Source organism: Tauraco erythrolophus, chromosome 2, assembly GCF_009769465.1.
Source record: "Tauraco erythrolophus isolate bTauEry1 chromosome 2, bTauEry1.pri, whole genome shotgun sequence".
Classification (NCBI taxonomy): domain Eukaryota; kingdom Metazoa; phylum Chordata; class Aves; order Musophagiformes; family Musophagidae; genus Tauraco; species Tauraco erythrolophus.
This window is the reverse complement of record NC_141466.1, coordinates 113,020,584-113,163,098: the sequence shown is the minus strand read 5'-3', so window position 1 is coordinate 113,163,098 and position 142,515 is coordinate 113,020,584. Positions and strand designations below refer to the sequence as shown.

Here is a 142,515-nt window from a genome sequence, read left to right as displayed (position 1 = left end):
GAAAATAGATCCAGACGAGCCCGTCTCCATATATATGACAGTAAATGAATGACTGTCTAGCAGACAGAAAACCCACTCTTGGAAGACATGTTTTCAAAGTCTTGAAGCGACTTTGGTGGACAAAATTTACCTTTGTTAAAATCTCTGCACACTTAGCATATTCTAAAAGGAACACACACATCTCATATTTTAAGTGATATCTTTCGTCCTTTCTCTTGCTCATGTCTAAGAACATTTTTAGAAGCGAGGAACATCAGAACTCTTATCAGAGCAACTTTTGACCCATCTTTTGTTAACCTGGGTATCTTGTGGACAACCGTTTTTGTGTTCTTCACTCCCACAGGCATCTTTCACGTGCAGATTAGCAGTCAAGGGCCAATGAGTACCTTACACCTTCACTCAGTACGGAGTCTTGCATAATGTGATCTTGGTCTTGACAGACAGTTATTAAGCACTGTAAAGCACCGCTATTACTATTATAATTGAATATACTGGAGGAAACATTAAGGATGAATGAATGAAGAACTATGGATGTCATCTATCTGGACTTCTGTAAGGCCTCCCCACGGTCTCCCACAACATCATTCTCTCTAAGTTGGAGAGATATGGATTTGATGGGTGGACTGCTTGGCAGATGAGGAATTGATTGGATGGCCACATCCAGAGGGTAGTGGTTAATGGCCCAACGTCCACATGGAGAGCGGTGACAAGTTGTGTCCCTCAGGGGGTCTGTCTTGGGACCAGTACAGTTTAACATCTTCATCGATGACATAGACAGTGGGATCAAGTGCACCCTCAGCAAGTTTGCAGATGACATCAAGCTGAGTGGTGTGGTTGACACACCTGAGGTATGAGATGCCACCCAAAGGGTCCTGGACAAGCTTGAGAAGTGGAGCCCTGTGAACCTTATGAGGTTCACCAAGGCCAAATGCAAGGTCCTGCACATGGGTTGGGGCAACCTCCAGTATCAGTACAGGCTAGGGGATGAATGGATTGAGAGCAGACCTGCCGAGAAGGACTTGGGGGTACTGGTGAATGAAAAGCTGGACATGAGCTGGCAATGTGTGCTGGCAGCCTAGAAAGCCAACCGTATCCTGGGTTGCATCAAAAGAAGAGTGGCCAGCAGGTCGAGGGAGGTGATTCTGCCCCTCTGCTCTGTCCTCATGAGACCTCACCTGCAGTACTGTGTTCAGCTCTGGGGCCCACAACACAAGAAGGACATGGAGATGCTGGAGCGGGTCCAGAGAAGGGCCACAAAGTCAATCTGAGGGCTGGAGCACCTCTGCTATGAAGACAGGCTGAGAGAGCTGGGGCTGTTCAGCCTGGAGAAGAAAAGGCTCCAGAGCAACTTTATTGCAGCCTTCCAGTACTTAAAGGGGGCCTGTCAGAAAGACAAGGACAGACTTTTTAGCAGGGCCAGTTGCGATAGGACAAGGGGTAACCGTTTTTAGCTAAAAGAGGGTAGGTTTAGTCTAGATATAAGGAAGAAATTTTCTACAATGAGTGTGGTGAGGCGCTGGAACAGGTTGCCCAGAGAAGTTGTGGATGCCCCACCCTCGAAGTGTTCAAGGCCAGGCTGGACGAGGCTCTGAGCAACCTGGTCTAGTGAAAGATGTCCCTGTCCATTGCAGGGGGGTTGGACTAGATGACCTTTAAAGGTCCCTTCCAACCCAAACTATTCTATGATTCTATGAATAGCAGCAATATGACAATTACACATTTGATGGTTCTAGACAGAGATATTGTAAAAACTCTGTCTCACATTAAATCAAGTAACAGATTTTAAGCAGATAATAGCCTATTCCAACACATTGCATACTGCAGGCCACAGAACCACACTCAATAACTCAGGCTTCACACGCATGGATATCAGAATGAATTAAGAAAAGGATGCATAGTGTCACCTCTTCAATTATGTCAAGATAGCAGGAAGTTTTAAATTCTGCTCTTGGTCCCTCCACTGCCTTGAGAAAGTAGTATAATCAGTTTGCCTGAGTGTCACTATTTAAGAAGTCGGAGTACTTACTTATCCCACAAGGATACTGTCAGGTTTAATTAATTACATCTGTAAAATCCTTTCTAAATGAAAAGTGGCAAGCATGATTTATTAATTAAGTCTAAAATACCACTGCAGAATCAGAGACTGATCATTGTTTTATCAAGAGAATAGCATTTCTGATAAAATGCATTTCAAATGGGAAATTATAACACCAGCCTTTTTGACTTATTTAGACTTTTTTTTTTTCTTGCAAGGAGCAAGGCAACAGACTTTTGATGAGTTCTAGGAACAGAAGTGTAACCAAGAACAAGAGACACAGGAACACTCGCCCACTGACAGTAATGTGGCACTAGCTGAACAGCATTGCATAAATCATGAGAATGGAGGCTATGTACCTAGCACTGCTGTAGGACCAAGCCGAGAGAAAACTGCTCCTCTGCCTATCGGATGTCACTTGCTTGCAGTCTGACTGCGCGCAAGGATCTGTGCAAGTCTCCTAGATACAGCCACCCAGAACCAAGTATGGCACTTGTAGCCCAAAACTATCTGTGAAGTGGCAACGTATGGTCAATGAAGGGCTGGATTTACGTCGATATGACTCCGTTGCTGTCAGCTCTCATGCTCACAGGTGTATCACAGCTATAGCATGTATGTGCAGGCAGAATCCAGGTGTCAGTTACAAATGACAGCTGTTATTGACGCAGACCTCCTCTTGGGATGCAGTGAGCCCTCTTTTTTGGTCCTCTTTTCCCTGTAACGGCAGCTGTGTTAGCTAAGGTGTTCCTCTTCGGGGAATTATAATTCAGTTGGTGCTCTGGGAATTAGGCAGGAATTAGGCAGGAACTAGGCCCAGGAATTCATCAGCATGGATATATAAGGAGTTCAAAACATTCAGAAAAGTCGTGGATCAAACAACCTGTGAATTACAGTGATTCAACACATCCACTGCACAGTCCTGTGGCCCGGCTCTTTCCTGGACAGCTCCGCCTCTTTGGCCTGTATTGGCAAGCTCCACACCCTCAGCGCCAATAGCCAGAGTTTCAGAGGAGGAAATGAATCATACCCTTGGAATGCAACTGAAATCCCACAGATCTAAGAAAATACTTATTCATCTGCATGTGTATACGTGCATACCTCATATATTGCCAATTACGATTCAATCAGATACTACCTATGAATAAAAATATCCCAAATCTAGTAGAATTTAACATTAGGTGACATTCCAAAGATATGGCATGTGATTATAAACGAAACAAGCAGTACTGAATTTGGGCCCGATCCAGCACAAAATAACCACAGCTTTTCTAGGCTACACAGACATAAGGTTTGAATGGCTGCACTGTGGCAACATGACACATAATACAGAAATATCAACTTGTTATAGAAAGTAAAGACAGTAAGGGATTGTCTAGACTGGGTCAAAATGCTTTGTGAAAATATTTTAGCTAAAATTAATATAGCATAAGAAAAGATGGGCAAAGTTTGATTTGTGAGTTGGCCAAGAGAGATCCCCTTAATTAAATTATTACTAATACGTTTACATTTGCACATGCAGTCCCCGATTCTGGGTCACGTCACCTCTCTGCCTCTTTGTTTCCCAGCTTCCTCCTTTTTACCACATCGACTTAAGACAGCCAGGCACCAGAGCTACCTATCCATGCTCACACAGGTCCAGCCAAACAGCACAGCTCTTCCACAGGCAAAACAGGTGGGACAGCCACAACACGGAACTCTCTGGAACAGCCAAGCAGCTCAGACACAAGCCCCATCTTTTTAAAGCCGTGTTGATGCTTAAGGCCTGAATTTAGCTGCAGGCTCTGACATAAGTGCCTATCTCGCTTGCTAACAGGGAATTTTCAGTGTGCCAGGTGCACCCCTGGCAGGGGTGCCCCCCTCAGGTGGGGGCAGAGCTGAAGTGGGCAAATCATGCCGTGGGCAACAGTCCTTGCCCATGCTGCTGCTAAACAAAAAGGCACTGCAGGTAACGTCGTTATTTGGAAATAAGGTGACAAGTGTGCTGCGCTGCTAATTTCGAGACAGCCCAACCACGTCTTCACTAGTGTTTGCGACAGTTCCCACTATAGACGCAGCTGGTAGTGACCTGCCTTCAAATATCCTCTAGCTGGATGGTTATGTTGAAGACGTGGAGAAGGAGATCTGAAGCCACCAAAGAATGCAATAGTTACACTGCCTGGATCGCCACACCTCTGTGTGCATCCTTTTCTGGAGAGGCAGAGGTATGCATTTTCTTCTAACCAATTCTTCAGTCTCTTGCTTACGGGTAGTTACTGCACGTCATGAAGAGCTGAGTGTGGCTTCCTGCTCCAGCTCAACATTCACTCTGATTTAAAAACATTTTATGTGACTATGTAACCAAATCTGCCCCAAATATCAGAGTTCGGGGCCTCTCTCCATCCATGTGCTAAAATGTACATAGGAGTAAGAAGGACAAAGAAGTCACGGAGACAGAGTCCATCATCCAGCAAGCCCTTACATGTTATTTGCACCATATTTGATTGGACAATTAAAGGCTGCACGTTTCCATTACATTTCTTAAACTTGCAGCGCTTCGCAATGGCAGCACTGCCGCTTCCTCGCTGCCTGAGGTGCTCTTTCCATTTTCACGCCGCTGCTGCTGCCACCACCGCTAAAAGAGCGGAGCAGACGAGCGTGTTGAGAGCCATGGTCCGTTTCGCCTGCTGTTACATCCTCGCAGAGGCCATGTGACAGGTTGTAAAACGCTTTTACAACCTGGTAGGCTGCACGCAGCGCTCTGAATTAGAATGATGGGGCTCGCTCGTGTAGAAAAGGTAAAAAGACAGAAACTGCTTCCCGGGATGGCTTCTTTTATCACTCGCACTGGGAGACAGGGAGGTTTCCCTGAGCAGCGCACTCCAGACAAATAGTGCCCAGAGCCATTCCCTAAAACAGGATACCAGGACACCGCGTGCAAGGCTCTGTATGGTATGATCAGATCTACTCCCCACTAGGCAAGGGTGCCACGCTCCAGGGTTTTCATTCCCAAAGACCGGCCACTAAAAACACCTGGATTCTCATTTAACTTTCCACATCTAAAAACGATAAACTGAGTCCCTAAAGTGACCGAAACATCGGTCCGACCCATAAAATTTAAAATATAAAAAAAAAAAAAAAAACCCACAGGTTGCAGACATTAAAAAATGATAAATTGGGTCCCTAAAAGGACCGAAACATCAGATCGACTCCGAAACATCGGCCCGGGAGCCGCGGGGCGGGCGAGGGGGTGGGCTGAGGCGAGGGCGGGGGCTGAGGCGAGGGGGAGGCGCTACGCGCCTCCCCCTCGCCTCAGCCCCCCCCCCTCGCCCGCCCCCGCCTCGCGCCTCGCCCCGCCCCTCTCGCGTCACCCGACGGCGCGCCGCCGTCGTCACAGCGCACGCGCGGCGGCCGCGGACGAGCGGCCAAGGGGGGATAATGGCGGTGCTGGTGAGGGATCCGCTGGCTTCGCGGGCGCGGCTGTTGCCGCTGCCTCCCGGCGGCGGCTCGGTGCGCGGCCTCCTCCGCGATCGCGCTCGGGCGCTGGTGAGTGGAAGGGAATTGGGAGGGGGGAAGCGGTGGTGGTTGTGGGGACGCGGTGTCCCCTCAGGCCTCGGGGCGGGTGGTGAGGGGAGGGGAGGGGAGGGGAGGGGAGGTGAGGTGAGGGGAGGGGAGAGGAGAGTCCTGTCACGACACGCCCTTGTAAAAAGTCCCTCTCCAGCTTTCTGATACTAATCTGAAATTCTTTGCGGTCCAAAAAAAAAAAAAGTGAGGTTTTGTTTGTTTTCTTGTGAACACTTGGTGTAAATTTTCCCCGTAGCGCGGCTTTTCCTCATTCATGCTTACAAGCTGATTTATGCTGTGTTTAATCCTTGAGTAAACAGGAGTTAAAACAAGCTTATGCTTTTAAGATTGTCTGTTTTTTACTGTTCCTCCGTTTCTATGAGGAGGAACGAATTATTATTTCATAACGATATACATTCTCAAAATATTTTGTTATGACTCGATTTTGCCATTTTTTTTAGAATATTCCTGAAGAAAGCTTGTATGTTAAATGTAACGGGCGACTGGTTAACGATGAAGATGTACTGCAGAACGGAGCTGTTTATAGTCTGGAACCAAGACTGTGTGGTGGAAAAGGAGGTTTGTTGCTTAACTCATTGTTATTGATTATTCTTAGGTTAATAAACTTTTATTTTACCATAGTCGATACTGATAGCAGCAGTTCCAGTTAGTTAGCAGATCTCTTGTAATAAGGATGACTGTGATGTAACATGTATGAGCTGAAACCAAAGTCTGTGTGGTAAGCTGAGAATTAACCAGGGAAGCTGCAGTTCAGCTAACAACTTTGCTGGCACAGCTCTTCTTTGCATCCCTGGTCAGCTTAGCTCTACTAGGAAAAATCTGTAACATGCATCAGAGTGACTTCAGTGTTGAAATTGTGTTTAAAAGGACCTGGCGTCTTAGGCTCCTAAGTTTCGTTCGTGGTCACTTAGGACAGATATTCCAGGTACAAATAGGCTGTGATTTGACTATGTTATGTGACCTAATGGACTTTGTCTTCTCTTGTTTGAAAAAACATATAAATGCCAAGATCTCAGTAGCCTAAGAACTAAAGAATTCAATCTAAACTAGACTTCTTATGTTGACAAAGTATTTTAACTGTGTTACAGAAGGTGTATATTAATCATATAAAATGAAGTAGCCGCTGATAACGTGGGCATTCCCTAAAATGGAACATGATGAACCAGGTTTAGCAGAGTATTTTGAGTGTAATTGGAGTTTGCTTTTTGAATCCAGTTCTCAGAATTATCCAGCTATTGAGTTTAAAATGCTGAATAATTGTGCAGGCTGCAGCTCAGCTTACTTTGCCTTCTTCATAGTTTTAGACAGAACTGGAAATAAATATTGTTGCTGTAGCTTATGAGCTGTTCTGGGTTTTTTACGTGCCCCAAAAGTGGCGCGTAAGGTATAAACTCACAGTATAAGATGCTTTTTCCTCACTTACCGTCCATCAACCTCAGTTATCCTGGTATGACACAGGATATGCATTCTGTGATGTGCTGTGTGTTATTGATGTGGCATTGGGGTCAGTTTAAAATTGTTCTTTAACAATTTTGGCTGGTTTCTAAAGTGTTCCTTTTGTTTTGACTTTATAACTTAAAAGCATGATATGAACAGGCAAACAAACAGGTCAAAACTATTGAGGCTTACTGTATGATCTCAAGGGATTACAGATCATGCTGGCTTAGAAGAGAACTGAGGGTTTTGTTATTGGACCTAATTCAGCACCTGTGTCCTTAGTGAATGTATTGCTCTTGACTTTTGGGAGCGTGCCTGGCTAGGTGAAGCACCTAGGTCCACGTTCTTCAAAATGTAAAATTCAGCAGCCTGTTTCATGTGTTACAGCAGTTCTTGCTGCCAATGGCAGCAGTTGGTTTTGCAGGCTGAACACAACACTTTTTCTGCCTCATGATGTAGTAGGTTGTCTGGATTGGTTTGTAACAGTCCTTAAAGATACTTTTGGGGCACTAAAAAGTATAAATTTTTTCATCTTCTAGTTAAAAACAGCCCTTGGCACTTTCAAATTGCTCAAAGGATTCTGTTGATATTAATTCACATTGTGTTTCTTCGAGGTAGTTAAACAAGTGTCTGTCTTGAATTGGAGACAACATAAGGTGGACTGATGGAGAGAAATCAGCAGCCTTGCCTATGAGTAATTAGTGGCCAAAGGACCATATAGAAATCTGTTTTGGGGGACTTTCCAGCATAACATTGTATGTCGTGATCATCTTAATGAAGCTGCCAAGACTATCTCCTACATAAGTTATTATATTTTTTGTTAGATTTTTAAAAGAGGATTTAAGATTGATGGGGCTAAAGGGGCTTAAGGGAGAGGTATATCCTGGTTAAAGTAGAAAGGGCTCACAGTGTAATCTTGGGATGAAAAAGATTTCCTGCCATTTTGCTGGTGGAGTCCTGAAATAGGATTTCATGTTAGAAGTGCTGCATGGGTTCTAGTAAATCTGGAGTCCATCTGGTGTGATATCAGGAGCGCAAAACCAAGATGAATCTTAAACACTGGATACCTTTTTTCACTTGGTATTTCAGCATTTCACCCAATGAGAATTCTCCAACATGTTGCAACTTTCAACTTACCCTTTATTTCAGTTGCATTGAGGGAGAGAAAAGTACAGAATTCACTTTTTTCAGGAAGTATTCTTGAGATGGTATTCTTTTTTCAGGATTAATTATTTTGTTGTGTACTAACTCATCTCCGTTTGTCTCTGGGCTAATTCTTGATCACTTTTTTTCTCAGGGTTTGGATCTATGCTGCGAGCACTCGGTGCTCAGATTGAAAAGACAACAAATAGAGAGGCTTGCCGAGACCTCAGTGGAAGGAGACTTCGAGACGTCAATCACGAAAAAGCGTAAGGCGTTTTCTTAGAAGCTAGAATTATAAAATAAACTGACCATGTAGTTCGCTGTTAACAAAAGAGTTCAAATGGCGGGCTTTTGTAGCAGTGAAATTTTATTTTGAATACTAAAAAGGGCAAAAGTGAAACCTTAAGCACAGATAGACTGGAAGCCAACAGGATCCTTCTGGCATTAACTATATTACTGCAAAATAGAGATGACTCTAGTGCAGCCTGCTTCTGAGAGGCTGTTCTGCACCTCTTAGATTTCTCATCTGAAGTTCTCACAGTTCTTCTCTCTGGAGCTGCAAGACCATGGTATTCAGGATATGTGACCTTACTGCAGTTTCTGGCTTCCAAAATAAACTTCATTCTCTTCTCTGTAGCAGAATCTCTATATTTTTCTTCAGAAGTTCCCCTGGGCACTGTTAGTTGTCTTTTCCCATTGTCTCCCATCTTAGCAACTGGTAGAAGCATTCAGTAATTGCAAAGCAGCAAACTGATATTACATTAAATGCTGGAAACACTCTCATTTTCATGGTTCTGTCACCTGCAGGATGGCTGAATGGGTGAAGCAGCAAGCAGAACGGGAAGCAGAAAAAGAGCAAAGGCGCTTGGAAAGGCTGCAGCGGAAACTTGCAGAGCCAAAGCACTTTTTCACTAGTCCAGACTACCAGCAGCAGTGTCATGAAATGGCTGAGCGACTAGAAGATTCAGTCCTTAAAGGTATTGCAGTTTAACCTCACTTTCGCTCCTCAAAAAATAAAGCAAACTAGAAGTCCCTATAGCCTCACTCCAGAATGAAAATTTAAAAAAAAATTGTCGACAATAAGTCTTCCAATTGAATGAAATTTTAAATTCCAGTAAAATCTGTTGGACTTCATTTTTCCTCTTTGGCCGCTGCTTCTCTTAAATTGCATTGAACAGCGTGACACAGATAGAAGTGATGCTTCATTTTGCTGTGCCGCAGTGTCATCTCATAATAAAAGCAAAATTCTGTGAGGGTGGTGTTGCTGGTTCAGCTGTAAGAATTACATAATCATTTTCAGTGAAATGATAAAATACAAATAGCTCTTAGGTAAAAAACAGAAGTTGAAGCCATCTACAAAATATCTTGTTTCACTTACTACTATTCTTCCTAGTTATTTTATTTATCTACAGATTGTTCCCTTGTTGGCAGCTCAATAGTGAAACTTGAGGCTGAATGGGATGTAGAACTTGAGAGTTCAGTTCAAGAATCCAATTTTAATTGACTCTGTGCCTTAGTAAAGCAGTGTGGGAAAGCTTTTGCTACTACTGAGTTTATTTTGAAGTTTTGAGTCTATGTAAATGTGCACTACTAGTAATTATTTTCAGTTGGTGCTTTAAATTGCGTCTAAAATTGTAAGTGGAATTTACAAGGTTTGTGAATTGTGTACCCCTGATGTAGACTTTTAACTTTGTTTTGAAGGACTGCAGGCTGCTTCAAGCAAAACAGTGTCACCTGAAAATGGCAATAGTCGGAAACGTCCAGGTGAATCTGGAAATAATGGAACAAAACCTCGAAAAAAAAAATGTTTTTGGTAAGTGTTATGACTCTCTTTGTACTTAACACTCAAGTATTAAGCCTTAAACAGGATGACAGGTTAGGTACATACAAGCAAGCAACATCTTATCTGAGATGTAGGCTTAAATAGTAAAGTTAAATTGAACTGATTAAATTGGAGAACCGAAAGTAAATGTTGACTGCGTTCCTATAATTCTGTCCTAGCTGGAGCAGACAAACTTTGTTTGCAAAAATAGGCACCCTTTCCCTGCCCCCCTCTCCCTTCTAATATGGTTATATTCTGCTACCTCCCATTGTCCTTTTTTCCCATGAATTAAGTAGATTTTTAACTTTTTTAAAAAAAGAATAAAATTATTCCTGACAGCTTTGACCTACTGGAACATGAAAGAGAAGCCTTAATGGTTCCAGTGGTGTTTGGAGTAGTGATAGGTAGCAGGCATTTCTGTATTGGGAATGCTGTAAAGAGATACCTATTTTCGGAGGATGTTGGGTCCTGTTCAATATTAGCAGCTCTTCCATTTACTAAACTATTCTGAATAGCTGCTAGAGTAGTTCACTGCAGCTATCTGAAGTGAGTTTTGGAAAGAGAAGTGTGATAATAAAAGTAATTTTTTTAAAAAAAGTGAAAATACATGAATATTAATTTGTAATGTACTGCTTATGCCAGGCTGGGATTGGAAGGATTGGATGATTCTGACAGTTCGGATTGTGAGGACAGTGAAGATGACTCCCCTCATGAGTCTGATGGAAGTTGTCCATCAAGCAGCAGATACAATGAAAATGCTGGAAACTTGACTGAATGCTCAAGCAGTTCTCTGGATTTGGTAGAGAATAGTCCATCTACCAGTGCAATGGAGAAACCACTGGAGAAGCCAGAAGGTACTGGAAGAGATCTGCAAGGAGAGACACACGCAGGTGGGCAAACTGGAATTCCAGCTGAGAAAAACAGCAAAACGACGAAGCCCTTGAAGGAAGAGGCCCAAGAAAAGAATGAAGTAACCCAAGCTGTGAAAGAAGAGGAACAAGAAAGTGTTTCTTCTAAGGCACAGGAAACAAACCAGTTACAGAGCACAGTAAGTATGAAGCAATACAAAATGCAATATGTCTTTCTCTTCAGCTGCTTTTACTGAATTGCTTTTCCCTTTGTGGATGGCAGAAAAAGGGAGGGGATTTGTATCCTATGACTTCAATGCATTAGGTGTACGTGCTTGAATTAGAGTCATAGTCTCCTGAAGAAGCTAATGTAATCTCCAAAGTTTGATTCAGAGCACAGAAAATCCCAAGGTGAAAAGGAAAAACAGCTTAACAGAAGATGCGTTGTACAACTTACGAAAATGGAATGTAGCAAATGAATGGAAACTGCAGCCAAAGAAGGCTCTTGGTTGACAGTGTCTCCATGGAGATAGCTGAATTGTAGTATGGTAGCGTTGTCTTGAGAGAGACTAAGTAGAATGGGTCAAGGAAGAACTTTGTAAGGTTAAGATTTTAATAGTTTAGAGTTGCCCTTGGCCGTCTAGTATTGTCTTTCCTGAGATCCATGTTTCTCTTGTTTTTGTTTTTTTTTTTCTCCTTCTACATAATGGATACACTCTGGATCCAAAATTCTTCATTGAGGGGGGCAAAAAAGGAAAATAAAACTCTTCTATAGGATGAAAGACACTTACCAATACTCTTTGACACATTGCTAAAGACTGTCCAATTTGACTAATCTTGTTTGTAATGTAATTTGACCTTGATGTTTATCATTGATCTCAATGTTTAAATTAGATGCCCCTAAACCAATCAGCTGATCCTGATCTGTCTTTCTTAGTTTTTATTATAAAAAGACTTGAGTGTAGTTCATAGAGAACCTCAACTAGTCTGGTGCAAACTTCAGTTCTTCATTGACTGCCAAAAGTCTGAAAGCAGCAGCTCCTTCACTATAGAGACAGGATTAGTGTAAACCATGGGCTTCATCTGAACTGCAAAGGAGGCTGGAAGCATCATTTTCAAACAGATCATCTGGTGTATCCATGGTGGAAGCAGGTCTGTCTGCTGTTGCCGTACTGTTACCTCTGCGGGCAGTCTGGGTTGGTGTCGGAGCCCTCAGCTGGATCAGAAGCAGTGCTGACTGAGGTTCCTTCTCTGGTGATTGACAGGAGGATGGCTGAGAGTCTTTTGCTGAAGAGGCTTCGGATCAGTCTTCCAGCCAAGATAGAATGTAGCTTTTCCCACTGTATTGATGAAAGCCTGACTAATATTTGGCAGTAAAGGGTGCCAATACTTGTGCTTCATTGCTCCTTGCATAATATTACTATTAAAAAATGTTTAGTGGTAATGAATCTAGGCTTATTCTAGCAATAAAACGTGACGTCTTTTTGGGGCTAGGAATTTGCTTGGATTTTCTGTCTTTTTTCAGCTTGAGCAGGAAGTCTACCGTCAGCTGCCACTGCCAATGACTGAATTCTGATAAGTGGAAAGTTTAATACAGTTAAATGGAGAAAAAAAAGACCAAGGATGTAGTCTGATAAGTTAGAACTTTGTCATCTACTGTACTATTAGAGCTGGCAAATTTTAAACAGGATGTTTACCATTCTTCACTGTTTACCTTTTGCTTAGTATTTGTGAGACTGTCTATTCCTAGCACAGGAAACTCCACCAGTGCTGTGGCAGATTGTTATTGCAGGTGGAAATACTTTTATAATAGTCCTTGATGGATTTTTTTTTCTCTTTTTTTTTTATTTGAAGTAGGATGAGAATAATGAGGCAACCAGTCTTTTTTTGTATGCTTGGCAGGACAAAGGTTCTAATTCTGCTAGTGTTAACTGTTTTTGCCCAGTTCATAGCAGAGTGGTCTCATTCCCACTGCTGGTATTACTTGCTCTGAAGTCTCCTTGATAACTGCATCATGATACGTTATCACAGGACTAATATGTGCTTTTAAGTATTGAACAAAGTGGGCTTAGATTTTCGTGTCCTTTTTAGCGTGTTAATGTTTAGTGTTTAGCATGTTAGTAAATTCCAGCATTTGAACTATCCAGTCTTTGTCCACATTCTTTGTGGACAAGGCCCTGAGCTTGAATTAGACAATCTGTAGAGGTCTCTTTCACCCCTGAGTATTCTGCGGATGTACTAATATCCTTTTAAAATGGAATTTGAGTTCATTTTCTTGAGATAGAATGAGATGTAAACTTCAGAACTTGCCTTTTGGTTAATCTTACTAAAAAGCGGGTGCCCTTAGGTCTGTTTCTGTAATTGCAGTGTAACTGCACTAGAAATAGCTATTGATCCTCCTTCCTGGTACTGCTGGGGGTATTTTGGGTATGTTCTACATAGGGCTAAAAAGGGGCTGTTAGCTTTGCCATGCCTCTGGAAGCCAAGGGAAAGCTACTGAACTGCTAGGAAAGATGGTGGCCTGTTGTTTTTAATTCATTTTTCTTGGGAGTATTTAAATTCCCTAGGGATAAAACCATTGTTGAGACTATTTTGTTTAGAGAGGAATAAGATTGAATACTGCCACTTACTTTTTTTTCTATTATTTTTCTTTTTCAGCATTCCTCTATTGCAAGTAGAATATGTTAATTCTCTTGAAATAATTTTAACACTTCAGCAGTTTATATCATTTTAAATGACCAGTGCTTCTGTCTTGGAGGCTGTGTACGTTGCAAGCCTAAGCACACCTGCAGCTTGTCTGGATGTGTTAGTTGGAACGAGCCGGTGACTGGCTTGCAGAGGCATTGCGAGGAGCAGAATTGTAGCAGTGCAGTTGGACACTGGGTACAAAGCTCACCTGAGCATTCGTCCCGCTCTCGGGTGTGTTATCTCGGCTAAGATTCGGCAGGTGGCTAGGATGGCTTCAGTTTGCTTCCATATGATGCAGTAGTGCTTTGGCTGAGTAGCGTAAGTACCGCTAATAACGAGAATATCCAACATAATACATACGGAGACATTGCTCAACTTTATTAAGTAGTTAGGAGTTGGAGATAATCCAAATTGAAGGTCTTCTGTGAAATGGAGCATTCTGTCTACACTCGCTCCTCCCCGCCCCAGTCAGGAAGAAAATAATAATGGTCTGATGGGATGTTTTTCTCTTTGCAGGAGGTGGAACCAATAGACCTACTGGCATTCAACTCTGCTGCTGAAATGGAAGCTCTGGGTTTAGATAAACTGAAGATGGAGTTGATGTCTTTAGGACTGAAATGTGGAGGCACTTTAAAGGAAAGAGCAACAAGGCTTTTTTCAGTGAGAGGCCTGTCTAGAGACCAGATCGATCCTTCCTTATTTGCCAAGCCCTCTAAAGGGAAAAAAAAGTGATTTTTTTTTTAAATTAAAATGTTGTATCCATATGCTTTTAAATTTTTCTTATTCTGTTGTCATTCTGTACTGCCACATAAAATACTTGGGCATCCCTGGCTAGTTTTTGCTTCTATTCTTAATGAAGTTTGATTAAAGTAACACAGAATAAGTTGCTAGATAGCGAGTGAGTTATGTGTTCAATACCTTCAATATTAACGGAGTGAAATGACTGTCTTCTGATAAGCTTTATGATAGGTTATAACAAATCTTACTGCAACAGGTAGAACGAGCTCTCAGTATATGGAAAGAAATACTCTAATACTCTGAATATTTTCTGGAAAATGATTGCGTAACACTGTTATCACCGATTTTAAGAAAAATATCCTTTCTTTGCTTTATACTGAATCTCGTTTAATGTGTATTCCAGTTAGCACAGTTACAACTGTCAAATGAGAAACATTGAACTTATGATCCAGGCTTAAAAGCTGAAGTTTCTTTAAATAAAAAGAACATTTTTATATGGATGAGGTCAGTATAAATAAATACGCTGTTCTGTGAGTTTCTGTGGCATGTCAGGTATCAGTATGATATGAATTATTAATGCCTGTAAGTATTTCTTTTGGAAGATGTTAAATAAAATAAAGTTACTTACTTTTTTTTTTGCGCTCTTGAAAAGTATCTGAGTGAGGGGAAAAGAGAAAAAGAAAATTAAAAAGAATAAGGTACTGCTCGCTGGCTGCTGAAGGCTGATCAGATACAGAGCGATCATCTGAAGTTGAATGGGAAATGTAGGATGCGTTTTCTAATTCTTTTTCTACGGTAAAAACAACGGATTGCTCTCCTGAGGACTTAACTATCTGCAGTGGTGGTGCTTTATCCTGGAGCAGTATGTGCTGTCTCAGTGCCGGGAGTTTTCCTGTGCGGCAGTAAGGGCCCCTTGCTGGAAGGGCAGCATTGCTTCACTGGTTGGAGAGGTGTTTAGAAAGCGGTTGGTTCAGTGCCTGGGACTTCAGGTTTTACCACCGTATGCTGGAGAATATTGTGTTTATGGTCTGCGTGTTCGATTTATATAGTCATATTTTATTATATGGTCTGCATATCTAGTAAGTCGAGAGAGGTTCTCCTCCCCCTCTACTCTGCCCTGGTGAGGCCGCATCTGGAATATTGTGTCCAGTTTTGGGCCCCTCAGTTCAAGAAGGACAAGGAACTGCTTGAGAGAGTCCAGCGCAGGGCCACAAAGATGATTAAGGGAGTGGAGCATCTCCCTTATCAGGAAAGGGTGAGGGAGCTGGGTCTCTTTAGCTTGGAGAAGAGGAGACTGAGGGGGGACCTCATTAATGTTTATAAATATGTAAAGAGTGACTATAATGAGGATGGAGCCAGGCTCTTCTCAGTGGCATCCAATGATAGGACAAGGGGAAATGGATATAAGCTGGAACATTGGAGGTTCTGCTTAAACGTGAGGAAGAACTTCTTCCCAGTAAGGGTAACAGAACACTGGAACAGGCTGCCCAGAGAGGTTGTGGAGTCTCTGTCTCTGGAGATGTTCAAAACCCGCCTGGATGCTATTCTTGTGTGATCTGATCTAGGTGGTCCTGCTCTGTCAGGGGGATTGGAGTAGATGATCCTTTGAGGTCCCTCCCAATCCCTAACACTCTGTGGTTCTGTGATTTTTCTTGTGGAGATGCTTGAAAAATTAAAAATGATTGCTCCTGCTCCGTCATCGTACTATCTGCTTCTCCATTTTAAAATTGGGCTCACAAAGTAAAGTTTCGAATTGCAACACTGGTAAGAAACGGGCTTCGAAGGCCGGGAAATCGGTTCACTCGTGCAATATTTGGCCTTTCTGACATGAGCGGTCTGCGTCCGGTACTTCCATCGGTTCGTGTGCCTGGGCGCGCGCCCCCGCGCCGCCAGGGGTCGCTGCGGGACGGGGCTGCGGGACACACCACCCCCCGTCCCCCCTTCCAACCCCCCCTCGCTCCAGACTCCCCCCGCCCCCACCCGGCCGAGGGTCTGGGTCGTACGAGCCGGGGCTCGGCCCTGTGAGGACGGGGCTGGGAAGTGGGAAGCGCCGAACTGATTCCTGATGCAGCAGCTGGTGTCTTGGCCAGTCACAAACTCTGCACGCGCTGTAGTTTTTGCACCCGCAAGATGGATTTGAGGCTATTTGCCTAATCCGCAAACACATTTGATGTGGTTAAAAAGTCCTTGGTGCCCTTTCAGCTGAGTATCCCCAACTCCTAAATTCACCTCCACAAGATCAGCTTCACTACGATCCCAAGGAGTTGCGAAAAGGATAGGCAGGTGTTTGCAGTGACATCATAACGGTGTTATGGACAAACCCAGCATTTCTAGATCTGTTTGACACCATTCTGAAAACATAAATCATGGCACTTGAGGGCTACGTTGTTAAAGTGTGTTCAGACTGCTCTCTCTTTACCTATATATGGGATCCAAAAGTAATGAACTTCAGCGTTTTGCAGCTTGTCATTAGTAAAGTCTGGATTATAGGATGAGCAGTGACTTCAATGCAGCAAATGATATAGTAGGTAAGATGATGTTTGGTGGCAGTACAGCACTTGACATGTCTGACGTTTTAATCTATAAGGGAGTCTTGGAAACTTTGGAAAAAGGGAAAAAAAGAAAAGGGAGAGGAGAGACACACTGAGGCTCAGCAAATCACGTTTCATGGGGATTGCGACAGAACAAGTGGACCCTGGATAGAAAGGAAATGATTTTGTGTACTCAGTATGTTTCGTTAGGAAACTGGAATGGAGGGTACCTGGGAGGACACCTCAACATAATGAAGTTTTGCTGCCATAAATGCATCTGATGGGGATGTTATGTACTGGCAGCAGTCCCACTTGGGTGGCAAGCCTTCCGAGTGCTTACGGGCAACCCGCATAAACACATGTACATCATCTGTGTGAGGAGAGCCTTCAGCTGTATGAACACACTCAAGCTCCTCTGTAGTACGGCAGCGATAGCACGGGCCATTTAATGGCATGTTTTGGCAACAACTCTTACCTAAGTTTTTTTCCCCTCACTACAATTGCACTCTTACTTCAATTGCACTGATGCAGCCATTTCCAAGTCTACTCCATGCGTCACCTATTTGCCTTTTTTTGTTGCTGTGTGTTCCTTGTTAAATCAGATCAGTTCCCTGATGGGAACTAGCATGGCCAGCAGTTCGAGGGAGGTGATTCTGCCCCTCCTCTCTGTTCTTGTGAGACTCCATCTGGAGTACTGTGTTCAGCTCTGGGGTCCCCAACACAAGAAGGACATGGAGCTGCTGGAGCGGGTCCAGAGGAGGGCCATGAAGATGATCTGAGAGCTGGAGTACCTCTCCTGTGAAGACAGGCTGAGAGAGTTGGGGCTCTTCAGCCTGGAGAAGAGAAGGCTCCGGGGTGACCTTATAGCAGCCTTCCAGTACTTAAAGCGGGGCCTACAGGAAAGCTGGAGGGGGACTTTTTACAAGGGTGTGTAGTGATAGGACAAGGGGCAATGGATTTAAACTGAAAGAGGGGAGATTTAGATTAGATATAAGGAAGAAATTTTTTACATTGAGGGTGATGAAACACTTCCAGAGAAGTTGTGGATGCCGCATTCCTGGAGGTGTTCAAGGCCAGGTTGGATGAGGCTTTCAGCAACCTGATGTCGTGCAAAGTGTCCCTGCCTGTTGCAGCGGGTTTGGAACTAGATGATATTTAAGGTCCCTTCGAACCCAAACCATCCTCTGGGATACATGATGTGGCTTTAACAAATTTGTGCCTGCACAACTGAAGTAGCATTACGTAGGGTCGGGAATAAACACTCGTTGGTGAAGAGGAACTGGGATATTTTAAATCAGCAGCAGCACCAAAGTCTTTATTGATCAACTGTGTCTTCAGTAGTGCCAGAATTAAAAGAAATACCCTGCTCCGTGTTAGAGGACAACAGCTTACATGTACCTTGAACCAGCTCTGTGTTTCAGCACAAGTATTTGGGAATTGTTTAGCTCCTGCTGAGCTAAACAGGAACAAGCACTTGCTCTGAGATATGCCCACATAAAGAGTGAGCCTAGAGCAATACTGTGTCTGGAGAGCCGTGTGGGCACTCACTGGCAACGCTAGACTTTCATGTGTCCAAAGGTCATTCTTTAGAAAATATCTGGAAAACAAACAGGATTCAGACTGATCCTTCAACAGAACAGAAAAAAAAAAAAGCAGGTGAAGTGTTTGAAGCTTTCTTAAGAATTTGGGCAAGAAAAGAAAAAAATCAACATATACCAGTAAAAAAAAAAAGAATATAAACTGAAACCATTCCAATGTAGTAATATGGGCCATTTCCGTAGGACAGAGTGGCCTCAGAATAGAGGTGATCTTTCTAGTCCAGGCCCAGAGGATTATCCAGAGTTTGCAGTACCCTGCCTATATCTTTCTTTTTCCAAGGATTAATGCAGTTTCGGATTCAAAAAACGTTTCTGGTTGTAAATGCACCAAAACTGTGAACATCTTTCCAGGGAAAAGTTTCACACTCCCATGCAAACACTTCCTCAACAAGCAAGTGGTGTGACTTACAGAATTCTTCTGAAGTGTCATTTTAAATGCGTTCACTTCCACCATCTAGAAGATCTAGAGCGCTGCCTTGTGTTCCTCTCTCATTTCAGAGTTACTGACTGAAAAATTAATTGGCAAAAACACTGGCACAAACCTGGGGAAGAGCTTTTCCTCACCTCATACGGATCCTTCTATACCCTGGAAAGAAATACAAGCACATATAATACACAAAAATAGCAGGGAACAGGGCAGGTCATTACTCAGGCAAAATATTCAGATATGATAAGAAGTTGCTCTTGGCTGGGAAGTTCAGAATTAGAGCACGCTGCTGCTTTCTAACAAGCCTTTGGTCCACTGATTGCTCAGTTGTCAGTGCCAAAAAGCAACTCTCTGGACCATCCAACATGGCCAAACAGAAGCACTCATAGCTAAACCTGAATAGTTTTTTTTTTATTTTCCTGGCTGCTTTCTATGACACAAAGGACCAGAAACTTGCTGCTGTTAAGTGAAAATTGGTATTTTCATCCCAGCCCAGAAGAAAAAACTTCAGAGAAAACAAATACTACAAAAACCCACCTGGCTTGGCTTAACAGTGTTTTTGATTCCCGCTAATGCTTTCTATCTTGGGATCTCCCAGCTGTGTAAGAAGTACTGAAGAGCTCATATTCATGAGCACAGTGTAAAATTAGGATGGGTTACCTGTTTTCTAAACTGAGCTACAGAAGAAGGACTTGTGGAAGATCATCACCCACAGACGCAGCAACAGCTGCCTTCCCTCAAAAGGCTCCTTTCCTATTTTCCTTGGCTACACAGTCCTCTGCAACATGGACAAATCAATGAGCTACTAAAAAGCCACTTTAGTGTTTTGACCTAAATAGCAGAGATTCCTCGAGTGTGCGGGAATTTCTTCCTTTGGTTTTCTGAGTCTGACAGCTCCTGCACTCGCTGGAGCAGGTGCAGGTGGCACAGAACTAACGGTGGAGGACGTGCCTGGTTTCAGCAGCACTGATGAAATCCTCAGCCCTTTTTGGACAAAATACCTGACTGGAGGCCCTGGTTCTGCCCCGTGGTGCACACGTGTATGGTGCTGCTGCAGAGCGGGGATGTTGGGTCACATTTACATCTTCTGCTTGTTCCAGACACAGCCAAAATTAATCATCATGCACCACCTGAAATTCATTCTTATCCAAGATTTGGCTTTCTGGAGAATGTTGACGTTTTAAAGGTTTGTTTGCAGCAATGTCTATTCTCAGGAAGGAGCTATTTTTAAATCTTGAAGGCTCCTGCAAAACATTTAACTGGAGATGTTAAAGACTACACCCTCCTCGTTAGTTAACACAGCCACCTCAGCTGGCTTTGCCTTTGGTTTTAGCTGAGCAATTAGGTTGGCTTTGGAGATTACCATACCTAATAGTACCTGAAGGTGGGGAGGTGACAACTGCTCTGACCTCTCCCAGCTGTCCAGGAGGGGCTGGGTAGGCACTGCTGCCCTCTAGCACTGCTGGAGCCTGGGCAGGGGCTGGCTAATCCAGGATGGGTAATCTGGATTTAGACCCAGAAGCTGTGCCAGCCTGGGAAGCATCTCAGTGGCCTGAATGCATGTGCTGCGTGTCCCGTTTGCCACGTGTCTCTAAGCAGGCACAAGGAAATGGGAATTGCATAAAACTTGGAGCACAAAAGGGAAGGAGAAGCTGTTGAAAGATCTACCTGAGATGTATGGAAAGAAGAGCAGTGTTTATAAGGAGCCAGCCAGGCTTGTGAAATATCTGCTGGAAGTATGACACAGCTTAATAAAAACATTCCTGGATGTCTGGTGGTTATAGACAGTACCTTATGGCCTGCGGGATGTTGTATCCAGCATGAGGTAACTAGCTGAGACCTCCCAAGGGTGACAGAGAGTCACTGACCGCTGGGCTGGAAGTTGGCAGTCACCTTAGAAGCAACAGTTGTGACCTGATGGCATTCAATTTCAGCAAACAGAAAACAAACTTTTAAAGGGGATACAGGCACTTGGACTTTCAAAGGGGCAGATTGATCATCACCGAGAGAAGAAGAAAAAATACATAAACAGGAAAAACACATTAGGAGTACCTTTAAAACATTAGCTTTTATCAAAAAAGATGCTGAGAGCTGTGGACTGATGACATGACTTTTCAGTGCCCAGGATCTCCAGAAAACTCATTATGTCCTGCCATGGTTGTTCTGTACTGGCTGGTTTTAGCTGTAGGAGACTCTGGCATCCACACAGCTCTGGAGTGCCCTTGTACCCCTGGGGTGCAGGCCAGAAGACAGCAGTTGGGAAGAGCTTTTTCTTCTGTTTTATTCTGAGATGTGCTGACGTTGCGCAGGCTGCTCTCCTGCACCTGCTCCAGGAACGGATGGAGGAGATCGGGTCCTGGCTGCAAATCCAGCACTTTGCACGGGAGCTAATTTCACATTAAATTAGTGGCAAAATCTAGGAGATGTTGAGGCTGTTAAGAGGCTCCTCTAAAAATATCAAAGTCCTGCAGGATCTCCGCCTCCCCCCTTCTGTTTGCACCGAGTTCCCCTTTCCCAAACTCCAGCTGTTCCCAGCCAAAGCTGGAGGAGCTCCCCTGATTATCACCTTTGCCGGGATGTGGATTGAGGAGCTGACTTTCCACTTACACCCACAATTAGAAGGCTGCCCTGAAAGGCAAAGTGTCAGACACTCTTGGTAGGAGTTTGTGAAATGCAAAGGAGAAAAAAAAAAAAGAGGGAGAGGAAATAAGGTCTCACCAGCAGAGTAAAGCTGCAACTTCTCATAGACTTTGAAAGAAAACGGGAGAGATGAACGGGTTTTCAAATGAAACTGTGGAAGGATCAGCAGGGCAATGTAACTCGGCTAGCAGTGGCAGTTAATATGGCTTCAAACTTTTCTCTCTCCTAAAATGTAATGATAATGGAGAGAGAAAGTGCTGCTGTCCTGCCCAAGCCTCTCTCGTAAGCAAAGCTTTCACGAGACTGACAGATCTCCCCATGTCCAGCTCCAGTAAATACTGCAGGACCGCACGGATCGTCTCGCGAGCGGTGCTGTGAAGGCAGGTTGGTCAGAGCTCACGCTTACGATAAGCTTTAACTCAGAGACGCTGCCGCCGCGAACGCTTACACGAGAGCTTAACTTTAGGCGTGGGACTAACAGGGCTGTTGAAGTTTTTAATGTGAAGAGCACACACCTCCTTGAGTGCTCTGCCCGTTCACTGATGCAGGAGGATGCCCAATGTTTTAATGCTGGTTTTGCCTAAAATACCATTACATTTTTTGACATCATTTCTGCTTATAGGTGGTTCATGACATCGCTGCACTGCTCTTCTTTTTTTTTTTCAACACAGCATAAGTGTTAACGCTGAACCACGCTGCTGCCGGCTACGTAAGATGTTGTGCCGTTCCTCAGAGGCGGTGGTGCCGCTCAGACGGAAAGGATAACATGACAGCTCGACAGCTTTTGTACGCGTTACAGGTTGTACTGATATAAAAGCAGCGAGGTAGTGCACAGAAGGTATCACAGCAAAGGCAGCCTGGGTTGAAGATGACAGGCTGGGAGATAATTGCCAACAGCACGGGTTGATGTCTGAAAAAGCCCCAGGTGCTGCAGTAGTTCATCTCCAGCCTTCTGCCTTGGAGTTTGTGCTGTAGAAATCTCTGTGATGGACCCTTCCCCGCATCAGCCCGAACTCCGAACCCTAATGGCTGTGTTTTCACTACAAAGCCAGCTGAAGTCTGAGGAGCCATGTCCTGTCTCCCCAAAAGTGGGGAGTTTCAATCCAAATGTGTGTTAAGAACTGCCCACAGCATCCATCATACTGAGACAATAGCACAACTGGTCACTATTTAGTTAAGCAGCTTAATTTTTCAGCCATTGTAATAGATGATGGTGGTGCTGTGCACAGAGCGAGGGCACGGAGAGTCTGGGTAATGCCAGAGGTGTCCAGGGAAGGGACAGTGGGCACGCAGAGATGGGGACATGAAATGCCAGACATGAGTGTTGGCCATGCTCAGCCTGGTACGTAGCCACCAGGCTCTCCGTGCTTGCAGCCATCTATACATCTCCTCTTCCCCAGGACTCCGCTCTGCGCTTGCCACCAGCCTCATGGCCCTGGGCAGCACCACGGGCTGCGCTCGAGGGCTGTGAACGCAGAGGGGTGGTGGGACTGAGGAGGGAGAGCCCGTGACGCATGTGCAGCTCCCCAAGCAGTCGGTAAGTATCCATGCTGGCAGCAGGGCTGGCTGGACTCAATTGCCGGCAGATCTGTGCCCCGTGCCCGCACTGCAGTACCCACGGTTCTCCCCACAGTCCCACTGGGTCTCCTTGGCCACCACCTCCCCCCTCCCCATCTCCCCCAGCTGTCATGCATATCCACACAGACCCACCGCTCACTGTTGTGAGGAAAGTTTCCTTGTGTCCACTGGAAACTGAAGGAAAGGAAGCTGGATGCAAAGCAAGAGGAGCCGGACACGGTGCAGCATCCTGGTGGAGGGGAGCAGGAGAGGACTCAGTCCCTTGTCCACCCTGCTGGATCCAGCCCCGCATCCCTGCTGTGATGCTCTGCTCCCGTTTTCCGCAGCAGCATGGCCCCAGTTGAACAGGATGGGGTTTGTCCCAGGCCTGGGGGATAATGTCTGTGGGGACAAGTGCTAGAGGCTGGGGGGAAGCCAGGGTTAGTGCTCTTCGTTCGCAGGCAGGAACCAGTTCAAACACTTTATTCCCCAGGAACCAGTGTGTGTGGATAAATCCCTGGCTTTGTTCTTCATGGCTGAGCTCTCGGCCTCCAGGCTATGCCCTGCCCCAAGCTGGGGTGGAGAGGAACTGGGGCTGAATGCCAATGCCATTAAGATAGATGCTACATAGTCATGAGAAGGAGATGGCCAGAGATCCATCCAGCTCATCCAATTCTAATTCCAGTAACCCATGGTGCTGTAGCACAGTGCCGGTGACTGGCGAGTCTGTGCTTCTGCCTGTTTTTTCTTCCCTTAAAGCCCTCCTTTTGCCACAGGTGTTCACACAAGTGAAAGGTGCCAGCCTACCCATGGCCAAGGTGATGGCAGGGTGACCTCAGACCTGTGGTCCTGCAGGGTAGCAGGGACACTTGGCATCTCAGCCTTCCTGATGAATGACCCAAAGCCACCACAGAGTCCAACAGGTCCCTTTTTTCACCTGGTCCACAGCCCATGGCCACCTTGTCTCGCCAGACAAACTAATATCAGAGTCCTCCCACCAGGAGCAGGTTCAGACAGCGAGTCCGGGACCACGTCCCACTGAGATGGGCAGCAGCAACCACATCATCCCCAGAGGCGCTGGTATCTCAGTAGGTTATGAACTGAGGAGAGGAGTCTTACATGAAGTGTGGAAATCATTATCACTGGTGACACCATGGCCAACAGTTCAGTACAGCTCAAAAAGGAACTAAACTATGTTATCATTGCGTTTCTCCAGGGGATGTGTTGGTCAGATATCCATAAAGAAGGGTCAGGGTTAAAACGCTTCCCTTGGGAAGCAGGGAGGGGGTGGGAGGCAGCTCATCTCTTTCCGCACTACAGCTCCAGTCGATTGCCTGCGGGTTCTGGCACTGCACTGCATCACCTCTTGCCTGTCAGATATGTTTCCAGGTTTTCTCTTTAAGAAAGTGTTGGCTTAAACTCCACAGCAGCTCAGGGAGAAGCGCTGGAGGTGTGGTCTCTGCTTCACCTGCCCATTCAGCCCAGTCCAGGTCCCTGCCTGGGTAGAAAAGCTTCATCAGAAGCAGGCAGGATCACACAGGTAACTGGGAAGAGCTGTTACTGCGTGTGTCTTTATAGGAGCTGGGCACTGGGGTACATTCAGAAATATGACAGGTTTTTTTCCCCTTCACTTTTAGACCTAAGAATAAATATAATCAAACACAGGGCTACTTTAATAATTATATTTTATTGTTTCCTTGAGTTTGAAAGCACACAAATCTTGGAAAACATCCCTAAATTGAAATAACCGTAATACCCAACCAGAGAAATAAGGGCCTGATTCTACAAACTGTTACTCATGTCCTAATATTCCCATCGACTTCAGGACTCTAAATTCTGCCTAAAACCGTGCTAAGCCCATGGTGCAGGGGCCAAAAATAAAAACTTTTGAGTTCCAGGCAATGTTTTATGTGCGTGTATATATATGTATATATGCACAAGGTACATACACAGATATATATGTTCCTTTGAGCTCTAGACAATATTTCATGTACATATATGTATGTATGTAGACAATATGTATATATCCAAGGTGTATGTAGAGAATACATACATATATTCATATACTGTATATATGTACATGTTTGTATGTGTGTGTATACAATATATACATGTAAGTGCTTCTGCTCTATAATTCACCATAAACATGACATGGACAGACAAGGACCGAAGCTTATGAAACACCGTGAGCCTACGAATGAAAAGCTGAACCTACGTGTTACTTCTTCAGCTGGCGATCATCACTCCCCCTTTGCCTGTAGCTGTTTGCAATACTCCGGAGGTGGAGGCTAAAATAAATTGGACACAGCTCCATCAAATTCAATGAACTTTGGCTAGCATCGAGAGGGTCCTGAGAAGTGTTAGGCTCCATAGGTACCCCTCACACATGCGTGAAGACAGATGCTTCTCTGAACCCATCTGTACAGACAGTGCCTTTAAGTGCACCCTCTCTGCAGGGTAGCGAGGCGCGTGGGAGAGCCGCAGCCCCAGGCACTGACGACCCTTGCAGGCGGGAATCTGGGGGTCCCCCCAGACCTTTATCGCTGGACCCAGGGCTGGGGACCGGGGTGGCGCTGGGCAGGGCTGCAGGGAAGCGAGGGTGTGGGTAACATCCCGCTCTCCCCATGAGAGCCGCAGGTCCTTGGCTGGCCGCCCGCGTCTCACGCCAGCGCCATGCCATCCGTCACGCAGCTGCACTTCTCAACGACCATGTTGGGAAACTCGGCCGCTTCGATCTCTGTGCGGTTGCCCCTCTTGACAAGGTACATCATGGGGAGCGGGGAGCTCTCCGTCACGGCACAGGTGCGCTCCCCGTAGCCGAAGCGCCGCAGAGGGCTGGGGGGCTGCAGGCAGCCCCCCAAGCACCGGTAAGCCTGGTACCCAGCCGGCTCAATGATCCAGTACTGTGTCCAGGCGAGCTCACGGAAGTTGATGTAGTGTTTCTGCCGGCAGCAGGTGGACTTTCGTGTCCCCACCTCCTCCCTGCAATCCCCAGGGCCCCTGTGTGTCAAGGGAGAAACAAGAACTGATGCTGCGGCTGGAAATCGGGAAGGTGGGAGATATAATCCCCTCTGTTGATAGCACAGGCGGGTCCTGAGACGTGAAACCTGGACCACCCTCAAGTTTTGTTTGAATATTCAGGCAACAAAACAAGGCCAGCAAATATGGGAAGAGGAGTGATTCAGCAGCTACATCCTAACTCCTCTATTCACAGCAGTTTACTTCCAAGGGCACGAGCTGCGTGCCCTGGGTTTGCACGCACAGTGCAATAATTCAGGGGCAAAGTCAGACCGGAGATAGCGCAGATTTAGGATTCATACATACCCATAGTCTTCCAACTCCAGAGTGTAAAGCACCAGTTCAGGTTTGCCTAAAGCTTTATCCTTGGGGTCCTGAGAGGTGAAACGCACGGCTTTGGCCATTTCTGAGGCATGGCTGCCTACTCTTTCTCCTTCAATCCAGACCTCCAGGAACATTGGCTCCCGCCTCTTGTTTCGCAGCCAGTAATGCACGGCCTGCGTCACGTCGAAGTTCTTCCAGCCCGACTCGCGTATAGGAACCAGCCTGCGCGACAAGGGCTTGGCATTAGAGAAAAGCCCATCAGATAAAGCCCGGGCTTGCAGTGCTGTTATTGCAGCAGAATAATTTGCTTCCTGCGGGTTGTCACGTGCCTTGATTACACGATAATTTTGGCTGAGCGCTTTGGGCGACCGCCCACAGCAATGAATTCACACCTCAAAAAGAAGCGTGCAGATCTAGCAGGCACTGAAGGACTAAATAAAACCGTTCGTGCATGCTCATGTCAAAGCATTCATTCATGCTTATACAGAAATATGGCTGGGCAGGATTATATGCAGCCTCAGTATTTGTGACAACAGCCTGGTAAACACCACTACTCCCACCTGCTTCTGTCCTAGCTGCATTGGGGGCAGAAGTTTCTACCCACCCAGAAAACTGGTTTGATGTCTAATTTTGCCTTCGAGGGTTGTAAAACTTCCACAGAGCTCAGGGCTATAGAATCAGATTCTTTTTGCATAATTTACTTATTTAAACCAGCTAATGAAATGGCCAATGGAAAGAACGCCAGCAGCCAGTAACCCACATGAGTTAGAGAGTGAGAGAGAAGTGAACCAGGTAGAGGGTTTCAGAAAGGAAGAGCTAGCAGTACATGGCATCATTTAACACAGAAATAGATTCTTGCAATGAATCATCATATATTGCAATCTTAACCTAATATCTGCTCTTAACAAACTCATTCTGCGAGGCCAATTCTACAGACATAACCCCATCAGACTGACTGGTGGCACAAACACATGACACCCAAACTCATCCCAGAGGACCCATATCCTGTAACTAGAGCCCTGCCTTCAGGAGAGGTCCCTTTCTTACCGGGAGTCTATCAGGGAGGTCCTGTTGGTACCATTGTGCTGCCGTTGCACCCAGTAGACGCTGACTCTGGCATTGGAGATGAGCCTGTGAGACGGTTTGGCAGGTAGGTTTGCTCTGTCCAGAGGCTTTTTGAAAAGTTTCAGTTCAGCCATTGTCACTTCGCTGTTTTTAGGTATTCTGCCCTCCATGTCAAAGATCAGGTTCTGGCGTGTGGCAGTGTCAGAGTAGAGGACTTCTCCTGCCATGCCTGTGCACAGTGGGAACAAAAAAAAAGACAGCCTGTCATTGCCATTGTCATTGCCATCCTGGTGAGCAAAGCCCCCACACTTTGTCCACAATTATCATCACAACACACTCCTTCCAGCTCCCAAGGTGAGTCCCTGGGCAGAGACAGCCACTAAACACACCTTTTCTAATGCAAAGAATCAATGCCTTGCAAATGCCCTAGTTCTTCTTCGATGTCTGAGTCTCTGCAACCTGGAGGCAAGGGAAAGAAATCTCCTATATAAATTGCCCCCAAATTGAGCAGACGCAGAAAGGTGCCCATCTCTCTGTGCCCGTGCAGGGCACCAAAGCAGGAAACAGCACTGCTTGCAGCGAAAAAGTGTTTACATTTGCTGCCCAGAGTGTTATGTACATCTTTTGAAAGTGAAATGAGCTCTAAGCATCCTTGTACAGCTGATTTCCTCCTTGATATCTTTCCTAGACAAAAAAACAAAACAAACAAAAAAAACACAACAAAAAAGACAGGGGAGAGTGAAACATCCTCAAAGAGGTGTGATTGCTATTACAGGACTTTCTGGAGTTCTGATCAAAACACTGCAACATCCACACTTTCTAATGACAATTATTTTTTACATTGTTTTTCCACCTGCCCAAAATGTTGCCTGGATACCAAGGCTTCTCTCTTCCACTAAGCTCTGGCAGCAGCCCACCCTTCGCAAGGGCTGTAGGATCCCCTCTCTAAGTGCAAGGAGTTACTAGTGGTGTTAATCTCTAAGATGCTGTTACATGCACCTCTTCTACCCGGCACAGGTTTGGAGGCAGACCCAAACCTCATTCCCCCTGTGAGTTTGCCTCTGCCCATCCCGTGGCCGGCCAGGTAAGAGCAGGCAGCTTCCTCGGGCAGCGGCACAGAGCTTTGTGAGCTCCCGACAGCGACGGCAGAAACGTTACCTGAGTTGCCAGGGATTCCCCTGAGGATGCCGGCCAGGCTTGGCAAAGCTCGGCGCTTCACCCTGTGGCGCTTCAGCATGGAGATGTATTTGTTCTTGACGTGGTCCGGGATAACCAGATCCACCAAATCTCTCTTATGAAGTTTAGGGACCTCGGAGAGCCCCAGCTGCTTCAGCAACACCTCCTTGAATGCTTCCTGGGTAAATGCTTTGACCATGACGACCAGGCAGAGCACGCAGAGCATCCGGGTGAGCCTCGCATCCATCCTCCTCTGTTGGTGAAGTGGCTGCCTGCCCGGCAGAGATGAAGGGGGGATCTCCCTGGGGCTGCTCTCAGCAGAGATGCGGTGGCAGGCTGCCTGAGCGGGATGGAGGTCCCCTGCGCTGGGGTTTTATAGCCAGCCTCGTCCCACTGGCACAACAAATTCCACAAGTGGGGACGAAGCAGAGGACTTAAAAGGATCACTCCCCCGTCAGTAGACACATGCCAGTTTAACACCTTCGTCTACTGCAAAGTTAATACAAGAAAGTTTAGGGGAGCTTCCAGATTCCTTCACGGGGAAGAAATGTCCATCCTTTTTTAATTCCCTGTAAACTTTTGCCCAGAAAATCCCTGAGTGATCAGTGTCTCATGTTCAGCCCAGGTCAGGGAGGAAACACATCTGCAGAATACATCGCTTTACCTACCACACCACATGATTCTTAAGGGAAGCGTCAATCTGTACTGCACGGGACTTGCTACCTAAAATAGCCAACGTCAATCAGGAGAATAATGCTTCAGCTGCAAGTTCATCTTTATGGCAGGCATTAGAAAAATCATTTAAAATCTTTTTTTGGGGGGTAGGTACCGCTTTGGTCTCTGAATATTTGTATCAAGTGTACGAATCAGGGCAGTGAATCACAGCAGTTGAATGGTTTATGGCCTTTTACACTGCCTCTGAATCACAGAAGGTGGAAGATGTACAGGCCTGGCATTTTAGAAAAATGTTCCATCACTCTTTATGGATTCCTATGAGTTTAATAATACTTGTGCTTAAAAGAAGGCGGCTTTATATAAAGGCAGATCACCTTTCAGTGAACATGAGAAACCACTCTGTTTTTCCACAACATGGATGAGGAATATTGGTATTTTGAATGCTATTAACAGCCACAATAGAGAGCTGCCTCTGGAGGGTGAAGCTGACCTGGAGGCTGGTGGGGGGGGCTGTTGGATATTTGCCTTGAAGTCAACCTTTAAACTTGAAGCTTACATCCTTTGCTTCCCTGGCCTTTGCTGGCATAAGATGCAGAAGTCTATTTTTAAAACCAATCCCAGGAGAAGTGAATTGAAAAAAACAAAATCTGATCAATAAAAGTGTGAAGGAGCACAGCACTTGAAGCAGATTCTCATCCTCTCCAGCAGTAACATGCCTGAGCATACATGCAAGTGTCTTCAGTATCAAAAGTCCTTCAGATTTTATATGTCTCTGTAAATGACTTAAAATTGGTCCAGTTTCATCCAATGTCCAGGCTGAATGGTGTGCCCTGAGAAAAAGCTGTCTGGAGGACGTAATGAACTTGTACAAAAGCACCTCTTTGTGGTTCATCCCTCATTAAAACAAGTGTCAGCCCAGGCAGCCTGTTTTGTACGCAGAGGATGGCAACAAATCTGCCTGAAAGAGCCCAACTAAACACTTCCATTACTGCCCATTTTGTCTTTATAACCTTTTAAGAAACTTGTCTCCTTAAACATGATAAAGCCTCCATTAGATGTTAAACCTTATTCAGCTGAATTGAGTTTTAAGGCTAAAATGGAAACACAGACTACAAACTAACAGTTTGTGCACGGCCCAAGGCAGTAAATTCTTTAATCTTTCCCTTTGTGTAGCATCTTTCCCTGAATGAATCAATATTTTCTGTTACACTCATTCCCAAGACACAAATAGCAGTGAAAAACATCCACTTAATTTGACAGCCTCAACTTCAACTCATGTCAAAAACTCCTGCTCTTGCAAATAAGAGGAGGGAAAGTATTTTTTTTTTTCTGAAATCTTTGTGCCTCTCTCAGTCCCTTAGGAAGGCTCCGTACACTGGGCTGTTCCCTCCGGACTGCCTCCCCATGTAAATGGCACGGTACTGACTCTCACGGGATGGGACAAACACAGGCACACGACGAACCACTTTGGAGGCTTGGGTCACAAACTGCATCTAAGCTGGCTGACAAAGTTTCCTTCCGATGTGCTCTGTAAGTGTAAGCTAACTCAGTTCCAGCAGTGAATTAGTTATGTTTATATAGTGACAGTCACCTGGATAAAACTGCAGTTCACGGATTTGTAACGGTTTCTCTCTCATGTCAGAAGACCTGATCCTGTAAACCTTTATCCATCCAGTTAGTCTTCACTCCAGAAAGTGGTCCTGCTGTGTAGTGAGGGCTCTTCAAAAAACCATGATAACCTGAAATGAAAATGCCTGATTGCCCCAGCAGCAACCGGCTCTCCTGGATCTGGACGTGATTTCTCCTGTAGCTGATGTCTAATCTACCAAGACTCTTCACTGTCCAATGTGTATTGGAAGGTGATTTATGGGCTTCACACATAAAATAAAATTATTGACCAAACGCAGTTGAAGCTCAGCTAAGAAGAAAACAGAGGATGTGGATTGTAGGCTTTTCACAGGAGAGTGATTATCTGGTCCAATTGGAGGATTTGCCATTCCCCCTTTGTCATGCAAACAAGAAAAAGTCAGGAATTTTATAATAGCTCTTTTTGTGTAATGTGTATTAGAACCTGCATGGCACATTCAAAATGTCAAACAAAGGATTTAAAGAGGCTGCAAGGGATGAAGTATGAGCAACTCGCAGTTTTAATAAAAGCCAGCACTTAGTGAAGAGAGAATCTCTGTATTTAAGCTTTTAATTTAGTTACAAACGGTTCTCTAAGACATTTGCTGGGCATATCTATGCAATAATTTCTAGTAAATAAATCCAATGGGTTCAAAGAGAAAGTGTGAAAGGCTTAGCCTAATTATGTAGCTATTACCCTGGGAAACAAGAATGTTTCAAACGTATTTGCAGTATGTCAGTGAGGACCTGAAGATTTAATTTTTCAAGATTTGAATTTTCATAGACATAACTATTTTGTATTACAGTTGGGTTCATATTAGAACAGCCCTTGCTTGACTGATGTGAAAGGCGATGATTTTTGTGTGCTCCAAGAAATGCCCTGATTTGTGCAACAGGCTTACCATACAGAGACCGGAGCACATCTCTACGTAGATTTTGGTCTATTTTTCCCCAAAGTCATGGTCTTTTGAATCTAGGAGTGTGGAAGTAAAAATAGGGGTTAAGATGCAGGTATAACTTGCCAAGTTCAAAAAGAATCCAAGTAGAAGTTCTTTTTCATTTTCTTTATCATTCTTAAGCACGTTGAGTTTTACGTAGCTAAACACTGCAGAATAGGCTGGTCAGGTGAAGTGCTGGGTTAGAGGTTTCAAAAGTGGAAGTAAACTGCAGGTGATCCACGAAGCCCATCTCGTGCTGCCTTGCCAACACACCCCAACAGCCACAAGCCAGTGCTTCAAATTTAATATTCCCACCAGTGTTTTTAAACCCAGGCTACACATCTTTAAGCAGGATTTCACAGGCATCTTTGGCTTCCTTCTAGACTGGCACAGCCTGTGCTGGTGGTGGGACCACTGTTCCTCCGCAGGGACCAGCCCTGTGTCAAACAAGTCTGGACAGTGAGTGTGGAGCTCATCATGGAAAGCTGCCCCGCTGCCAGCAGACAGCAACTGGATTTCTAAACAGTGATGGAGGCAAAAAGCATTTCCATCCCGCATCTCTCAGGCTGCACAGGACAAGAGTGAGGTGTCACTGAGAGCGGGAGACGGCGTTTGCCAGGCTTGTGGCTTAGCCTACTCTCGGCACAAGCAGGGCTGGGAGTGCAACACAGTACAACACTTGTCCTCCCCCAACCAGACAGGCAGCCCTGTCGTGTTGATGAGAGAGAAGAGCAATGTCTGCCTCACTCCGTCCACCCTGCATGGCTCCAGGGACAATGCAAAATGACTAGTGGCAATTCCTCAACGCGACTCCGTTATTCCACAGAGGCAAGACCTTTGAGAAATTCCTCTGGTGCAAAGAGCAAGTGAGGACACCACAGGGTTATTGTCACATTTGTTGGCTACTTTTGCTCCAAACACCACCAGCCACCAGCCTGGTCTAGAAATGCTCTGATTTGTACTATACTCATTCCCTGAAAATGGCATGCATCTGCTGAAAGATACTGGGAAACTATTTTGCCAGGGTGGTGGCTTTCCGTCCTCCTCTACCTCTAGAGACAGCTACTCTTTCATCAGGGTGCGAAGAGCTTGCTCAGCATAGAGAGCCAGAATGACAACACCCAGGACTTCTCTGGGGCCGGTATAGCTCACTGGAGTTTGCATGTGGGCTCCCCACGGCCTGAGCCTGCTCTGCAAGAATCTGGCATGGAAAATTTTCGTAAGATATGGCCCAATAAAACAAGGCATCCAGCTTTTATCTAGCTCCCAGGACCAGATTGAAAAGAGCAGAGCCACTTAATGCAGAGTGTTGATCTGCACTAAATCCCTTCTGCTGGTTCTGATTTGTTCCAAAAATTTTGCCACGTGAATTTCTTGTACCAAAAGGCTTTGTGTTCAATCAGGTATCGCCTGACTTACCTGTCCTCACATATGCCTTTCTACGCATTCCCTCCCAGTGAGCACAAAATCGTAAAATGGACTTTACATCTGTATTGTGAACTCTGGCTAATACGACTCTGGGAAATAGAACTTTGCATCCCATGTTAGAGCCGAACCTTGTTTATGCTGACCCGATAGCAGGCAGGTCTCACACCAAAGACACCGCAACCACAGCATCAGTCCCTGATGTTTACTCTGCCTGCCAGCAAATTTTGTGGTGCAAACAATCATCTGTTTGAGCTATACAGAAATTATCCAAAGCACAAGTATAGGCTGGGCAGAGAATGGATAGAGAGCAGCCCTGAGGAGAAGGACTTGCAGGTCCTGGTTGATGAGAAGCTCAACATGAGCTGGCAATGTGTGCTTACAACCCAGAAAGCCAACTGTATCCTGGGATGCATCAAAAGAAGCGTGGCCAGCAGGTCGAGGGAGGTGATTCTGCCCCTCTGCTCTGCTCTCGTAAGACTGCACTGGAGTACTGGTGGCGACGGTTTTCAACTCTGGGGCTCCCAAATTAAGAAGGACACGGAGCTATTGGAGTGGGTCCAGAGGAGGGTCATGAATATGGGCTGGAGCACCTCTGCTATGAAGACAGGCTGAGAGAGTTGGGATTGTTCAGCTTGGAGAAGAGAAGGCTCCAGGGACACCTTCTAGCAGCCTTCCAGTACCTAAAGGGGGCCTACAAGAAAGCTGGAGAGGGACTTTTTACAAGGGTGTGTAGCGATAGGACAAGGGGCAATGGCTTTAAACTGAAAGAGGGGAGATTTAGATTAGATATAAGGAAGAAATGTTTTACTCTGAGGGTGGTGAGGCACTGGAACAGGTTCCCCAAAGAAGTTGTGGCTGCCCCATCCCTGGAAGTGTTCAAGGCCAGGTTGGATGAGGCTATGGGCAAGCTGGTGTAGTGGAGGGTTTCCCTGCCCATGGCAGGGGGATTGGAACTAGATGATCTTTGAGGTCCCTTCCAACCCAAACCATTCTATGATTCTATGATTTAATCTAGGCAAGGACATGAGCCTGCTTTTCCTCATCACCAGTCTAGGGCAGACTGAGCTGGCCATCTCCAACGGAAATATCTTACAGATCACATGTCCTGTTGGGTTCCTTTCACAAACGCTGGTGGTGAAGCCTCAGGCAGCAATAGGGATAAGGTGCCCTTACGCATTTATCCTACAATATATCCAGTATAGTAAAAACTCCATTTTATTTGAGAGAGATATTGCAAACCTGATTTGATCTTCAGCTCCGTTCGTGTAACTTCTGATGCTGCGTATCTTAGATTGCATCAACTTAAGCACGCCTTCCATAGGCAGGCTTCTGCTTTTACTCATGGATTTGTTTTGGTCAGACGGCCAAGACAAAAGGCTGCCTGTTTGAAGAGGAATGGATAAAACGTCCAAAGTCCCCCCATGTCCTTGGTCAGCTGATGTCAGCTGCCTTGCTTGCAGGGTTTGTGTTGGCAGCATTTGCAAAGTGCCAGTGTTCTGGCAGAAAAGAGATCTCCAGGATATTTTTTTTTTTTTTTTACAGAGAAGCAAACACAACTGTTTAAATACAGCTTTTTCTGTCCCCTCAGCAGTCTCCTCCCCACTGCCCTAGTCTGTGCCTTGTTTGTAGCTGGGGAAGCAGGATTTGTGACTCTGACGGCTACAGAAAAGGCTGCTAGCAAAAACGCTGACATTTAGCAAATGCTGTTGAATCAGATAAATTAGCATACAGCCCTAAATTGCTTGCTTTACACCACAGTCCACTTCATTAAGGAATGTCCCCATTACTGAGAAATAGCTGTATTTTGTAGGAGCACCACTTAATTTTCTAATAAGACCCCATTTATCTGCCTAGTTAAAATGCTGCTTTATTTTTTTTTCTTCTCTTTGCAGCTGTGTGTTTACACTGTAAAAGTTTATCAGCTTTTTTTAAGAGTATGTTTTTCCTGCCTTAGTGATGCAAGTGTATCTGCATCAAGGCTCTGAGAGGCTGCACAGGCTCTCACTGTGAGTTGGGCTTTAACCAACACGCTCCAGTGAATGTCACCATGTAGGTAGGGTGCAATCCCATCAGGTGCTTGCCCCGGAGAATGTCCGTCCTGCAGAAGGGAACCTGAGCAAAATGTGGCAGCTGAAGGTTTTAAGGCACATGGTGCTGTCAAGAGAGATGGGCTTCATGTTGACTCAGCTTTCGGGCAAACGCCTCTATGGGCTTCTGAAAGTTTGGTGTATGTCCATTAATATGAGCCGGCAGTGTGCCCGGGTGGCCAAGAAGATCAACAGCATCGCATCCTGGCTTGTATCAGATATAGTGTGGCCAGCAGGACTAGGGAAGTGACCGTCCCCCTGTACTTGAGACTGATGAGGCCACGCTTTGAATGCTGTGTTCAGTTTTGGGCCCCTCAGTAGAAAAAAGACATTGAGATGCTGGAGCATGTCCAGAGAAAGGCAACGAAGCTGGTCAAGGGTCTAGAGCATAAGTCTTAAAAGGAGCAGCTGAGGGAACTGGGGTTCTTTAGCCTGGAGAAAAGGAGGTTCAGGAGAGACCTTATTGCTCTTCAGAACTACCTGAAAGGAGGTTGTAGTGAGGTGGGTGTTGGTCCTTTTTCCCAAGCAACAAACAACAGGACAAAGGTAAATGGTCTCAAGTTGCGCCAGAGGAGGTTTAGATTGGATGTTAGGAAAAATTTCTTCACCAAAAGGGTTGTCAAGCATTGGAACAGGCTGCCCAGGGAAGCAGTGGAGTCACCATCTCTGAAGGTATTTAGAAGACATGTAGATGTGGTGCTTAGGGACATAGTGTAGTGGTGAACTTGGCAGTGCTAGGTTAATGGTTGGACTCCATGATCTTCAACGTTTTTTCTAACCTAAACGATTCTATATCCCATACCCCTTACAGATTCTGTGCCACATTTGTGTAGCAAGTGGCCTTCCAACAACTGAGAAATGACCCTGTTTTCCTGTCATGCTAATACACTTGGAGTACTATTCATATTGCACCTGTGGCGGTGAGTGGTCTGGCTTAATTATGGATTGTATTTCCTCCAGTTAATTTTGACTCTAATAACTTTTGCTTCACTGAGCGGACTTTCCTCTTTTGCTAAGAAAAAGAGAAAACAAATAACTTTTTCTGAACTCAGATAGAGAAAGAATAACACTATATTCTAGCAGTTGTAATTTACTTCTATTACCAGGAGAAGCCGCAAAGGCAGAAAGATTATGAACTACAAGTTAATGAAAGTTGAATAATTTGCATCACTAACTTTGCTGGAAGATGTTTTTTTGTCTGCAGGCCAAAAATAAAGATGAAAGGCCAAGATGAGCGAGATCTAAAAGGAACCTCTTCTGTGAAGTACTGTGAGCTGTCATGCAAAACAGTAACTTGTTCGTGTAGTGCTAAAAAGAAACAGGGCTGTTCCTTGCACAGAAAATTACAAAAACAAGTGCAAGATTGCAGAAGACAAAACTAAGTCATAACATGTACAGAGATGGCAAGATAGAATCGATAAATACTTCAGACTTCTCTAACTGGATACATCAGATGGAGCCTGGAGTAACTGCCCAAAGGCTTCCATTAGTCTTCACTATTCACCAGTATTTAAAATTAACTTGGGCAGTACCTTAGCAAATATATTGATTGGCAAAATCACACCTGCAACCGCAGCAAAATGTGCTAAACTACTTAAATAGTTGTTTTCTGTCTGTAACATCTGCTGCTGAAGTGACTTTGGGGCTATTGCATGTCAGTAGGTTTTACACCATGGAACCTAGATGTATTCAGTTTCAAAATAATTACTTGCACATGGCTTTCTTCCTTCATGTTAACAGCACACTGGTGCCGTGATCAAAAGGATGATGAAGTGGAATTCTGAGCGGGTCCAGCAACAACACCAGACCTGCCTGCCTGAGCTCTGGGTCAGCTGGGCTGATACTGGGGGAGGATGTCTCAGAGGCTTCCGGGGGAGCCAGGAGATTCAAGAGGTACAAAACAATCTTCTTGGAAATGATGGTCTGGATCAGACTATAATCCCTCATCCCAATGCTTAATGTTCATTCTTTTTAAACAGAAAGAGTCAGGCTTAACTGGCTGTAAATGTTGCATTGAACTTTGCAGGCATCTTTTCTTTGTCTTCAGAGCTCTGCTGTCTCTGCTGAGAATGATCTTAAAGAGCTATGGAGTATTTGAAATGCATTTAAAAATATTTTACATCTGTTAATAAAATTTCAAATCATTAACATAAACTCATTTTTGAAAACCTAGTGAGCTGTTTATGCCGATTTATTATTTATCCTGTTCATTCTGTTCTCCTTCTGTCTAGATTGGGGGAACTGCATAACAGCAAATATCAATACAGGTCTCAAATTCTCTTTTGCCTTTAAACAATGCTGCAATGTTCAGAAAGGAGGGTGTGTGGATAGACTGCTTCCACTCAAGCAGTTGCTACAAAGCTGTTTTCACTTAAGTATTTATGTTATTGTTGTATTGCTTTTGTAACTTTTTTGTAACTTTTTTGGTATGTTATTACTTTTTAATGAAAAAGACTTTGGTAGGAAAGAACTGGAGAAAATACAGTTTCTTGTGTGTTTGACTCCAAAATGGAACACAAAGGGGTGTTTTACTTCATGGCACAGGTTAAATTATGTAATTTCCTGCCACGTACTCGTATCTATGTAAACAAGGGGTATGAAGTCTCAGATTTAACATGGCCCTTGTAAAGAGTAAAATAAAGCTGTGTGACCTGACTAGTTTTAATCCTTTTAGCATTCATACTACAGGACCCTGGGAGATGCATCGTGGTCATTTGATTTTAAAAGGGAATCTAGCCACACTTGGCCAGGTCACTTAAAGCGTGAAACACGAAACTTCAGTTGTTCTTTTTTGTTTTCTTACCTAGCCATTTGCTCCTTCAAAACCATTAATCCAGGAATGGCCAACACTGCCACATAGCAACCAAATGCATTTCTGAACCCCAGTTTTGGATTCGACGTGAGATGCTGCTGGAAATGCCATGCCTTTGATGTTGGTCTCTGTCAGCTTTCCAGGCTGAACAACTATACTGAAGAAACGGTGACCAAAATTTGGTTTATTTATGCAGCATGGCTGTTAGCTTCAGCAGTTGCCAGTACAGAATCCAGGGTCTTTTGACAAATCATACACGGGAAGATTTTCAAAGGCACAAAAAGGAATTCAGAGTCCATTTTTCATAGATTTGAGCAGAACTAGGGTGACTGGTACCTCTTCTCTGCTTTGAGTCTAAAACAGAGCAAGGAATATTTTACCTCTGTGACAGAAAACCAGAAATAAATTACTACAATCAGAGCAGAGATATAGATGACTTGGGAATTAACTGGAGAGACTTACTCAGTTTGACCAGATCTATTAGAACATCTCAAAGGCAGACTACAGGAAAATGGTGTTTTCAGTGAAATTCAGGCTCTGCAAATTCAATGGAAGGGATTCGAAAATCACACCGTGCAACAGACTTATAAGACCAGCTCTTAAAACTCTTTGGAGGCTGCACTGCTTGATTTGTTCTCAGTCTCTTGCCGTAGGAAAGCTTATCTTTGGACTTCAACCATGTTCCCAGGCTGGTAAACTGTTAAACACATGCTGTGCTAAATAAGAAAATGCTCCGATTCATAATGGAACATGAAAATATACTATTGCCTGGGCTTGCCTTGAAACCGATCCAGAAACCGCAGCAATTACAGAACCCAGTTGTCTTGTTTCCTAAGGAAAGTGGACTGGAACTGGTTTCTTAACACAATTTCACGTCTTCTGAGAAATGCTCTCACTGTGATAATTTGAATAGTAAGTTCAAGGTCTTACATTGACGTATGGAACCCTTCTAATCTTCGCAGGAACCACGAAGATGTAAAGGAACTACAATCAACCTGGCTTGCCGTTCCCCAGAGCAGTTGGCAATTTGGGGTCTTAAAACTCAGGTCTGCTCATGTCAGGGCTCCACATGTGGCAGTGCCAGCTCGCACCTACTCTCTCAGCTCTGTCCGTACAGTCCCAGGAACTGATCCAGACAGGGTGTGAAAGAAAATGTGCATCATGTTGTGAAGGCAGGAATAGTTTGCCTAGGTGCTCCCATGCAATATGGCCTCTTTCTTCTGCCCTGGAGTCCATCTCACCCCAGAAACTCCCACAAAGTGGCTGTGCCACTTTACAGGACCTGCTTTTAACTCTTTCCAAATTAATTCTGATCACTCGCTTCATTATAGTCTGGTATATAACCTGAATAGATAAACATCTGCTTTACTGAATCTGAGTATATAAACATCTGCTTTACTGAAACTGTACAGAATCTCTATAGCAAGGGAGAGCTGAAAAGATTTGGGCTCTCTTCCCAGTTCTGCCCCTGAGTCAGGTAATGACCTTGAGGAAATTGCCTTGGCCAAAATTTTCATGTCTGTATTTAAACACCAAAATAAATAACCTGATTTTCAAAGGCACCAGCCAACCACAGCTTCTATCAACAAAACCCTCATCACCAACGGACTCTAACAATTACCGTACATAAAGTAATCTTGGTAAAACAAAAGATATCCCTCTTGCCATCTGTTACTGCTGACTTACAGGGAAGAAAGTTTTCCATTGATCCATAGATCACCCATATGTTTAAGCTCATCTTGCAGTGACTACATTACTTTCCCTTTTTACACAGATCAGGTCACACTCTCACTCATGAGGCAATGTCAAACACGCCGAGTACAGCTGGAAGAGATGCAAGGGAATACCTTTATACCCTTTGCATACATTTGAAAGGAGAAAGATGGAACAGAAAGAAAAGAAAGTGATTCGGAGAAAATAAAATCATCACAGAAAAGGAAATATGAGAAAGGATGAATGGGAGGAGGAAAAAGCCTACTACAGAAAGAGGAATGAAAGAGTGGATAGGGAGGGATAAGGATGGGAAAGCCAGAAGGTATGGTGATAATATGCCCAACAGGTTATCACATGCTAAGGAATGGCCAGTATTTACGCAACTCTTCTGCTTCCCTAAAGTGGAGGTGCCAGAAAACGCCCAGTGAGGACCCACATGCCTGCAGCGTGCCTCGAGCGGCAGTCACGCTCTTGGAACTGGTCAGATGCTGCTGTACCCCACCATTTCCAGTCACGCTCTAAGTAAAGCCAGGCCCTGGGTGCAGGATCCTCCTTGCTGGAAAAAGCCACACTGGTCATGGCTGTTTGCCGTTTTGATAGCTCTTCACGGCTTCCCGCTTAAGCCACTTTGCATCCTGCCACCAATTCGCCCCGGACACTTGCGCCTTGCGTAGCTGGCACCTGACCCCCTGCTTAGGCTCACCAGGATCATCCTGCTGCCATCAGTGGCCCCCCGCGCTTGCCCGCTGCGGCGTGTATCTGCGAAGGAGCCAAGTCACTGCTGCGGTGGAAAATGTAACAGGGACCCTCTCGGCTCTTTGCGAGGCCAAAATCTGAATTTAACAGATCAAGGCTATTTCTAAAGGCTGAGAGACACAAATCTACAGAGATAACTCGGTGCAAGCTCCTAGGCAGAACACAGAAGCTAATAAAGTGGAACTCTTAGTTCTGCTGCTTCAGGTTTGCTTTGAGTTAACCTGAGATTAAAATAAAATCAAAGTTCTTCGAAATCCTCACAGTCTGCACTCTGGATTTTTTTCATCTGTAAATCCAGATGAAAAGGGGGAAGGGGGAATTCTTGCCCAAAGGAAAAAAGATTACTCATTTTAAAAGTACTTTAAAAATTATTTAATCCAGATTTCTATTCAGATATATTCTTATTTTTTAAAAATGCACTTATTTAAAGTATAACTACCTATATTAAGCCTTAAGCATTTGACACTTTAAAAATATTGTAAATCACATTTATAAATGTTCAAGGAGTGTGTTTGATGCTGACATTTTAAGCGAAGTCAAACCAGTGAACCAGGAAGGATCACCACCAAGGCCTTGGAACTCAGTTGCTAAGTCTAAAAGCTGGGGATCTCCCTGGGCTCTCTGCAGATAGAGAGTGGATAAATCAGATCAACCAGTTTAATGACTAGTTAGATCAAAGTGGCCAAACTGAGTAGTATTTGGAAAATAAAAAAAGGAAAAACTAGTTTTCCTCTTTTGATGTATTATAGAATCATAGAATCATAGATTGGTTTGGGTTGGAAAGGACCTCAAAAATCATCTAGTTCCAACCCTCCTGCCATGGGCAGGGACACCTTCCACTACACCAGGTTGCTCAAAGCCTCATCCAGCCTGGCCTTGAACACTTCCAGGGATGGGGCAGCCACAACTTCTTTGGGCAACCTGTTCTAGTGTTTCACCACCCTCAGAGTGAAAACTTCCTTCCTTGTATCTAATCAAAATCTCCCCTCTTTCAGTTTAAAGCCATTGCCCCTTGTCCTATCGCTACACACCCTTGTAAAAAGTCCCTCTCCAGCTTTCTTGTAGGCCCCCTTTAGGTACTGGAAGGCCAATAGAAGGTGTCCCTGGAGCCTTCTCTTCTCCAGGCTGAAAAATATTCTGATCAAAAACAGGATTTAAGAGGTTGGTTAACAAGAATTTACTTTCAATCCAAAGTTCCAGCAAACCCTGCTGACTTGACCCTCCAATGGTTTAGACTGCAAGATCTCCTGGAGCGTTTTGTGGCTCCTGCAGAAGTAATCACCCAGCTCTCTGCTCCAGGGAAAGCAGAACCTAAGGCAAGGATGCTAATGTCTGTCTAGGTCTCACCCCAGTACTGTTGCACCAAGAGTTACTATGTACAGTCAGGACAGCTATAGAGCACAGAGGCTCATGAGGACGCTAGAGTTCCTCGATAAAACTAATGTATGTTGTAACTGAGAACAGGAAAACATTACAAGCTATAAGTGGTTTGATACTTTACACCGGTGACAAATACACTTGCTCCCTGATTCAGCTAAATCCAATGGATCATGTGGCCAGGTGCTGTCCTCTGCAGTGGGAGTGACCAGATTGTGACAGATGGTGTCTCCATCTCCCTCTCTTGCTCAGGGAGCCGCCTTAATAATAGTTAGTGCTATGCCACCTATGCATTAACTCTGTTCAGCTTCTATACACACAGGGTTAACGCACGGATAGGCATTAAGATAATATGTACATTCAGAAAACAATGAAGTCATCCATGTTTCAGGTCACCTTGTCCTAGTTTTGTGTCAAAGTGTGTCACAGCAAGAGCGGTTGCATTTCGACAAGCAAATAATAAACCTGAAAATCCTATTAGCAAAAGATCCTCCACAGCTGCAACTATCCACAAAACAAAGGTTTAAAACCTCACACTGTGCACAGGCGAGTGATGAGGAAGTCCATGCGTCACCCCCTCGTAAGACATAGGCCTGCCCTAGCCCAGGCAGGGCTACGGCAAGGTTTGGCAGCTGTCGCGGCCGGGTTCGGCAGTGTTTATAGCTGGGGTACCGGTACGGAAGCCTAGGAGCACTCACAGAGATCCCCCTTTAGACATAACCAGGATGATCAAAACCAACGAGCTCAGTACACGAAGTAGGGACAACAAGTCACCATTTCCTAAATCAAGTTTAAATGCAAAATACGCTTACTCTTCTCTATTTTACATTTCCCCATAGTTTTCAGTACTGTTATTTTAGATTGCAGTTACTTGTGCATTTTAATAAAATTCCAGTTTTCATCCAAATTTAACTTGAAGAAGACCATGAGAAAAACTAATCATGCTAAAGCATCAATACCAATGCCACATTCACCGTTTCCTGCCTGACACAAAATGTAAAATAAAAGAAAAGCAAATTTCTGTCATATCGCTAGATATATTTGGTGAAATATTTTGTATAACAGTCAATTCTCTTGATTAATAGAAATACTTTCCAACTTTAATGCAAGGCTGTTTCTACCTCGAAAATCAACATATTATCTACGAATGAGAAGCAGCACTACAAAAACAATTAATAAGTATAGAGAGAAACCAAGTGTAAATTGTTAATTTAAAACAACACTTGCTGCTTATTCGTGCTATGATTAGGGTTCATTTAAATCTGTCTATCTGTCCAGATTTTTCTATTTGTTTGTTTTTATTATACACATATTAATGCTCAGGCCTTTCAAAGGAAGACTCCATAATGCCCACACTAAGTCCTTTGGTATATTGAGGCTTGTAAACAGATTGCTAGATGAAGGCAAAGATTAAAAGATAGCAAAAGGCTGCCAGGCTGGAAGCCTGAATTAAATCCATTAAGATATATTTGAATAGGCAGATAAGTAAGGAACAGCAAGCTGGGCTGGTGAGTTTCTTCAGAGAGAAGAAACCACGGCGAGAGTTGCCATGCATGGTAAAGCATCAGGCCACCTGCTACTCACGTCCAGAGACTCTTGATGTCCTGTTGTGATTTCACCCATCAAGGGAAGTCCTGCTGTGATAAATCAAACTAAAGTGACAGTGGAGCTCTTCAGCCATAAGGTCATTTAATAAAGTAAGGGAAGAGTCACACATGTAAGTGTAAATACCCCGCACACTTGTTCAACTTGGTGCTAAAGAGCTGTTGAAATGGATATGGAACATGCAAAATACAAGGAAGATTGAAGAATTTTAAATTCTGTTGACCTGCTCTCTAGGTCCTGAGGCTGGATTCCCATCTGCTCTAGCAACATAATTAAACGTTTGCTAACTAATGACAGTATGTGGCTTTTGTCACCAAAAGAACAGACAGTGGTAAACAAAACCCTATTTACAAGAGGTAGGGAGGAGGGAAATGTGACTCTGCTGTTGAAATTAGAGATAAACAAAATCACACCACTTAGCTAAAGAGCCTGTCTAGACAGAGGAAGGAAAAAAAACCCCAACAAATGACAAAAGCTTGATGTTATTCTTGTGAGAAAGAGAGGGAAAAATGATTTTGTAGTTGGGCAAAAGTCTTCAAAACAAAGAATGTCAAGACTACAATGTCGAGATCACTCAATATCACCTATTTTATGCTACAGAGTAAGACAGTCTAGCCAGAGCAAGGCCACCTTAATTTTGAAAAATAAGGCAAGAATGAAACGTAGAAACAGCTTAAGAAATCAATGAGAAAATCAACCAAATGGATTTAGGTCCTAGAAGTCTAAGAGCTGCCAGCATACACTGAGGCTTTACCTACATCTGCTGCAGCTACATCAGTAAAATTTAATTCAAAAGAAAGCAATTATAACTGTTCTGCTTTGAATTCCTGTTTTGAAATAAACTATCCACAGGAAGAGTTATTTCAGAAAAGATAGAATGGAATAATTACTCTGCTACACTCATGCCAAACAACTTTCCCACCAACACAGCCCTAAGTAGAAGAGAGTGTGCTTTAAAGCTAAAATATTTAACATAATTCAACAATGGTGGAATTTCTTTATTCCAGCAGTGAATCTGAACCACTCTGTTTTGAGCTGAGAACTTTTATGCCGTTTTCTAACTAACATGATTCTTATGGCCAAGTTAAAATAACAGGCTATCTACAAGGCTGCTGTTAGATAAATTACGAAATTCTATCTTGAAAGGTCTCTAAGTTACTGCAGATAACTAGAACCTTTCCCTTTTTGTGGGATGGAGTGGAGGAAGGCACATAGCATATGTACAGTCAAATGCTGCTCTCGTCTGAGCAGGAATTCCTGAAAAGTGAAACAAGGATTTGACAGAGCAAAGCAATCATGGATGTTTTTAGGGTCGGTAGCTGTTTTGAAACATCACTGCTGCTTCATCCACAAGACTGGAGGTAGGCTGCAAATCTTTGAAGGCAAGCAGTCTCCCTGCCTCCCTCTGAACAGTTACAACTTCATCATTACTGTAGTTGTCTTCTTCCTCAGATGCCTGCTGCTCATTGAGGTCAATCATGCCAATCAGAGGCAAAGGATGAAGACACAGGAGGATGATGATGGTTGGCAATGCTGGGTATCAAATGGCTGTTGAGGGAACACTAAAATAAAGCGTAGAGAAGAGGTGGACAGCAGGGCCCTGCTGTACCGCGCTTCTGGTCTGTTGGCTGGAAGCCATTAACCTGGGTAAAGGCTAAGACATCCTTGGGGATGGCTGGGAATCAATGTCATCCCAGCTTTGTCACAAACACATCAAGTTAAACTCCCTAGGTCTCTCTTTTTTTTTTTTTTTTTTTCCAATTTACAACATTCAAATGCTATTTCTCTCTTTATAAGTGTGTGGAGACAGTGGGGTTTCAATGTTTTATTGAACATTCACATTACTACTACTACCTGTTTCAGAGTCAACCATCTTAGTGTACGGCCCGCTCCACTTGTACCTGCACGCTTGTCCACTTTACCAGATAGAGAATTGTGAAATCTCTCTTGAAATCTCACGTATCTTCTTCCTTTTTTGCTATGAAAAGATCTGTTTGGGGGTTTTTTTTGTGTTTTGTTGGGTTTTTTTTTTAATGTTAATGGACAATGTGAGTCATAGAGGCACAAAAGGGTTTCCTTCAAACCAGAGCACTGTAGTCCAGACTACATTAAAATTGAGAAATCACCAAGTAGTTGGGAAATCCTCCGTTCTTCACCAGAGATTTCTTCTTTAGGATCCAGCATAGAATTTTCGTAGATAAGCCAGGAGCACCTAAAACAACCTCCATGTCATACCGGCAGCGGATGAAAAGGGACAGCAGCGCAAAAAAAAACCGACAGCAACTTTCCCTCCAGTTATTTTATTACAGGGTCCCTTCCCTGAGGGAAGCGCTTCAGAGTCTGGAAAAGAAGGCTGGAGAAGCGAGAGGCAGCAACAGCCCCACCGACAGAGGCGGCCGCCTTTGGGGCTGTCCTCCCCCGGGAGCGACGGGCGGAGGCGGGAATCCATCGGCCGCCGCCCCGGCCGCAAACCGCCGGCCCCGGCGCGGCGGCGGGGCTGGGCCCGGGCACGCATGCGCGGCGCCCGGGACTTGGTGAGGCTCCGAACTCCGGGGCCGGGACGGTGCTTCGGTGCCGCGCCCCGTGTGGTGACGAGACGAGACGGGAGAGGAAGGGAGGGAGGGGAGAGGTGGCAGCCGCCGCCGTGCAGGTAAGGGAGGGCGGGAGCGGCGCTGCCGGTGGCAGCAGCCCTGGTCGGCGGCGCTGCGTGAGGACGGGACGGCCAGGGGCTGCTTGAGGCGGTCTCGGGGCAGGTCCGGCCGCGGGGAGGGGAGGGGAGAGGGAGGGCGAGGCGAGCCCTGAGGGGCGGCCGCCGGAGCGCGGGCTGCGCTGCCTCCCGTTCCCCTCCGCCCGGCCCTCCTGAGGAAACCGGGCCTCCTCCCCGCTGTCCCGTCCGCCGCCGCAGCGGGACCCCGGCCCTCCGCGGGCTCGGGGCGGGCGGCGGGGGGCAGCCCCGGGGGCGTCCCCTCCCCGCGGAGGGGCGGCGCAGGGCGGGAGGCTGACCCCCGCGCAGCCGCCTTGCCCGGCGGCGAGCAGGGAGCGAAGGGGCTGGCTCCCTGCGCCGGTTACCAGCCCCGGGGTTGTCCGCCGTGCCGCCTGGGGAAGCGCCCTGCCAGCCCCCATTTCGCGCCGCTCCCGGGGCCGGGGCCGCTGTCGGGGCCGCAGCCAAAATAAGGGAGACGGTTTCCCGTTTCCAGAGCCCGTACCGGCGCTCGCCTTCCCTGGGAAGGACGCGAGCTCCGGTGGTTGCTGCAGCTGAACTGCAGCGCTGGGAGGTCTGGCTGTTCTCCCTACCTTCCCGACAGCCGGCTTGTTTAAAACTGATAGTTTTCAGGAGTTGGAAACTGCGTCTGATAAGATCCAGCGCGTTACTTAAAACTTAGCGTGTCGTTGAGTTTTAAGCGTGCTTAAAACGACTGCGGTCGTTGTGGTGCAGGTTTCCAAAGTGTGTTCGAAAATACTTTTGTCTTCTGTCAGCACTAACTTTAAACCCTTAGAAAGCAAAGGTAACTTCACGGCACAAATGTTTTTGTTGTTGTTGTTTTGTTTGTGTTTTTTTTTTTTTTTCTGGTGTTGAAACACATCAGTTGCGACAAAAGTTCTTCCCCACCGTGTCACACAGTCCAGCATGGAGTAAGTGCTGCTTTGGGAGGAATATTCTCCATGCTATTTTTCTGCTGTTTAAAGGGAGAACTTGTAGTTACTCATATTCTTGTTTTGGTTTTGTTTTGTTTTCAGCATCCAGAATAGTGCTGTCGTCAGAGACGTGCATTCTTCATACAGAGACATGGTATCCCAAAATTAGTGTCCCTGGACCTGTGATGAGGATCTGCGATATTTACTTTCAAAGGATAGGGTTTTTGAGGGTATGTTTTCTTTACGAATTTATTAGTCAGAAGTGTGTTCTGCATGAAGCGTGTTTTTGTCCCAAGTACATGGGAACCATCAATGTTAATAAGATCCAAGAAAAGAAATGTTTGAAGTGGAAAGCCCCAAAAGAAGTGAGAAATTGCCTGCACTGATAGAAAGACCTTTGTATTGATAGCCAAATCTTGTCCATTCTTGCATGTTACTACTTTGTCTGAGCAGGTCAGTTGACTAAAATGAGGTAGATGGCTGTTTTCTTGGAAAATCAGAAATGCCCTTTGTTCTTTCTTGTTCATGATATACTGTAATTACTGTGCTGTTCTGTCAGTTGAATTCTCCTATTAAAAAAGGAAAATCATACAGTATTCCAAGAACAGAGAGGACAATGTGTATTTGTGTAGTAGTTCTTTTCTGTGGAATTAGTGACGAATTTTTTAATAATCTCAAGGTGTTGACGTTTGAATACAAAGTTCACAAGCCGATACGTTCACACACTCGTCACCTAGGAGCAAAATCTTCAAACTGCTGTTGTTGGAATATCTAATGCCCTGCATTACTCCTAGAGTCAGAATCCAGGCTGGAATAAGTAGTTTAATGTTGTAGGTTAGAAGTTTGTTTTGGGTAGATCTTCCATAGTCTTCCTCGAATGTCTTGGAGGACGTGGTCTGGAGTTCTTGCTTGGGCACTACTACTAACTGAGCCTGTCAGTTATTGTGAAATATTTTACAGCGAAAGATTGTCAAATATGACTTTACTTCTGAAGTGGTTTCCTGGTTGAGTCTTCCTGTACTTTTTACTCTTGTAACATTAGTACATCTGATAAATACCAGGCAGGCTTTTCACATGGTTGTTTCATTTTTTTCTTTTCTTTCTTTTTTTTTAAGGGAAAGACAAAATGAACCCTTTATTTTTTTTGGGTTTTGGACATTCTCATCTAGTCTACTTCTGGAACAGAACTGTACCTTTCAACTCAACAAATGAGACATACTGCTACAGCACTGCCCGGGGCAGCACGGTGCTCCAAGGAGTAACTTTTGGTGGAATCCCAACTGTCCTGCTGCTTGATGTAACCTTTTTTTTTGTAAGCCCAGTTTCTATTTCTTGTATTGAAAATCCTTGTGGCCTTCTCAGAAGTTATATTGTTCAGAATTCTCTTATTTAACAGGTAGGGATTTGTCTGTGAGAATTTTCAGAATAAGAAATGTGCTAAGGCCATCCTGGGACCATGAAAACACTTTTCAAGTATTGATACATGTGGGATGACAGTGTCATTGTATGTTGGATGTGTAGATGTAGAGAGTGTGCAGTGTCATAGGATCTGTATGTGGAGTCATGGTGGGCTTTGTAGTGGTAGCTCGAATTTCTATGTTTTGTCTTAACTGCAAGAACGTTTTTTCCTTGCTCTGGGTTTAAGTACTGGGTACCTTTTTGGGAAGGGAACACCATTGCTAACTTGATTGTTTTTCAAAAGGAAATACAATATGGAAAATCAGTCATTTCAGAGATTTATTCTTTTTTTAGTTAGATTTCATAAAGCTGTTGAGGAAATAATATACTGATCAGCTCAGTCCTGACCAAAGGAGGAACAGGATTAGTTGCTCGTCTGGAGGCTCCAAAACTGGAGCTGACCTGAAGGCCTGAGACTCCAATAAAACTTATGGCTATTTCTGTAAGTTTCATATGGTGGTCTTAAGCCACCAGAAAAAGAACTGTAGATCTGAAATTGGCCTGATAACTGAGGTTTCTGATAGTAAAATGAGACTAAAGGAATCTCATGGTTCCTGAGTTCTAGAAAGCTACTGTGGAGAAACTTAAAACTACTTGCGTAAGGTCTGAGCTGGTAGTTCTGTAGGAACGTAGAGGGTGTTCCTAAAAGTTAGGTACTGGCGTTCTTGCTATTGATTTGGTGTGTGCAGCATGCTACCATAAATCCATTTTCTGAGGATGTACAGTATTTACTGCTCTGTGTGACAGATTACACAGCATTTAATGAGATTTAGTTGGAGCGTTCTGGGAGACTTTTTTTAAAAGCTGTGGTTGCATTTTAAGATGCTGAGTCTCCACTTTTGAGTTCCTTCCTGTTGAAGCCTCCTCTCAAACAGCATTAGGTGGAGAGTTAGACGCAGTGTAGAAGGCTCCTCTCTTCTTCAAGTACCAAGTACTGCAATTTATTTAGCAACTCTTGTATTTCTGTGTTCATGACATGTTTACTGCAGATCCCTTTAGTAACTGTCAGTTGATGGGTTTCTGAATGTTATTTCTAGACTGGTTTCCTGAGAAATTGACGTTTATATATTGCGTTGTCTTCCCATTTTTGTCTGGCAGTTCCTCCTAATAACCATAGAATACATTAGCCAATTTCAGCCCAAGTTGTCAAAGAGTCTAGAGAATTTTCCTGCTTGCATGAAGTTTGACGGCCAGATGAAGGAGGAAGATCTTAATTAATATTCTCTCTCGGGAGGAAGGCTTTTATAAGAAGGTTTTATTCATTGTGAAATACGGAAATTAGCTGTGTAATCTTGACACATAGATAATCTTGACATGTATCCTGGCTGGCCAGTTGGTATTTGCATAGATCCAAGTAAGTTACATCACTAGCACCACCTTCTAGCCAAACAGGTATGGGATGTAGGAGGGGCTAGGAGGTGAGAGCCTATGCTACATATGTATAGAAAACAGGTCTTGTTACTTCTGCTTCATTGCTTCATACAGAGCAACTTGTTTCTTTAAAAAAAGAAAAAGGAAATGCATCTAAGGAATACATGGTTGGATTTTTTTTTTCTTGTTATCTTAGTCTCTTTCAAAAAAAGAAAATACAGGGAGGAGATAAAAAATACATTGCAGAGATCAAAAGTAGGTTTCTAGGGTTTATGAGTTATAATAATATATTATTTTACTGAGAATAAAAATAATTCTCATATTTGAGAAAATAGTCGAGCCCCTTACAGCCTGTTTACATAACTGTTTAAAAATAAGATAAAATAAAATTGCAAGACTTCCATCGTAGTTCTGGTCATTACATAATGAATAATAGTAAAGGTGTATTTATGAAAGTTTTGACTTCCTCTGAAGTACTACTGGCTACTTTTCCTGTTGCAAACCTTCATGCACTTGCAGTTCAGAAGTATTTTTGCATGCAGTTCTCCTCCTTTGTAAATCAGAACAGGAAGGCAGGTGTTCTTGTCCCAGGCAGGCTGGTTTGTAGCATGGCCACCGTTGGATTGGTTAACATGCAACAGTTGGTTTAGGAGCTAGGACAGCACTTTTTGACAGTTCTTGTGCACCTAAGAATGATTACTATGAAGTGGAAAAATAAATATTCAAAGATCTTTGGTTTTGTTTTCTAGATTTTAATATTACTATTTTCCATTATAAGAAAGAGATTCTGGGACTACGGTCGAGTTGCTCTGGTGTCAGAAGCTGAAAGGTAAAACAGATATGCCATCAGACTGACTCGTTGAAACCATTTGGGGAATGTGGAAGTAGGTACCGTAAAAAGGGCTTAAATTACGTGCATCTGTATCAATTAGATACGTTCGTAATCGCATGCACGTATTTGTTAAAAAGGTTCTCATGCTGCTTTTTGCGAAATACGTCCTGCTCACAGAGTTACTCTTTGTGGTTTCCGTGATAAAGTTGTGTGCTTGGCACTGTCATGAATTTCATTCTACAGTTGTGGGTTAAGGAAGTGGAGAAAGGAAAATGAGCTGCTTGTCTGCTGACATGTCACGTACCCACACATTGATGTTTGAAGTGTGTTTCTGCGATAGAAAGATATTAACTATGTTTATCTTGGCTCAAGCCCAGCATCTTCCCAGAGCTCTCTATGCAGCCTGTGCCATAATATTTCTGGCATAATATGGCAAAAAATTCTGCCATAATTTTTATTTAAAAATAAAAAAAAAATATGTTGTTGCAAGTTTCTGAATTTCTTCACTGATTTTAGTAATACTGCAAATGAGCTTTTGGTTATTATTATTTTTAAATATTATTTCTACAGGATGATGTCTTGGGATGTTTAAAAGCTAGCTGTCTACTTATGAAGTGGGTAAACTTCAACAGTGAGCCTCTTCCTGATACTAGTGGTGTGACTAAGTTGTGGTAAATTCACAGCTAAGCAACAGGAAAGGACTCAAAATGTGGTTTTAGGTGTAATCCATGTGCAATTTTAAAAATTAGGTGACAGAGTGAAAAAAAAAGGGCAATAACTGAGACAGCTATCTCAGGCAGCAAGAGTGAAGATGCTCTGTTATAGGGTTCCACGTGGGCTGCAGAGGCCTGCATGGGACAAACAGGTCCTTGCCCAGTCAGACCCCTACAAGCCTACATTATTGTCCTGGCTGGACTGCGACCTGAGCCAGCTAGCTCAACGTTGTCATAGATCCACCTGTGAACACACACCATTTTAACATGCATTGTCCTGTAATTATGGGCACCTCACCATTACAACGTTTCTTTTTAGCAAGAGACCAAAAACAGGTACTTTGCTATATTTGAGGGCGACAGAGTCCCTAAAATTTGTAGCCTTGCTACAGGACTGAATTTGTGTGAGGAGGTGGCCTTGCAGATAAGGGATTTAAGTTGTGCAGAGAAACTTTGTGTAGGGCTGTAATATGAAGGAAGAGAGGTGGAGAGAATAGAGGTGGTGGCTGGTAATGAGGAATATCTGAACAGGAAGCTACCTTGCAAATCTGTTTCTTGCTAGGCTTCCAAACCTGTGTTGCGTTCTCTGATGTTGCCGTGGTTTAATATGCCAGTAAAACATGCTTTTCTTTCTAGTTCAGTTAAATGCTCTCATGTCAGGAGCTCACGTGTCCTCCCTTTTCAACATGAGACACAGCAAAATTTCTATAATTAAGCATATGCTACAAGATGAAAACAACAGCTTTCATAAGTGAAAAAGTGGTTTTGTGCTACTTCCCTTAGTTACTTCAGAATTGTTAGAGTTGAAATAATTATGTGGAGTTGCATCATCTGTTATTAAAGACAATTAAAAGTGTCATTTAATGTATTTTAGTGAATCGAGATACAACCGATTGTCAACATCTTCATCAGTACCTGAAGATCTTGAATATGATAGGGTAAGTATTCTAGAGTTTTGATTGGTTTTTTTTTTAATGTAAACTATGTCATGGAATCTGTTGAAATTTGCTGTTCCACCTAGCCCAATGAACCAGTCATTAAACGGGAAGACCATCTATATGCAAAAATTTATGCGTTGTGATTTTATAGAACTGTAATCTCTCCATTTCCTGACAAGCTATTGCCATATCACAAACCAGTATCTTGTGGTGTTGTTCTAAAGTGTTTGGGTTTTTTTTAATTAGGAGGCAGATTATATGTTAGTGTTTCAAAGGGGAGACAAGGAAGAAAAGAGACCACTAAATAATTTGTGCTTAAATAACAGTTCAGAAAGTTACATTATGTTCACATTGCAAATAATACCGAGTTGGTCTTTATAGTGCATTATCTTCCTCACAAAGATGAGAAAACTGGATGCAAGTGTGAGGCTCGTAATAATGCCATGTCCTCTTAATATTAAAACTGGTTTGGAGTGAAACATAAATTTTTGGCCAAGCTTTTAATTGGTTCCGTCCATGGTCTCTCTGGAGTCTTTGAATTCACAGATCTCTGCATCGTTTTGTGTCGCAGCTTCAGAATGAACCACGCCAGAGTTGTCCAATGGTGGCAGCCGACGTTTTGATGTTTTATATATGTATCAACTTAATATCTAGCCTTATAACTAAATAACTGTGTGAACATCAAAAGCATACTGGTGTTTGATGAGGACTGCTCTGCTATTTGCGTGGTTTTCTTCATCTTTTTTAAAACCTTAAAGCAACTTTGTCATTGAAACCGTTGGATAAAAACGTGTGTCTCTAGCTCGATATTAGTCGCTTGAAAGAAGAGGCCTTTTGAGAGACAAGACTTTTTTGAACCGTACTGGAACATTCAGTGGGATGTGATCTCTGCTGTACAGTTTCATAGGAGGAGTTGTAAACCTATGTAAGGAGCCTTTCTGTTAATGTAATCACAGCGTTGTTTCTAACTACTGTTTAACTGATTAACTTGTATTAGGCTCTCACGGAAATTATCCTTGAAACTGAAGTCTCTGGAAATGATTTTGGAAAAAATAATCACCTTCTCTGTGCTAAAACAATTCTTTAAAAAAGCAATTTCTTAGAAGCCACAGCTGTTCATGGAAGATGGGTTTTGGACACACTTGTATAATTTTAAGAAGCTCAAGCAATAAACATGCAAGTAATAAAAAAAACCCTTAAATAGTCTCTGAAGACAGATATATGAAGTATCTTGTAAAAAGTATGTAGAGTATGAGGTATTTTTGTATATGTTTCTAAATTATTTCAGAGCAACAAACTGCCAACTTTTTAGCTAAGAGTTTGACGTAATAGAAACACTTCTCTTAATTGTACAGATTAGAGACTGTATTTTTTTCTATGTTAGCTCCTAAAAACTTCCTTCTTTATTTGTAGGGGTTTTGTTCTTGGATGACAGCTGCTTTTCGGATGCAGTAAGTGTATGAAACAGAAATAGTGAGCTGTGGATTGCTTTGCTCTTTTTTAAATTAGCAAAGGGGGTTTGCATTCAAAAATGTGTTTGTTTTTGGTTTTTTTTCCCTTGACTAGATAGAATTTAATACAAACAGTGATACAGGTAGGGTGGAAAGAGAGTGCGAAAACAAGATCATCTTATGGGAATACTTCTTCAGGATACAGTCGTCCTTCTGTTGGCAGCCCAGGGACTTACTGATCTTGGGACAGTGTGTGAACCTAAGTGAATCTATGGCATTTATATGGATTCCGAGCTAATAACTAGGCTCTAGGCTTTTACCCTTCAAAGAGTACTGTGTGGGTGTTCCCCTGTTTGAAGCCAGTAGGGCCCTGGGCAGGAAACCAGGTTTCCCTGCAAGGATTTCTGTGGAGAACTGGTGGTTTAGTTGGGGCTGGAATTGACGAACTAGGAAAAGTCCCTCCTACTGTTTCCCAGAAACTGAACATTAGGCATGTGATGTTTGTTCTTTGTATCTCTTGGGGCTTAGTAAATCAAGATTTTTAAAAATCAATTTCTAGCTTGGGTACATTGAAACAAAAAAGGAGTGAGGATTGAGCCTGTCTTTCTCCATTTTTGCTAGTTCAGTTCCTTGCTTTTCCAAGAATTCGTATTTAATGATCTGTCCTGCTGGCAATGGGTAGGTGATGAGAGGTCATTGCAAAGCCTGTTAATATCTTCTGTTCATTGGATGTCATAAGAGTAAGGTGATTCTGTTGTCATTTTCCTCGTGGGGAGCCTTTATGGAGATGAGTAAACACTGTCACAGTGCGATCTTAAAGTTTGAGAGCCAGGCTTAACACCTTGTGACTGTCATAAAGCAGGAGGTCACAGCAAATGACTTTGACCTCTTTTAGGCTGATAAAAAAGAATTTGGATTTATATTTGCTTTTCAGATTACTTGTTTCTGTCTTGTAATTGATTTTGACAACACTGTAATTTTGACAACATCTTGTAATTGCCCCTCGTATTAATTTTTTTCTGTTGATACTGTGTAAGAAAAAGACACTTGTGGAACTCAAATTTATGCGTGAAAGAACACAGCCATGTTGAAAACGGATGGGGATTGATGGAGGTGTCACTGAGGAGACTGAGAAGTTAATGTATGTTCAAAAACCACCCCCCAAAACCCCAAGGATATTAAGTAGGCTGACCATGTGCTTTTCTGTCTATGATGCAGTGATGACGAGATTCATGAGAGATGTGGTGAAGATGCCATACATTACCTTGCCTTCCAGCGTCACATCATCTGTTTGTTGATTGCTGTCAGCATTTTGTCTGTGTGTGTCATATTGCCTGTCAACCTATCAGGTGATCTACTTGGTAAGAACTTTTTTTGTATTCTGAGAAGAATTTTGTGGTTTATATCATTGCAAAAGCTTTTAGGATTTTTTTTAATTTTGGTAAATGTCATAAGGCTTGGTTTGGTTTGGTTCCCCCTCCCTCAGTTTGATGTGTATGTGATTTTGTGTGAAATTTGTATGAGAGTAGAGGGTTCTTTAAATGTCTGGCAAAAACTGTTTTCAGAAACAAGGCGACAGACCGCATGCAGACATGGAAGGCTCAAGGCAGGATTAACTTGATTTATGCTTTCTTAACTGGTGTTTATCTAGGCACTCTTTATGATTTTTACTGGTGGTGATTGCTGATGGAAACTGTCTTCACAGTTGAGAAATCTTTTTCTAGCGTCCAATCTGAATCTCTTTTGCTGCAAATTAAGATCACTAGGGAGAATAGATTATTCTTTTACTCTTGGCAATATCTTAGAGCCATAGAATCATACAATGGTTTGGGTTGAAAGGGACATTCAAGATCATCTAGTTCCAACCCCTCTGCCATGGGCAGGGAAACCTTCCACTACACCAGGTTGCCCAAAGCCTCATCCAACCTGGCCTTGAACGCTGCCAGGGATGGGGCATCCACAACTTCTCTGGGCAACCTGTTCCAGTGCCTCACCACCCTCAATGTAAAAAATGTCTTTGTTATATCCAATCTAAATCTCCCCTCTTTCAGTTTAAAGCCATTGCCCCTTGTCTCATCACTATATACCCTTGTAAAAAATCTCTCTCCAGCTTTCTTGTAGACGTTTAGGCACTGGAAGGCTGCTATAAGATCACCCCGGAGCCTTCTCTTCTCCAGGCTGAACAGCCCCAACTCTCTCAGCCTGTCTTCATAGCAGAGGTGCTCCAGCCCTCAGATCATCTTTGTGGCCCTCCTCTGGACTCGCTCCAGCAGCTCCATGTCCTTCTTGTGCTGGGGACTCCAGAGCTGAACGCAGTATTCCAGGTGGGGTCTCACGAGAGCAGAGTAGAGGGGCAGAATCACCTCCCTCGACCTGCTGGCCACGCTTGTTTTGATGCAGCCCAGGATACGGTTGGCTTTCTGGGCTGCCAGCGTACATTGCCGGCTTGTGTTGAGCTTCTCATCCACCAGCACTCCCAAGTCCTTTTCCTCAGGGCTGCTCTCAATGCATTCTCCGCCCAGTCTGTCCTTGTGCTTGGGATTGCCCCGACCCACGTGCAGGACCTTGCACTTGGCCTTATTGAACTTCATTAGTTTCTCACAGGCCCACCTCTCCATCCTGTCAGGGTCCCTCTGGATGGCATCCCTTCCCTCCAGAGTGTCAACCACACCACACAGCTTGATATCCTCAGCAAATTTGCTGAGGGATTATAGCTACTTGAGGATTATCAATGCATCTGTGCTTTTTCCTCTTTTTGATAAACCAGACCAGTTAATTTGGTCATTAATGAGAAATGTTTTCCATTTGTATGATCATAAAATCATCAGCCAACCTCTGAACTTTTTTTTATCTAGCTAGAGTGTCTCCCATTGTTCCCTTCTGTTTTGGTTTATGGCTCAAAACTGGACAAATCTTCTTGCAGGGTCTTTGTCAGTCCTGACTAGACAAATAATTACTTCACCTTTCTTGCAGTCTAGTCCTGATTATGTCTGCCATTTGACATCTGCCCCTTTCCATTATTAACTCGCACTTAACAAATACAATAACCGTGTCCTCTAGTCTGCTGTTCAGGGTGCTAATGAGAATACTGGTGGACAGAACTCTCTTAAATCCTGTCTAAACATTTTTCCGTTTTTGATAATGACCCCTTATAAGCCCGTTTTACACCTGACTTTGTATCAGTGTTGTCAAAATCATAGAATCATGTTTACAAAGTTGTTCACTGTTGATAATCTTGGTGAATAGTGATGCAGAAAAAACCCAAAATTGATTTGTTTTTTTCCAGGAGTTCTCAAGCGGAATATTTCCTTGTGTTTTGTTTTATTTGTTCTTATACCACCACAATTGCATCTTATTTTGTGTACCGACCTTGCTGATCTTTCTTCCTACAATTTATTCTCTTCTGTTGTCCTTAATAATGTGGCCTAGTTTTTGGTTTCATTTTACTCCTACCTGTGTTTTGAAGAGCTTGTGACTTAACCCTCGTCTGTAATGGGACGCGTTGTACCTGTGCCTTTACAGGTACCAGTGTGGTATCTTTGTGGCACTACCATCTCTGACTTCCCTTTTACGAGCTCTTTCTTAGCAATTCTCTGCTTATATTAATATATCTGCTTTCTTAAAGACCATTGCTGTTCTTTTTTTCTTCTTTGCATTTCTTTTCTTTTTGTTCTTTCAAAGGACCCTTTATCACTTCACAGTCACTTCTCCATCCTTGCTCTCCAACTCTGTGTTCTCAGCCAGGATCCCTAGTTTTGCAGAATCAAATCCAACGCGATTGGTGCCCTAGTTGTTATCTTCACCTTCTTCATAAAGTAAAGAGAGAGATGGCAGTGCCTTCAAAGAACTTACAGAGCGTAATTCCCTCTTTTGGTCTGATTACTACTGGTATATTTGTAGCAAAACGGATTTTGTAATATGCACCAATTTGTGTGCACTGACCTTCTCCAACTACAATTTTATAAAAGTTGTAATATCTTGGATACCAACAGATGCTCTCTGTTAATTCAAATGTCAGAGTATGGCTGGCCTTCCAAAGGAGGAGAATACAGCTTCTGTTTTCCTGCGTTAATTTTTGTGATGCTGGGAAACAGCTGAAAAACAAATGTGAAGTTTTAGTGCATCTTCCCTTCTTCCTCTCCTTCTACCATATGTTGATTTTGTGCATTTTCAGTTCTTGTGACGACTTAACTTGCAATGTGGTTTAATAGTCTATGCTAGAAGATTGTTTCTCTAGACTGTCAAGTATTTAAAAAAAATGATAATGCAAGTAAGTGAAAGTTGAGTATACATCCACAAGAGAAAAAGAGCTAAGTGTATCTGGAAAGTTAAACAATGTCATAAACTTTCTCAGTTTTGACCTTAGTAAGGTTGTCAGTGCTGCTTTGTCAACACTAGATTAATGGTGTTAAAAAAAACTGAGATAAGAAATCAGCAAAGATGGAATAAAAATGTGAAGGAAATATGTTCAGATCCCTAAACAATGTTGTTAATGGACATGAAAGGAGATCAGAGGGGAAAAGGGAACTGCTGCAAAGATCTAGTATTCAGATTTTAAAAATAATCTATTGTTTTTCTTGATGGGTTGAATGTGGTGTAATTTTTCCAACTTTAAATTGCAATACAATGTAAACCAGCATTGATTATGATTCCAAATCTTTTTAACAATGAAGATGCTCAGCATTAAAAACAAGTGTATGAATGTTTAAAAAGAATAGAATGGAAGCTGACTTTCTGATAGTTTGCGTGTGAATGTTGCACCAGTTTGTTATGCTACTTGTTTTTGTTCTTCTTAGATAAAGATCCCTATAGTTTTGGAAGAACGACTATAGTAAACTTACAAACTGGGTAAGTAAATCTTGCAGAGTACTTTTAATGCTTATGCCTGTTTCCTGCCATAGTCTCTTAAACAGATGAATTGATACTTGCAGTGTGGCTCATGGGGTAGGAATCACTTATTCACTCTTCATCAACTAAAACTGGGATACGTTCTGCTTCAGGCTATGCAGTTATGGTGCTGACAAGAAATCTGGAGACTTGGCTTCTACTTGCTCAGCTCTTACTACTTATGCTGCATGTTTCTCTTGGCTAATGACTGCACATCTAGCAATACTATTCTCAGAAATTTCCACATTAAAAGAAACCGTACTTGAGAAGGAAAATAAAGCTGACAGCTTTGCTAGAATGTGTAACTTAAATTATTTAAATTCTCTTACATCAGATTTGTGTGTGTGGATACTTGTCCCATCCAAGATCACGATTAAAATTACTTCTATGTGTTTTAAAAACAGTCTGTAAAATAGTTGAGATACAAAGCTGTGAAATTTGATCAATCCACAATATATCCATGCTACTATGTCCAATAGAGCTTCTACCAATGCACTCTGTTTTTTTAACCATGTTATGGATCCTAGTAACCAGTGGGGATTTTTTGTTTTGCTGGGCTTTTTTATCTGTAAAATAGGTTCCTGTGTTTTAGGTTAATTGTAATTATTAATGCTCTTTGCGAAACTGAAGGACTGTTCACAGAACAGAACCTCTGTAAGCTTTGAGGAAGGAGCTATAAGAGAAGCAGAGTTTACTCCCTGTATTAGGCGTTTTTCCATTTGAGTAAGGATTGTGTTCAAGGAGAGGTCAGTTATGCACTCAGTTCAGTACCCAATAAGGCCAATAAAAAACCATTTTGGCAAATAGCATGGTGTGTGCTGTTGGTCATCTGAATGAGAAGGCGCAAGCCGAGCGCTGCCTAAGAACGTCCATGTCATAGAATGCCTGTTTCCTTTGTAGGTCTGTTACCCATGGAATCTTACGATAAACAGGTAACCCTAATGCCTGTGTAAGGCATCTGTGTAGGTGTGACTGACTACGAGTAACTACCTTTTTTCCCTTGTTTTGTGTTCAATTAGAGGTTCTGATCTGCTTAGCATTTTGATGGCTACTTGTATCAGTTGGACAATTAGTTCTCCCTGTTTCTCACGTTTATAACGTTTTTGTCCGACAGCAATAATCTTCTTTGGCTGCACACGGTTTTTGCTGTTGTTTATCTGATTCTGACTGTTGTCTTCATGAGACATCACATGAAGTATGTCACCTATAAAGAAGAAAACATAGTAAGTTTCTGTATTGGGGTGAAAAAAAACATACAGCATGTTTGCCAGTGGATAATGCTAAAAAAGCAAGTTGCTAAGATGCCTTCTGATTCCTAGAATGTGCCATAAGTGAGAAGGAATTCACTGAAAGCGAAGCCTGGCTGAGTGAATCGTGAAAACGGATGGAGAGAAGCAGGTTGGGGAGGGATTTGTGAAATTTTGGTGTAACTTATTACCAATGTGGAAGGTGAATGTGGTGCTGTCTTGAATAAATGCAGCTCCCATCAAAATCAAACTTTCCTACCTTTTTTTCCCCTTTACAACACAGCTACTTGTGCTGTGTCACTGCCTTCCTCAGATTCTTGTTTTCTCTTTCGTGATGCGGTTTCTCAAAATTGGAGTTGCATTTTGTCTTGCAGGTTAAGTGCACGTTGTTTATAACTGGTCTTCCAAAAACTGCAAAAGAAGAGACAATACAAGGCCACTTCACGTAAGTTCCATGCTTCCGTAGTACCATTAGGAACAAGAGATTTGAAATTATTCCAGTAGTGTTACCTGCCCAAGCAGAAATGTTTTTTGGATTTTGCACTGTTTAAAATTCATATTATAGTGTCCATCTTCCAAACGCATGTCTTATTCCTCAGACAGAATTGAGAAAAGACTATCTTTCAAGAAAGTTATTTCACCCATCTTAAAATTAGAATCCAAGAAAGTGGCTGAGTGTCCACACTTTCCATTCGTGTTCCCACATGACCTTTAATTGAGAATAATGCTGCACATCTCCTATTAAAGTAACTTTCAGCAACTATTTCTCTGAAAGTCTCCGCTCTGTGATGCCTCATTCAGAAATGAAATGAGTGATTGAGACGCCAGTCAGACATCAGTGATGCTTTCTGAAAACTTCTTCGTTGTGCTTTCTGTTCTAGCTGTTCTCATGTGCTGCTTCCTTTTCAGTGCTGCCTACCCAACCTGCACGGTGCTGGAGGTCCAGCTGTGCTATGACGTAGCCAATCTTATTAATCTCTTCAAAAAAAGGTGCGTGCTTTTTGTAACCTACCCGAGTTTAGCACAATTTTTTTGACTTCTTTGCCAGTCCTTAATCAGCATATACCAGCAGTACTAAGCTGGCACATGCTAGAAATGAATTCTGTTCTTAAAGTTCTGGTCTGGATTTGTTAGATGCAGCTGTGTTTTAAGGTGAATTGTGGGGTTCAGCCCATTTCTTTTAGGTGTGGTGCGTTGTGTGCTGCGTAAGATAAGCTTTGACTTGCTAGTTAATTATTTATGTATGTGTTTGTTTAATTATTGTCAGGCAGTGCAAAGTGGAAAAACCAACAATTGAATTACTAACTCTGGGACTCTGCTTCTTTGTCTGGAGGTGCTGATCACAGGAGAAAAAAGTATTATCTTCTGGGCTATACAGTGTTTTTTCTCGTGGAACCTCAGTGCAAGTGTAGGCTGTATAATGCTATTGCAGACTTGAAAATAAGTTATACTAAGTAGCCAAAATAAGGTATATGCATGTCTTTGGTGACTGATTAATTTGTTATCAGTCCTTGATATAACTTCTTCTCTTGGGGATTGTGTTCTTGTTAAGTTTAATGTTGATGCTGTTTCTTGCGAACTGTTACGGATGTGTTTTTCTGTCCAGAAAACAGGCAGAAAAAAGCCTGACTTACTATGAACACCTGCATCAGAAGTACGGCAAGCGGGTCCAAATCAACCCTAAGCCATGCGGTCAGTTCTGCTGTTGTGAAATGAGAGGATGCGAAAGGGTAAGAGGTTGCCTTCGTTTTTAGTTAGGGCTAGGGAGGTCATTAGAAGAGTAGGGAATAGTTTTTCTGTGACGTCCTGTTGAGCTTCAGAAAACTCTTTATTCGTTTACTGCGCATAGCTCATCCTTCATGTTCTTGCACTGTGCAGAAAAGGAGTTCCCCAAAAATTTCGGAATGTAATCTTAGTGCAAAAACTGAAGTACAAGAAAAATTTCCTGTTTGTTTGTCTTCACGTTGTGATGCGATTTGTAGTTTGTGGAAGTAGCTATGAGGAAGAGAGACTATGGTTTGGCTTGTCTAAGCTGTATTTTAATGAAGATATTAGCCATCTGGTACTTGGATGTAACAGTCATCGATTTCCCGACAGGAGGATGCTGTAGATTATTATACCAAAGTTAGAAATGAACTGGTGGAAGAATATTCAAAAGAGGAACAAGCTGTTTATAATAACCCACTGGGAATGGCTTTTGTAACATTTCAAGAGAAATCCATGGCAACCTAGTAAGTTTTGTCTGCTATCTTTTTTGTTCTCTTTTAACTGTAATAGTACACTGATCTCCTGTTTGTGTTGCTTGTTTGCTTATGTTGCTTCTTCTTCCTTTCTTCTTCTTCACCATCCTGTGGATTTGGTCTGCTTTGCTTTCGGGTAAGTTTTCCCATAAGTGCACGTTTAGAATCTATACTTCAAGCAAAGAAAATATCTAAGGGACTAAATGTCTCTGGACATGTATTGGGATAAGGAGCCTTTCTCTTCTGTGTGGGATCCAGTCCATCAGTGTAGGTTAACGTGAGGCCAGACTGATTGTCTCTTGAACATGAGTTACTGATTTCTCCCGTTTTCTACTGTGCAAATGGTCCGATGACCAAACTGTCACAGTGGGTGCAAATTACACTGCTAGTTAGTCATCTCAACAAAGTAGAGTCAGTGACTGACCTGGCCATAGGTGATAGATACACATTGTGTATCTCTCTTACCTGTTATTGTCAATATATGTGTAGCCATAATATCAGAAGTAGTTGAGTGCTTTTTACTTGGTCATTTGTAGAGAAAATGCATGTAGCCTCTCGCTTTCTGTTGACACTTTGTGAGCCTCTTTTACTAAGACAAATTGGGTGAAGGAATGCAGAATAATAGTTGCATTACAAAAATAACACAACATGCTTTTTTTTATTCTTCATAGCCTCTCCGATTTAAATTGTCTGCATTATTTTAATCTTTGAGTTATGTTAGAGTCAGTCTTTCAGGCGTTTTTTCAAGGAAGCTCAGGGTGCAGAATTCCTTGCAAAAATTTGAGATGCTGGAGAAATTTTTGCTTGCTGCTCTTTAACTGAGTAAAGATTGTATGGTGAAATCTGCCCCTTTCCTAATTTTGTAGTGTTACACACCATATTTGCAGAATCTAGAGCATGAAATAACATTTTAAGATGTGAAACTGAAAGAAGAAATAAGCACTGAAGTGTCTTCTCTAGCTGCTGATTTGTCGTATGCAATTTTGATGGGATAGGGCATGTGTTCTGAGTTGAATTATCAAGAACTGAAAAGATTTTAGTTTGTTTAGTTTGGAATTGATGTGGTGGACTCCGTTCTCTGGAAAATTAGATTACATGTGAAGCTGAGGCTACTATCAAATTAGAAAGTGATTTGGTGCCTGTAGTAGGCTCTGCTGCACAGAGCCCTGAGATAGTATGGGAGAAACAGGAAGCCAGGACTGAGGTTCATGGAGTCAGGTGATTGTAGAAGCTTGGTTAATGATGGTGCTGGGTAGTATGGCTGGTAGTGCTAAAGCTTGCTCTGTATGTGTTTTTAAAAATAAACTGCCAAAGTATAATTAACTTTCTTAAATACTTGCTGCTGCAAGACGCTGGCAATTCGACATCACTACTTGAATTCTGGTAAGGCAAAGATCTGGGTTTGGGGGGTTATTTTTGTTTGTTTGGTGTTGGTGTGTGTGGTTCGCTGTTTTTTCTTTATGTTAAGAGCCACAACTGAGAAACAAGCCTGTTCAGGAATTTTAAAGTCTACTTGTTCAAATATAATGTATACTGTCTCCATGCTGATGTAATAGAGCTTGTCTGGTGTGGAACTTCTTTTACACAGTAACGCGCACACAATCGTACTGTCTCTGAATATGTGCCTAGTGCTTCAAGTGCTGTGTTTTGAGAAGTCTTTGGAAGTCTTTATTCTGGGCATGTTTAAATTTTGTTTAAATACCTTGATTGTCAATCAACTCATAATATTAGGAGATAAAATTAAGTATTGTGATTAATTTAGGAGTCGGTGAGAGAGGGTAATATTTTTAATTGTGACAATACCAGCACGATGATAAATTTCCTGAGAGTTGGTACTCAAGGCAAAATTGGCTAGTTTTGATACTAGTGTAATGAAATGAGAGTGCAGACTCAGTCTGCTTTGATTTGAGAAGAGCTATAGTTATGTAAACAGGTGTTTGGGGGAATTGGCTGTCTTTATTTTTATTTTTATTTTTTTCCAATGCTCTCAGGCTTTGATTTATTTTTTTATATTTTTCTTTTTAATACAAGTCACTGCTGTTGTTCATGTTGGTAGAAGCACTGATCAGTTCAAACCAAGACTGCTTTTTGTTTCCAACTTTGTTAGATCTCAAAGACCTGTGGCAGTAACCGTTTATACGATGGTCATTACATGCATAATACAGTGTCATGTTGTTGTCTAAGTACAATCTTGATCTCTGGTTATTAAAAGCAAAAAAGCCTTTATCACTATTCCCAGTCTTTCTCATTACATATGGAGCATTTTCAGGTGTAAACATTTGGAAAAATCCTCTTCCTCTTTTTCTTCCTTATAGTATCCTTAAGGACTTCAATGCCTGCAAATGTCAGAGTATTAAGTGTAAAGGAGAACCCCAGCCATCATCCTACAGCAGGGAGCTGTGTGTATCAAACTGGGAGGTTACATACGCTCCTTATCCTGAGAATATTTGTTGGTAAGATTCCTGTCTTACGCCCATTTGTTTTTGGTAACGTAGGTTTAGAATGGCGTCAGGAGAAGGGGGCTGAGTGTATTTTTCTTTAACCCTAAACTAAGACTTCATGTAGCGTTTGGATGTGGCTGATCTGCATCTTCATTTCCATTTGTTGGCCTTGGGGAGGCCTCTCAGAGGCTGACTAGAATTTTGTCACCCAAAAGTTCTGGTACTTGCAGTTCCTGTTAAGTAAAAAAAATAATAATAAAATCAACTTATTAATGTCTGTGCCTCAGTGTTTCCATTTTTTGAGGTTAATGGGTATCTACTGTTGAGATCTGAGGAAAGCAACTTGGTAGTGCTAAGTATTTTCCAAATATGCATATTTTTTTTTAAGTTGCCACAAGACAAGTATAACTTGATCCACTCCATGAACTATGTTCTGTCGTCCAACATCTTTTTATTGACCCAGTAAATTTCCCAGATTTTACGCACTGCTTACAGGAGAATATTGGAAAATAAAGAAATGCTTTTTGAATTAAAGTGTTCCTGTGCTGCCCTCTGTCATGTTTATAGTCATAAAAATGACTAAACATTTTCCAGTTGCTTTGCAAATAACTTAGAGTTTGGTCACTCTAATCCCCTGTTCATGTACCAGTAAATTTGTTGTGACATTTCCATTGCCCAAACCAAAACTGCAAGTGAGACACAGACACGCACTATTTTTTTCTATTTTATGTGTATGTAACGTTTTGAATAGAAAATTACTTTTAAGATGACTATGCCATCAATTTCTAATAATTGAGAGGTTTTCTTTAGAACTACAGCTCTGTAGTTGGGAATAACATGCAGGATCTTTAACCATAGAGGAAACAACCATGGTTCTTAGCTATGTCTTTTGCAGCTGTGTTACATGAGACATGAATTAATGCTGCTTTCCAAGTAGGGTCAGTTTAATATGCCTTTTTCATGAAAGGGTTCTTGCATGCCCGGGTGCTTCATTTCCTCTTCCTTTCTTCAAGTACTGTCTTATGGACACAGGAAGTGATCGTTGAGACTCAGTGGGATGAAGCACTTAGAAAACTTTTCTAAACATCTCTGAGAGGCGAAGATGATGGGGTTTTGTTGAGTTTTGGGTGTCTGTTTTTTTTCCTATCGGTTTTCTTTTCTCTCCTTCCCCTTGAAGAAGAGGAGGCATTGGGATTTGCCAAGTTACTTACCTAGGTTCACAAAAAGAGTTGTCATAATTGAGGATGTTACTGAGCTTCTGTGTCCCTGTTTTGTCTGTTCTAAATATTTGTCGTTGGCTGGGGTTCAAATAATTCTAGTCCTTTTGGGAGCCATTTCAGATAACATTGAAGAACTTTACCTGTTTAAGACCTATGTTTACTCTTTTAATAGTGTAGGAAGGGATGCAGTGTTTTTTAATTTGATTTTTTTCTTTCAAATCACAGTTTCTTGGTAGATTTTGCCTCTGATAGCTATTCTTCTTGCAGAAATTCTCGATAATCATCTTCTATCTCTGTCTCTTCTTGTTTTAACTTTGTTTAGTACTTCCATATTATTAAACAGTGGAAGCGTTTCATCCCAAAACTTAAACTACATTAGACATTATGTTTGTGTTATGAAAGGCCAAATATGTTCTTCTGCAAGCACTATTTATGTTATCACTCAAGAAAATGCACAGTATTCTTTATTTCTAACAGCAACTGGAACTTGTGTAGTGCTTTGTTCTATAACTTTGAAACTATGAAAACTCAATTTAGAAAAAGCCGTGCTACCTGTTACTTGACAGGTAGTATATATATTTTTTTTTTAACAGCAAATGCTTATTGCTTGTTTTATGTCCTTTTTTATTTTTATTTTTTCAGGAAAAATCTTTCAGTGCATGGACTGAAATGGTGGTTTAGATGGGCTTGCATTAATTTGCTTCTTTTTATTGTGCTGTTTTTTCTTACTACGCCTTCCATAATCATCTCAACCATGGACAAGTTCAATGTCACTAAACCTATTCACTACCTTAATGTGAGTATCACCATATGTTTGGATATAGCTGTGTGTCAGACCAAAATGTTGATTAACTGATAGGTGTATATAGTAAGACAATGAAACAGTGTCTATAAACTAAATTCAGTTGAAATTCTCAGGATTGCTTTATGTAAAAAAGCATACGTCTGGAATCAGATCTTTAGTCCTCTTTTGTTCCTTGATAGTGGCTGAAGTAATTTCATCTGAAATTATTTACAAATGCCTTATTTGTTTGTATTAAAAACTTGCATTCCGAATTTACATAATTCTAAATTTTGTAATCAGAAACCTTTGCCAAAAATGGAATTTCAAGTCCAACTTGTGTTTCGATTTTTATGACGAGAAGGGGGGTATTCAGATTTTAAACTCTGAAGTAAAATGCCACGGTTTTATTTTGCTTATGGATTCAAAACAGGATGCCATGTATATCTGATCCTAGTTTGACTGCAGCTAAAGTCTCTTGCAAACTGTTCATTTTAAATACTTCCCCAAGCTAGTGTAATCTACATAAAAACTGCTTGTGAGACTTTACTCTTGTGGAATTTAATTCCCAATCCTACACTTTTGTCTTGCACACCAGTGCCGAGCACTCACTCTTTTTAAGACTGTATCTGAATATGATTTCCACAGTCCAACCTGCTATAATTTACAAAAAGCAAAACATTACAGCCTCTGTTCTACTACAGCTGCATTAAAATGTTTTTAATACTTATTCTTACTCTTTTTTCCCCCCTGCTAGAATCCCATCGTCAGTCAGTTTTTCCCAACGCTCTTGCTCTGGTCCTTCTCAGCTTTACTACCAACAATTGTCTATTACTCAACTTTGCTGGAGTCTCACTGGACAAAGTAAGCAAGATTTTCCTCTATTTTGGCCTTACGAGCTGAATTACTGAAATAAATGGAGAAAGTGCTTATCTTTCTTGGAGCTCTCAAATCTGCAGACCTCTCGTAGCAGGGAATGTCATGTTCTCATCTCTTTCTAATGTTATAACCAATGCTTTCAAGTTAAGTAATTTTCAATCAACACAGCAAGTGTAATCTGACCATGTGGTTTGCTTATCCTTCCCCTCCTGCCCCCACCACCTCTTTGTGTTTAATCAGAAAAAAATGTATAAGCAGGCTCAGGGGAGGTAGCTGCAACAGGAGCATGTCAAGTGCCTCTGATCCCATAACTAACTCGATCTCTGGGAAGATAGGAGGTGTGGGTTTGGATCTCCTCCAGGCTGAAAACATCACAGAACCCCATAATCCCACTTCAACAGGAAGTGCTCCAACTTTTGGCATGCTACTTATAAAAAAGGACATCCATCATTTTGCTGTTTTGCATGAAAAAATGGTCTGGATATGACTTGTGGTACACAACTCAGTTGCTGTTGGCTATTGTTAGTGGTGATCTCAGAAGACCTGTGGGATCAAGGCTCAGTAGATGTGTTGATGTAAGATTTTCAGATACGACCGGTGCATTCCAGAGATGTCAAGCACAGTGACGTGCTGCTAATTTGAGAACTCAGCACAGCTTGGATTGGCATACCGGATTTCATCCCCACTTTACCTATCGTCAGATAAAAGCATGATACTGCACACTAAATCCCAGCTTCTCTCGACTTCACTTAATCTTTTTCTATAATGCCTGCAGCCACTTTTTGTTTGTTTTTACATTCTGAAGTAAAATTTTTTGGACTTTTTGTATCATTTCCTTGTAAGACATCACTTCCAGAATCTACTGTTCATAGAATTGTAGAACAGTTAGAGTTGAAAGGGACTTCAAAGATCATCTAGTTTCAACCCCCCTGCCATGGGCAGGGAAAGCCTCCACCACACCAGGTTGCCCAAAGCCTCATCCAACCTGGCCTTGAACGCTTCCAGGGATGGGGCAGCCACAGCTTGTCTTAGTTGTAGATGGGGCATCTACAACTTCTTCTGTTTATTCATCAAAGTTGTATACTTTTCATGAACTGGTTGGTTTTTTTTTTTGATAGTCACACTAGGCACATGAACTTTGAGCCCTTCTCCATCAGTTGAAATAGTTTTCTAAAGTCACTAGCGATCACAGATCTGATTTCAAGCCTCAGTACAGTTATACTGATACGTCCCACAGTGCCCAAGGGCTACATGATCCTCTAATAAAACCTCTGTGGTTTTAATGCCCTGTCAGATACCACCTCTAACAGCCCGAATCGTTTATAGCCATCACGCTTTTCTGGCAACAGCGTGTCACCAGATAGATGTTCCTGCTACTGTAGTAGGGGTATAGTGTTAGTAGTGTCACGTTGTTCCCAAAGACTTGACACTTGGCAACGACAGTCAAGGGGCTTGTCTCAGTGTCTGGTTTCTTGGCAGTGGTGCCCTCTTACGAACTGCTTAATGCCTCTTGGTATAACACTTGAAGAGCTGTTTGCTTACAAGCTCTTGCGAGATGTGAGTATCACTGGATGAGACACCAGCTGTGATTGTCACACATCCCTTTGTGGTGCAGACCTGTAGTGATGCTAATCCAGAGTCTGGATTAACATTCAGAAATGTTGGTTGTTTTTTTTCCCAAGAAGATACTGAGAGCCTGCTTGGTGCAAATTAGTGAATATCTCAAAGATGTTTGTTTTATGAGTATCTTGTAGCAATGTGATATGGTAGGGAAAGCTGGAAGTCTGACAGGTGCTGACATTCTCTGGGTGAGATCCTTTATGTGTAGAAGCCTTTCATATGAGTTTCTTACTCAGTGACTCTTTTTGTGTTGGTAGATCTGCAGAGAACAGAATAATGATGCATAAAGTCTACATATTTTTGATCTTCATGGTGTTGATTCTGCCCTCCCTTGGTCTGACCAGGTAAAGAATCATAGTTTAACAGAGTAATGTTTGAGTATTTTTATCCTTTGAGACAACTTACTTCTGTTTTGTAGTTGCAGTATAGTTGATGTACCCCCACTCCTTCCAGTGGTTATTTTGCCATGCATTAGATTTCAGTGTTCATCTTTCATCTGAGGACCTCGTAGCCCTTAAAGTTTCCAAAGGCTGACTTTTCTTTTAGCAAAGAAATTTAAGACCTTGTAAGTTCACTGACTGATTGAAAGTTGCCCATACTCTGTCATAGCTGAGAACCCAGTTTCCTGACTGTCTTATACTTCAGTTATAGTTGTCCTTTTCTTTCTGCCTTTACAGTATTTAACTGTTTCCCTGGGTAACATGTGTTTGCCCTCTCTATATAATGGCTGCTAAAAATGAATCATTAAAACTTTAGTATGAAGTAGACGTTTTTGTTTTGTTTGATTCCGTATCTCTTTTCCTGTTTCTGACTATCAGTAACTGTGATAAAGTAGCGTTCAAACAATTTGATTAAATTCTCTCTATCCAGTGTCCTGATCTGAACTACTTAAAAAGAGAAGCAACTTTACACAGTACTACCCTGTTGGAGCCTGAATTACATTAACCATCTTTCTTTCAGCCTTGATTTTTTTTTCCGTTGGCTGTTTGACAGAGAATCGTCTGATTCTGCAGTGAGGCTGGAGTAAGTATTAGTAACTCTTTGCTAAAGGAATACTTAAGACTTTTTTTTTTTTTCTGTTGACTAACCTTGCTTAGTCTTCATTAAAATTTACTTGGGGATGGTACCCTGTGGGATGATGTTGAACTTCTGAATAAGGGGAGGAGAATGCAAGTGATTTTACTGTGGAGAAATCCATACTTTTTTCCTGCTACCTAATGTATGCAAACATTCAATACAGAGACAGTAATTTTCCCAAAACCTTACAAATTTTGTAGAAGACAAGAAAGGACAGGATGATATGATGCAGGTGGGAGGGGACCAGAAAATGTACTGAGGATTGTTGCATATCATGGACAGGGGATATTCTCAAGGATTACAGTGAGACCAAATAGCTGCAGCAGTTCTCTTTCTGAAATCCATTGACTCCTGATTTTTAAGAAACATGAACGTTTTTACACCAGCATTGTAAGTCTGCAGATAGTGGTTATTATAAGCTCTTGTGACTGTGGCTAGAAGGACAGAATAGGATGCAATTATTAGGACGTAGTTAGGTTTCCAAATGCTGTCTCAAAATCAGTAACAAGAAGACAATTAGGAGTTACTAAGCTAGGAAAGACAATTACTCTACTGCAGCCGTATCTCATCTTGTCTCAGGTTGCTGTTCAGACATGAAATGATGCTCCTGTCTGCTAGCTATCAGCCACCTTTCAGACTGCTGCATCTTTTTGCAAACAGTTTATTCCTCATCCAAACTGCAGCTCAGCCAGGCTCTTAAAATATACTACGCTTACTGTATTTATAGCTATAGGTGGTACTCTCTTTCAACAAGATTATTGGAAGTCTTCTGGTCACTTCTGATGGTGTCCAGTGCTTATCCTTATGGTGGGAGATTTCTAAAGATGATAGGGATCCGTGGTGTATGCACTGTATTTGCTTGTCTGCTTTCCAGTCAGCATCTGATGTCTTTCCTTGCAGGTGTGTCTTTCTGCCTGACCAGGGCGCCTTCTTTGTGAACTACGTGATTGCCTCTGCTTTCATTGGCAATGGGATGGAGCTGCTGCGCCTGCCTGGCCTCATCCTTTACACCATACGCATGATAATGGCCAAGTCCACAGCAGAAAGGAAAAATATTAAACAGGTATTAGAGCCCCTCCTTAGCAAAAGGCAATTAAATGACTGATCCTTATCAGAAACAGTGGGAGCCCCCAGGCTTCATACCATTAACTATTACCTTCTGTCATGTTTTTGGGACCTTTGTTTCACTCGTTCATGACAGGTTCATATTCCCTTCATTTGCAGCACGGATAATGGGGAGGTATTTATTCAAGTCAGAGACGGTCAAAATCAAAACCCAAGCTCTGAACTCCCAAGTATTCTCTTCATAGCTCCAAGTCAGTGTTTTATGATTTGGATTTTATAGGATAGTTCTGGTTTTATCTTATAGTCTAAATTTCAGGTTCTTTTGAATCCAAATCTGTCTCTAGTTAGTTTCTTCTGACAGCCCACATGTGTACAACTTACTTTAATCCAAATATACACCTAACAAAATATATACTTACTGTCTATGTTCCGTTTTAAGTGGTGGACTTCCCTTCCAGATTGTGTGTCATCTTGCACCTTGAAATTCCAGGTGTCACAGTGGGAACTTAAGCCTGTATACAGCTGCCCCTGTTTTTCTTTCTCTTCTTTTTTTTTTTCTTTTTTATGAGTGTGGGGGTTCCATTTTTAAAAGATTCTTTTAAACATGCACTTCTGTTAACTGTTGCATATTACTCCTTGCTGTGGTTGAAATGATTTATATTGATTTGCTCATCCCAAGAGGAAAAAATGGGAATACTGACCACACCAAAACTTTGATATCTTGAGCTTGCCCTACTGGGAAAGCCAGCACAAGGAACAGCAGAGATTTAATGGAATTTGCAGTGAGATGAAGGTTCTGAGTTTGGCACAATTATTTTCTGCCTTGTGGTTTTAAGTAGTTACTTCTTGAATACAGATTCCCTGAGGAATTACTTTAAGGCTAGGAAAGAAGCAGCATGTTTTCAGTAAGTACAGATGCTTAAAATGCATAATGCTTCATCTCCCTAACTACGTCATTTATGCCTCTTAGGGAAATAACTGATGTCTCATAGGGAGAGGATAAGAGAAGGTGGATTGTTGCTTTGCTGAATCTATTCTTAACTCCTGACACATTGATAGATGACATGAGAGTTTTGGGTGTTCTGTTTTTGTTCCTAGCAACAAGCATTTGAATATGAATTTGGAGCAATGTATGCCTGGATGTTGTGTGTGTTCACTGTCATCATGGCCTATAGCATTACGTGTCCCATCATTGTCCCATTTGGTAAGTTTTCTCATGAACTGTGGGTGCTGTGTGAATGAGATGGGAGCATGTGGGAGATTTGGAAGGCCCAGTTCTGCATTCTTATTCCAGTTCAGATGATGATAATCTTTAAGACTTGGTTGCAAGTTTCCTTCCGTTCTGAGGGAAAAACAGGGCAGAAGATGGTAAATTACTTAGCTTCTGTACTGCCTTTAGAAGTTTGAAGTATATTTAATGTCTATTAGATGCTTGTTTTATTTCTCAAGTTTGAGTGTATTAGCTCTGGTGCTGGTTTTTAATAATTAAGCATAGGAGTTCAGGTAGGTTTGGGGATGAGGGGATTATTTTTTATCTCTGGGTTCTTGAGGTCTGGGAGAAGCAAGCTGCAGAGGGCACCCAGCCTGGAGATCCACCTTAAGCAGCAAAACTTGAATGAGGCATTCTGAGCCTCAAATCCATTAGGCACATTTGAAATAATTTTTGTCCTAAAGTTTGACGGATATATCTAAAATGAAGCACAAAAATAAACATGTTCATCCAGTAGCAAGAGACTGGAAAACCTCCTGTGCTTTTCACTACTGCAGCTCTTCTGCATTGCAAACCGTTTATCTAAAATTCCATGTCCTGAATGAGAAAAGGGGCTGTGGTCATCACTCTGCTATGGACAGCTGGATACTCCATGGTCTTGACCCCAGGGATGTGATGTAACAATATGCTGACTGCTTTGCTGGGACATGGTCTTGATGAACACCTTAGCTGCCCTCTGGCTGGAGAAGGAAACATTGTGTACACTGGGAGATTCGCTGGTTTAGAAAACCAGTTAAGTAGGAGTTCAGGGCATGTGGGTGGAGCAAAGCTGCCCTGTGTTGTAAATGGAGCTGCAGTCCTACGGGACTCTGAGAAGGTCTCCAGATCTCTCTGAGTCACAGACCTCCTTTTTCTAGGATGTGTCTCCTCTTCATTGGACAGAGATAAACCAACTGAATAAAACTTAACGTTTCTGCCTTAAGTCGTCTATATATCTGGCTTTGACTACTTTCTTCTTCCTGTACCAGCCATTAAATCCTGTATGGGTGTGCAAGAAACTTAGCAATCTGTCTAGAACTCGTGGAGAGTTGTCCATCCTTAGTGACTGTGAACGTGATCTACGTCTTATTTTATTACATCTTTTGTTCACAAAGATTCTGGACTGTCATAAGAATTATGTATAAAGAATCATTTCAGCAGCTACAGATAATTCCACTCTGGAAACCTGTTTATCAGGCATAAGTAGTACTAAAGCATTTTATATAGTTGATATTTTCCTTTCTAATCCAAAATTTTGGAGAGCTAGATACAACATAATTAGCTAAATTAGCTATTGTTCAGAACCGGTTTTAATCAGCAACCTTATAATTGGGAGAGTGTGGCCATTTTTTTTTAACAATGTACTTGATACTTATTTAAATTTTGTTTTGTGTGCGGTTGTAAATATCTGAACGTGCTGCTGCATACCAGAGCTGTTGCAATTCAGAGCTGTCACAGCAGTAACTGGCTTTTTCGGGATAAGAAGTAGCTGCCTTGAAATCCAGTCATGAATCTGTCGAAGGCTGAGAGGGAGACATTAAGCCTCTGTCAGACCTTTCTTCCTTACCAGTACGGTGGTGGAGGAGTTACCAAGTCTTCTCTACCAGCTTGGCCTCATGTGCCAGCACTAGGAAGGAGCTCTGGCTTCTCTCCGGGAGCACGAGTGGTGCCACAGAGTAATGTGTGGAGACGGGGAAGGGATGGGGAGACCCTGGGGGTCTTGAGCTGGGAATGCAACAATCTTAGGAGCGATCTGCTGTGGTGCAGCTGTACCCTATTCATATTTGGGCTGTATACACCACTGGTGTCTATATTTTCAGTCGTTCGGTTAGTGTAGATCTCCTCAGAGAATTGCTGCTTTTTACCAAGTCTTCAACAGCCTCTTCTTGGCTCTCCCTGTTTTTGCTTCCAGGTTTAATATACATACTCCTGAAGCACATGGTTGACCGTTATAACCTTTACTATGCGTATCTCCCTGCCAAGCTGGAGAAGAAGATGCACTTTGCAGCTGTGAATCAGGCCCTTGCAGCTCCAATTCTCTGCCTTTTCTGGCTCTATTTTTTCTCATTTTTGCGGCTAGGTGAGTATTACTTTTTTCCACCTAAGAGCTGCTCCTACCTCTCTTGCCAACTTACCTGAGTTACACATGAAGTTTCATAGGCTTTGTGCGCTTTTCTTTTTGCTTCCATGAACGGGGACTCATGGTGGTTACCCGTGGCACTGAGTTACACAACGTTTGCAGCTTACGCAGGTTTGCTTAAGATACTCAGATGGAGATGACAGGTATGTTAAAACTGTTAGCATGGAGCTTTGTGTTTCTTCATTTTACAGGAGACCATGTGTTCCCTAAATCTGTAGGGTTTGAATTGGCCAGTTGGGCTGTAGACTGACAGACAGTAAAAGTCATTAAATAAGCCAAAAATCTATCCAGAATTAGCTCTTTCTTGTAAGATGGTCTCTGGCTTCACTACCTGCATTTGCGTAGCCTGTGCCTGTCTAATTTGCCTGGGTGAATTGGCTACTGCCTCTCTTGTGCAGCTGACATTTAGAAACAAACAGTTAAAATGTTGGCTAATGCTAGCAAGACCTGTGTTCTACGTGATCCATCAAACTTTACATGGGAGACTGGAGCGAGACAGTAACTGTCCTCCCCATATTGTAACGTGAAACCTCATGTTTTGTGTGTAATTTATTTTAAAAATAGGGACATTCTGTATTTTGCAAATACTCTGCATTGACAGTACTGGCTGTGGTGTATGAACAGCTTTGACATCAGAAAAGGTAGGCGATAGCTTATGGCTTTTTATTCGTGATATAGGAGAAAGCATTTGGCATGGAACAGGGATGCCAGTGATGCTGGAGGAGTTGAGCTTCCCTTCTTGGGAAGGAGGCCCTTGGTATCTACCCGTATTTTGCCCTCTCCTCTGCTTTCGCAGCACGGATGACATACGACCGTGCTTGCATTGTGTTTTTCTAGCATACCGGTAGGAAAAAAGATACTGTTGGAAAACTGTCACCTAACTGTAGGGAAAGCTCCCCATGGATGTAAGACGCACTTGGAACTACTGCTTCAGGCTGTCCTTGGATTTGAGCAGATGTCCCTGCATTGCTTGTATGTTTGAGAGCTTGTTTTTTCCCTGGTTTTGAGAGCTGTCTTTGCAACCAGGAAGGCCAACAAATCTATGTCCTCTAAAATAACAGCAGAATTTCTGAGCATGCTTTAGAAAAATCAACTCCAAACATGCAGCAATTGATGCACCTCTTTAATTGTTATGAAGGAAATCCTGGTATAGTAAAAATTAAATCTTTACTGTAATGCTTGCTGGTTTTGCATCTGTGGTAAAACCATCATTTGTCGTGGAACTTAATAATGGAAGATACAGACTGGGTTACCACGTTTGGCTTGGTCAGTAACACGTCATTGTTTATAGGATGTTGTGCCGTGATTTGTCAGTGCACAGGGCAGTCTGGCCAAGTGGTGTGAGACTGAGAGGTTGGGACTTGAGATTTTGGTTTCATTGACGTGGATTTAATTGCTGCTGCTTGTGCTGAAGAGAAGGAAGGAGAGGGAAGAGCATTCTACTTCCTTATCCGCAAAATAAATCAGTTTGTGATGTGTAAAGCTCGATTGCCTAGTCACTGATTTGTATAGTTTGTCTTGTACGGATATTTCAGTCTGGTTGCAGAGTACAATGGCAACACTATTTTCTCACTCATTATAGTCGTGTAAGGCTGGAAGGACTTCTATCCCAGCTCAGTCCGGATCAAACATCACTTGACTGCATACAGAAGGTGATAGGCTGAGGCTGTGCTGGTGTTGTCTGTTTTCTTCTCAGTCCCTGATTTCTCCCTCAGCTCTCACGCCATCCATATGTCCTACACCTGGAGCACCACTGGGCCTCATGACAGAGGCGGCGATGGTGCTATCTGCAGTTCAACCTGTCTCCTGGGGTAGTCACTGAAGTCGCGTGTTCTCTAGAGCTGTTGGCAGGGAGGAGAGCCGAGGGCTCAAGGCAGGGAAAACTGAGCTTTGGAGATTTCTTCTTCCCCGATCTCTGCTGTTTGCCTTGTGGTTCACACCATACGTTGGCTTTGGCATAGACGTGCCTCACCAGCTGGTAAATCCTGATGTAACCTACACTTACAAAAACAACCTCTTCTAAAGGACATTCCAGGATACCCATAGGGAGTTTTTTTCACTTCCCTTTTTGGTTTGAACAGCAACATGTTTGTGGGTTTTTTTGGGGGTTTTGTGTGTGTGTTGTGTTTTGTTTGTTTGGTTGTTTTTTGTTTTTTTCTCTCCTTATTAACAGATCTGCACAGGGCTTGTATAATCTGCTAAAAAGTAAAACTTGTCTGTTCTTTGCCACTGCATATGCTAGGGTTACCATAAAAATATTTGAGGATTCGTGTTGCCTCTTCTGACTAAAGAAGCTTGGAAACAGCTAGGCTTTGGGGTTTTTTTCCCCCATATCTTATTCAAGTCATCTTTGCTGCAAAATGAGATTAATTTCTTCAGAATATTTCCCCAGTGGACCCAAAGAATAATAAGTCACTATAATCATTATCACTTTTTCCATACTAGAGGTTGCTACCACGTCCTTGCCTAGAGACTGTTCTCTCTCTCTCTCTCTCTCTCTCTCTCTCTCTCTCTCTCTCTCTCTCTCCCTCTCTCCCTCTCTCCCCCCGCCCCCCCCCCGTCCGTCCGTCCGTCCCCCCTCACCTTTCAGCTTAGTTCATATTTATACAGTTTCTTGTCTTGTTCCTTCTCCTTGGATTCCACCCACTTCTGTCCATATTTTATCATGGTGTCCTACACAGACAAGGCTGCTCAAGTTGAAGGTTCAGTAGCACTGAATTATTTTGAATAGGTACCAGAGACTTACTTGCCTTTTTTTTTTCCCCTTCACATTTTGTGAAAGCATCACGCTATAGACTGCTTTCCAGCTTGTAATCATCAGTTAGATTCTGCAGTGCTACAGGCTTGTTACTCTTCATATCTACATTTCATTTTTCCTTCCAAATTGTCATTATTTACAGTTTTCTACATAAAGTTTCATCTTACTGTTTATTTTTGATTGGTTTTTCTTTTCCTTGAAAGAGAGTGGTCATCTGTCAAGGTAATTTTGATTATTTTTTTCCCTATTATTTCTTTTCCTTTGGGTTGTTTGCAAGCCATCTAGTTTGGTGCCATCATCGTATTTAATAAATGTACTCTATCTATTACATTTCACAGATCATTAATGAAAGTATTTTAGAAGTGGGTCCAGAATAGATGACTGAGGGGAGGAGGGGAAGAATCGCTCTGAGTCTCGTTTATCGTTCAAGTACTACAGCCACCTTTCTTGGCCTTTAAGGAAGCTGAGGGAGCAGCTTGCTCAGCAGTTTTACTGATCAACAAGCTTTGTGTGTAATGAGGTTCTCCTGTTTGGGGCTGGAAGTGACGTGCCCAGTCCTGTAAGGAAAAAAAAAAAAGAGGAAGGTAAATGAGGGTTGGTTTGTTTGCCTGCTATGTATTTTTATATTGTATTCTCTGGATATTTTCCTAGGCTTTAAAGCACCTACAACCATGTTCACCTTCCTAGTTGTCAACATCACAATTGTTATTTGCTTGGCTTATACTTGTTTTGGCTGTTTCAAGTACCTGAGCCCCCTCAATTATAAGGTAAGTGGTGAATACCTAACGCCTTTCAGCACCTACCTACGTGCTTCATGTAGCAGCAGCTATTCCCACTGGGTTGCTTGTGCCTTCTCGCTAGCAACGTCTCTCCTCAAAGGTTCATTCCAGTAAGACAGCCAAAGAGGGCTGATAGCAGAGGTAAGCTGCTTGGCACAGTGGGAAGTCTGCGTTAGCGGGAACTGAATTTGAGCGGAAAGAGGAGTATGGAAGAAGTATGCAAGAGGACTGGAGGAGAGAGTACCAGCACTGCACAGAGATCTCTCTGTGTGGGTTCTTGGGTGCTCATGATTGCTGTATAGTGTTTTGACTTAACAATTTGATATTGTCTCTCTCCCTTTCTCCACCTGCTACTGGTTACAGATAGAAGACACGCAAGGTGAAAGAGGAAACGACACAGATGTACCAACCATCCCAACGTCTTCTGTAAGAAGTTAAGAGTTGCACACATTCTCTTACATTCCCTAGAAAAACTTTATTTCTCACCCTGCTTGCCAAAGAGCTTGTGTGGGACATATTAGTCTGAGTGAACCGTGGGACTTCCCATATGTGTGTGGGACCAGAGTTCTGCAGCTGGGCTCCTTGACTGTTCCCAGGTGGTGTTCCAGAAGTACCTTCGGCTGATGTTTTAGGAATAGTTGTGACACGCTACTTCCAGCAGCTCTGTACGCTGTGTTCTGAGCCGTTACACCAGACAGATCCTCACGTCTGGAGAGCCGCCAAACGCAGTCAGTTGCCACTGCTTTGTGACTTTGAAAGCTGTGACGTATAGCAGGTCTTACCTGCCGTGTCACTAAAATGGATGTAGGACTGAGGTAGAAATAGAGGTATTTGTGCCACAGTCTGCAAGTACAGGTGAGCGTTGCACCAGGAAGCCACCATTAGGGTGCAAAAGGCCTTAGGTGTTAAGGTGAAGAATGGGAAATGGATGAAAAGAAGAGTGGTGAGGGGAAAAATTATCCTGGGTGCATTACGCCAACGTTATACTTTGAGAGACTAGTAAAATTCTTAATGCTTGTGATTTCAGATGTACGTCCCCCGAGTTTTGCATCCTCATTCTACGGAAAGGACGACGCTAGCCTATAAGGAGCAGCAATCGTATGGCACCATGGACAACACTAGTTCACAGGCAGAAGAAATCATAAGCTATTCTGCTGGACCTGCAATTATTGAGCAGGCATCAAGAGGTTCGCGTTGAATGCCAAGGACTAACACAAGGTGGAGCACTTGGTCCAGGTTTAGGAGAACTAATTCCACCACCACCACCGCATACTAAGTGTTCTGTTGTATTTACATATTCCTGACTACAGAAGAAGTATAGAAATAATTCATTGTGTGGTCTGCAGCTGTGCTTGGAGATTAAAAAGCAGATGCCTTGGGACTGATTGTTTTCCAGGCTGTCTACGCACGTTGTGAAACAAACATGTTGAACACAGAGATGCTGATCCTCAGGGACTTCACTTATGCTATCTCATCACTTGCCTTATGAAGATAACTTATGCTGCGTATGGATAACTGGTCACCAAAGCAAAGGCAGCTGTTACAGCTGTCACTTATTTATTCAAAATAATTCTTGCTTTTAAAGAAAAAAGAAAACAAACAAACAAAAAAACAAACCAAAACCTTTAGTATTTATGAACCTCTTGGGGTGTGTTAAATCCTGAGGCAACATCACTTGTGATGAAAATGCTGGTTGTGTGGGTGCTAAGCATGGTGTGTGGGAGTCTCTCGTCACCCAAAGTAGTCGGTGTAGACTTGATGTTATTTTTTTCCTTAAGAGATGAGGGAGTTACTGTGCACTTGGGTACTAAAAGTACCAAAGCAAAAAGAAGGGAGGCATTTATCTGATACTGTTTTTACATTTTTTTTGAGGGAGTTTATGTTGTTAGTTTCTATTCACTATTTTGAGAGGCCTTCTGCAATGACAGTTCACCTGCCAACAATAAAAGGATGTAAACATTTTATCTTTCTTTTAATCTTGGGTTAAAATGACAGATCTCTGGGTTTTCTCTATAGTGCCAATTATATGAGCTGTAAGATACTAAGTTTTTAAATTATGTAGTAGATGCCACTTTGTTCTAAAGTGTAACTAATAATCACAAAGCAATAAAACACTGAGCTCAGAGAAATTTCAGACTGTCTTGATTGACTTATTTTTTTTTCTTTGTGTATTGGAACGGTTCTTTTGCTAGCTGCCTCACAGCACGATCAATGTCACGAACTGTTTCTAAGAGCACTGTCTTGAGGCTTAGAATGACAGTATGTCCCATGAGAGATTCAAATACTTTTAAATTTCCCTAGGGCATGAATCTTGGTGACCTTGGGGTAGGAGAAGGTTTTGGCCCTCCCAAGCCCTCTGTTTACTTGCTCATTGTTAAACTGTTAGTTCCTGTACTTGACCTTTTCTAGCATGTCTGTGAAGCAGCAACATCTTGAGACTGGAGTAGAATTTGTGGCATAAGTAAGTGTGTGCAGATGTTCAGTGTCTTGCAGGACTGCCTCCAGCTTCCCCAGACTGGCACTCTGGATGAATGCCAAGCAGGAGACCTGCCCTGCTGCAGGAAGGACCCAGTAGAGCTCTGATAATCCTCTGACAATGATGACAAGCCCATTCTGTTAATCGAAGGTACACAGAACTCCTGGTTCTTAAAAGGCAAGTAAGGAGCCTTGTTTACTATTGGGGTATGGATTTGTGTCAGACTTCTTTGTACTGTCACTTCAGTGTTGCAGTTTAGTCAGGGGGGTTGCGTGTGGGGAGGAGGTGGTTTTGGTTTTAACAATCGTGGTATTACTAGAGGTGAAACGTACACTGAATATTATGGGGTTTTTTTTAGCAATCGTGGTATTACTAGAGGTGGTGTGTACCCTGGATACAAACTGCCGTCTAAGATTGGGATTCAAACCAAGAAAACGGAAAACCAACAGACTGCACACTCTTTACTTGTCTCTGATCTCTCATACAGATGTGAGGACAGAAGGAGGAGACAGAGCCTGTTGTATTAATTAGATCAGAAGTCTGTGATTTGTCCTAGCTCATTTCTAGCTGCAGTACCCCATCTCATACAGGTGTCTGCAGAAGCAGTGAACACTTATGCGTATGCTGACTGAGGAATCAAATAAATGATTTGGTTACCACACTCGACCTGTTTATAGTGCTGGCACTGTGGGATTTTTGTGCTCTGTGGTATAACTTACTTTTTTGAACAAGTGACTTTTGATATTTGCTGTGAGATTCTGAATGTCATATCAAGGACAAAAACTTTCGGTGACTGGATTTCCTTCTTGTGCTTGGAGGGCCGCTGACCCTTGGTAATGAAGCTTCTTGTGGCTGGTTACAGGTTCAGTGCTGACAGGGACAGCTCTCCTGTGAACTTGAATAAACCCACCTCCAGCCATGCTGACATGCCGCAGATACAGCATATGGAAAACCTACTAGGATAACAGAAAGTCACATCTTGCTAAGTAGTCATCGCTGGCGCTTGAGGAACCAGTTCATGTGTCTGATGTGAAATATGCAGGTGGTTTCCCATTATCATGTAGCAACTGTTCTTGTTTGCCACTGTGTTCCGTTGCAGTTAAACTCGTAGAAATGTCCCTGATGTTAGGACGTGAACTAGTCTGAGTAAAGGCTGGGGTCACCTATTAGTAAATGATCACAAGACCTCCGTGTGCAGCAACACGCAAATTAAAGGCTGGTTTATCAGCTTTGCTATGTTGTGCTTGCTTCCCTAGTATCTTTTGGGTCTCTCTGAGAGCTGGAAGTAATTAGGAAACTGCACGGGCTCTAATTCATTCCTTCATGCTGGTGGGATATCACTGAGAGGATAAAATTAGATCAGCAGGAGAAACTCCTTGCATTCCTTGCTGAGCCTTAGAGAAAAGCTGAGGGATGGAAGCCTCAACAAATGTGGATATTGGCTGCGCTACGTTTGAAATTCGTATTTAAAGCCATTGCACATTCTTTACTGTTCTTTTTATAAATCTTTTGGCAGGAAGCCTAAGCAAATGGCCCAGCTGGAGTTACTGATTGTAGCTCCCAGAAGCCATATTTGCTGAGATCCAGTGCCTGCTGCTTTCCTTGCATTGCTCAGTTGGAACAGCTCCTCCCCCGCCACCTCGCTCCTTGCTAAGTCCCTACTTGTGTTCCAGCAGCTGCCACCAGCAGTGCCCCGTGGAACACAAATCCTGGGCAAGTCTGACACTCAAACGTGAGTAAGCCCTACAGTGTGGTCTGTGATGGGATTCTCTGTGACACAACTGAGGGGACAAACTCTGAAAAGCTGAATGGAACCCGTTTTGGTATTTGTGCAATTCAGTGCACTTCTGTAAAGACTTCACTACAGGTGATTTTCTTCTATAGTGAAGAAAACGCTATATGGTGTGCTGAGGCTCCAGGAAAAACTTGGCTTGTGTAGGTGCACCCAGCTCTGTGCCAGTTTGGGCATACATGTAGAATAAGCTCTGTCTGGTTCACCTCCTGCCCTACTACGGTGCATCCTCAGCACCCAAGTGAAGATTGCAATTGCTCATTGGCATTAGGTGCACACACGTTTGTGCCTTGTTTTCCTTTGGGCTTTTCCCATGTCCGGAGCCAAGTGGAGATCTCTGTGCTGGGTAAGTTTTAACATGCTTCGTTGTCGTGCTAGGCCATGTTCTTTCTGTCTCTTTCCAGAAATCCAGTTCCCAGCTCTGCTTACCCACAGATGCTAGCAGCACAACTGAAAGCACAACCTCCTCATGTATGATCTACAGGTGGTTCATTTATTAGCATTTGGAAGCCTTTTATCTCTATGCTTTTCAAGAAGGTGGGCTTGTCCTAGGAGCAGCAGACCCCAGAGAGTTGTTCTCCTGGCTCTTAGCAAAAGTGAGGTGAGAGGCACAGGCAGATTTGGGGAGGAGGGGGCTTTTTCTGTCTCTAACACAAACCCAAGTCCATCGAGTACAAAGAGAACGCACGCTGCAGTGTCTCTAAACTGCAACAATAGAAGGAAAGAACACTTTTACTTCCAAATGGTGACCAGGGTCATAACTTTCAAAGAGGACATGTGTCTTAGCTGCTTAAACTGACCTTGCAAATTCCTTCTCTGCCTAATCTAAAGACTTCTCGAATGGTTCTGCTTGTCACCTGTCTGTAACAGCTGCAAGTGCCTGTTTCAGATATTTCAGAGGTACAGAAGTTGTTCTTTCTTTCTGAGGACAGCTGTCTGACAGATCAAAACAGAAAGGAAATGACCAAAAGCAGAGCCGCTGAAAATTGGGTCATTGTAACGGAACGTTCTTCCCTCTAATTTTTTGGTTCTCGGGTTAACTCCTGGCTCTTGCTTTGTGTCCAGCATCCTATTGGTTAGGCTGTAGCACCTCAGCTGCAGCAAGGGCAACTTCCCAGTTTTTTTGTGCTCCTGGGTTATCTTTACTTGTTTGTTATCAGCAGAGTCTGTTTGTTGTTTGAGAGAATGCTTATCAAGATCAGCTGTCTTCCTGTTGCACGTACCGTAATTAGCTTTCAATTATTTCGATGAAACAACGAACGTGGCCCCATGAATTAACTGGTGTAGTACGCGAAGCTGCTTTATCTCTTCCAACCAGGAGCCTGCAGTCTCCAGTAAAGGGTGACTCTGGATTTCTCCTTGAAAGCAAACATTGTTTGCTGTCCTGGAGGAGGATTTGTTCCCTTCTGTAGCAGCTTATTTCCTGCCTTCCCTAGGTGGGTTCTGGTGTAACATGTATCTGATCTTCCCAACTTTGAATGGATTGAAAGTTCCACCTCAAGACCAACTTTTATGGCTAGTGGAAGGTAATACTCTGTGGTGTTAAGGAAGGATTTCACTAACTTACTGAGCTAAATATATTTCAATATATTCTTCAGTTCAATTCTGGATGGAGCCCTCCTTCCACTAAAGTTCTAGTTTGGAATTGTCCGTAACAGCCATGATTAGATTTCCTCAGGTCTGGTTAGATTAAGAGTTTGTGTATTTAAAAAGGCCACTTTTTACTAATGTATTTGACTTCCTGCACAAAAGCTTCTCTTTGTTTCATTGTGGGTTTTTTTTGTCCCACTCCCCCACCCCACCAAATGAGCAGGTGGATATGGTATTGCCTATCAGGGAGAAATGGTATTAATTCTGCTGTAACCCTCCTCAGACCTCAGTTTACCTGCTGCTGGATAGACGTTCAGAAGGTTCAGTACATTGTACCTGTTTGTAGAAGTGTCTAAAATTGGGTTGGCAACATCTACTGATACCAAGTTTGTGGCCTTCAGCAGTCCAGAGCTTCATCTCATCATTTCCTTGCGATGTCATAGATACGTGATACCTATGCTGTAACATGGATATGATAGTGTCATTTTATGGCCTTAAAACACTTTTATCTTCCAGACTCTAAATTGATGTTTATGTTTAGGTCTGGAAGTAAAATAGATTTTTCTGAGAAGTCACAGGACAGTGGTTGCAAGATCCGATAGCCTTGAACGCTCCGTACTAGATCTGCACACGATATTCAAGTGGGAACGGGAGGGGACTGTAAATAGCCAAGAGGAGAGGGAAACGTTCACGCCTGTTTCTAGACTCAGTGGTTATGTGCTGGCTAATAGTTAATGAAGACACTATTTCCAAAAGTGATGTTTAAAATGGAGTTCTAAAAATCTAATGTATGGTACGTCATGAGGTGCTCCTAAATAAAATAGGAGCCAGGATTTGTTGCTGTCTCATCATTGCTGCTGTGTGGTTGTGAACCTCCAATCTTCATGTAGTGATGCAGAAGTGTGGAAGCTTGTGATGGAAGTTAATGGCTGCTCTATCCGTGCTTCTCAGGTGTTTATTAAGAAAAGAAAAGTTGCAGCACAGGAGGAAGGCTGAGAGCAGAGGGAATGTAGGACACATGGATTTTTGTACGCAGCTCGCCTTCCTTCTCCGCGAAGATCTTTCATGCGTTTAGTGGTGTGTTATACCTGGCTTTTCAGATCGATTAGCTTTATTACAGCCTGCTCTCCTCAAACATAAAGCACCAAGTTGCTTCTTTCAAGTGAAGATGTTCCATGTCAAAACTTCTTATTTTGAATTCTAAATGTTTTTTTTTCCTAAGGCAAATTATCAGGACTTTTTTCCCTCCATCTGTAGATGTAGAGAAATAAAACCAGCAACTACCTCCACAGAGGGAAATGGAAAAGGAAGTCATTTAAAGAATTGCTAAGTACCATAATTTGGATGCAGGCATTGAATTTTTTTATGACAGGGTTCCAGCTTTAGAAAATGGAGTAGGCTTTTCTTATTCTTATATATTTGACGTCTATAACTTCAAAATTGTTCCTAAAATAAGAAGAATTCATTCCCTTCTGAGATCAGAAATCAGAATCTGCTGGAAAGAAAAGGGCAACAATTGAGAAATAAATCATTTGTGCACCTTTAAGAGGAATGATTGAAGCAATTATTTCTGTTCGTTAGCTTCGAAAGGGAAAAGAGACGGTGAAGTTAGGAGAACTCATTGTCTCCGTGTTCTGCAATGGGTCTGCCGCTCAGTTTGTGTGAGCTGTTACTTAATACCCCTTTGTCTCTAGTTTCTCTGGAAGATTGAGAGCACCTTCTGATCACTGCAAAAACCTTTATCAGCCGCAAAAGCCTTGCGGTGATGCCAAAAAAATAAATTCCACTGAGGCAAAAACGCGGGGGTGGACCTTAGTTCCCTTGAGACCGTACAAGAATTCCTAGAACTTAAAAGATACAAATGTACTTCCATACGAACTCACGCCAGCAGTGCAGGCTTGGTTGCAAAAGAGCTGAAGAACTGCTGGAAAATAAAGCTGCTCTTAGATTTCCTCCATTTGGGGAAGCTGAAAAGTTAGTAGGCGTGCTCTGAGCAGAGATGAGATCCCACAAGGCAGTGATGGCCATAGTCCAAAAGTGAGTGGGACTACTTGGGCTCAGCTGGAGCAGAGCTGGCAACTCAAGCTCATGAAATCGCACTGAGCAAGAGATGCTGTATAGACAATGGGAAAAACGCTGGCTGGGCGAGGCCTTTCCCCACTGCGGAGGAAGTGACAGGTATTCAGATAAGCGCTGACATCGCTCATCTGAATACCTCCCCATACCCTTCTGCAGTGGACAACCAGGAACAAAGGAAGTGGATCACTTCACGAAGGAAGGATGGGTATCAAAAGGAGCGTGGCCAGCAGGTCGAGGGAAGTGATTCTGCCCCTCTACTCAGCTCTCGTGAGACCCCACCTGGAATACTGTGTTCAGCTCTGGAGTCCCCAGCACAAGAAGGACATGGAGCTACTGGAGCGAGTCCAGAGGAGGGCCACGAAGATGATCAGAGGGCTGGAGCACCTCTGCTATGAAGACAGGCTGAGAGAGTTGGGGCTGTTCAGCCCAGAGAAGAGGAGGCTCCAGGGTGATCTTATAGCAGCTTTCCAGTACCTAAAGGGGGCCTACAGGAAAGCTGGAGAGGGACTTTTTACAAGGGTGTGTAGTGATAGGACAAGGGGCAATGGATTTAAACTGAAAGAGGGCAGATTTAGGTTAGATATAAGAAAGAAATTCTTTACATTGAGGGTGGTGAGGTACTGGAACAGGTTGCCCAGAGAAGTTGTGGATGCCCCATCCCTGGAGGTGTTCAAGGTCAGGTTGGATGAGGCTTTGGGCAGCCTGGTGTAGTGGAGGATTTCCCTGCCCATGTCAGGGGGGTTGGTACTAGATGATCTTTGAGGTCCCTTCCAACCCTAACCATTCTATGATTCTATGATTTACCAGGAAGCCAGCATCAGTAGGACAGGCTGGTTTTGCATTGGCTGCGCAGTGGATACCAGCGCGGAGCAAGACAGGGACCGGGAGGAATTTCAGAGCTGAGGACGAGGTTTCTCTTTTCACCTGCTTCCAGAGCCTGGCCCTCCCTGGGCCCAAAGCAGGCTGCAGCTGCTGCGAGGGGCAGACAGCTGGGCTGCGGGCACAGCCAGAGCCCCTTGTGCAGCCCTGGGGGCAGGGGGCTTTGGAAGCAGGATGCCGGGCCCCTGGCAGCTGCTGGGACAGGTGGCACAGGCAAGGTGAAGCAGTCGGTGTTCCTCCTTGCGCCTCTGTTGTGCTGTTGAAACTGTCGTGAGTCAGTCTTCACACATAGTTGAGTTTGTGGTGTTGGTACCTTCCACTCGGTAGCTGGGTGGTTGAGTGTGGCTTTGTCTTCTCATGTTTCTGTTCGGCTTTTGTCTGGACTGTACTCCCTCTGCACTGATCATCTGCAGTGGTTTGAACAATTGCTGCAAAGGGGGATTATCTTTCATTTTTAAGAAGATGGAAACTCATCACTTAAGTCTCACTTATCGTTCATCCTATCCTCAAAACTGCAGACTTTCAGTTATGACACATAGGGAGAGCAGGAGTATCCCTCTTCACATCTTAAAATCCAAGCGGGAAGGTATTTTGAAGACCGAAGTTTGTACCACATCTAGCAAGGGGTAAGAGCTGTCCCTCAGTGCCAATCTGTTTGTAAATACTGCTCTCCAGAAGACAACTGACAATTGTAACGGGGCTAATTCTTCTAGCAGCATTGGCATAACACCATCAGGGCTGTCTGGCACTGCGCAGGATATTTGTTCCGTGAAAGAAAACTAATCCTAAGCAAGATGGTTTTAGTGTGAGTTATGTTGCTTAAAGTGCTGTTACAGCAAGTAAAACAAGTGGCATCATTTCTCGGTGTTTTAAAATAAGCTACCCTGAAATCAGTATGGATTTATTCCTTGTCTCTTCCCACAGTATCCAGAAGGATCTTTCCATTCCTCTTTCAGACAAAAATGTGTCTTCATTTAATGCATATTATGTATTGCACCTGCTGTAAAGCACAGTGTATGTTTGACTGACTGTCTTGAACTGATCAGTCCCTACCCCCAAGCAATTCTTGCTGACTCAGTGGTGATGAGTCAGCAAGACTGAGTCCCCCTTACAGATCTGGATCTGTGGTGCTCGACTTAACAGATTCTACTTTTCACTAAATGATAGTTTAACTTCCTTTTTTTTTTGGCATGAAAGTGTGATTTCTATTCATCTTTTTTTCATTCATAATCTGAGTAATGCCTGACTTTAATGTACACAAAATCTTGTCTTGTTTAGTGGTATAAGATGCATATAGTGGCTTGGATTTTTCAGGACTTTATGGTTTGTAGTTTCAAAATCAGAAGTCAAATTTGTTTGTAGTGGGAGTTGGTTTAGCTGGAGCTGTATGAGAAGATGATGACCTTACTAGTGTTTTTCCATGCCAGAAGCAGATAGTTTCCAAAGCATTTCAGTTGGGGGGAAGGGGGGGGGTGGTGCAGAGTGTAAGTTCTGTTTATTTTCAGTGGCATCTCCATGGTTCTGAACATCTTATCCAGATTCTTCATGGGCTGTAAGTGGCTAATTAAAAAGAAGGGTTTAGATCAGCTACTTCTGGTTTCAGCGTGGGATAAATGCATGTTTTGGAGCAACTTAAGGAGGAACGGCTTTTAGGACAGCAGTTTCTTTGAGCAGAGACTTTGGGGCAACTTTAGTCCAGAAATGGAAGCTTCACAAAAAAATGGCTCTGGAGCAAAACAAGGTATTTCGAGCATCAGAGTGTCACTGGAATATGAGTTCTCCTGAAGGCTGTAGCCACTGTTTCAAAGAAGGAGCCTTATTCCCAAGAAACAATTCAGCCAGCCCAACAGCAGTGCATTCAGCCTCGTTAGAGGAAACTTGCTGTCTGAAGAGCAGGTACTCAGCTGGCTGACTTAAATAAGAACAGGTGTAACAGAACAGAGAGCCCTTTCTCACTGCTCTTTGCTATTGCAATAAACTGATCTGCAGTTACTCGCTAACAGAAACGTTAAAGCTCTTTCTGATGACCTGACTGACTTCTGCACTACAGACTGTAGTGCTGTTCCAAACAGTCGCCCATTAGCCAATACCAGAGTGCATCAGAAGCGAGTCTGGAGTCACTCAGAGTGGTTACCGAATCTCAGGCTTGTGGGAGAGTCGCCTCTCGCAGGAAGAGCTGCAGATACTATCACCGCCCACAAATGCGTCATTAGTATCAAAGCTTGCACTGGAGGCAGTGGGATTGCTGTGTTTTCCCAAAACCAGGCGATTATTTTAAAAAGGGGGGAGGGGAATTGATGGCAAGCTTTGAATTTTATACTTTTTCACATTGTCATAGTATTTCACTGAATCTTTTTATCGAAGTGTAGATAAGTAGGTGATGAACAACAGCTGCTGATAGCTGTGGGCTTAAGGTGTGAGAAGTGTGACATCAGAATTCAGAACAACCTCTGCTATATAACAGACGTTTAACTACCGTTTTTAAGCTTCTGCAGTTTACACCTTCCATGTCCAGATTTTTTTCTCTTTCAGACAGTAGCTAATCAAACCCATCTGTGTGCTGGATTTAGTGTCTTGGTGCCTATCTGCTATACTGAGTAGAACTGACGGTGCAGACAGCTCATGTTAGTAGTAGGCTGAAGCGCACCTACCTGGCGTGCCGAGCGGAGCAAGGACGTACTCGCTTACTGTCTGCGTTCATTATCATTGTCTCAGATGGCTGAGTACTGTGAGGCATCTTTAAAAATAGAAAGGTTCTACAGGCAGTTGGTTTTTTTGTCCAGCTTTCACTGGTGGCTCACTCAGACTGAGCCTGCTGAGCTGGTGTAACAGAAGAGTGCTAAACGGGGTCCTGATATGCCTCCTTTCATTGAGGCTGAGCCCCTTCAACCAGATCTGCTCCAGAAGCGGGAGAGAAAATGCTCCTAGCCTTCTACTCACATCTGAAGATCGGTTTGGCAGGTATCGTATCGCAAACTTCCTTCCCTCTTACTGCATCTGCGTTGTGACGGAGCAGTCCCTGGGGAAGCATTCAGTTACATCAGTGTGTGGCAGAGCTCCATCTCACCACAGCAGATGTCTGCATGTGCACTAACGATGAGAGAGGATGATCTCCAGCTCTGAAGTACGAGGCCACACAGGGGACAGAAGCGAGGCAAAAACAAACGGCCAGAGATGAAGACTTGTGCAAGAGGGAGCACGGTGGTACCTGTAGACAGCTGCTGTTGTCAGAGGTGAGCTGATTTCTCCTGAATAAGCAACTTGTTTTTCAATACACTGAACCTGAAACACATTTGGGTAAGGTCTTCCCTTAGAAGAGTCTATTTTAGGCCAAGTGAATGATTCTGTATTTTCTTCCCGTCTGTTCAAAACAGACTGGCCTGAACCACACTGTTTTGCAAATGAGAACACAAGTGTTGACGAACAAAAGCATTTACAAGTAAACATAGAATTAGTGCTCACTACTAATGTGGAAGCAGCTGTCTTAAAGAATGGTGTTAGGAGACCTGAGAGCTACTGTGCCTTCTTCTATTGGCACCCAGCTGCAGAAGCACAGAAATGGGGGAGAGAGGTCTCATCTCTGCTCAGAAAACTGATCCAGGCTGGTCAACAACCCATCTGCCCTAATGATTTTCTGTCATGGTGTATCAGGTGGCTTTGGGCACTAAGATTCAAATGTGCCCAGCAGGAGTGTTGACTTCCTTCTGTGAAACAAACTACGCGGTAGTCTTGAGTCCAAAGCCCTGTGGGATGGAGCAAGGCTCTGCTGGAGTGACTTATTTAACAGCTTCCATTTAAATTAATAGTGAAACAATACTAATCCATGCAAGTGTTATTGGTGGATTATATTTCCCTGTGCTTGCAGGGGCAGGGAAGGATATCAGAAGTGGTTGGAGAACAAAACCATACTGAAATCAGTCATCTGGATACAGTTTAAGAGTGTTCGAAGCTCAACTGCACACACTAGGGACTGTTGCTGGCAAAACCATACAGCCCTTCAAATTCAATTTTCTTTGAGCAGTTTGCCTTCAATCTGACCTTTGTAACAGATGCAGTACAGAAGTTACAAGTTCTGAATGGACACTTCTCTTCGTTGTCACCAAGCAAGATCTCAGTTATTATTAAAAAAATTAAACACAGACAATTTTTAATTGAATTTTTGAATTTTGAATCAATCAATTTTTTATTCTTTAATAAGAGATATTTACAATACCCTGCAAAAGGAGTGCAAAACCCACCGTGTCTTGAGCCTATCCAGGGCTATGACCTATGGTTAAGAGAACAAATTCAGTGCAGAGGTAGCTTGGGCTATAATCACTCCTACCCAACCCCTCCTCCTGGTCTGGGCTACAGGTACCCATGTGTTTCAGTGGCTCCTCACTCCCAGGAGCCTGGCACAGGGGAGCTGAGCTTCCTCACAGCCAGGAAACTGCTTAATAGCCCAGGCTGGAAGAGACAGGCAGCCACCACTAGCCAGCTGGCTAGTTTAAAGGTAGTGTAGATCATGCTGATTAACTGATTTAACTCATGCAAATTAGGTCTTGCTAGGCTGTTGTCCATTCTTTTTGTAAGGAACCTCACACCTACACCAACGCAAGTTTTACTGCTGCTGTGAAAAAAACCCCACTTTTCATAACAATTAAACTGTTATGAGTTATGTTACTAGTTATAAGGTCTATTTTCAATTTCAAAGCAAGAGTCAGGAATACTACAGAACAGATTTTAGAAGTCTCTGCTAAGGGGAGGAAACCAAATAATCTTCATGCTACTTTCTTAGCCTAGCTGAACAAAAAAATCCAAACAACAAACCACCCAAAATCAGCAGGTCCCCACAGCAGTACCTCATTGAGATATACTGCATTTTTCTCTCTCACATCTGGTCAAGAACAAGATCTAATTACACCGGTTACAGTAAACTTGGTAAGGCCACATGTGCTAAGCTATAAGGAACTACCCTGCTGGTTTTTAGGGGAGTTATTCTCCTTTCTTTCTCCAAAGCTGCTCTTTCTCTACTTTCCCAACAAATTGCAGAATATCTTCAGCAAGAAGTTCAGGTTCCTCCAAAGCTGCGAAGTGGCCACCTTGAGGCATGAAGTGGAAGGAAACTATGTTGGTGTATTTCTTCTGGGCCCAAGCCTGGGGTGTGTGCATGATTTCATTAGGGAAGGAGGCAATGCCAGTAGGTACTTGTACTGTGAGCCTGAGAGAGGAGAGAGAATAATTGTCATCTTTCAAACACCTAACTCTGCAAGAAATGGAAAGTCCCAAGGAAATGTTTCTCTTAAACAGTTGGGCACACTGGTTTTAGGCAATTAAAATTTGACTTCCAGATCCTAAATTTGAACATTGAACAACATTCCTATTCCTGAAAAAAAAAAAAAAAACCAAAACAAACCACACAAACGAATTTTTGCATACATTGATATTAAGACAGTTTTACAAGGGATCCAGGGCATAAGAGTTAGAAGCACAGAAACTGAGAAGAGAGCCCTAGGAGGTGGTGGGTATCAAGCTTCCTCATGCTGCATTCAGGGCTCAAGAGTCGTATATTGAGGGGAAAGCAGACAATGTGACAAGGGCTGGAGAGAGATTTACAGTCTGTGACGATTACACCTAGAACATGTTGAGCTTGTCAGGACGACTGGAGGGTAGGCAGGGGAAGGATTATCTTGAACTGCTGCAAGGAGGAGAGGGGAGGAATAATAGAGAGGAAGTCTAGACTAGTGCAGAGGAAGCATTTCTGAATGTGAGACTACCCTGTAAAGTAGCTCTTGCTTTTAACTGGCACAAATACACTCTACAGAATGTTTTGCACGTTGGCAAGTGCAGGGAAGCAACTGGATCTGAGAAGAAGAGTACCTTAGAAAGTGGAATGATCTGCAGTTGTTATAACCAGAGCAACATTTTCTAGGTTTAAATATCCCATACACATAAGCTGCATTGTCAGAAGTGACAGACTTTAAAATTTAGATACAAAATTTGGCAGTCTGAAACCAAGGTTCCTGATTTTACATAGGTCTTTAGGACTCTTTCCTCTAGGCACATAGAAGCTCATCTCATGTAGGCAGAACTGGAGCAGGATACTGCCCACAGTGTAGCCACAACAGCTTCAAGAACTGAGTCAGCTTCCTGAGAGCATCATTTCACAGCTAAATAAATACCATAGCAGTGAGCTGTGGTTGTAAATACCTCAGGGCAGTTTTAAGCCTTCAGTAATACTCAAGCTGACACAAGTATATGCAACCGAGCTGCTGTCTTAAGTATCCGTGCAGCAGGAACATCAGTCTTAATGACTTTCAAATTATGCAGTTTGTCAGTGTACTGAAATTGCCTCCAAAGGTAGGACTTAAGTCTTTTGCAGAAATAGACAAACTGTGTCCACAGAAAAGCACCAGAAGGACAAGCCAAACGAGCTATAAACAAAACTGACTGTATGACTCAGTCACAGGCTAATTGAGTAACTAAAGTAAAATCTGGAAGTATTTGCACGTGCTTTTCCCTAGTTGGATACACCATGAATGGGAGGCCCTCAAGTAGTGCCTCCAGTCAGACCTCCTTACTGATGGTTCAGGATTCTTACCCAATTACTGTGTTTCCCAGGCACACCACAGTACATCAACTAACACACCCGTCCTGCAGAGGAACATCCTGATACAGCATTACTTTTCCTCAACAGTCAGAAATTTGCAGCAGCTATAAGACATAAGCAACCTGTCTGCAACCATAAAATTAATGTCAGGGCAAAACATTTAAAGAAAAAAAGAACATTTACCTTTCGTGTTTCTGTGTGCCTATTCCTTTCTGCAGATTTTCTTTGTAGAAACGCATTGAGGAGACCATACAGCCTGACACCCAGTAGATCATAATATTGGTGAGCAGATCATCCAGGTTAAACTTCCTGAATAGGTACGCCCAGAGATTGCTTAGTTAGAACTGAATACCGTTTTGCATTACTTTAGCAGGGACTTGACTTTGGTTTGGTTGTAAGAAAAAAAAAAGTGGCAGGAAAAAAAATAGTTAACTTGGTTAAGAAAAAGAGCTGAGAGGTGGAGTGTGTTATTCCCCTTCTGCCAGTGACCAATTAAGCATGTTAAAGGCTTTCAGACACAAACTGGGAAGTAACATTTTAACTTCTACACAGAAGGCAGACTGTCCAACAAGCACCTTATGCTCCCGCATAGCTGTAAATACTGTCCATAGACTGGGAGCACAGGAGCAGAAGAGCACATGGAACACTGTGCCATTTATTATTCATAATTTGAAATGTTACCACGAGCCTTCGACCGAGCCATCACACCAACACATGCTGTAAACAGTGCATGTTTCATATCAAATTATTAGTTGTACGCAGTGCAAACGTTATATTCAAACCCATTGTCACTGAACCTTTTCATAACGTGCTCCTTCACTCTGCCCCACCAGGTACCTCAGCAGTTTTCAAAGGGGACTTCATCCCAGATTTCTGCTGCACACTAAGAATGATCCTTTAATAGCAAACGGTAGGTAGATGAAGCAATACTGACCAATTTAAAGCAAATTCAGAGAGTTAAGTGTTAGTATTAAAATTAATCATGAGTTCTGTTTCCCAGCATCTTAATGCAGGTTAAACTTTTGTTTTTCTGTCCTAATGAGATTCCTCCACCTAACTCAGTTTTTAATCCTCAGAAGCTGCAGGGCGTATCTCTTTTCTAGGAGATCAAAGCGGGAAGGGAATACATCAGCTTTCATGGCCTACTTGCTGCTTTGTGGTCCACCCTTTGTGGTCGCTACCGGCTCCCTGCGAGGTGTGAGGCAATCAGTTCAGACAAACTGCTTTAGGTACGACTCCAGGCTTAGTCACCTCATCCAAAACGGCATCAGAGGAAACACTTACCTGTCTAGTCCTCCATCCTCTAAGTTACGGAATTCTGGATCAGTCCATGTAGAAAACTTCTCCAAGATGTACGCGGCCAGTCCTACAGGAGAGTCATTCAGACCACAGCCTGAAAAGGAGGAGGAAACTAACTAAAATTGCGACATCCAACTGCTGAACTCAGACTGCTACAGAAGCGGCCCGTTGTATTACAGGGTAGATAACTTTACAAAGCTGTTCCAGCAGCCGTGTTCTTAAATAAATAAATAAAATAGTAGAACAAGTTGGAGCCATTTATTGTTGAATCATAAACCGATAGTATCTACAAACCAACAAGCTCTGCATTAGCTCACACTATGTTTTTCGAACTGATGTAACAGTATTGGATTTCTGCTGGCTTTTTTTCCCTTGTAAGCTAAGAAGATTAAGCTCTGTGTGCCAAGTAGAGTTTGCTTCCATTAATCTGAAAGCTGTCATGTATTAAACAGCATTACAGGGCCACACCCCACATGCCTACACATGACCAGGAGAATTTGCACTATTATCTACCAGCAAAAACATTTTAGGGATTATTAGAAAGTCATTAAGGAAGAGCAAGGCTTTACTAAAAGGTCCATCTTCTGAATTAGCAATAGCCAACTGCCTTCATGTAGAACAAGGCTTAATATGCTTTTTATAATTTGTTTTGCTTGGACAGAAAAAAACACACCTGCACCTGGAGCTTTGCCCTAGTGCTGTGAAATACAGGGACCATAAACTGTCCCAGCTGCTCAGAAAAACCTTAGAAAAAGGTTCCTGAGGAACAGCAATATATTTGAAGTACCACCCATGCAACCCAACCTTCCTGAAATATGCTTAACACTACGGCTAGCACAATTTCATCAGTAATTGCTATTTAAACATGAGAGTTGAGTTTCAGTTACCGAACAACTAACACTGATAACCGAAATAGCAAGTGTTTGAAAGAGTTCTATTGAGCGTCCTTTCCAGATCTGTAGACCTAGCCAAGCAGTAGCCTGTTCTCCTAGGCTTACTGTGAACAAAGAAGAGTACATCAGTTTACATATAGGAAAAATTGACATCCATCGTAGCAGTACTTTGAATACAGGCACTGCCTGTTTCAGTCAGTTGAAAATGAACCCACACTCCATGCAGTTTTCCCAAAGAGTTAGTATAAAATCAAATCCACGCAAGCCAGTTTGGTCAAGAGCCAGCTCTGAAGCAATCAAGAGTATAGTATTAGCAAACATAGTATATATCAAGAGCCAGGGACAACTTCTTCGCTTAGGACAGCTTGCAAGGTAGCCCTGTACCTCCACAAGTCTCAGGAAGACTGTGGTAGCCTCCATGGCTGTGCTTCTTCCAGCTTACACTGCCTTCTTCAGAGTGTTTTTCTCCCTGCAGGAACCTGCCACCTGCCATGCTCCTCTATTTTTTGACCTCAGAATCACAGGAATGATCCTGCTCCAGCTTCCAAAAACGTGAACTTGCTGCTAGTTCCCAGTCTGCGCAGTCCGCTCTGACAGACCACACGTTAATGGTAGGAATGAGAATCCGCCAGAAAACCACAGAAGAAGGAGCATGACTGGGCATCTTTCAGCTACCAGATTCCCCATCTTTTCTTAAAGCACTAAAGGAATTAGAGAGCAGTAGTTTTTAGAAACCAAAACTCAAAGGAAACAAATATTTTAAATCCATAAAATGATCATTTTGCCTACGCATTTAAGAATATCCCTGCTTCTGTAGGTAAGCTTACAGAAAACCATTAAGAAATAGTTTCCTTAGCTATGTTTTTAATAAAATCATAATCTACGAGTGAATTGCTGCTGCACTGAACTAAAATATATTCAGTATTTTTGTCCAATTCAGTTGCAAAAGACGCTTTTAAAATAGAAACACTTGGTACTCAGATACTTAAAGCAGTTAAGCAGTCTGAGTGACTAGCTCATCTAGAAAGCACATTCCTAGGTACACCTTTTTTCCTTCAAAGTCTGCAAGTGATGCAGAACAAGTGAGAACTAAATTTGATTTTACTTTTCAGGTATTACTCATCCCTATAAATAAACTACATTGCGTGCTGAGACAGCTAAAGCTTCTTGTAGTTTACATCATTTGAATGTGATCCATATTCTGTGAAGAAACCATCTTTTGCTTTCAGCATAGCTGCATTTGAAATAGAATTACAATACCCAGTGACAGCAGAAGTGGAAAAGTATTAAATAAACTATTTTATTTATGAAAACTGAAACTGAGGTCAGTGGCTTTTAGAGTGTGCTCAGTTTTGACGTGCATATATACCGCTTCTGCACGCAAAAGGGAGCGTAATGCTACATACCCATCTGTAACCTTTTCTGACTCTCCTTTAAAAGGAGCCCACCTTTTAAAACCTCTAACCTTCCTACTTGGATTTCCCTGAAAAAAACACACTGATTTTATGCATATTTTAAGCAGTATGTTTTGTTTCTATGAAAGTACAACTAAAATGAACAGACTAAGCATTCTGAGCTCAAAAGGTTGGTTTGTTTGTTTTACCAACAGTATCAGGCTTTGTAGCCTGTATGTGAGCGTAGCCAGACTCCAACAACATCTTGTAGAGCCCTTTTTTCAGGAAGGGAAACATCCGCCTAACATCTTCATCCTGGAACCCGAAGAGCCCTGGAAGATACTGGCCCAGCAGAATGGAGAGCAGGTGAGTGAATCCCATCTTCATAACTAAGGCTAGATTTAAATGGAGACCTTTCACATGGCTAAAAACAAAAACAGAGAAAGCCCCCAAAAATTAGCAAATGTGATTCAAAGTTGTTATATTTAAAACGTTACTAACAAAAATGGATACAGTTAAATTCCAGCCTGCTAATTACATCATGACCTTAGCTGTACTTTGTAGTGTGGCTTTTCACACAAAAATGACAAATCAAAGGGGCAACTGTCTGTAATCAGCACACGCTCCTGGGCACTAAGCCACAAATCCTCCTTTTGTTACAAGTGCTTACCCCACTCTAGACCCTACTGGGGCCATTACAAAACTACTGCACAACTGTTTGAAAGAACATGTATATAGTTGTCCTGGTTTTACTGGGATAGAATCAATTTTTTGTTCAGAGAAGCTACGTTTTTAAAAAGACTGCAGCACCCGACTCAGTGAGAACAAAGTTGATAAAACACTTTGGTTCAGTTTGTAGCCAGCTGTGGCATGTAGGTATCTGTAGTGCTCAAGGACTTTCCCAGTTGTTTTTTGCCAACGACCCAGATGTCCAAGAATCTGGAGGGAGTGTGGCCAGGGTGACTGACACCTCAAGTGGCAAATGGGTATTCCATACCATGTAACATCATGCTCTCTATAAATTGGAAAGTTTGCTGGGGACAAGCCCTCTTGTTTCTCTCTCTCTCTCTGGTCACCATCCCTGCAGGATCTTGCCTGTCATTCTGCCCCTGAGGCCTACTCTTTCTCTTCTGGGATTGTGGTTTCAGGACTTCTCTGCTCTGGGATCGCTGGCCAGGAATGAGCTGGACATTGGTCAAGGGGTGGTGAGCAGCTGCACTGTGCCTCACTTGTGTGTATATACTACTATTATTATTTTAATTTTCATTTTTATTTAATTATTAAATAGTTCTTATCTCAACCCGCAGGTCTTCTTTCCTTTTCCCTGATTCCCCTTCTCGAGTGGGGAGGAGTCATTGGGTAACAGAACAGCTGACTATTGTTTAGCCACGGGTACAGGCTATACATAGACAATAGTATAAGCTAAAGTATATAATTTTGGATCACTGATTAACACTGAGCACTGAAGACAAAGTACACAGTGCTCATATAAGGACTTGGACAAAACTCTCAAGTGCACAAGAAATAACTATTCAAAGAATAAAACAGCTTTGCATGCCAATCATGCAGCACGGTTCCAAAGGGGTACTCACTTGGGAGCTATCTGGGCCAGATTGGTGCAGATGAGCCAGCCGCAGTCACCACCTTGTGCGTAGAACTCATTGAATCCCAGTCTGAGCATCAATTCATAAAAAACAGAAGCAGCACTTACAGAATCAAAGCCTGTATTAAAAAAAAAAAGAAGGAAGAGAGAACACTGTTGCATTAATTCCAGCTACACTTCTGCGCAGCATTTATTCTCCCCATAAAGGCAACGTTCAATTTCCTAAAAAGCTACAAGTCCATTTTTCCTTGCCTGACAGACTATATGGAAACACTTGTCACATCATCCAGGGAAGGTCTAGAGAGCAAGCAGAAACCACAAGGAGAAAAATCCAGCCTTCGTTGCAGACTAGTTTTCTCCTAACCCCACCAGTTGCCCACGTGCTTTCCCAACTGAGGAGCTGCCAGACTCCTTTACCGTTTATGTAGTCATACTCTAGCTGAGCCCGGTCAGAAGCACTGAGCATTACCCAGGCAGTGCTTCCATTTTGTCTGCTGTGACCACAGTCTCACCTTAATGAGAGTCAGAAACTTCAAATTTCTGCTAGTAATGCACTTCTCCACTTCACTAAATGCTGACCACGTAAATCATAACCAGGGAAGCAGAGAAAAGCACAACCAACCTCCCCCACATCGCTCACCTGCGCACATAATTAAACACTAAACTCAGTATCACTTTAAATACTACCTCGCTCCAATTTGTTGCAACTTGTGTTTGTGTAATTCAGAGCACGAGCTGAACAAGCAGGTATTTGGCTGTGATCTACCATGTCGATACATGATTTGTTTCAACTGCTGTTTCTCACCTACCTGTACAATAACGCTGTTGAATATGGATTCAAAACACCCAAAAGGAACAGTAACAAATTAAATTTACTCTTTCTGCTCACCCACCTGCAATTAATTGACTCAATTACAATACATGAGTTGTGACTTCATAACTTTTTATAGTCCTTTATAAATTATCTGTACATTGCTCCTGAAGCTAATTAATAGTGTCATCTGAAGTCACACTCTTATCTCCCTCTCCCTACATGACACACAGATCTTTGTTTCTACACTGGGAAAACAGGAAGAGCCAGGAGTTACTCCTCTGCTAACAGGGGCTTTCTCACTGTGAGACGAGGCTTGCGTTAGTTAAGTTTCTTCTCATACATCATACCTTTTTTGTGAGGTGCTTCTGAGAAACCATAACCAGGGATAGACGGGCAAATGACTTCAAAAACATGTTCGTCACTGAGGCCGTGGCTGGCAGGATCCGTCAGGAGAGGGATGATTTTGTAAAACTCGTAAAATGAGCCAGGCCAACCATGAACCATTAATAATGGCTTTGCAGACTGTCCTTCAGGCAAACGAGGCGGCTTTACGTGAACAAAATGGATATCAATGCCTGTAAAAATAAAATAATTAATTAACATGCCCAAATTTACCATGACACTGAAACTAATCACAGAACAGATTATGAATAAATCTTTTCTGATGTCTTTTTTTGATGAGCATGCAAACACACTGCACTTCTCTGGATCTGTTTATCCAGGAACCTTAAAGTACTTTATAAGGGGCAATTAAGCAGCACAGCAGCCAAATGAGGTTGGTGTATTTCTGTTTTAAAATAAATTTGCAAATTAAGACATAGAAGTGAAGCAATCTACTAACGGTAACACACTGACTCACGCAGCTTAAAGGCAGAAGAGATAATTACATCATTTAGTCCAAGTACCCTTAAATTTTACCCAAATATCCCTATATGGCACTAGATAGGCTTCAGCCAACCCAGATTTTTCTTCCTGAAAGGGATAAAATTGGAACTTCAAGGCATCAAGAGACAGAGAATCCATCATAACCAGCAGCTGTTCTTTTAGGGGCATTAATAATTTTCCTTGTTTCGTGCATGCATTGCTTTCCATTTGAACATATCTGGCTTCTGTCTCCAGCATTGATCCTAAGGTTATAGCAAAAGGAATTTTAAAAGCCTTCAGTAAGTATTCTCTATCTGTGGAGGCCTCCTGTAATCAAGTCACACAACTGCTGATAAATCTTCATGCTGAATCAAGGATTTGAAAAAATGCCTTGCTAAAAGAGTTAAAGTGTTCAATTTTGTAGTTCTTTTCTACTTTTTGTCCAAAGCTTTCAGCATCTCTGAGTAAACCAAAACAGGAAACTATGTTCTAGCACCAGTCTCCTCATTGTTAAGTAAAAAGGTAAAAATTGCAGTCCTATTTCCATTGTGATCCTTACAAAACGTAAGCCATAGGCTTGACACAGCTTTGTACTGGTTGCTTCAGGTGAACTGCTCTTCCTTGAAGCCATTGAGGGCTTTGCTTTCCAGGAAACAATAATTTGCTCTTAGCAGAGCCTGAATGCCTCATTTCTTGATGCATTTAAGCACATTTTACTCACATCAACTCCAGCTCACCAGCAATCCTGCCTTGTTTCACTGACTGAGGCTTCCCCATCCTTGACAATTCTGTGGATTTCTGAAAAACTTTCAAGTGATGACAGAAGCTAGGAATCTGCTGTACAGCATGTTTGATCTTGTCTTTTCATGGCTCATCTCTATAATAATTCCTAAAGCTGAAATTTCTCTTCCTAGTGCTATACACAGTGCATTGCCTTAGCTTCTTTTCCCTTTCTTACCTCAGATGATACATCTTTTTTTCTTTTTTAAAGGGAAGACTTTTTGCTTTTATCTTTTTCAGCACTAACCATGTTTTATATACTTAAATAAAATCTTTATATTCTAACCACTATGTAACAACTATTTATTGTCCAAATCTATTTTAAATATTATGGTGAATTGCCCCATTTGAAATAATGTACAATTATGGGTGCAAATAAAAACATCAATAGCATAATCTCAAGCTTGAATTTTGCCATCATGCAAGACAATTGCCTGCTGTGCTCTAAATCTACAGCTGTACCCCCAAACGACCCAGGCACAACCCTAATTCAAGCATTTAAAACACCCAGTTTGACCAAGCTCCAGCACACCATGGCTGAATGGCCTCTTTCAAAAGATGTCTGTGCTTTGAATGAAAAGACAAATCATTAATTCGCACCTGGCAGCGCACCGACCCCAAGGGAAAGGCATCCTGCGTTTCTAGACCTATGAATGCTTGAAACGGTGCAGCAGAGCGCATCTGCCCTGCCAAGAAGGGATGTGAGCAGCCAGCACACCCAGCTGAGGAGGACTGATGGCATCAGCATGACAGCAGCAGCCAAGGAACTACATGGAGCAAGAGGAGGCACCTGTGGGTATTTTTGCATGACTGCATGCTAGTCAGGCAACACGTGTACATCTTAAGATCCAGTTCTGTTTCCAAATGCCTGTGCATGGCTCCTGTTAACACCAGGTGACAACTCATCCATGCACAAGGGAATTCCATTTGTCATTCCTTGTCCTAAAGGCTTCAGTTACTATGTGAGAGTTTCTTGCTGCCTCAGCAGCAGTGCCAATGATCCACGCCATAGCAGCCGGAGAAGGAAGGCCCAAGCAACACAACCAGTGTTCTTACCACTGAGATTCCTTGTAGACAAGATTATGTATTACTGTTTGTTTATTTTTTTAAGGGAAAAAGCCACACACCTTGAATCTTAGTTTTGAATTGTGGGTACTTGTTGAGGACTTCAACTTGTTTCTTCCAATTGAACTGGTTTCTCCAGTAGGAGACAACCTTCCTGAGATACACCGAGTTGGTCCCATAATGAAAGCAACTGTTCTCCAGTGGCTCAGTGAATCGAGCCCGGTCAAGTCTCCTAAATAAGTCCTATAGGAAAAAAAGAAAGAAGAGACATAACAAGCACTTATGTCTGCCATCTTGTGCTCTACTGTGCATGTTTTCTAGTTATTCCCAAGTGAAACAAGAAAACAATGAAAAATCATATCTCTAATGACACCTGTGCATTTTGCTGATGCTCCATCAGCTGTTCCAATTCTTTTTCTCCTCCAGATGGCCTCCTTTCTCTTCCATTTACAGCTGTTCATAACACTCTCTTTGTCTCTGTTTTGCAGGGCTGGCTAACCTGTTTGCCAGGCTGCTAACCACAGAGGACGAGACACTCTTCTGACAGCACTGTGGCTTCACAGTAGCCCTCCCATGGTACTTTGTTCCCCAGGTTACCTGCAAGCCCAACCTCACAATCAATGCCCGGATCTGGCCCAAACCTTCTACTCTCCTTCCCAAACCAAGATGTTTTTACTGGGAAACACTCTGAGAAATTTTGCATAGCCACAAAGTCAGTGAAACTAGACTGGAATCAAAGTTTCCCAGTCTAGAGTAACTACGGAAGTGACCTTCCCATTGCACTTCAGGGTTACAGGGCATGCTGACGATACTGCAAACATCAGTCCAAAAATCACTCAGCAGGGAAGGACAGCCAAGAGCCCCTTCCTACTGCAAACAGAACCACAGAACAGTTGAAGGCAGAAGGAAATCTAATCCTACTCAAACCTCTCTGGGGTTTAAACCTGAACAGCATTTTCCAATGTAGCGATAGAGACAGCCGTCACTCTGACTAAGATGAGTTAGGTGCCTGCACTGGCTCATGCCTCACACTGAACAGGCAGCCTCAGTCTAGGCAAGATGGTAGCATGCAAGATCACTCTTTCTGGCGTTTAACACGTGTACAGAAAGCATGGATTTTTAAATGAAGTTTTTAACATGTCTTTACATGCATGCTTTTTCTCCATGCTCAACACCTTTTAAAAAATGTTTTAGTAATGTATGCTAGCATAACTTCTAGTTTATGTAAAAATTTATTTAGAAACAGAGTATTCTCCTGATGGATTATGTTGCAATAGCTGTCATAATACAGAATTGCATGTTTCAAAAACATCTGCAAGTTAGAAATTAGCTAGCTTTGTGTCTGCAGTGCAAGGGGAAAACATTTTGGACATCAATGTCCATTGATATTACTAAGGAGGGCAAATCAGGTATTAAAAAACCCAGGCCTTCCTGAGAAAATAGAAATCCATTATAAATGAATAATACGAGCAGTCCCGTGAGTACTGTTTGAAACACTGCTCCACAAAGATCTATGAAATTGTGCTATCCCTCATATAAACACACACAATCAAAATCTTGCTATCCAAGAAATTCTGCAATGTATGTGTTTACTGTAATTACTGCTGTGGTATTAGCATTGACCAAAGTAGATCATTAATTACAGAAGAATCAGCATCCAACACAGCTGCAAATATAAAGCAGTCAAGAAAATGAGATATTCATAATTGATTTTGAAAGAAAGGGGGAAAAAAAAAGACATTGTGCTTATTCTGGCCTACACAATCAAACTGAGGAAGGTGCACAAACAAGAACACAGAGTCGAGTAATCCATAATAGGATCTTTATGTTCATTAGGCTTTACAGAGTAGGCTTATTTACTAGCAACCTTGCAACAGCCAGCTGAGAACAAAATTGTGCAGCAGGATGTGAAATCTGCCTATCCACACCTATCTTCTGAAGCACTGAAAAATCCCTCCAAGTCCTAGACATCATTGCTTATTCTCATAAATGTAACTATTGGTTCAATTTAAAAATTACTTTCAAATACGTTCTGCATTTATTTGGCCATTTCATACTTCTCTCTCCCCAGTACAGAGATTTGCTTACGCTCAGCTCTTCTTCTGTAGTTTCCACCTTAAAGGGCCGAACAGTTGTATCTTCTTCAGTGTCAGGCTTTTGTCCCTTGCCCCACCATCCCTCTTGGAAGGGTAATGTCTCTTCTTTCTTCTTGGAAGGGAAGAAGAAGAAGATGATGATGACGACTGTCCCCAGAACCAGGAATACTTCAAGCAGCATAATGCCTGCAAGAGAAGAACAGAACCCTGGTAAGCCCAATCAGACAGTTCAGAGACATGTGACCTACTTTATAAAAAACATAGGGGTTTACTCACTTCTTAAGATAGGATTCAATCTACACAATGTTCTGTCACTCAGAGGACATCAAAACTTCTGTAAAATTTCAGAAATAGGATGTTTTAAGCTATGCAACTCAAACAGGGAGAAATTAAGTGCTTTCCATAAAAGACATTTAGTAAAAACAGAATTCAAAGCAAGTCAAGAGATCACATGGTCTGGTGATTAAATAGTCCTCTGATTAAACGTGCCACATTGGCATCCTCAGTGGCCGCTGACTGCTGCTAAACTTCAACAGCCAAGGAGGTGACTGCAGATATAATCCAAGTGTAATGCTTTCTCCTCCTCTGAAGCTCTAGATTTCCCACAAATTCCAAAGCTGAGCATCTCTTCAGTAAGGCTCATGTAACTATTATAGATTTGGAGGGAGAAAAAACTAAGACATATATACAGAATAAAAAGTGAAGAGCATGAAGGCAGCCACGTTATACCTCCCAGTCAGCCTGGGAGAGTGGGGCAGGGATATATTTGCATAACCCTTCAACAGCAGTGCAAAGGGTAGAAGGACTTTCTCTTTCTTTCTCCCTCTGAAGTGTTCTAAAGAGGAAACAAAAGACCACAAGCATGCTCTCCTGGCTCTAAAACACCCTTTCCCAAGTGATAAAATTCTGTCAAAGAGAAGAACAACCTGATTTCACAGCACGTCTGCATAACCTAACTTGCAGGGCTGTTGTGCTTTAGTTCAATAAAACACCTTAACAAAAAAAAAAAAATTAAAAATCTATTTTGAATATATTTGAACTGTTTCATGCTGCAAATAGAAAAAATAGTTACTCGGACTCTCTGATGTTTTCAAGCATCCCCTTAAGTATGAGAAATGTTTGTAAGGTGGTTTGGGTAGTAGCACTGTCATCATTTTAATGCATAATTTTGAAGAATGTCATGTTTCAAACACTCATTTGCTGGGGAATTGATAAGACATGAAGTATTTCAAAACGTCTGTAGGGCAAGCATTGTTTATGACACAGGACAGTCTTCATTCTCTCTAGAGCTGGAAGGTTTCATTGTGTTTGCTGCTGCAGAGCAATTTGGTGCTGTGAAATTGTTCAAACAGTCAACAGAACAGACCAAGTTTATTCCTGGATCAAAACAGGAATTGTAACAAGTTAGTGGGAGTTCACATGATTGTAACAGGAGTAAAACTGACCTATCTTGTAAGTGCCTTTATGTGACAGGACACACTTTAGTGACCTAAAATTCCTTAATACCCAGAGGCTGGAGAAATGGAAGTGACAGGCATTGAAAGAACTGGATCTGTTTATTTGTTTCACTGGTCCTTCCATAATTTCTGCTGTTTGAGAAGGTGCTAGTTTTTCTCTACAACATTCTCCAGAGCACAAGACAGCAATCTTTTCCCACCTCTGCCATACTCAGGCCATAACTTACCCCAGAATTAAAAAGTTTGTCCAATTTCAGCTTCCCTCAACACATAAGCCAATGCAGTCTAGGAGCCTCCAGAGCACAATTAAATTTTACTGCAAACCAGAACTGGAGGGGCACTTAGAAACCTCAAAGCACTTTACATGGAAATAATACCTATCACAGTATTTAAGAGCATTCCTACTACTAAGTCTTCACAGAGAAGAACAGCAACTTCCCTAAAATCACAGCACAACTTGGGCAATGTCTAGACTACAAAGGTTCACCAGGATAACTACGTAAACACCACATGCAAAAAATTCAAACTCTTGGCCAACTTCAATATGTTTACAAAGCCCCACAACAAATGCCCGTGCCAAGAGAAGAGAGACCTCCTGTCAGTGCCAGCCCCGTTGTTCAGGCAGGATGGCTGGGGTACGTAGAAAAAGAGAGGACCCTTTCTCCTGGCTTATGCTGTACAAGCACCACGGCCCGTGCCAACACGGTGCAGAGGCACAGCATCTAACACAGAACTGCTTTACCCAGGAACAGAATCTCAGCCCATTTCTCTAGCAAGAAACTCGTATGGCCTAAGTCGCTGAAGTACCCAGAGCTACAAAAATATTTCTTCTTTCCCCATCTGCTCTCAAGGAGACTTGAGAAATCAGGAGTGGCCAGCAGGTCGAGGGAAGTGATTCTGCCCCTCTACTCTGCTCTCGTGAGACCCCACCTGGAATACTGTGTTCAGCTCTGGAGTCCCCAACACAAGAAGGACATAGAGCTACTGGAGCGAGTCCAGAGGAGGGCCACAAAGATGATCAGAGGGCTGGAGCACCTCTCCTATGAAGACAGGCTGAGAGAGTCGGGGCTGTTCAGCCTGGAGAAGAGAAGGCTCCGGGGTGATCTTATAGCAGCCTTCCAGTACCTAAAGGGGGCCTACAAGAAAGCTGGAGAGGGACTTTTTACAAGGGTGTGTAGTGATAGGACAAGGGGCAATGGATTTAAACTGAAAGAGGGCAGATTGAGGTTAGATATAAGAAAGAAATTCTTTACATTGAGGGTGGTGAGGTACTGGAACAGGTTGCCCATAGAAGTTGTGGATGCCCCATCCCTGGCAGCGTTCAAGGCCAGGTTGGATGAGGCTTTGGGCAACCTGGTGTAGTGGAAGGTGTCCCAGCCCATGGCAGGGGGGTTGGAACTAGATGATCTTTGAGGTCCCTTCCAACCCTAACCATTCTATGATTCTAAGTTTTGCAGAAGACATGGGAGGGATTGTGTGCAGATATGCGTATTTTGCATTCGCCCTGGAGTGTGTACAAAGAACTTGCTATGTGAAAAGATATCCATTCTTGCAATTAATTCTGAACAGAGTTTAGGGTGAGCTTGTTTGCAATCCAGCAATAAATGCCAAAAATCAATTTCAGGTCTCACAAAAGTTCTGTCTTCTGTTGCAGAGAACTGGGGCCAGTGACAAATGTATTTGCATGAGATGTCATTTTGACTTGGAAGAAGGCGCCTCTGATTCACAGATTCATAGATTTTCTAGGTTGGAAAAGACCTCAGAGATCATCCAGTCCAACCATCCCTAATCCCCATTAAACCATATCCCTAAGTAGTTCATCCACTCTATTCTTAAACACATCCAGGGATGGGGACTCAACCACCTCCCTGGGCAGCCTATTCCAGTGGCTGACAACCCTTTCAGAAAAGAAATACTTTCTAACATCCAACCTGAATCTCCCCTGACTAAGCTTATACCCATTTCCTCTTGTTCTGTCACCCATCACTAATGTAAAGAGCCCTTCCCCTACCTCCCCACCATCCCTTCTCAAGTATTTGTAGGCTGTAATCAGGTCTCCCCTCAGCCTCCTCTTCTCCAGGCTAAACAGCCCCAATTCCCTCAGCCGCTCCCATAAGTTTTATTTTCCAGCCCCTTGACCAGTTTAGTCACCCTTCTTTGGACTCGCTCCAGGAGCTCAATATCTCTCTTAAAGCGAGGGGCCCAAAACTGGACACAATATTCCAGGTGCGGCCTCACCAGTGCCAAGTACAGGGGCAGGATCACTTCCCTATTCCTGCTGGTCACACTAGTCTTGATACACGCCAGTATCCCATTGGCCTTTTTGGCCACCTGGGCACACTGCTGGCTCATATCAAGCCAGTAGTCAACCAACACCCCCAGGTCCTTCTCCGCCAGGCAGCTCTCCAGCCACTCTTCCCCGAGCCTATAGCGATACTGGTTGGATTATTTTTTGCTGACAGAGAGAGATCTCTCTATATGCAGTCCCTCTCAGTTCCCTTGAAAGTGCCTGTAAAAATCCTGAGTACAACAAACACAGAGGCCTAGGACTCCAACTATGCTAATTTTTTTTTCTGAGTGCACAGGAGGAAGAAAAAGGCAAAGCGCATCAGCAGCATTTTAACTTGCGCCGGTTCGTAGCACACTCAAAGGGATTGTTTTGCTAGTGATGAGCTACTGGAACACAGCACCCTCTCCAGCCTGCACTGAGAGGAGACCACTTAGAGCAAATGCACTCCGTGATTTCCCAAGTTTGCTATTGAAGCTAGTCCTCTAAAATTCCTGTGTGTTCTTTGAACAGCAGAAAGAGCCTCAGTCGTGACATATCTGCACCAGAATGTCCTCTGCTAATCACTGCTGAGAGCTGCTGTGAGATGGAAGTTATTAGCCCCTTACACTTGTTCCATGACACAGCAATACAGCACCACAAACGTGGAAGGAGAAACAGGTACAATAAAACTTTTCTATACTTGCAGTTTTCAGAGATGTAAACAACAAAGTGCTGGTGTTTTTATTCTCTGAAGTCGTTTGATGCAACCAGGCTGGCATGTTGCCTTTAAAAATGACTACTTCAAAAGGGAGTTCATGTTTTGGTTTGGCTATTCCTCTTTCTATGTGACCAAAGGCAAGACCTTAGAAGGAAGTATTTCCATTTATTCCATGGTCAAGTACTTAGGCTCCAAGACTTTGCTGTACCCCAGGGTGGATATTGTTTGTAGACAACAAATACCTTAGACAGTACTTTATCCTAAAGAGTCCAAGGAACAATGTTTTTGTTTTGCTACTTTAAAAACATGTTTTGAAAGAAAAACATCGAAGTGTGATGGATCCAGTAAACAGCCCAAAAACTAGCTCCTCTTGAAGGCCAAGTGTATCTCAAGAAATATGTTGTTTGCAAGAAAACCTCAAAACTTTCTTTCAGTATTTTACTGCTCCTTGTTGAAAACACTCTTCCAGCATTGTTTGCATTTTGATTTGCACTGTCCTCTCTTAGTGCATTAAGAGCAGAGCTAACAGCTCCACAGGAACAGAGCAATTATTATTTACATCAAAGCTATGTCCTGTCTCATGCCCTGTCTTTATCAGTATCCCGTAACGGATGCCCCAGAGAACAGTGCTATTTATTTTTTAGAGAAGTCATTTATGACATAGCTTAATGGTAAAATTCCCATCTTGTTCTACTAGTAATCATTCACCTTTGTCCTGCAGCATTAGAATCCATTTGAAACATGTTACTGGAGAAATAAGCAACTGGAAAGACTTCCAACCTAACATTTGGAAACCTGTTTTGGCCCAAAGGCTACACAACCCAGCTACAATGGCTTGAATGATGCACACTACCCATAACTCTGAGTGGTGCTACCAAACCATATTAGTGCAAAACAGGCAGCGCATGGGTGAACGAAAAGCTCTGAGAGACCACGTGGCTTTTGGACACATGCCAGAGGTGATCGTGGTTTAGAGTTCATGACGTTTTCTCTATAAGGTTGGTTTACTAGCAGACTGCAAGGTAGCTCAGAGCACTCAGCACACTCTGACACTCAGATACAAGGTTTATTGATTAATAATTACTCTGCAGGAGAAATAACAGCTCAATTTAGAAGTGATGTTTCCATTTGTTTTTGTTCTGTCGCATAAACTCCCCCTGAAAAGGTTTTACTGAAAAGGCACCCCTCTGCCGCAGTGTCTTTGTTTACAGATTGGTTTGCCTGAAGAGTAGCCATTGCAGGTTACTCTTCCCAACAGATCCAAAGGAAAAAAACCCACTGAAGGACTTCGGCAATTCACGGCACCTGTAACAGGGTCCCTTAGCAATGACAGACGAAAAGGGACTAAGACATGGCACAGTCCCAAAAGCTTCACCCGCAGTCTACACCCTACCATCTCTGGGCATCATGTTTTTTGTCATTATGTAATACCATAAAGAAAAAAGCATGAAGTGAAGAAATTTGTACAAGAGCTTCCTATTTATGTAGTTTATGGAGCATTATGACAAGCTTCAAAATAACGTAGCCATGCAGGAATTGCTTTGCATACAACTGATAACATCTCCCAGGTGAGCACAAAGTGATACATTAACACTGTAAGGAAGGAGGAGAGGCAGGCACTGGATGAAATAAAGCATCCTACGCAGGGAAGCAAATCCAAGACAGGAAATACAAATCCAACAGAGTTGTCTCGGTAAGAAATCCAGCATTTAAATTTTTTATTGCCACAGGGAGGTGGCACACAACGCCATCTCTGAAATGGCAGGAAGAGATTATATCATTCTCTTCCGCAATCTTTTTCTAGACTGTTCACAATCAGGAATTAGCCAGCATGGCAGGCACCTAATTAGAAGGCTACCACCAAGGAAAGGGGTCACCTCCCCAAAGAAGGAGAAGCCATGCTTGCTCTCCCAGGGGGACGGCCAGGCCTCTCCCAGGACAGAGCTGGGGGTACGCCTCTGTCACCGCTGAGGAATGTCCCACACCTGTGGCAGTGAGGCACTGCTCCCTCACGCCTCTTCATCTGCTTTGCCCCTTGGACAACAGCAACATTCAACAGAGAGCCAATCTAAGGCTCTGGTGAGTACCCATATGCATCACCCAGAAACTGTACTTACAGCAGTTAGTCCCTGATGTGCTTCATTCCAGAGGAGCAGTTGAGCACCGTATGCAATTTATTCCCACCTAATTTTTCCTACGACACAGTCAGTGGTATCATCTCTTCAGTAGTACTACACTGAAATCCACTGGCACTGACACCCAAGCCTAACTAAGCACAAAAGAAAAGTAGTGTGGGACTAAAGGTCACTGTTATCCACTTTGCCTCACCCAGAGGCAGCATGTTTACACAACCACTGGCCGGTCAAAGCTCATCTCATAATCACAATTTAAAATACTGCATGCCACGTTTTTAAGAGGAAGATACTCAATTTACAAGAACACGTATTTAAGGAACATTACTTGCTTCCAAATCCGTGCCCAACGCATTCTTAGGTGCTGCTTAAAAACATGTCTTGTTTACCTCAATCTTTCTTATTTCGCTTGTTATGCTTGAACAAACCCACTTCCTTCAGAGAGTCTAAAAAAAGCCTTTGGGCTCCACAAATGCAAACTGGCAGAATCCAACCTAGGATCTGTGTGATGCCTGTTATTGTGACCTAACGACTGTGCACGATGCACGGGAAAGGAGGACTACTCTGCATCTGCAATAATTTCTGTTCAGGACTGTACAGACAGAAAAGCTGCTAAAGGATTCTTGAATCAGCTCTGTTCAGTCAGGATAATTAAGGGTGAAAACTGTTTAAACTTTCGTAATAATGCATTTTCATAGCTATAACATTAAAGTTAGATCATGCAAAGATTTTATCCTATTTATTCTATCCAGCTTTTATCCTATTTAATGACCCTCAAATTCCAAGAACAAGAGTTTTTTTGCGTGCACGCAGAGAAGTGACAGAAGCCTGGCATGCAACTTGGGGGTGAACACAGCAGAAAGCTGGGTCTCCTAGACAGAGCTCTCTCAAATCACACATTACAGTTAAAAAAGAGAAGAATGTCATGCCAGTAAAAAGTTTTTAAAACAGTTCTTAGCCACTGTCCAGCCAAGTAAATGACACAGTACAATAAAATAATACTCCACAGAACATCTCGAGCTTTACTTCAACATTTAGTTTCTAATGTCTGAAAAGAAATTATGAATAGCACATTGTTCTGTTTTGCCTTCCACGACAGTTTCTAGCAATAATGATGTTAATCTCCTCATCCTAAACCAGTGTCTGCATTTTAAGGAGGGGGTGGAAAAAAGTGCAGATGACCCAAAAGAGTTACAATATTCCAGATAAGGAAATGAGATTAAGGTAATTGTTCCTCAGGCTTCAAGGGAAATTCTGCCTCTATTTTTAGCTTCACCAAATCCTCCAGTACTAAAGAGTAAAAGGTTGCCTTCTTCCCCTGCCATGGTATTATTGCCAATGTTTTGCCTGGTCTGATCTCTAGGTAACACTCAGATTCATCTCATACTGCTTGGTCCTATGGCACAGCATGCATTCTTCTGTCAACTGTAGAGTTTTCCATTAGTCTAATTCTCTTAAGATTCTTCCGTGAAATCAGAGAGGAAAAGAGCTTCTTCAACTAGCAGCTTTACAAATTCTTTGTATTAGCACTGTTAGAAAACTGTGTAACTAAAATCTTTCATTATTAACATATGCAGAATTGACATGTACATGGTGCCTCAGAGGGGAAAAAAAAAAAAAAAGAGTGCAAACAGTTTGAAATCTTGCACTCCGAAGTACGTAAGCACAAAATACCTGACAGTCTTTCAGTTAAAAGGTGTAGAGATGGAGATGATGACCATAAAGACTGCAAGAGGAAATTTCTGGCAATCTGCAAGACAGCAAGATGAGGTGCATGCTGTAAATTTAAATTAGGATTATGACTCCTAGTAGTAAGGGGAGCACGAACAAAAACGTGTATGAGAACGTAAAAAGATTTTTTTTTTTTTATGAATTGTGACTATGGAAACATGAAGAGATAGAAACTTGTTATCTCTCTATGAAGACTTCATTCTCAAAAAGAAAAGGAACTTTGAATGATGAGAGAGGAGGGGAACAGATGGTAGTCATCATTTTCTGTCAAATAACTGCAACACCAAAAGGATGTGCCAGAGTAAACATGTAACAAGAACAATTCTTGCTACTTCATCTCTCTCTTAATAACAACTAAATATTTAAGTTCTCTTTGGATTTAAGGGCTTCATCTAGAAAAGTGCACTACCTGTACCCACCAGATTAGAGCAATTAACGCTTGTGATGAAGCAGCCAAGAGGACAAGATCCTTCAACAGAGGTTTATTTTTGATTCATAATAGATAGTCATTTAACCTGAGAGAAAAGACTCATCTTCTATTAGACAGCAAAGCATAGCCAGGGTACAGATGTGGTGGGCAGCCAGAGTGTACAGAACAAACTGGTAGAGCAACAGCTAATTGCAGAGTTCAAAAGAATTAAAAAAAAAAAATAAATCTACTGCTGAGTGCAAGAAATACAAGAAGAATTGCTTAAGGTAGAGAAAGAATGAAAAAAAGTTCGCTGAGCCTTTACTTGTCTTGTGGATTACACCTAATCATCTTCAACAGAGTTGTTTCAAAAAAAGTTGGAGGAATGTCAGAGAACAGCTCACTTTTCAGAGAAGAAACCTAGAAAACAGCTCCTGTCCTATACCCCAGCAGGATCCCTCCATAAACACGATCACAGATAATTTCCTCATTCTGGCAAATGCATTAGAAGTCAGCATCGTGCACTATTGAAAAAAAGCAAATAACAAAGCACGACTACCACAAAAATATTCCCAGCCCTGCCAATCAGAATGCATGTAATCAATAACAATATGCTTAAATACATACCAAAGCTGATAATGCCACTTTAAAAAAAAAACCCACAACACAAAAACCCGGGGTATATTCAAACCATTGTGTTAGCTGTCCTGCTATGTCTAGCATGACCAAGATATTAAAGCAAATGCCATTTTAGAAGTAGATTTCTGTGCTTTACTATTTATGTATATACCTATTCACACACACAATGATGCTTTTAATTAAAAATAACATGTTCAGAAGAAGAATCCAGGACTTTTTTCAGTAGCAGTATTCAGAAGGGAAAAAAGTATTTTCAGCATTAATTACAAGCCGACCAAAGCTCTTCAGAGAGAAGCAAGACGCTCTACTTTCCAAGTGACTTTTCTTTAGGGACTTACACAGTAATTAGAGATCTATTTGCCATCTTTGGAACTTGCGCATTACAGACGACTGCCCTGGTTCTGGGATTGCGTATTGCATGAAGAAAATACAACAAAGTAGGCTCAACGAAGCGGTGCACACTCAACCGCAAAGGTACGGCTCTACCTCTGCTTGTCTAGCCACAAAATTTGAATACTTCAATTACAATACAAGAAGTGTGCAGAGGAATATGTAAGATAATCAATTCGTTTTGCCTAGAGCTATAAGCTATACTTCACCTACCACCCCCATCCCAGCTTTGCTACTTCTCCACTGACAAGTTACTTGACAAAAGTATTACGGAAGAAATTTCTGGGAGTATTACCATTCCAGAATTACCACCCCAAACCTTTTTATTTACTTCTTGTAATTACTTAGAACAAATTGGCCATGTATATTCTACTAAGAAGTCTGAACTTGTTTTGCAGTCCTTACCATACTAAAACATTGCAGTTCCATGTCTAAAAATACTAGGCAAGTCTGAACGCTTTGCTGAAATCCCAGATAAACAAATGGGCTGAAAACATGGTATTACCCTACAGAATGACCAAATACAAGTAGTATAGCAGGTCAATAGGGGGTAAAAGGCCTTTTAAGACACCTAGTAATCCAAAATCTATTTTGAACAACTCATACAGGCAAATTGCACATGGATTCTTGCTGCACTGGTTATTACCAACTGTGCTCCATTTCAAATTATTTACTTCAATACCATGATTGCCCCTATGAAAAGAATAAAAAAACTCAGAAGAAATAACAAACAAGCAGAGTTTAACCAAATCATACACAAGTTTTTATATACTAATTCAAACTGGAAAAGATGCAGAACAAAGAGTCACGAACTTGACACTGTGCCAGAACCTTCCCCAGAGACTTCAGCTCTGACAAAGATCTAATCCTTGTCCTTGGACAACTTCAACTGTGGATTGATTTTCAAAGCTGCCTAATTGCTTTCAGTGCCTATCTTCTGTCGATTTTCAGTAAGCATTAGCAATTTCTGCACTCAAGTCTCAGTTTCAGCTTACTTCAGACAGAAGTAATATCCGTTTCAGAGGAGAAGCACGGCATCTCAAAAGAACAGTGCCAATCAAAACATTAACCCTGCATTTGTGGCTGTGTAAGTATACTGGAGACAGTGGTTTCCAAGACTGATCCTGTCTCACAGGTTCACCTACAACAACTAGGCAAGTTTTCTTATTTTAGATAAAGCTATGCTATGAAAATAAGGGAGGAGAAAGCAGCCTAATTCAATAGAATTGGAAAATTAAACAATGTACTTGATTATGATATGTTTTCACTGCAGGGCAAAGTCAAAATCCCAACAGAATTCTGACAAACTGAGCCAAACTTGAGCAGTGGGTGCGTCATTTGCTTAGTTTTTGCAGATTGCTCAGTTATGCAACAAAATACGGTCATTAAACTTAAAAAGTTTTCTTCTCATCCCTAAAACGCTTGTTCAGCAAAGGAAGCTATGTATATGGTACTCATTCAAACGATTTTCAGGTTTGGCAAATGACCCATAGACAAAAAAAAAAAGTAGTTCGATTTCATATCTCCACTTAGGAGTTAAAAAACCAAACCAAAACCAGACTAAATCATTTATATGCCAATACTTAAAGCCACTTACTCTAACTAAACCAGGAAGCCTGGCCAGATTCCCAAGGAACGCTAAATAAAATTGTTATTTCCGTAAGTATTGTCAGCAGTAAGGCCAGCTTATCAGGAACCTTAAACTGGACAAACAACTCCAGCTCCAGCAAGTTGTTGGGAAACGTCACATCTACTCTCCCCCTCGAAAAGCCAATTAGGGCCTTCCTGTTCCCAAAAATCGACCCGAAAATCCCCACCCGGCCCACTGCTGTTATTCAGACTTGAATAACACCCATTGTTAATAATATTTCAACACTACCAGCTGGCAGAGGGGCACATGCTCTTTAAAACAATGGTATTTAACGCCCGTAGGCACAGAGCCCGCGTTCAGCGGTCCCCGCTCCCTCTCTCTCGGTGTTCGGCGCCTGCGGGCTTCACCAGGTGAGGCCGCCCACACACGCCATCACCTGTAAAGCCATCTCGTTTTCTGGACGGAAAGTTCAGGCCAGCGCCCTCGCTTCGCCCCCTCCTCCCTCAGCTGCGCGCCGCTACGGGGGCGGAGGCGCCATTTCACCCCCCTCAGGCTTCACAGGCGCTCCTCGGCCCCCGCCCTCAGGGCCGCCCTCAGCTTCGGCCGCCGCCCGGGGCTGCCCTCCCCGCCCCGTTACCACCACGCGAGCGGGGCGAAAAGCGAAACGCACGTTAAACGCTGCCCGGAGCGACTCGGAACGGCGGACCGGCTGCGGTAAGGCACAGCCCCGCTGCTGGGCGGTTTCGCGCCGCTCCCCTGAGGTGAGGGAGCGAGCCCGCGGGCGGCCCCTCGCACCCCGCCCGGCAGCCGCCCAACGGGCGCCGTTACCTGCCGGGACCGGGACCGCGCACGCCTCGTCTCGCCGCCGGGGCCACCCTCCAGAAGGCTGGGAGAGGGACACGGTGCCGGCTGGCCCCTCCGTCCGCAGCCCGCTGGGAGATGTAGTTCGTGCCCCTGGGGCGGGGAAGCGCCGGGCCGCAGCTGAGGCGCTCCGACTCACCGCGAGCCGAGTAGCAGGGGCCACCGCCGCTGAAGGCGAGCAAGCAGACGGCCGCGAACGCTTTGCCGCCCTTGGCGCGGCCCCCAGCCGGCGGCTCCCTGCCCACAGCACTCCGGCAGGCAGGTGTGGAGCACCGACCGAAGACCGGGCAGCGCGGAGTGACGGGGCTGGCCTAGGTGCCGGAGCGCTGCCGGTCACAGAGCCTTACAGGCTTCGGCCCAGCAAACGCTAATTCGCTGTTGTAACGCCCGAGTTAGGACACAGCCGGGCAGGAATGATGGAGTGGCACCACCTGTGAGCTTCCTAAACGCTTCTCCGCCGAGCTCACCCACGCTCACTGCGCTGTAGTAGGGCTGACTTAAGAGAAAGACGTTCCAACTGTTCCACCTCCCCAGCTACGCTCCTGCGCTGCACTCCTACGGGCCTAACGGAACACACGGAGAATGCATGGAACACGTGCTTTTTCCCCGAACCTGTGTTCTCCAAGCCCTGCCTTCAAACTTGGAAGAGCAAGCCTCGCAAGGGCAAGGTGCAGCAACTAATCTCATCAGTAAGAACATAACGAGCAACTGAAATTCTTTAGTGGCTCTTTAAGGTTTTTCCATTCAATTTCAGTTTTTCACCTATCACTTCACTCCAAAATTCCAATCTTAACTTTTTTCATCACCTCCACGCCATTTCAAGTATCGTGTTTGGATTGTTGAAGAGAAGTCTTAACAAACAGATCTGTGAGCACAGATGACAATTTCTTTCACATCTTTCAACCTCTTCTTCCCAATCATCCCAGTCTGCTCAAGCAGTCCTTTGCCCAAAGAGTATTTGGTACAGTTCTCATTCTCTTTTGCATTTAGTAGCTGAATTTAAAAAGTAGTCTGCTTTAAAACAACATAGAGTCATAGAATGGTTTGGGTTGGAAGGAACCTCAAAGATCATCTAGTTCCAACCCTCCTGCCATGGGCAGGGACACCCTCCACTACACCAGGTTGCTCAACACCTCATCCAACCTGGCCTTGAACACTTCCAGGGATGTGGCATCTACAACTTCTCTGGACAACCTGTTCCAGTGCCTCACCACCCTCTGAGTGAAAAATTTCTTCCTTATATCTAATCTAAATCTCCCCTTTTTCAGTTTAAAGCCATTGCCCCTTGTCTTATCACTACATGCCCTTGTAAAAAGTCCCTCTCCAGCTTTCCTGTAGGCTCCCTTTAAGTACTGGAAGGCTGCAATAAGATCATCCTGGAGCCTCGTCTTCTCTGGGCTGAACAACCCCAACTCTCTCAGCCTGTCTTCATAGCAGAGGTGCTCCAGCCCTCGGATCATCTTCGTGGCCCTCCTCTGGACCCAATCCAGCAGCTCCATGTGCTTCTTGTGTTGGGGACTCTAGAGCTGAATGCGGTATTCCAGGTGGGGTCTCACGAGAGCAGAGTAGAGGGGCAGAATCACCTCCCTCGACCTGCTGGCCACGCTTCTTTTGACACAGCCCAGGATACGGTTGGCTTTCTGGGCTGCCAGCGCACATTGCCGGCTCATGTTGAGCTTCTCATCCACCATCACTCCCAACTCCTTTTCCTCAGGGCTGCTCTCAATGCATTCTCCGCCCAGCCTGTACTTGTGCTTGGGATTGCCCCGACCCACGTGCAGGACCTTGCACTTGGCCTTGTTGAACTTCATGAGGTTCTCACAGGCTCACTTCTCCAGCCTGTCTAGGTCCCTCTGGATGGCATCCCTTCCCTCCAGCATGTCCACAACACCACACAACTTGGTGTCATCTGCAAACTTGCTGCGGGTGCACTCAATCCTCCTGTCCGTGTCGCCGACAAAGATGTTAAATGGCACTGGTCCCAGTACTGACCCCTGAGGAACACCACTTGTCACTGGTGTCCACTTGGACATTGAACCGTTGACCACAACTGTTTGAGTTTGACCATCCAGCCAATTCCTTATCCACCGAGTGGTTCATCCATCAAATCCATGTCTCTCCAGATTAGAGACAAGTATGTAGTGGGACAGTATCAAATGCTTTGGACAAGTCCAAGAAGATGATGTCAGTTGCTCTTCCCTTATCCACCAACACTGTAACCCCATCATAAAAGGCCACCAAATTAGTCAGGCAGGATCTGCCCTTAGTGAAGCCATGTTGGCTGTCACATATCACCTCCTTATTTTCCATGTGCCTTAGCATAGTTGCCAGGAGGATCTGCTCCATGATCTTGCTGGGCACAGAGGTGAGACTGACTGGCCTGTAGTTCCCTGGGTCTTCTTTTTTCCCCTTTTTAAAAATGGGGGCTATGTTTCCCCTTTTCCAGTTGTTGGGAACTTCAGATTGCCACGACTTCTGAAATATGATGGATAGTGGCTTAGCAACTTCATCTGCCAGTCCCCTCAGGACCTGTGGATGGACCTCATCAGGTCCCATGGACTTGTCCACCTTCAGGTTCTTTAGATGATCTCAAACCTGATCTTCTCCTACAGTGGGCAGTTCTACATTCTCCCAGTCTCTGTCTTTGCCTTCTGTGACTTGGGCTGTGCAGCTGGAGCTCTTGCCAGTGAAGACTGATGCAAAGAAGTCATTGAGAACCTCAGCCATACCCATATCCTGGGTAGCCGCGTCCCCCGTTTCCTTCTGGAGAGGGCCTACGTTTTCCCTAGATCTCTTTTTATCACTGACATATCTATAGAAGTTTTTCTTGTTGCCCATAATGTCCCTGGCCAGATTTAACTCTATCAGGGCTTTAGCTTTCCTAACCTGATCTCTGGCTGCTCTGACAATTTCTTTGTATTCCTCCCAGGCTACCTGTCCTTGCTTCCACCCTCTGTAGGCTTCACTTTTTGTGCCCAAGTTGGTCCAGGAGCTCCTTGTTTATCCATGCAGGCCTCCTGGTGTTCCTACCTGACTTTCTCTTTGTTGGGATGCACCACTCCTGAGCTTGGAGGAGGTGATCCTTGAATATTATCCAGCTTTCTTGGGCCCCTCTTCCCTCCAGGGCTTCATCCTATTGTACTCTACCAAGGAGATCACTGAAGAGGCCGAAGTCTGCTCTCAAGAGGCTGAAGTCTAAACAGTTCTGTAAGCAAGGCTTGTCTTTTTTGGTTGTTTTCTTCTTCCATACCAAACATGCTGGCTGAGAGTTCTGCCCCTTCTGGGGCATCTATCTTCACCAGCAGCTCCATACTACTTTTCTTGAGGTGCCATAAGCGATAGTAGCAACCCATCTTTCTTCTGTAGGACTACAGGGATTTCACAGTGAAACACAACTTTTATAGGATGATAGATAAAAATGCAACTGTTACATCCCACTGTCATAACACTTTATTACAGCTACCATATAGACATCATATTTGACTATTGTAGTTAATGAAAAATTACATTTCTTCTATCCCCTATTTGTTATAAAAATGCCAACTCCAATCACTAGTGAGCCTGTAACTCCAGCCTCTATAACTTGTTAAAGAAGTAGTGTCATACTTTATGCAGGCTGTCCCATGTTCTTAAAACAGGTGTCTTCAGTCAGCCAGGAAGGCACTCTGTTACCTTCTTAATGCCTTCCAGTTCTTCCTTTCTTGAAGCAGACAGGGTAGTTGTAAGTTCCTGCCATGGAGATATCACTCTTACGTATGTGTGTATCTTCCTGTGCTTGATTTTTCTGTGCTTTAACAGTAATAAGCATATGATGCTTCTGGTTCATGAGTGGGACTCTCAAGCCCTATGGCAGTAGCAAACGGTAATGAGCAAAGAATACTGCATTCAGCTCTGGAGTCCCCAGCACAAGAAGGACATGGAGCTGCTGGAGCGGGTCCAGAAGAGGGCCACGAAGATGATCCAAGGGCTGGAGCACCTCTCCTATGAAGACGGGCTGAGAGAGTTGGGGTTGTTCAGCCCAGAGAAGAGGAGGCTCCGGGGTGATCTTATAGCAGCCTTCCAGTACCTAAAGGGGGCCTACAGGAAAGCTGGAGAGGGACTTTTTGCAAGGGCGTGTAGTGATAGGACACAGGGCAATGGCTTTAAACTGAAAGAGGGGAGATTTAGATTAGATATAAGGAAGAAATTCTTCACTCAGGGTGGTGAGGCACTGGAACAGGTTGCCTAGAGAAGTTGTAGATGCCACATCCCTGCAAGTGTTCAAGGCCAGGCTGGATGAGGCTTTGAGCAACCTGGTGTAGTGGAAGGTGTCCCTGTCCATGGCAGGGGGGTTGGAACTAGATGATCTTTGAGGTCCCTTCCGACCCTAACCATTCTATGATTCTATAAGAAGCTACATCAAAAATAGAACAGAGGAAGATTACATCAAGCTTAGATCTTTACATGCATTCCTCCTAACTGCAAATGTTTTGGCTGTTCTTGTGAAATTTGTACAACTCTCACAGCCTATCAAAGGGAAATACAGAGATGCAAATACCACTAAAGTGAACAAACAAGTGAAAACATGAGCGACTCCATGGTCCGGCATTCCTTAAAGTTATTTTTGCTTTACAGTCTCCAGCTGAGGTCGAGAAGCATTACATAGCATTATATCCACCTTTAAAGCAGCTGGTGTTTGTTACAGCAAACAGAAATCAAGGGGAAGATATGGCCATGATAGAAACTTACAGGGCTGTGAGGGAAACTGCAGGGAGTTCTTGATAAAGAATCACATAAGCACAGAGAAACTGACACAACAGATGTGGTTGGAGAACAGTTTTTATCTTACAGATATTGAAGACAAATTATTATAGAAAATTGCTGATATCTAATTATTATGAGTTGTAGACTGGTAGACAGTCATCAGCCAAATAAAATAATGTCAAGTAGTATGCAATTTGTGTTACAGGAAAGTAAATGAATTGCAGCAGTCTAGGTATGTACTCCAACACAGAGTTTGAGCTGAAGGATCTTCTCATTCGCAAAACCTAAATGCTCTTTCTGGTATCCAGAAAAAACATTGGATAAGGAAGTTGGTCATGCAGTTTATTACTAATGCTTCTGTGACACCTACACACGTACTCTTTGCAAGTATGACAATGCAGAATCTCCCTTTACTGAAGCTCAGATTTGAGAACGAAATCCTCTGTAACACCCACGAGCAGAAGAAAGTAAAGATGCAACTGTGTAAGAGTCCTCTTCTCCCAAGCCAACCAAAAAGTCACCACGATCAACTATATAGCAGAAAATAAGTGGAACACATCTAAAAGATCTAAAGAGAAAGAATAACTTTAAAAGAAATTAAAAAAAAAGGAATTAAGAGTCAGAAAAGAAGGAAGCTTAATACAGAAGTCAAAAGAACGAGGAAGAAAAACACTCTTCTCAGATCCTGAAATCAAAACAGTCCATTCTCATCACCAGTAAGATCATATCCAGTAGGTATTTCAGTATTTGCAGACATTTCAAGGGTTGGCCACCTGGATGTGTTCTGGAGGCACCTTAAGAATTTATTGATTCGGAGCTGGCGCACACTGAACAGTTACAATTGCAGTCACATACACCTTTCAACATGCTGATCCCGTCTGAAACCCCACCCCAACATCAGCAACTTGGGAATATTAAGAATTAAAAGACAGTTCTATAAATCCAGGATACAATCTTCACCTTGTGTCGTGTGTTCAGTTCTGGTTACTCCATTTGAGAGGCTACCAGAGTGTTACAGGGCTGTAGGAAGAGAATCATCTACAGTCGTGGGTTTCACACACAGTACCATCCACGTGAACTAGAACGATACAGAAACAAATTCAGACATAGCTAGTTTTTTGGTAAATATTGTGTGGCATGTACATTACAGAGCATGTAATGAGACAGACAGAAGGTTTTTACAAGCAAGTTGGAAATTACAAAGTGCAAGTTGTTTAGGCTGTGGTTCCATGGCAGTCTAAGCCAATCTAACTGCTCCCATTGGTCTCTTCACCCCTCCTGGGAGCTCTCAGCCCCTCCATTTCAACCCCCGTAGCACTCAGATGACCTTTTGTGAAGCCATCTCAGCACACTAACCAGACAGAACAACAAACCAGCAGCTCTCCAAAACATTAAGGAGTTTTCTGACGCACTGCTAGATTGAAGTGGTCCAGGTGAGGCTCTGATGCACACTAGAATTGGTGCAACAGAGGCAAAAGGGATCAGCAGCCAGCTGTTATATTGACTAAGGCTAGTGTGGAATACCAGTCTTTGCACAGGCAATCTCAAGCACAAGTACAGGCTGCGTGGAGAATGGATTGAGAGCAGCCCTGAGGAAAAGGGCTTGGAAATGATGGTGGATGAGAAGCTCAACATGAGCCGGCAATGTGCGCTGGCAGCCCAGAAAGCCAACCGTGTCCTGGGCTGCATCCAAAGAAGCGTGGCCAGCGGGTCGAGGGAGGTGATTCTGCCCCTCTACTCTGCTCTCGTGAGACTCCACCTGGAATACTGCGTTCAGCTCTGGAGTCCCCAGCACAAGAAGGACATAGAGCTGCTGGAGTGAGTCCAGAGGAGGGCCACGAAGATGATCCGAGGGCTGGAGCACCTCTGCTATGAAGACAGGCTGAGAGAGTTGGGGCTGTTCAGCCTGGAGACGAGAAGGCTCCGGGTGATCTTATAGCAGCCTTCCAGTACTTAAAGGGAGCCTACAGGAAAGCTGGAGAGGGACTTTTTGCAAGGGACAATGACTTGAAATTAAAAGAGGGTAGATTTCAATTAGATCTAAGGAAGAAACTCTTCCCTCTGAGGGTGGTGAGGCACTGGAACCTGCCACTGGTTGCCCAGAGAAGTTGTGGCTGCCCCATCCCTGGAAGTGTTCAAGGCCAGGTTGGATGAGGCTTTAAGCAACCTGATGTAGTGGAGGGTGTTCCTGTCCATGGCAGGGGGGTTGAAACTAGGTGGTCTTTAAGGTCCATTCCAACCCAAACCATTCCATGATCAACAGGGAATACTGCTACAGTGGTTAAGAAGCTCTTTGCAAAGCAGCTGTTTGCTCTGTTAAAAACATAGTTGGTTATTTGCACGTTTAAATATAGTCACGTTATGCGGGTCTGCTCTGACCAACACAGAGAAGGTTTGCCTCTGGGCACAACCAAACAGTCCCTGGTGAATTTTGTTTATTTCTTTGGTTACCACCCTCAGCTATACAGTAGCACTGCCGCAGCAAATGTGCTTAAAAAAAAATAAATTAAAAAAACCCCAACCATCAATCACTCACCGAAAAGGTCAGCTTCCCTCTTGCCCCCAAATTTAAAAGGCATTTTTTATGGCAATTTAAAGTAAGACATCGACTTTCACACGGACATGTCTGAGGCATTAAGTTCATCCTCTCGCCTGCTGACTCCTTAAAGGAGCGGATGCCTTTGGGAAGTAACATCTTTAAGCCACGCAGGGTTTGCTGGAGCTCCTTTGTCAGTGCCCTGAGGCAAGCCTTTCATCTTTTAGCCACAGGATAGCAGAACTGTATTATGGATGGCTGTATTTACATGCATGAGCAATCCAGTTAAAACAGATATTTTCACTGGCTAATGCGAGCAGCAAATTCTCATTTGTTCACTATCAGCCAGCAAAGCCATTCAGTAGGTGTCCAGAAAACTCAGCCCCTTCTCCAAGGAACCAGTCTTTGAAATCTTGCTGTAAACACATGCCTATACTCCGAAGATTCTGCTTAGGCGAACAATGCAGATTAGTCCTGTTATGAACAGACACCACTTCTTCTAGACAAAGAAATGAACCCAATGTGCAAACACAACTTCAAAGGAAATAAAAAAAAATCCCAATCTCTCCCAGATCTCTCAATACGACGGATGTTTTAACAAAATTACTAAGAATCACCACGAAAACAGGGACAGAAGAATGTGAGCACAAAAATCAAAACTTGCTATGAAAACAAAGCAAAATATCCTCAGAGCTGGTCTTGATTTAAATAGAAAACACTTTCATAAATACCAACACTACAGTTTAAGAGGAACACTGTACTTTTAGTTTTGTAATATCAACATTTGCAACACCTAGGAACTGCCTGTATGGAGAGTACTAACGGGTTGAGCACACTGGTTCTCACTAGAAGACTGGGCATTTTCAAGTAAGAGCACTCGGAGATGGCACTGTGTTTGGTTTGCGTGGCAAGATTTTGGTAGTGAGGGGGCTGCAGGGGTGGCTTCTGTGAGAAGCTGCTAGAAGCTTTCCCTGTGTCTGATAGAGCCAGTGCCAAACAGCTCCAAGGCAAACCCACCACTGGCCAAGGCCGAGCCCATCAGCAGTGGTGGTAGCACCTCTGTGATAACATATTTAAGAAGTGGAAAAAAACCCAACCCACTGTGCAATTGCAGCTGGGAGAGAGGAGTGAGAATGTGTGAGAAAGGACTGCAGACACCAAGGTCAGTAAAGAAGGGCCAGGAGGTGCTTCAGGTGCTGGAGCAGAGATTCCCCTGAAGCCCGTGGTGAAGACCACGGTGAGGCAGGCTGTGTCCCTGCAGCCCATGGAAGTCCATGGTGGAGCAGAGACCCACCTGCAGCCCATGGAGGACCCCACACTAGAGCAGGTGGATGCCTGAGGGAGGCTGGACCCTATGGAAAGCTTGTGCTGGAGCAGGCTCCTGGCAGGACCTGTGGACCCACACAGAGAGAAGCCCACACTGGAGCAGGTTTGCTGGTAGGACTTCTGACTCCACAGGAGACCCACGCTGGAGCAGCCTGTTCCTGAAGGACTGCACCAGTGGAAAGGCCCCACACTGGAGCAGTTAATGAAGAACTAGAGCCCCTGGGAAGGACTCAGGTTGGAGAAGTGCATGGAGAACTGTCTCCTGCAGGAGAGACCCCATGTTGGAGCAAAGGAAGAGTGTAAAGAGTCCTCACCCTGAGGAGGAAGGAGCAGCAGAAACATGTATTGAACTGACTGCAATCCCCATTCCCTGTGTCCCACTGTGCCACTTGGGAGAGGAGGTAGAGAAAATCAGGAGTAAAGTTGAGCCCAGGAAGAAGGGAGGGGTGGAGGGGAGGTGTTTTAAGATCTGTTTTTATTTTCTCATTACCATACTCTGATTTGATTGGTAACCAATTAAACTGATTTCCCCAAGTCAAGTCTGTTTTGCCTGTAACAGTAATAGTGAGTGATCTTGCCCTGTCCGTATCTCAACCCACAAGCTTTTCCTTGTAATTTCTCTCCCCTGTCCAGCTGAGGAGGGGAGCAATAGAGCAGCTTTGGTGGGCGCCTGGTGTCCAGCCAGGGTCAACCCACCACAGTCACTCATAACTTCAGATGTTTGTAGAATGGCAGAAAGTAATTGTGTTCCCATCACAGGACTCCGAGAACGCACACCTGTAACTGACTTTGGCACAGCGTAAGAAAATGAGCGCGTACCTTCATTAGAAACAGAGACTTCGTTCAACAACAGGGCCTGTCCTTGCAGGAAGGCAGTTAACTATCCCACTGTGACCATGTTTTTATCCACTCAGCTCCCACAGACTTCAGTTTTACGTGGTCCAGTTTAAGACCACATTCTCCTGAGAGTCGTTAGTCTGATAGAACAGTTGCAGGACCTACACAAACTTGCATAATAAGCTGGGGTTGGCAAACCACCATGCTTTGTATTCTGCTGAGTAACTACTCTGCTTCTAAAATACTGCGGCATCATTCTCATCTCAAAAATAACATTTCCACAGGCTGAAAAGCCCATATCTGCCTTCAGCACGTAGTAATTCCAGAGATAATTCAGCCCAGCATAAAGGTGGGGAGGTTTATCTGGAAGCCAGTCTCAAGAGTCTACTTAGTGTAGAAGTAGCAAGAGATGAAAGGCATGTTTTTACATCATGCCCAGCAACAAAGACAATTCTGCTCTTGCCCGTACTTAAATACCAGTCCTTGAACTCTCAAAGCCTTTGTAAGAGATACAATCTATAAAGTTATCTTGAGTCATGCAGCATCTGCCTTTAAAGTGGTATCAGCTTTTCAGAACAGACACCCCTGTGTCTTGAAAAGCAAATCACTATTAACTGAAGCAGAAACTAGATTCAGTTCTTCATCAACTAGTGTCCTTTAAAAAAAAAAAAGTTAGTAGATAGTTTTCTTAAAGGATCTTCACAAGAAGACTCCTTAAACAAAGCTGCTTTGGTCAAGCATATCTCAGTCAATTATAAAGTTACCTCAGCACAGACCATTATACAAAGAACAACATTCTTTTCAGCCAAGCTCCTACTCCTCAGGATCACGCACTAATGCTCAGACTCTTGAAGGAAACTGGACTTGTGCAGAACCTGCAGTCCAGATAAGTTATTCAGAAAACACACACCTATTTGCTATATATTCATTTTTCCACTTTAGATCTCAAACTTAATTTAAAACGTGGTTACAGTATCATTTCTGTGTCATAATTTTATCTTCCCCGAAGCTGGGAACAGAAGTGAAAAAAGCACAGGTGCACTGGGGGACAACGTGTTACCATCCTTACTGAAGATGAATGAAGTGAGAGGGTTTGTTCTGCCCCAGCAAGAAGGTTAATGCACCTTTCAGATGACACAATCCTTTAAGACCAACCTGTGGTAATAAGTGACCATCCCAGTCTTACTGACAGCATCCGGCAGAAGCCAGGGTTTCTTCATATTTATTACAGCAAAACGTTGAATATTACCCACTTTTATTCTGGGCAACTATGTATTTCTTTATAATGAAATATAATTATTTTGACAGTTTAAAACATTTTTAAAAGCACCTGCTTGGCTTCAGTTTCATTTCCCATTTTGACAGACTCAGGCACCAAAGGATCCAATTTTCCAAAATAAATCTGTCACTCTTAAAAGCGTTAGGTCAGGACTTTAGTGGAAACAAAGGCCTCTTTCATAAGGACCTCTAAAACAGAGACCTGGGACCAAAATTCTCACTTCTACAGATAATTTAAGACTCTTCCTGTAATCCAGAATACATTTACAGAACGAACTACATACAGAGAAGCTCAAGGTTAAAACTCCTAAAGCAAAACAGAAGTGATGTAGTTGCACGTAAGAGAGAGCTCAGGCACAAAGTCTGCTTAAGTGCTGTGCACAAAGGAAGAACTGAAACCGAGACACTCGGAGAATCCAAGAAGCGAGAACACCGCAAAACCAGAATAAATTCCATGGGTAAACTAATCCAGTTTCTTTGTACAATAACAAGACCCATATTCTTTATTAAACTATTCTTGTGAAACACAGCAATTACTGAAGATAACTAACGTGCAGCAATGAAGTTATTAGCTATAGCAAGGAAAAATGTCCCTTTTTTTTAAAAAAAAATATCATTCCACCTCTGCACAGGTTACCTGTCTGTAAGTGCATGGGTTGCCGATCTGCTCCTGAGCTGCCCACTTGCAGCCTGTCAGCAGCACCGACTCCGAGCTGGTGACCAGAAGCCTTTGCCGACGAGCTGGGCTGCCAGACGCGGTGCTTCCTGTGCAATGCGTTCAATCAGCCCTTTGCTGCAGCAGCCATACTGAGCCATTTTCGTCACGTACCACTGGACACACTCAAGTAGGTGGCAACAGGATGGACTAACTCGTTGACAGTTTATTAGGAATGTGGTCGGTGTACATATGCACACTCTCAATGAAAGCATAAGCAAGAATATGCAGAGCTTTGAGTTCACAGCTTTTCTGCCATCCCATGAACACAGTATTGAAGTTGCTGAAAATCCCAGGACAAAGCCAAGAAGCACCTGTCTTTTCCTAAAGAAGTTTCCAAAAGCTTTTTTCTTTTTTTAAGCAGTAGCTTTATCAGTATTCTTGTGTATTACGACTGCAGAGAACCACCACAGTTTTTCTGTAAGTATATGGAGAACAAGCTTAACAAGACATGCTCTTAAGAAAGTAGCATTAACATTACCTTATGGCTTTACAGAAATAATTTACAAATTTAGAAAAATGGAAATCCATTTTCCTGCCTCCTTGCCTTCACAACTGCTACTCTAATATTTAGCATGGTAATTGCCCCCCTCTAAAACCTGCTCAAGTACATAGCTTAAGCCTTTCAGCCTCTTGGTACACCTTCTCTCTCTCTCCTTTTACCCTCCATGCACAAGCAAACACCACTCAAGCCTTTCTGTACCTCAACTCACAAAAGACATCTACATGCCAAAACAACTTAGCAGATATGTCCAAAAATTACACTGAAATAGCTGCAGCCTTTTCACCTGCCAATTTAACGGCTTAAATCTTCGCTTGTATGACTTTCTGTAGCAACAATTCACACTGCAGAACAGTCTTCTAGACAAAAATGGTTTAACTACTTAATACACTGTATTGCGAATACCAAGATAATAATTTGGAGCATCAAGGAAAATTTTCAGCCTTACAGTATCTTATTAAAGTTTAACTATGAACAAAGTTTAGCCTTCTCTCTGGGTTTACCTGTATTTGAAAAGCCAATACAAAAAGAAAAATGTTATATATGTACCAATCACTCCTGTAGTCGAGAATTTAAGTAGCCACTGGGAATACAGCACTGCAGTGTTTTCCAACAACACACAACATTGTAGGTTCAGCTGAAAGGGTACTCTAATGCAATATTCAAGCCTGGGTTTTTTCCGAGCCCTTGGCAAACGTGGGAACTCCACTGCTTCCAAGAGGCGAAATTATTTTTATGTAAGTGACAGCAGGTAGCTATGTAAGTAGATTATTTTGTTCTGTATAAATGCCACCACAGGCAAGTCTCTGTATGGCTCTGCTTTCCTTTCGTGGCTTGTTTAACCCAAAACATTAGTCCTGGACAATTCTAGTTAGACCAATAGCATAATTACATTAAAAAAAAATCCATCTAGTTTTAAGTATGCAAGATCTAGTCAAAGCAAGTATCAATTTCGGCTGCTGGGTTTTTGAGCAAGAAGCCTTTACAAAAGACAATTAAAGCTTCCATCACCCTACCAGAGGTGACAATGAGAAACAAGTCTAAGCCACAGGAGCATTGGTCTATTTTTGACAGTGGTATTTAAGTATTTATTAAGCTGGTTTTCATCCATTTATTCAGTTGGCTGACATCCATCAGCCACATGTAACATCTGAAAACGCAGTTAGCAATTGCTAAAATAAGGAATCTGGATAGTGTTTGGCTGCACTTTTTCTATTAACATAATAGGTAAGAGCTGCTAGAATTTGTCTTGCTGATATACTTCAATTCTGTCTGTAGCAAAGATGGGAAAAGATCCCCTGCTAGTATAAAATAGTTCAAGTACAGGAAAAAAAGCCACTATTTTTTTAATAACAGTATTTGCATAAGCAGAAACTCCCAGTTTCTTACTGATCTCTAGCAATATTCACGCAAAGTTTTACTTTAATTTTTAAAATACAGAAGTTTAATTATTTAGCCAATATAACAGTTCTACAAACTGCATCACAGATAACGTTGCACAGCTTATGACCAAGATCAATACTAAAAGCTAAAATCTTGCTAGTGACAGTGCTAATACAAATTGGCAATTTTAACATCGCAGTTCAGAAAACATCCATCCTTCTAAATCTCACTGATGTACATCATTTAATTAAATATTATTAGATCCAGACACCATGCTACAGTATTAGTCAGGTTAATAAACCTTCTCACTGTGAGAATACACCAGCATAAGGTATGAACACAATGAAATCCGTATGATGTTTTATAGTAACTTTCCAGAAATATACTTGCAGCTCACCAGATTCAGATTAAAGTACTGTAGATTTAAAATATTTAATTGTCTTCTTAGCATACCTAATGTGTAAGAATAGTTTCTTGTTCAATTCCCAAAAATAAATATAAGCTTTCAATTGAAAGCATTTATTTTCCTAGCTTTCCAAAGTGGAGTCTGGGGGATGGAAAAAATGCTTCAGACTTGTGATCAGTCCACTTCAGTCCACAAAAGCATCTCCTGTCCCAGTATGCGTTCAAATCCAAGAGATATTTTCTTCCAGTGAAATACGACCGGAGCACTCATTTTATTTTCAGCAATTCAGTCTGTTTCCATGGCAGCACTGCGGGATTCCTTAGCCACCATGAGTCGCATTAACTGACTGTGGAACTTCTCGATCTTCTTTACGTCTTGCGCCTGGTCTGTTCTATACAGCAAACACTGGAAGAGAAAGTTGCTTCATGTCAGATTTCACTTGAACTGTTTTTATCCTGTTTATACTTGCAACAAATTTGTGCTTGGAACATACAAAACAAGGAAAGCACTTAAACATTCATTTCTGGCATGTTGTTACCATGAGGCATCACCAACATAGATCTACCCTGTTTTAAAATACACACACATCTGTGTGTGCATTTAAGTTTCTCTAAAAGGCTGATGCCTTCCATTTTGACAACAGGGAAACTCATGATTTATCCTAGTTTCTTCTCTCTCAAAAAGGTGCTAAAACTTGGGGTTTAAAGCTGCCTTTAAGGACACTCCTGTTTGTGATGTCTGAAAACAGAACCAGATTTTAAACCTGAAATTAGTTTCAGAATATAGAAAATAGGAAAGTAAGTTTATTTTGCCTTTCACAGTCCTTAATGTTCAACTGCCAGTGACATAAAATCAGTTCAGTATTTCCCACTGAAGGGGATCCTTTCTCCCAAGCCAAATCTGTTTCTAAGACAATCCTAAATAAGGAACACAGCATCTGATTAGGATAAAAAGGAACTCCTTCATGTGACAAGCCTGTAAATGCAAAAGGAACAAGAGTAATATGCCAGCGACTTATCACAGAAAGACTGCTTAGGTTTTTCTTTTGCAGACTAAGTAATTCCTTACGCCTGTACACCACGAATACGATGACCCAGGCTGATTTAACAATGAAAAAACCCAGAATGCTCCATTCTTCAATGCTGTCAACACAGCAGCTCTCGCCAGCATTTAATTCCTATTTTAATTTTGAGACAAACAGTAGAAAACGGTTTATTTTTTCCTTCAGCTATATTATTTCTACAGATTGAGCATCAAGGAAAACTTCCCTTCCTGCCTTTAGGAAAAAAAAACAAAACAAAACAACAACAAAACAATCACCAAAACCCCAAATGCAACCAATCTCCTGCCCCCCACTGTTGTAACAGCTTTCCAGGACTGGAAGCAAGTAAGAAGGCCTATAACTGAAAAGAGTTCACATCCATAAATCACCTGACTCTAACATCCCCTACGGAAGATTTCAACTGAATTGCCCTCTCTTCCTCCTCTTTCCAGTGCCCCATACTCAACATTTTACCCACATTAAACCTCATTATCCTATGAAAAAGTGTCATTACTGGAGTTCCACACCTCTCCCAGTTACTGGAAACACCAGACTACTTTTCCTAGAAAGAAGAAATCCGATTTTTTCCCCAAGTCTGAAGATAAGAGAAGGGCAGACTATTGTTGCTTACTCTGGACTAGAGAACAACAACAACGTGGCTATAACATCACCAGCACCCAGAACCTGTCGCTGGCACGCACATCAGCGTGCACACACTGATGCATGCTGGTGCATTTCTACCTGCTGCCCATCTTCTCACATCCTAACCCCTCCCACACTTCCAAGCACCCTCCCAGACTACTGAGAAGGGCAACCAGTAAGGGCAGCTGCCCCACCCCTTTGTGCAGCAACCCTTGGAAGAACACTACAGAATTCCCTGTTGTGTGTACATTCTGTGGTTTTTACCGAATGCCTAACTGACACAGTATTTCAGAAAACGGGATCCGCAAGTGAATCTTGTCATTCGGTCTCATAATCACTCCACTGTCTCATAACCACAAAGGAGGAGCTTAACCTACGGTTGGAAGCTGTCGCCACTCTAAGTAAGAAATACCACACTCACACTAGTAAACACATCTGTTAAAAGATGCTCCTGAAACGCTTCAGCAGAAGCTACCAATGTTGTTCCATGAAGCATTTTCCAGACAGAGGGAGGGTGCCAGATTTTTGTAGCGCTCATTTTCCTTGTTTTCACAGAATCCTGAAACAATTATGTTGACACCCATAAAGAACGCTGAAGCATTAGAGCTTTTCCTGGACTGCGCAGAGTTGAACCACAGGTCAATGTCAACCACAGACACAGCAACTAGGGAAGGCCGAGCACAACAAGTTTTTCAGAAAACTGTCAGACACTCTCAAGGCAATGGTTAGAAGCTCCCAAGTTGACTGACAGCAAAATGCAAGTTCATGAGGTACAATAAGCTCCGAAAGGAAAACGTGTTCCATACTTACAGCTACATCATCTGTTACTTTGATACAGAGGTTCCCATCACAATGTCGATATTTGAGAACAACCCGCACCTGAAATGACAAACATTTTAAGAATTAACATCTACAGCTAACGGTTCTCAGAACATATCTGAAGGAAGTCTGCCCAAATTCAGACCACCTTTTATTATTATGTACTGCTACACATTTTCACCACCTCTGTGGTGGTCCTCAGCTCTGCTGGCCACTAATCCTACAGCCAGGATGGTGTGGAAGTCGAACGACCACATTTACCTGCCTGACACGTTAAACTGGTATTCTAGCAGCAACAGGAAGCTTAACATTGGGCATGTTCAAAACCACTGTAAATACAGCAATGACAGCTGCAGAGACCTCAGTGACAGGTAAGATAAACTATGAGAGTCATGACAACACAAGACACCCCCTCACCATATATCACACTTCAGAAAAACTAACTGGAAGCTTGTGTTTGTAAACTTGAAACACTTAAAAAAACCCCATCAATTCTAGAAGGAGACTTGAAAGGGATTAACTGAGCGGGGTAAGCTTAACATTACCAGTGTTTCTTCTGCAGTACCTAAACTATTACCTAAAAAAAATTATATTTCCAGTCACTAGAGTTATTTCAATAGCTGCAGTGCAGCCAGCAGACAGATTTGAAGTGTTCTGATGTTTTTGCAAATGGAAAGGGAAGAGACAGAATAACACTTTTAGAGTAATTAAAAATCCAAGGACTGCAGAGAGTTCTTTCTAATTAAATCGCTTTCAAGACTCAGTAAGGCTAAATTCAAAGTCTGGGAGCAAGCATTCAACTTCTCACTAGAACAGTTACTCCTGTAGTCACCTGTCCTGAGCCTCAGCCTGCCCACAGTCCCTCCGGACTCTCAAATCACCAAAGTTCTCAAAGCCATGCTGATAAAATCAACATCCTCAGTAACCAACTGAGCATTAAACGCTTCCTCCTGAATACAGAACTGGCCACGCAGACTTTGTATCTATTGTTTCCAGCCTCAGCTAGCATCAGTAACTAGAAACAAAGCAAAGTGTCCTTTAGGAGAACATTGTGAACTCGCACTATAAACACATCTTTGTTGTACAGAGCAACCTGTGCTAATGGTCAACAGCCTCCTTGACTACAAAATATATTTTGAAATTCCAGCTCCGAGATGGATCTCGTTGACAGATTTGTCCTCCCTGTTTAACAAAGTGCCATCTTCCCACCACAACAGCCATGTAACATCACAAAGCTCCACTGAGCAGGCCCAAAAGTACAAGAAGAGGCTGCCACAAGCAGCAGGCACAGACTAGATAGATAACTTGCTCCCGCAAAAGGCGAGACCACTCACTGCCTAGCCTCACCAGCCCACTAAGAACGCACAGTCATCTCCCACAATTCTTGCTTGTCCTTCAGTTTCCTGAGGAGCCACATTACATACAACAGCTCTTCAGGCTAGTTGTTTGACAAATTAAAAAGAGGGTACTTGTGCTGTGACTCTGGGGTTTATATAAACTCCTTTGTAAACAGACAAGTTTATTGCCATGGAGGGGAACAGATTGTCTTTGGAGGCCCCTTAAGAAAAGGGGAAGAGCAACTCCTGGCTGCACTGACATCCCTCCCCAATGCTTTAATTTAATTGAATGTTACAGAGCATAAGAACGTAAAACAGGACAATTTTATTATCATTAGATAGATAGCAACTGCATATGAAATGGTCACCTATGCTAATTAAAGGCAGATGCTAAACACTACTTCTGAAGGTTTCTCCACATCCCCTATTTTTGGTAAAGGGAACTAGGCCTTTTTTACTAGAGGTTTTCCCAGGTATATGAGTTCCCCATTGCCTTTTGTGCTGCTTTTTGGCTGAACTGTAATGCTTTTTCTGAAGACTGAAGTTACTTTTAACATTTGCACAAACCATACTCCTGAAAAAGTTACCAGAAACAAAAAAGCAGTCATATACCGAGAAGTTAATTTCCTCTTTAGGAAGCAAACACCTCCCAGTCCGAAGTGACACTGTAGGCAATGACGCAATGCAAAAGCCAATGAACGGTTTCTTTTAATTTTTCAGAAATACAAATTCAAATGACATGGTCTTAAACGTTGTAAATTCATAACATAAACTAATTCTTGATACGCTGTTGATTCAACAGAACTCCTAATCCCGGTTTCTAACACACAGGTACTATGTAAGTAAACGCAACGTCTCTGACGTCGGGTTCTCGAGGTTCACACCTGTCGCTGATGAGAACACCTGAAACCCTGTCTCCCGTGTACGTTTCTGAGGTGTTAAGTGAGAACTTCCTCCTGTTTCACAGAAAACGAAGGTCAGCTGCGACACCCCACTCCCTGCTTGCTTCTCACCTCCCCCGCGCAGGCCACCAGAACCACACCTCGAGAAACCCTTTCGACGGCTCACGGCCGGGCTCCCCCGCCAAGCACAACCCGCGGCCGCTTTCCAGAGCGGTGCTCCCGGCAGGGGCAGCACAGCTGCAGCCCCTGCGAGACGCCGCAGCGGGCTCCACGGCCCGGCCGGGACACGCGTCCTCCCCGAGAGGCCGCACCGCCCGGCCCCGCAGCGGGCTCCGCGGCCCGGCGAGGGCGGCCCGCCGGGGCTCAGGGGACCGCCTGCTTGCCCGGGCGGCCAGAGGACACAAAGCGACGGCGCCAGAGCCGCCAAGCCGCCCCCACCGCCTCACCCGACAGCCATACGTCGCCGGGGCCACCGCGGGCGGCGGAGGCCCGTCCGCCAGCCCCTCCCTCCCGCCTGCGAGACCCCTCTGCCCGGCCCCCAGCCCACCTTCATGGGGTCGGCGAGGTAGAGCTTCTCAGCGGCGCGCGTGAACTCCTCCCAGGCCTGGTAGTGCGGCATGGCGGGGCCGCCCCGGCGCGCTGCGATGCTCCGCTCCCCGCGCCGCCGCCGGCAAGATGGCGCCGAAGGCGGGCGCTGCCTCACCGCGAGCCGACACCTCCCATTGGTCGGCGGGAAACTGCCACCCAATCGAGAAGAGCGTGACTCAGAGATTCTGGCCCGCTCCCGGCGGAGGGCGGGCCCTGATCGCAGGGCGCGCGCGGCGGCGCAGAGAGCGGGGAGCCAGTCGGGCGACGCGGTTGCTACAGCGACCCCGCCAGGCGCGGCGGAACGCCGGCGCGAGCCTCCCCGCCCCCAGCGGAGGCGACGGCGCCCATTGGCGGCTGCGCCGCGGGCTGGCGGGCCGCTCAGGGTCGCGGGTTCGAGCCCGTCCGCCGGCAGAGGGGTCGCCCGTCCGCCTGGGGCTGGGCGGAGCGCGGGGACGGCACCTGCGGGGCCGGGCCGGGCGAGGCCAGGCCAGGTGCGAGCAGTCTCCGCATCAGCCTCCCGGTCTGAGTCCTCGAGGGGATCTGGGGGCGCGAGTGGGCCGGCTGGGGGGCGAAGGGCCTGTGGCGTGGGGCTGCCGTGGCGGCCGGGGGCGAGGGGCCGGGCCGGGAGGGCCCGGGCAGGAGGGGAGGCCAGGGCCGGAGGCCAGCCGTGGCCAGGCCGTGAGCGTGAGGTTTGCCCGGCTGGCGTTTACAACCGCGTTTTGTCCATGTTTTCCCATCCTGGAAGGTCCTTTGTTAAAAAGGAGGTTGGCTCCGTGTTGAACAAAATAGGATATTTAGGAGCAGAGGGTGCTGAGGCTGGGCTTGGCGCTGGAGGTAAAGCTACGGGTGTCTGAAAGAGGCTGAAACTTAGCAAATTATGCAGATATTGAGGAACCCTGCTTTACAAATATCTCTATATATATGCATGTAAAGCATTTGCATCCAACTGACTAAAAATTAATTTCAAAAGAGAAATGAGAGAGGAGAAAAATCCCAGATTTTTCCTGTTACATTTTAAAATCCCATTTGCTTTAGTGACCTGTTATTTTTGTTCCTTAATTGCACAAATAGTGGTAGCCAGTCACAGTGCTAAGCTCTTGACTGTTTTACACGGCTTGTGTAACTGCTGCGATTACAATAAACACATGAAAATTGGAGTCCTCTATTTCATGGGGACACACTGAAAACCCAGAAGCTCCTGATAATGACTCACAACTTTAGGTTCATTTTACTGAACTGAGCAAACCTCAATAGTGTGGCCAAACAAATAAACTGGGAAGTCTAGGGCAGATCTGCGTGTAAGGGGACAAATTATGCAGGCCGTTCCAGTCTCCACTAGCAACATGGGGAAATACTAGCTGTAGTTTTTTGGCCACAAAAGGCACAATAGGCACAAGGGAGAATGAAGAAACATGGCATAGAAATAAAAGGGTGGATGGGAGGTAAGGGGAGAAAAACTAGAATGAATTTCCCTGAGTCAGTAAAGCAGAAAATAATTGTTACTGTGGGTATCAACTCTGAAAAAGTCTGCAGTGATTAGACTGCCAAACTTTAATAAATTGCGACTTGTGGGTGTTATGTGGTCTAAACAATTCTGTTAAAGGGTTTTGCACCAATGAGCGGAGGCTATGAATAGTGGAAAGACTTAAGACTTTTTTTTTTTTTCTTTCCAGAACTGCTCGCAGAGTTTAGATGCTGTCGTGTCTGAGAACCCAGCTTCAGAAATGGAAGAGTTGTCTTTCAGAGAGGCTGATAATCAGCTCTGATTAAAGGTGATAGATATATTGACAGAGCCTAAAGCAATTATCCCAAACACAGAACCTAACCTGGAGGGAGTGCTTCTCTGCTGTCTTAGATTTTGGGTAGCCCTTTGTAACAGCAGAGTAGGAATTGCTTTTGGTAGTGTTTTACAGACACATAGGGGATGTAAGTACATGAAAATGAAAGGTATGGGGAGCACAAACCCTGTAACACGCATAACATTTCACGGAACCATTGCTTACCAAATTTGGATCCAGGTTTTGAAGTGGAACATGGATATTTTCTCTCTGAAGGAGGTCCGAGTTTTGGACTGTCCAGTCAGAAGCACCTTAGGGTGGCTTTTCAGAGGATTTTAATTTTGACTCAAATGTTCAGGATTTTTTGTATGTTTTTCGACAGATGAGCTGTCTTAGGAGCTTGCCAATGGCCAGTCATGAGCCCTGTAATTCACAATTTCTGCAGCTGAGCTAATGCAACAGAGCAAGATTAGAAAACAAACCTGTTTTGGTATTTCTTTTTCCTTAACTCAGATGATTTCTGTGCTCCAGTTTAGGATGCAGCTTCTAAAACTATTATATATGCACAGCTTCGGAGGTGACAAACTGCAGCAGCCAGGGTGAGGAACAGGGAGAGGGATTTCATAATTGGCCTTACCTCTGAAGAAAATGTGATGTGTCACTATGACAGTTACATACAGCCTGATACGCAATTCCACGTAGCAGATCTTAAGAACTTCACCTTCCCTGCCACCACCGCCACCTATGGCCCCACGGTTGTGCTGCCCCAGCTGTTCCTAACTCTGCGCCGGGGATCAAACCAATGCTTGGATTAAAAGCAGCACCGTTCTTGGTAACACGTTTTTTTAACCGAGATCAGTTCGTTTTTCCAGTTTACTGTGTGGCCTTACGTACTGTTGTGCTGACACAGCTGTTAAAAATGTACCTTTTTTGGTGGCAAGACAGGATGTGGGAATTCCTACTGTTTTTGCTGGCTTGCCACCAAAAATGGGGAGGTGTGTGTGAAACCACCCCACCGGCTCCCCTGAAAGTGAGGCCAGTTGCTGAAATCTCGGCTATTAAAGAGGGAGGCTATTTCTGAGCCTCAGGGAACGTCGGACACCTACAGTTAGTGTGCTGCTTCGCTCTGTTGTTCTCCTCTCACTTGGAGAACAGAACATTTTCTTGACAAGTCTGAAAAGTAACTTAGCCCACTGCAGTTATTCAGCTGTAAGTTGTATTTGATGTACGTCCAAAACTGTATTTTTCAAGTGAGTTCCAGTGAATACAGTAATAGTAGAAATCTTTCAATGGGCTTTTTGTTTAGTGAAATAAAACGAGCAGTTGTTTATCACTGTGTGGAGTGTTTGGTATCCAGCCAATAATAATTTAGTAGTTAGTAAGAATTCTGCTAAAACATACATACTTATCTTGCTTTCTTTTCTTGAGTTCCTGCTTTCTTCCATGCAAGAAATCATTCCGGTGGTCTTTAACGGCCATTCAGTCACTCATAAGTGAAATTCAGAATGCTGTAAAACCTCATTTACCCTTTCCTCAGTCTCTCCTTGTATATCCTTGCTGTATTCCCTAGACCACCTTAGATTATGTCTTTTTAGCTTGGATTTAAGGCCATAAAAAGCTATGAAGCAATAATGTAAGTACTTGTGCGATTAAGATTTTTCGTGCGGTTTTTCCTCAGGCCTTTCCCCCTCATCCAACCTGTATGTACATGATTAATGATCTCTCTTTGATCAAGCTTCTACATGCATTGCCACTGCAAGTTCTGCTTCGTATAGTTACGTTCAGGCATCTGGATTCCACATGGTAATTTCTTTAGTTTTTTATCTGGTGTCTTCCTTTGCGTAAGTGACAAACTGAAAGAAAACAGCAGAAAAAGGCCTTGCATTATGTCTTAAATTATCATCCATGGAGATCGTGAGTTCTTGCAACTCCTACAAAGTTCATGGAAGTTGCAGCTGCTCTGCATCGCTCAAGGTTAGATTATTTGGTCTCCTGTTCTTCGCCTTAATGCTTTTATTCAATCTAAAGCAGGTGCTGTATTCTTATTTGCAAATGTAATTTTCTTTCCTGGATAAGGAATTCAGAGAAGAGCATTAAATTCATTAAAATCATTACCTGTCACCATGACATACTACTAGTGGGTAACACAAGCTGGTCTTTCTAGCTAAAAGAAGCTTTGTATAGAACACTGCATTATCATGCTAAATTATGGATTTGATGGGAAACAGTAGGACAAACTCTGATCTCGGTTATGCTGCTGTAAATCCAGAGTCATTCCATTTATTTCAGTGGATTTATTTTTTTTTTTATCTGTAACAGTTTAATTAAGAGCAGACTTTGGTGCTGAGATGATAATCCTGTTCTTGGACCAGGAGCAACATAAAGTCAGCGCAGTTATACAGGTCTAAAAGAGTGCTAATGAGGAGTTAGTTACGGGGCAATTATTGCTGCCAGGAATGTTTAATGTTTAAAGAAGGAGATACAGTCACTTCTTTCAAAATAGCTTCAACCCAGCCCTCAGTGAAGTTAAGGAGAAGGCATGGGCACGGTGATTATACATTCCATTCTTGTGTGTATATGGTCTAAAACAGCTTGGGATTTGTACTAATGCAAACTGTAATTACGTGGGGTTATTTTTATTTTTTTTTTTGAAAGGGCATTTATGTGCATAAGTGTGCAGATAGATCTTGAATAGAGTAAGATCTGAGGTCTTTGACATCTCACTGGCTTCTGAATCTCAGTACCCATGAAAACCAAGTCTGCAGTCAGACTCTGTTCCTGCTTCTGGATGGGTTATAACATGCCAAACCGAGCCACAGGTTTTCACTCCACAGCTCATGAAGGAGCACAAAACATGCTGCTCCTTTCTACGGGTTTTATGTTTTAAACAGCTTGGCTAATGGTTTTGCCAGGCTGAGCCGTATAGAGTTAATTACATCAATACTAATTTTCTACTTCATTTTGCACACAAGCATCTTACCGAGTGGTTCAGACTCACGCTGTCCTAACAGGGGAATTAAATATTGGTGTGACTTGATTGTTAAAATACAGCTCATGACAATTAAGGTTGTAGGCGGACAGCAGGATCTGTGGCCCTGTCCCAGTGCCTGTCCCAGCCAAGTCACAGCTTCAAGTCAGGATGAGACCTGGGTGCCTGCTGCTCTCCTCCCTCCTTTTCCCCAGTGCCCTCGTTCCTGTGAAAGGAAACACACTCCGAACGCATCCCTGATTGAGGCCACTGGGGAGCCCGCAGCCATGGGCACGCCGTGATCCACGCTTGCTGTACATTTTAGCCATAACCTTCCCCAAGGCAGCATTGTTTCCTAGTTTGCTTTAACCATTAGGAAAAAACCTTGTCATTTAATATGGTCTAATCTAATCTTACTGTATGTTAGAGAGTTTATATACGTGCATGTCAATAGCAATTACACTAGCAAGAGAGCTGTCCCTTCGCATGGCCGTGCTGCCAGCCTGGCCTCGATGGAAACTGCCCTTTCATTTTTGGATGCTGTTCTGACAGTGTTCTTCTTGAGCTGTTCGCTTTTGATAGCTAGAAGATGCATCCCTTCTTGCTAAGTGGTCAGTTTAGTCCCTTCAGCGTAATAACATATGCAAATTAATGTGCTGTCATGCAAGAGACATATGTTAGAGAGCAGACACTGTGCTGTCACAACATTGACTGTTGAGGTTTGAGAGTGAAATAGCAGTCCTCGTGGTGGCCTTCGGGGAAAAGAAGAGCACATCTGGTATCCAGCTCATGAACCAGCATTGAAGCACTCTGGAAGCAGACAGACACTCTTAGCGTTAACTGCTCATAGATTTTGTATCGCCATTACGTGAAGTTTCTGAGCAAGCTTAAGATGGGGTTAGATCATCTGCTGGCACACGCTGGAAGTGCATTGATTTCTCACATTCATCTTTAAAGAGAAAAGCTTTGTATATGATAGGATGACTTAAGGCCGGTTTACCTGTGCTGTTCATGCTGCCCGGGCTGGCGTAACTGCAGAGTACAAACCGCCTGAACGGACAAGAGAGATTAGATGCTTGTGGCGATACCTTCCCAAGTCCTCTGGAGCAGTGTAACTGCATCTAGGGCGGAAGGGCTTTACGTACTTGTAACTAAGTTGACTTCTAATTCTAAACTACGTGTCTCAGCCCAGATCAGATGGAAATTACCTCCTCCTCAGTTCAGCCTGTGGAAGGGAAGACACGAGCGCTTCCTAGTCTGCTGTAACGCACCGGCAGGTGAATCCCACTGACTTCGTGCCGAAGCGAGAGAGGAACGCGCTTCCCCTTCCCCCTGTGCTGCAGTGAGGGCAGCAACACGCAGCTGGTTAACTTCTGCTGTTCACAAAGTGAGTTCATGTCTGTCCCTAAAGTTGGAGTGGACTCTTCGTTTAGCCGTGTCAGTGAAAGAGGCTGGTAGTCCCAGCCACTTCTCCTTGCCTTTTCCTAAGAATTAATGCCCCCTCATGATCTGTTTGCAGGGATGGTTGTGCGAGTGCCCCTTAACCCACTTCAGTCAAACTGGGTTAGCAAATACCTCCTACTTAATCCATTTAAGCTAAGTCTGGCTCAGGTTGACCAAAGTAGGTTAGGGGGTGCCCACACGAGCCACTCTGCCGGCAGATCTGAAGAGGTGGTAATTTCCACAAGAAGAAGCAGGACGGGCTGAGCAGGGGGAGCTGGTCTGAATCAGCCACCTGTACCCTCCCCTCAGCTGCAGGCAGACGGGGATGCCAGCCCAGCTGCGGCACCACACCGAGCACACGCTGGTGCTGGGCAGCTCAGCCGGCAGGCGGAACTCGGGAAGCCACAGTGGTGCAGCTGTTTTCCCATACTCCCCTTCCCATAGTTACAACAG

At 43.3% G+C, this 142,515-nt stretch overlaps 5 protein-coding genes across 7 annotated transcripts; 2 read left to right on the top strand and 3 right to left on the bottom strand.

Moving 5' to 3' along the window:
- The first annotated feature begins 5,449 nt into the window (after positions 1–5,449).
- SDE2 (spliceosome associated SDE2) lies at positions 5,450–14,905 on the top strand. Its single transcript, XM_086631759.1, has 7 exons — positions 5,450–5,557; positions 6,037–6,154; positions 8,331–8,442; positions 8,984–9,153; positions 9,878–9,989; positions 10,641–11,046; positions 14,051–14,905. The coding sequence occupies exons 1-7, from the start codon at positions 5,450–5,452 to the stop codon at positions 14,264–14,266; spliced, it is 1,242 nt and encodes a 413-aa protein (XP_086487885.1). The 3' UTR covers positions 14,267–14,905.
- A 10,780-nt stretch (positions 14,906–25,685) lies between these two features.
- Positions 25,686–28,855, bottom strand: LOC104374496 (left-right determination factor 2). The gene is made up of 4 exons (XM_009980624.2): positions 28,591–28,855; positions 27,415–27,661; positions 26,350–26,589; positions 25,686–26,025 (listed from the first exon to the last, which is right to left on the bottom strand). Exons 1-4 carry the CDS (start codon positions 28,853–28,855, stop codon positions 25,686–25,688), a joined length of 1,092 nt encoding a protein of 363 aa, XP_009978926.2.
- Positions 28,856–46,186: 17,331 nt separating this feature from the next.
- On the top strand, positions 46,187–80,541 carry TMEM63A (transmembrane protein 63A). Of its 3 annotated transcripts, none has more exons than XM_086631756.1 (24): positions 46,187–46,275; positions 47,364–47,491; positions 48,377–48,573; positions 50,840–50,919; positions 52,510–52,573; positions 53,987–54,024; positions 55,243–55,385; positions 58,821–58,872; positions 60,026–60,134; positions 60,533–60,603; positions 61,068–61,148; positions 61,765–61,888; positions 62,256–62,389; positions 64,714–64,851; positions 66,702–66,855; positions 67,598–67,704; positions 69,597–69,683; positions 70,300–70,362; positions 71,317–71,479; positions 72,580–72,685; positions 74,643–74,810; positions 78,280–78,395; positions 78,771–78,833; positions 79,435–80,541. In XM_086631756.1, exons 3-24 carry the CDS (start codon positions 48,388–48,390, stop codon positions 79,603–79,605), a joined length of 2,418 nt encoding a protein of 805 aa, XP_086487882.1. In that variant the 5' UTR covers positions 46,187–46,275; positions 47,364–47,491; positions 48,377–48,387; the 3' UTR covers positions 79,606–80,541. The 3 variants fall into 3 exon arrangements, with proteins under 3 accessions (XP_086487882.1, XP_086487883.1, XP_086487884.1); XM_086631757.1 differs by having other exon boundaries at positions 78,771–78,840; positions 79,435–79,537; XM_086631758.1 differs by lacking the exons at positions 78,280–78,395; positions 79,435–80,541 and having other exon boundaries at positions 78,771–78,827.
- An 11,656-nt stretch (positions 80,542–92,197) lies between these two features.
- EPHX1 (epoxide hydrolase 1) lies at positions 92,198–104,801 on the bottom strand. The gene is made up of 8 exons (XM_009984329.2): positions 104,613–104,801; positions 102,587–102,767; positions 100,163–100,390; positions 98,991–99,120; positions 97,608–97,822; positions 95,097–95,205; positions 93,996–94,121; positions 92,198–92,423 (listed from the first exon to the last, which is right to left on the bottom strand). The coding sequence occupies exons 1-8, from the start codon at positions 104,799–104,801 to the stop codon at positions 92,198–92,200; spliced, it is 1,404 nt and encodes a 467-aa protein (XP_009982631.2).
- A 25,283-nt stretch (positions 104,802–130,084) lies between these two features.
- SRP9 (signal recognition particle 9) lies at positions 130,085–135,940 on the bottom strand. The gene is made up of 3 exons (XM_086631755.1): positions 135,833–135,940; positions 133,038–133,106; positions 130,085–130,948 (listed from the first exon to the last, which is right to left on the bottom strand). Exons 1-3 carry the CDS (start codon positions 135,902–135,904, stop codon positions 130,829–130,831), a joined length of 261 nt encoding a protein of 86 aa, XP_086487881.1. The 5' UTR covers positions 135,905–135,940; the 3' UTR covers positions 130,085–130,828.
- Between the last annotated feature and the right edge of the window lie 6,575 nt (positions 135,941–142,515).

Coding starts and splice junctions, on each gene's coding strand:
- SDE2 (XM_086631759.1), top strand. CDS start 5,450: ATGGCGGTGCTGGTGAGGGATCCGCTGGCTTCGCGGGCGCGGCTGTTG. Junction 6,155..8,330: donor ACTGTGTGGTGGAAAAGGAG/GTTTGTTGCTTA, acceptor TTTTTTTCTCAG/GGTTTGGATCTATGCTGCGA. Junction 8,443..8,983: donor GACGTCAATCACGAAAAAGC/GTAAGGCGTTTT, acceptor TGTCACCTGCAG/GATGGCTGAATGGGTGAAGC.
- LOC104374496 (XM_009980624.2), bottom strand. CDS start 28,855: ATGGATGCGAGGCTCACCCGGATGCTCTGCGTGCTCTGCCTGGTCGTC. Junction 27,662..28,590: donor GGGAATCCCTGGCAACTCAG/GTAACGTTTCTG, acceptor CACTGTGCACAG/GCATGGCAGGAGAAGTCCTC. Junction 26,590..27,414: donor ACCTCCCTGATAGACTCCCG/GTAAGAAAGGGA, acceptor CTTGTCGCGCAG/GCTGGTTCCTATACGCGAGT.
- TMEM63A (XM_086631756.1), top strand. CDS start 48,388: ATGAACCCTTTATTTTTTTTGGGTTTTGGACATTCTCATCTAGTCTAC. Junction 55,386..58,820: donor CCTATCAGGTGATCTACTTG/GTAAGAACTTTT, acceptor TGTTCTTCTTAG/ATAAAGATCCCTATAGTTTT. Junction 72,686..74,642: donor TCCCATCATTGTCCCATTTG/GTAAGTTTTCTC, acceptor TTTTGCTTCCAG/GTTTAATATACATACTCCTG.
- EPHX1 (XM_009984329.2), bottom strand. CDS start 104,801: ATGCTGCTTGAAGTATTCCTGGTTCTGGGGACAGTCGTCATCATCATC. Junction 102,768..104,612: donor CTACAGAAGAAGAGCTGAGC/GTAAGCAAATCT, acceptor TTTTTCCTATAG/GACTTATTTAGGAGACTTGA. Junction 95,206..97,607: donor TACAAAGCCTGATACTGTTG/GTAAAACAAACA, acceptor CCTCCTTTTCAG/GCTGTGGTCTGAATGACTCT.
- SRP9 (XM_086631755.1), bottom strand. CDS start 135,904: ATGCCGCACTACCAGGCCTGGGAGGAGTTCACGCGCGCCGCTGAGAAG. Junction 133,107..135,832: donor ACCTCGCCGACCCCATGAAG/GTGGGCTGGGGG, acceptor TTGTCATTTCAG/GTGCGGGTTGTTCTCAAATA. Junction 130,949..133,037: donor AAGTAACAGATGATGTAGCT/GTAAGTATGGAA, acceptor TTTCTCTTCCAG/TGTTTGCTGTATAGAACAGA.